This window comes from Sciurus carolinensis, chromosome 9 (assembly GCF_902686445.1).
Source record: "Sciurus carolinensis chromosome 9, mSciCar1.2, whole genome shotgun sequence".
Classification (NCBI taxonomy): domain Eukaryota; kingdom Metazoa; phylum Chordata; class Mammalia; order Rodentia; family Sciuridae; genus Sciurus; species Sciurus carolinensis.
This window is the reverse complement of record NC_062221.1, coordinates 72,413,442-72,557,620: the sequence shown is the minus strand read 5'-3', so window position 1 is coordinate 72,557,620 and position 144,179 is coordinate 72,413,442. Positions and strand designations below refer to the sequence as shown.

Here is a 144,179-nt window from a genome sequence, read left to right as displayed (position 1 = left end):
AGAACTTGTTACCTATCTCTGTATTGTTCAGGATAATCAATGAGGCATCTGAAGATATTAGAAATCTGTAAAAGAAGCTGTTTCCATCAAATTTTCATAATTGTAAAATATAGACAGCACTTTAAAATTACTAAAAATATGGGCTGGAGTTGTGGCTCAGTGGTAGAGCGTGTGCCTAGCATGTGTGGGGCACTGGGTTTGATCCTCAGCACCACATATAAATAAATAAATAAAACAAAAGTCCATCAACAACTAAAAAATTATTTAAAAATTACTAAAAATATAATTCTATAATATATTAAACTATTCTGGGTATGTAGCTCCACGGTAAAGCACTTGCCTAGCATGGGTGAGATCCCAGTTTCAATCCCAGCATGGCAAAAAAAGAAAAGAAAAAATATTCTGAATTTTCAAAATTTCCCTTGCCATTTGCTATCTTTGCTTGAACAAAAACAGTTTTATCATGTTTCTATTTCTCTTCTGGCGGACCTGTTTGTACCTGTATCCATGACTATAATTCTTCCCCGCTGACTGCCTTGGTTATTGCCATTTTTCTGGCTGAGATAGAGACTTCTCAATCTGCTGATACTCACTGGGACCTGGGGAAACACCAAGCCATGCCATCTACCTGGAGACTCTTCATTTTGAGTTACTAAGAAAGTGCAAGGTGAATCAATATCTCATGATCAAACTTCAGATTCAAAGGATTAAAGAAAGCTCAACATCTGACCTCTAAATTTCTCTGGAGATGGATGGCTGGTGGAATGTCTGAGATGCCTGGAGCAAACCTGGCACTAGAGTTCAAGTTAATTTCCCCCCTAATCACAAGGAGCAACACTTCAGTTTTTAGTCAATTCTTTACTGCTATTACCAGTTGCTTTAAAATCATATATCTCTTAAAATTAGGTTCTGGAAGAATTTGGGGGCTGGGTGATGGAGGAAATGGCTAAGGCTACTACAGCAATCAACATAGGAGGCTACAATCTGGTATGGAATTGTTAAGGGGAAGAGGGACATCTATTTTTTAAATGTCTTCACTAGTGTGTTGAGTTATACATTATAGTGGGTTTGATTTTGACATATTTATAAATGTATATAGCATAATTTGCTCCATTTCAATCCTCAATACTTCCCTTTTCCCTCCTTCTCATCTCCTTTCTCTATTCTACTGGTCTTCCTCATATTTATTTATTGTTTTTTAATTGGTGTAATATAATTATACATAAAAGGGAAAACTCATTGTGATATATTCTCAAATACACATAGCATAGTTTGGTCAATTTCATTCTGCAGTTCCTCCTTTCTCCTACCCCTTCTCTCTCCTCCTGGATCCCCTTCCTCTACTCCACTGTTCTCCCTTCTATTTTCATGAGATCCCCCTCTTTTTAAATTACTTCTCTTTAGCTTCTGCATATGAGAAAAAGCATTCAAGCTTTGACTTTTGAAGTCTGGCTTATTTCACTTAACATGATGTTCTGTAGTTCCATTTGCCAGCAAGCCACATAATTTTATTCTTCTTTATGGCCCAGTAGAACTTTACTGTGCATACACACCACATTTTTTATCCATTCATCTGTTGACAGAGACCTAAACTTGTTCCATAACTTGGTGATTGTAAACTGTACCACTATAAACATTGGAATTCATTTATCACTATTGTATGCTCATTTCTGCTCTTTTGGAGAAATACCAATGAGTAGAATAGCTGGGTCATATGGCGGTTCTGCTCCTTATCTGTTGAGGAATTCCATGCTGCTTTCTGAAGTGATTGTACTAATTTGCAGTAGGTGGGTAACTTCTCTGGATGTTCTTTGCACACTTAAGTACTTAAAAAAACTTAACATTGCATGTTTCATACAATTAAAAACAAAGTTTTCTAAAAAGGTTTTATTCATATTTTATATAGGATGTAGATGTAGTCTTATTATTCTATATGAGGTAGCTGGGGTGATGATGGGATTTATCAAGTATGCTGAAGCCATCTCTTACAAGCTAAATAGGCAAATTTTCCTCCAAAATTATACTTTGCAGAAGGGGTAACCCATAAATGATTTGGTTCTTTCAGGTGTTTGAGAGGAGACTCCAATATAGGCCACAAGAAGGATGAGCAGCCATTGGTCTGCAGATCCTGGGGATGGCTGATTTTCTGGAGACACTGGGCAGAGAGGAACCTGCATCTTATTGAATTCTTGTAGGACAAAAAATTGACCTGCAAGCCTTCTCTGCATTGATCGAACACTTACTGAGCCCCTGTTATTTTCTAGCATTGAGAATACCAACATGAATAAGGTATAATCTCTCTTAGAGAAACTCATGGTTGAAAAAGACAATTATAGCAGCCAACACTTAAGAAACTCTGACGTGTATTCTAAGTTAAACTAAGGGCTTTACACATCTCCTAAAATACCTCAAAACAAACTTTGTAGGTAGGTCCTACTATCCTCATTACACAGGTGAGATTTAGAGGGGTTAATAGTGCCCATGTCCACGGAGCTAGTAAGAGTTGAAGTAGGACGTAAATTTGGGCAGCCTCCCTCTGAGGTGTGTCTTTCACCATTCTTTGAACTGGATAAGGACAGACACAGTGGGGAGGGAGGTGGGTACAGAGAAAGGACACCTAATTCAGCATGAGAGACATAAGGGCATAAGAGATGTTGCCATACAGAGCAGGGACTTTAACTTGCACTTTTAGGCTTTCTAGGACATTCTTAGACTTATAGAATATTAAAGCTGAAGAATCTTTAAAGATCTGCTAGCTCACAACCTTTCTACAGGAAAGGTTTGGATAGGAGAAACGACTTGTCCAATTCTTGAAGAAACCCTGCTAATTTGAAGATTAGGACTTTTTTTGGGGGGGGAGGGGTGGAGACACTTAAACACTGACTCAAATCCCTAGCCCCCTTTTTATATTTTATTTAGAGACAGGGTCTCTAAATTGCTTAGGGCCTTGCTAAATGGCTAAGGCTGACTTTGAACTCGTGATCCTTCTGTCTCAGCCTCCTGAGCCGCTGGGATTATAAGTGGGCACCACCGCACCCAAAAAGAGTAGGATTCTTGGTTTTGGTTAGGAACCACTACTCTGATTGCCCTTGTCACCTACTTGTAATTAGAAGTGACACTGTCAGTTACTAGACAATTGCCCATTTTCTGACCTCATATGATCAGAAGACTGACAAGTCGTTTTAATCAGGAAAGATTTGGAAATAAATCAGGCAGATGTTTAAAGCATTTTATGTGTAAAGTAAGTATTGGCAGACTTATCTTTTCTTGAGACCGTGAGAATGAAAGCATTCAATCCCAGTGCCTCCTGTACTAATGGCTAAAGTGCCATTAGAGGTTATTTATGGCAGGAACTAGGTGTTGCCCACAGCCCAGTTGCACAAGGGCTGTGGGATATGTCACTGAGAGACCAGAGAAAATATCCAGAGACAACTTATGAGACATAAGGTTTATCAAAAAATAATTTTATAAGGAAGGTTCATTGGTGATGGGCTGGATAAGTAGTGCCTCCATTTTTCATTGTCTATCTGGTACTTAGCCAGTGAACATTTCTCCATCCCTCATGACACTTTATCCAGTGGTGGTTGGCTGGACAAGTATTTATCCTCTCCACAGTGCTCTGCTCTGCACCAGTTACCACAGTATGGGGGCTTTATAGTGACATCATCAGCTTATCTCACTTTGACCCATTGTATGATCAGCATTCTAAGAAATTTGGCATGCATGCAAAAAAGAAGTTTTTTACCAGTAACACTAACTTGTCCCAAATCCCAGCATGCATGAGAGAAAGCCAGTGTTCTTTAAGAAAATTACCTGGAATAGTGGATACATCTGCTTTTATTAAAAGAAGTGGCATCATAATATATACCTGCCCTTCTGATTTTAATTTTATGCATATAATCCAAAAAGAAGGCAGTATATGCTCATGAATGAGTGAAACAGCTCCATTAGTTAAGTTGTTCTCCCACGAACCATGTAGCATTGTATATGCTTAATTTTTACAAGGTATCACCATTAATAGTGCCATAGTGGTTTGTGTTGAAGCTTCTGATATAAGTTTACAAACCTAGATTTGGCTATTAAGAGTCCCAAGGATCCACATCATTAATCAGGATTGTTCTAGGAAAAGCTCTTTACATAGTCACATGGAAATGCTTTTATCAAAGCCAGTTTAAAGTCTGTCTTAACTTCTACTACAATTGATCTATTAATATACATCATTGAGATTTTAAATTAAACTTCATTAAAACTTTCTTTCTCTTAGACCTAAAATGACCAGAAGGATAAAACATTTCCTTTCCCCCCCTACTTTGGACATCTGTTACTTACTGTATTAGAAGGGTACACACCTTTCACTTCTGCTAAATGCTTATTTATTTAGGAACAAGGACTTCAGCTCACTCACTCTGATATCTCCTACAGTAGGTGGCACCATAGCCTCCCTGAGGCAGGAGCTGAGGATTCACTGAGCCACAATGGTTAATGGTAAACAATAACAGTAATAATAGCCAGCATTTTCCTGTGCTTCCCATGTATTGAAAACAGGTGGGTGCCTTCAACACATCAGATCATTTAATGCTCACAAAATCCCTGTGAAATAAATCATTTCTTTTTTCCAAATGAGGAAGGTAAGGTTTATAAATTTCTCAAGCTCACTTGATTATAAAAGTATAGTCTGAATTTCAGATCTATGTTCATTTTGTTTGTTTGTGTGTTTGTTTTTGTGTGTGCTATTGGAATTGAGCCCAGGGGCATTCAGCCACTGAGCTACATCCACAACTCTTTTAAAATATTTTGAGACAGATTCTCACTAAGTTGCCAAAGCTGGCCTCAAACTTGTGATCCTCCTGCCTCAGCCTCCCAAGATTCTGGGATTACAGTTGTGTGCTATGGTGCCCGGGTCAGAGCATATATTCTTAATTCGTATTCTTTCCAAAAGTTGAAATTCAGGCATAATAGTTATTGTTATTAACTAACTAACAGTAAAATTAAAAACTAGTGTTATTGAAAGGTGAAATAGTGGGAAATGATATTGGCCAAATTATTTTGTTACAGTATGTGCATAATAATGAATCCCACTATTATGTATAATTGCAATGCACCAATAAAAATGTGGGAAAAATAGAATTGCTTTCCATTTTAAAGACTCTTTAAATTCCTCCACTTAATTACAATAACAATAAAAACAATAAAGAAAAAACCCCTAGTGTATCAAGGTTAAGATTTTTAAAACCCACTCTGAATATTAGTTACGTGTTATACAGCGCTTATTATGTGATAGGCATTTTTTTGAGCAATTTACCTATCTTAACTCATTTACCTAACACTGCGAAGTAGGTACTATCATTATTATTTTACAGTTAAGGAAAGAGAAACTCGTAGAGGTTAAGTAAATTGCTCAGGGTCACAGAGCTAACAAGTCGTAGAACCTGGCTTTGAACCTGAGCAGCCTGGATTTAGCATTTGTGCTCTTAATCACACACCATACTGGCTGACAAGAGCATACATTTTAGATATACATCAGATTTTGTGACATAATTATGTAAAACTGATTATATCAAATTGAAGGCCTGCTGATCACTAAGCATAACAAAGAAGTTTAAATGTCAGCACTCAAGCTACTTTTGTTTTAGTGGCAAAGTATGTCCAGAAGGACAAAATTTCCTTCAAACTCAGTAGTGATAACTCATCACTCTGGAAATTCATAAAACAGAAACTGCATGTTAACTTCTCACTTAATGGTTTACATCTAGGCCTCAGCTTCCATTAACAGCCCCTCCCCTAACTCTCACTTTCTGATGGAGATGGTCTCGCAACACTGCCCAGGAGCGTGCAATCCCTGGGCAATCCCTCATCCCACACTGCCATCCCATCCCATTTCATGTTTACTGGAAATTGGAGGAGGTTTAGGGATTTTTTTTTTTTTTTTTTTTTTTTTTTTTTTTTTTTTTTTGTGGTGCTGGGGATCAAACCCAGGGCCTTGTGCTTGCAAGGCAAGCACGCTACCAACTGAGCTATCTCCCCAGCCCTAGGGATTTTTTTTGAACTTCCTTTTTGTAGACCCTAGGAAACCCTGAGTTGAACCAAGATCTAAGGTGGTAAAAAAGATATTTTCACTACTAATTTTAAATTTCTGAAAGAGTGGTCCTTGGCCTTGCCTGTGCATTGAACTCAACTGAAGAGTTTCAAAAAAGTTCTCACAGTTGGGCTCCATCTCTAATGTTTCTGATTCAGTTGGTCTGTGGTATACCCTGGGCACTGGGAGTTCAAGAAGCTGCTGGGAGCTCCAAAGTACAGCTGAAGCTGAGACCCACTTTGCCTACTGACATTTAGCATAGGACAGTTCTTTGTTGCAGGAGACTTTCTTGTGCATTGTAGTATGTTTCTCAGCATCCCTAGCCTTTATTGGCCAGTGCCAGTGTTCTCTCTAGTTGTGACAACCATACATTCCTGTAGATTTTGCTAGATGTCTTGCTAGGTTGAGGCTAGGGGGACAAAACCACCTGCTTTGAGACCCACTGGTGCACAGCCATTGTTAGTAGCCTGGGCTATGAGACAAGTCTCTCAGAAAGGAAAAGAGAGGGTGGCTGCTATTACACCCTCCTCTAATAGCAAAATCTGCCAAGATGCTGTCGGGTGCTGTCAGAAAACCCTCCTGTCAAGGCAGGAAGCCTAATCAGGTACTTTTTGTTCTTTAGGTTTTCTATTTCTATTCAAAGAGATGGTATATTTCTTGAGGAACACAGTAAAGGAAGGCATCATGGAGAACAGGGAATTAAGGAAATGATACAAATCTTCATAGATGATCTGAGGCACAACAGAAGGAAACTAAATCTTTTTTAATTAGAGCGAACAGTCTGGTCTGGGTAAAATACTGTCTCTAGCTGGAGTGTTGCTGCCAGGAGCAAGGAAATAATGCACAAGGGCTTGGGTGCTAAGTGTGTGGAAACCTGGCACGTTGGGCCTGGCCCAGGAAGGCCCTGCCACCAAACCAATAAAAGATTGAAGTGAAAGGTTCAGAGTGGAGGTACCATGTGCATAGGGTTGGGGTAGAATGAGCTCATGCTGGGGCTAGTGGTATTTTAGTTTGGGGTTGAGGGAAGAGCCCCATGAGACAGGGAAAGTGAGAGAAAGAAAGGAAGCAAATAGTGATGTATTAGCAATAATTTGCCATGATGGGTGCCTGGAACTTACTCCCTTGGGGAGTCTCAGGGAACCAAGGGCTGAGCATAAACCTCAGAAACATGGGGTGAGAGAGCTGCCATATTTAATCACCAACTCCTGTTTGTCATTTGTCAGGGCCATTTATCCCTTAGCACTTTGTCTGAGCTCTGGTTTTGTCCTCAGGTGGAGTTGCAGGTCCTGGCCGTTGAGAGCAACCAATTGGCAGTGAATGGTGATTGCTGATGGAATATGGGAAGGAGTGGGGAACACTGGCAGCTTCTGTGACAGTGGTCAAATTTAAAATTTATTCAAAGGCATTCATTGCTAGTTAACAATGTTTAGTTTTTAATGAATACTTCATTATATTAAAGAATATTGGAAAAGCATACCAACTTGTCACTCTCAAAGATACTTCTACCTTATTTTTTTGAGATTATGAAGTACCACTGCCAGAAACCCAGCTGTCATCCCTGCCCTGCTCTCAACTCCTTTCCCTCACTCTTTACACCCTATGCAACAAGCCTTTCAGATCCACTCCAGAACATTCTGAAAGTTATTAGACCCTGTCTCTGTTGCTACCCCATTAATTCAGGATGATGTTACTTCTTTTCCTGGACTATTGCAATAGCCTCCTCCTGTGCTTCTCACATCTCTTCTTTCAGTTCCTTGAACCCACAAGGCACTTTGTTGGTATGTTACTCCTCTTCTTCATTTCATCCCACTCCACCCCCACCCTTCTAATGACTTGCTTCTTCCTATCCTTCAGATCTGACTAAATGTCACTTCTTCATTGAGGACCTTTCTTTTTAAAGAAAGATCTCTCCCATTCATCCTACCTGTTGTTCTATTTCTATCCCTGTTTTCTTCTCAGCATGCTTCAACTGTTTGTAATTATTTTGTTTGTTGATTTTGTTTGAAATGTAAACTCAGTAAGGGCAAGCACCATGTCTATCTCCTTGAACCCTACATCTCTCCTAGATTGCCAAATTTGGCAAATATAAATAGTTGATTCCAAGTTAAATTTGAAGTTCAAATAAACCATGAATAATTTTTTTGTAGAAGAATGTCCAAGAATTACATGACATACTTACACTAAAAATGATTTGTGGTTTGTCTGAAATTCAAATTTATCTGGGCATCTAGCAGAATTGGTAATTCTAGTCTTTAGGTCCTGACCCATAGCTAACTCTCTTACATATTGTTGAATGAGAACTTGGTAGCAGCATTTTGAAACTGCTACTATGGCAACGAAGTGGGGGAAATGTGCTAAAACTACAGAACTGAAACAGTGTTGAAAAACTCTCCCTATCATGTTTCTGATTTGTGTGTCTTCTTACCTCCAGAGCATCCAAAGTCTTGGGCAACCCAATAATCTGGGCGGGATGCTCACTATAGTAAGGAAGCTATTAAGTACAGCCTTCTACACGGTACTGCCTCATTTTTATCACGGCCCTGTGCCTCAATCTTGATTCCCTTTGACCTTAATCTCCCAGACCATCAGCAACCTAAGGGGAGATACTGCTTCTTCCTTTTCAACCCCTCATCCCCAGCATCTTGCTTTGTAGTTGGGAGTAAGGACTCAACACATAGGTACCAAATGGTTTAATAAATGAGTGTGTAGTAGGTTGAACAACTAATCCAGCTTGACTAGGACTGAAAAGTGTCCTGGGATACAGTGCTTTGATTGCAAAAATTGGAGCAGTCCTGAGCAAATCAGAACAGTAGATCATCCAAGTGAATGAAATCTCTCTTCTTTGGAACAGGGGTTCTTGTTCAATATCATCATATTGGCTGCTACATGACTACCAAGATTAGACAGACAACAGTCCTGGTTATTCATCTATTTTAGGCTCACAGATGTATGTTTGGAACTCTGCTGATGACTTGGATTTCCCCATGCATGAAATAAATCCTAAGAATTTGACTTTGCACTTCAGCCTCAGCTCATGCTCTAATGCTTTGCCTATCCTGCCTGGTCTTATGGACTCAGAGATGCTTACACTTGTGCTCTTAAAATAAAGGTTCTCTGGACAACTACATGGGAAGGAGCACTAGCCTTGGTTCAATCTCTTGGATTTACTTGGCCCACCAGTCCTGGTCACTATAGATCTGCTTCTTCAAGACTTGATATAATCATTCACCATTTTGACAGAATACAAGCAAATTTTATTGAGTAAGTAAGCTGACAGCCATAGAACTTTCCAAATAGATTTCCACAAATGTTCAGATTTATTTGTGAAAAATGAGTTCTCATTCTAACCAACCCTTTCCCCTGTTACTACCAGAAGGCATGAGATTCTCAGGAAATGGCACAAATCTATTCTCTTGTATGGTAACAATGCTCCAGGTTCAGTTTAATCCTGCTGGTTTCCTGGAATTGGGGGTGAAGTGGCTCTTGAGAGGCTCCCAGCATTTATAGTAGTTCTCATCCAAACAATTTGAGGTCTTGAGTCCCCATTTGGTGACAGCCAAATTTAGGGAAGATTCAAACATAAATGCCTGTAGAAAATGAGGATGGAGATGAGAAAGAAGGGATGAGGTAGACAATAAAGAACATTTCATTAACTGTCAAGAGAAGATGAAGGTAGGCAAAATCTTCAGTACATCAATTGGTGAGGAGAGGAAGTCCAAGTCCTGGTTCTGGTTCTGGTCCTACTACTCAGAAGCTGGTGAGACCTTGTGCAAGACCTTTAACTACTCAGGACCTCAAGTTTCATTCTGTGAAGTGGAATTGGGTACTTAGGCATCACATTATCCTTCTATGCTTTGCCTATCCTGCCTGGTCTTATGGATAAGCATGATACTATGGAGTTTATTTTACTACATCCAAAGGCAGAGGTGGAAGAATCCTGCGATATTCTTCTTCTCAGGGATCATCACTTACCATGGCCATGTCCTTGTGAGAGAGGGCATGCTCTCTGTTTTGCCAAGGAGGAAGCTAAGGCTCAGAGCTGGGAAGTGAGTTGTCTCAGGTGATAAGTTGTGGCAAAGATGAGATTTGAGCTGCTCTTTCAAGACTCTGACCAAGAAATGGGCTGGGAAAAGGAAATGGAGGAAGAGGAAGAGTGGAGAGGAAAAGGCAGGGATAACTGCAGCACTTTTAAAGCCATATCCTGGTAGGGTCTGAACAGTGTATCTCACACTGTTCTGAATGGAGATTTTTGTCAACAACAGAAAGAATATACTATTACTCTGTGCAACTTAGACATTTCAGTTTCATCGGTAGCTAATTTTCCTACCACAGTGGCCTTAAAAAATTTTTCAGGCAAAACCCGAAAAACAAACCCTATGATTCTTATATACTTACATTAAGAAATTGAAAGAATATCACTTTCATGGGGGGAGTGGGGGAGGGATGCTGGGAATTGAACCCAGGGCTTCACACATACTAGGTAAGTGGTCTATCAACTGGCTACATTCCCAGTCAAGATATTTAAAGAATATAGACTGACAAAAGAGAATGATACACTTTTCTTGTGATACTATCTGGAGCACCCATATTAATGTTTGATGTCTCATATACATTAGCTTCTTTTTGCCTAAATCAATGGAGATGAATGTTCTTGCCTGACTTCCTATGGCAGACTCTATGTGAGTTCTGGATGAGATTGAATGGAGTGCTATTATGTAAGATATAAAGCACTATTCAAGTATAAGCTATTATGGCAATTAATATTACTGTCTTTTGCTGACTGCTTCCTAGAGTACCAAAAGCCCCATCCCAGTTGAGCTACAAAGACTGTATTATATCAAGTTAATCACTCCAAATTAGAATAAGAATAAGGCATATTCATTGACCTTAGGTCTAAATTATATAATGGGAATGAGTGAGGGAGGCCCAAAGTTGGGTACAGTGTTGGGTACTCCCCACCAGGTATTGTGGGCTCCCAGATACCCTGGGATTCTCATCCTGATACCTCTACATGGAGAGCTCTTTCTCATGACTAGTCTAGGCCCAGACATTACCTGAAGTTTTGCTCCTCATAAAGACTGCTTCCTGGTAACAATGACTATCCAAAGCCAGTTTTTGGGATCAACAACAAATGGTTATTGAGTGACAACTCAGGAGTAGCCTGTGCACTTTCAGGAGTCTTCAGAGACAATCATTTAAATAAGATTGTTAAACCATGTGACAGAGATATAGGGGTCTTATTGGAACTCTGCAGATACCCTTGCAAGGGACCTCAGCATAAACCAAGTCCAAGCAGATGGGAGTACTCTATACTCCTTCCTCCTCAAAGAAACACCACCAACTCTGGCTTTGGGGTTGAGATTGAAAGCAAACTGCATTGGGCAGATGGACAGCTAGGGTTCACTGCTTAGGTAATTTATGAGCTGGGCATGGAGTCAAACAGGTCTGTGTTATAGATTTTAAACAAGGTAGCATTGGAGACATTTGTTTAAAAATGTAAAGCAAATTTGCATATGATTTAGCATAAAATTACTTCTTGTGGTCCATTAACTCTACCTCCAAGAATGCAAAAATAAAATAAAATCAAGTACCGCAGCTAACTGCAATTGTGTTCAGCCTCAATGTTTACAGCCTGACATGGGAAGAATACAGAACAGCTTCTAAATCCCATCAGTTTCATTCTATGCCAAAGCAGACCTAAGGAAAATGAGAAAACAGCTGAGAATTCTTGCTCACAAGCCTTGACCAGAGTAAGGCAAGGGCTTCCTGATCCTCCTTGGCTTGAGTAACAGGCTGAAGGTGACATCCTGCCTCTCCTGCTGTTGTGGCCCTGGAGGATTATTGCCCAAAGCAGAGGACTCTGAAACAGTGCAGGCACAGGGATGCATATGGATATTAATAATATTTCCTTGCATTTGAACAGTTCACAATATTAACTCACAACCATCTGTGGGGCTGGATAGCATAGCTTTCCTACAGATGGGGAAAATGGAGCACAGAGAAGTAAAGTGACTTGTTCAAGGTCACACAAGAATTAAGGATAAGATTTGAATGGAGGTCTGAATCCACGTCCAAAGGTCTTCCTACACCCTATACCACGAGTCTAGTATGTATACAAGTGTGTGTATTTATACACAAGTAAACTTGTACAAACACACAACTCTCCTTAGTCCACCTCTGTGACTCTGGAGAAAAAAGGCATGTTCCTCTCAACAAAGTTGGGGAGCCCAGAAGCCACCAGAGCTGGCATTTGATTTGCTTACCATGGTGCCATCAGCAATCCTCTCAGGAGCCAGCTTGACCTTGCTGGCCTTTTCAAAGCAATCTGCATCAGGGCCATGGGGGGTCATGGCACTGTGCAAGCTGCCTCCCCCTGGCAGGAATCCACCTTGTTTTGCCTCATAGTGACCTTTGATGAGTCCCATGAATTCACTCATGCAGTTTCCTGGAAAGGTTGAAGCAGCATTATTCAAGGCAAGAACAATAAAACATCAAGACCTCTCAAATATTATTTCTGTAGAACGCCAAGAAGATAGGTAGAGCTGAAAAAATTTTTAGGATTAATAAGGAGTATGGACTGACAGAAAAACAACAGAACCTTCATCAGTCTAACATTCTTGCTAGGCAAAACTCTACTCTATGGTTTTGTAGATTATCTAAAGTCTTGAGTTCCAGCATCTGAAAGAAACTAACTAGATCTAAAGAAACCAAGGACAGACAAGACAATAATAAAAATGTAAATCATAATAACAAGTGGATAGATTCCCACATTAGAGTCATCTTCTCTTCCAGATCAGAGCTCCTTCCTCAATAGCTGCTGCACAACAGTAAATGGTATCATCACATCCCTGGTTCCCAGTCTAGAAAGATGAAATGGGGTTTGTGTGTGTGCATGTGCGCGTGCATGTGTACATGCATGCGTGCGTGTGTGCGTGTGTGTTGATGGTCAGTGATGTAATGAAAAGAAGCCTGGACTTAGAGTCTATTATTAAATGATAATTTGTGTGACAGAATCTTGATATCTACAAAACACAGATCATAAGTGATATTCATCTTAACAAACATTAGCTTCTCTATCTTAATTGGATATCATCTTATTCTTCTGTTCTTCTATAATAATAAATCTTAAAATTGGAAAGGATTCCTACTGCTTGCTCCTCATCACAGAAGAATTTTCTACATCTTTCCTGACAGATTCCTGGGTTCTGCCTGTTTGCCTTCTATGAATTGAAGTTCTCTATTCTACAAAGAAATCTATCATATAATTTAACAACTTTGGGTAGAAAGTTCTTTTTTTATTAAATGGAAATTTGCTTTCATATAAGCTAAATTTATTAGTCTTAGTTGTGCTTTCTGGAGTAATACACAATTTGACAGACATTACCATGCTTCCACTCTTTCAATCTTATGTTTTTATTGTAATAAAGGTCTTTATTAAATAATAACACATTTAGAGGGAGAATTAAAGAAATACAACACCTGCATGAATTTAAGTGCCTTTCCATCTCCATCTGCCATCTACCCCATCCCTCCACTCATTTGCCCATTTCCCACTTCACCCATCTGCCCATCCTTCCAATGCATATAATTAGACACTGTGCTAAGTTCGGTGATACAGACAGGAATAAGTAACCTGTTTAATGCTATTCATAGTCTGTCCTGCGAGGGTGCTGAGAATGCAAACCGTGGACAGAGACGAGACACGGAAGTTACAACCCTTACAAAGTCAAACATTTGTCATGATCCCTGCCCTGCCCTTCTTCCTTACGTGCACAGTATAAACAAGTGCTAAAATACTTCTGTAATCCACTGAGCACTCGCGCCCACCCCGATCCCAAAGCAAAAGCAAAGTAAGTGAGAGAGTGACAACCTCTACCAAGGGGGTGAGACCCAGGTCGTAGTCCTATTTGCTTCTCCAGAAAGTAGAAATAGAGGAAAAGAAGGGAAGGGAAGCAGGAAGAATCCACATTTTTAAATAGTTCTGCTCATGACTTAAATTTGCTGTCATGCTCCCCATTCTAGTATGTGTCCTCTGGGTCACCTTCACAGCTTAATTTTAAGAAGAGAGCAAGATGGAATTCAGCTTTGATCTGAATATGAATTTAGGTAGCAATGAGTTTGGCTATGACATTTCTACATCACTTTCGATATTTCAAAGGACAGCGGGAGGGTAGACCTTGCCTTTCTGATTAAAGCCGAATCTCATTGACTAAAGTGCATTAAAATGACTAGAGGCAATATTTCTAGAGAAATAATTCCCTGCTTCTCCTTTAAAGTCACATCAAAGTAGCAAAGATTCTGAGTATTGCTAAGGCAATATTTTTAATATCTCTAGCAAAACTAATTTCTAACTTAGGGTTCTGTGTTTTTCTCAACCAACTCAGGGTGACTGTACCTTTATGAGGTTTATCCTTTGACCAAATTACTTAGGGAGTCATTAAAAAAATTATAGAAGGCATTTCACAAGGCCATTTTTCCCCACAAGGTCTGAAGTACAGATCAAGATGAAGGAGTATGAGAATTTGTAGTGTAGTAGTGAACCTGACCATGTCACTACACTCTATTATCTCTCTACATAGGTGGGGTGACAAAGCCACACCACTATTTCTCAACATAAGGTCTGTAGACCTTCTTCTACATCAGAACACCTTGGCTTGCTGGCTTAAAATGCAGATTCAGAGGTTCTACCTTAAAACCAGCAAATCAAATTCTATGTGTGGGCCTTGAGAATAAACTTAAAAAGAAAAAAAGAAAGGCACTCTTGATAGTAACACCTGAAAGGGGAGATGGGGACACCGGGCTGGGCCATGAGGCGGGTTCTTTCATCCCACGGGCCTTACCTCGCCACCCTCACAGGTACCTAAATTGCCCATCCAGGGCAGTTTAGGCACTATTGAACCTGGTGCCTGGGAACTGTTACAGAGAAGATCCTCCTAGAAAAAGAAGGTCCTGTTCTAACTAAAATCTGTCCTAGAGTCTTTCTAGAGTTCTACATCCAAAAATTATAATCTCTGGGAAGCAGAATTGTTCATCAACTTTTAGATTTGAGTTTTCAGCTAGCTATAGAACAATTAAAAATGTTAACTTCACTAAATATAGCCATGATATAATGCATTCATTCTTGATGATGTAGTTACTTGTTGAATAAATATTTATTAGACGTGTATTATGAGCCAGGCACTAGGCCAGCTACATCAGTCAATGGTCATAAGTGTCTGCTTTGGCATCAGACGGTCTGCAATTAAATCCTGACTCTTCCACTAATTAGTTTATGAGGCCTTGAGAGTTACTTAATCCCTCTGTGTCTGTTTTATCTACTGAAAAACAAGAGAATAATGATATTATCTATATCTTGCAGCTAATTTATATGAATTAAATGAGTTAATATTTTTAAAGAATTTATAATAGAGGCTTAGAAACTGACCAACAATCATTAACCATTAGTCACAATAATATTAATAAAACAAACATAGTAGGTTTGTTAGCTCCAGTTCTAAGCAACAAATGCTCTGTAGAGACTCCTTCCAGAATAGGGTCTCTTCCCTAGGGCAGACAGTAATCAGCTCCATCCTGCCAAAGTAACTGGAATAGGTAAACTTCCTCAAATTAACAAACAACTAACAACATCACTGCCATTTCCCCATCCTATAAAAGAAAAATCTGATGGAAACTTCTTGCTTCCTGCTTTACCAACCTTTCTGCCTCTCTTCAGGTCCAGAGAAATGGGGATCTGGGCTCCAAGTCAAGGCACCCCTGCCATCCGCAGGAATTGTGCTTGAGCAGCTTGAAGCCTGGGAGTAGCAGGGGGCCTGGGGAAGCAGGATCCTGGCTCAGGGCAGGGCAGGGAGTCCAGAAACAACCTGGGCACTATTCCCAGTGCATAGTGCTCACTGCTTTGCTGTCTCTAGTTCCCAAACGTGGCTTGGTAAAAGAAAGACTTACTGTGGTAATAAGGAGGCCTGAAAGTCTTATCAGCAACCCCCCATCGAGGTGGGAAGATGACAAAATCGGCAATGGCCACTCCAGGGCGGACAGACTTGGCAGTCAACACTGTGAAAATGGACGGGTCCTGTAACACAGAAGGAGAGGCAGAATGCAAGATGCCAGGGAAGTGACTGGACAATGACAAACATATCAACAGCACATGAAGCTGCTTTCAAGTGACAGTCTAATTTCTGATCAAATGACAGAAGTCTGGACTTCTGCTTGAGGTGCACTAATCACTCATCTGACTGTTCCCTTGCTGTGCTTGAAGCAAAATGAATTCACACCAGCTAAGAGCATTCTGGCTGCTTTCTCACCCTGCTGAGCCCACATTATACACACCCTGCTACCTCAGACTCCAAGAGCCATGTGTCTTCCTTCCAATCTTGGGCCAGGGCAGCAGAGAGCTCCAAGCAAAAGAGATGCTCAGAGAAAAGTGGACACAGAAAGAAAACAGCCTTAAATTTTGGTGTAGATGTGCTTCTCTTTGGAGTAATCACAGAGATTCCTGATGGTATCCATGGGCAGGAAATTCTGAAGACTTGTTCTTTGCTTTCTGATCAATCGATGCTCAGATCTAAAATATACCATTCACATCAACTAGTCTTGGTGGTGGGTGTGTAGAGGGGGTAGGTTGAGAGTCAAGATTATGCTTTATAAAGATCTTTAGGCTTTTTAAGTGGAAAGACTGAGATTCAGTTTAATTGAAATTAACAATCATGTTCAATTTCAGATACCATGCCAACATCTAGGGAGTTCAACATGATTGGGATCTAGTCCTGCTCTGTTAGTTCTGATTAAGGGGAGAGGAAAGAGACTATTTCTACCCAAAAATATCAGAAAAAACTTCAAAAAGGAGGTGTCATTTAAGCTTGGTGTTGGAAATGCACAGAAGAAAAGAAAGAATGGAGGGAGGCAGGGAAGGAAGAAGAAAGTAGGAAAGAAGGAGGGAAGAAAAGAAGGAGGCTTTTTATCACCGAAAACAGAAACAACATCCAAGTGTACAGAGATTTTGTTAAGAGGAGAGAAAGTTAAAACCCAGGGTGTATTGACAGAAGGAAGAGGGGCAAGAGGTGGTATTTAAAAAATGAGTCCAGGACCAGATGGTGAAGAGCAACAAATACCACGCTTCAGAGCTCAGACTTAATCCTAAGCCATGGGGAGCTTGCAAAGGTTTTCTAATGCAGTGGTGGAATGGTCAGATCTGAATTTTGGAAAAATAACTATAGCAGCAGCAGCACAGGGAAGATTGAACCTGTGTGAATTCAAATGGCAAAAAGAAAAAAAAAAAAACAACCCTTATTGCTTGGAGAGTTAACATTGCTTCATCTATCATGGGAAATGGCTAAAACTATTAAATAAAAGAAAAGATAGTGAGGCTAAAGTAAAGCTTTATCAGTGCCTCAGATGCTTTTTCATGTTGGTTTGGGCTTGGTGTCTCAATTTTATTTTTCCCTTTGGCTTTATTAAGAGTTGCTCTTGTTCAGAAAGGTAGTTTTGTCCCTCCAGAGATAAACCAAACTGACTCAGAATAATCTCTCTTTCTGTGATTTTCTGGCTTTGGACCTAATTATCCCTCCTCCTTGTGGGTTGTTAATCTATTATGAACTAGGCTGCAAAATGAACTTTCCCCCAGGATCTCAGAACTTACACTTTATCAAGAATGTGGGGCCTTGGGAGGGTCTACACTATAGACTAGGGACCTGTTATGTTCTCCTAATTGATTGAAAAATATGACCAACTTCATACACTAGCATTTCTTTGGTTGAAGTTCAAGCACTCAATATTATGAGTGACTTTAGAAGAGGGTTATCTGCTCTATCACTGTCAATAACAGCCAGGAGTAGAGGTACCTGGGAGGCAGCCAGAGCAGTAGGGTAGACTCCTAAGATGTGAGGAGTACAGAGACTTCTCAAAATCTACAAATGTTCTTTTCTCCTGACTCCAACACTACTATTAGAAGTTGTATTTTTTTTAAGTTTTTACCCACTTATGAAAATTATTGTGATTACTCTGTAGAGAACTAGGTTGTATTCATGGATGAATGTTGAGTTCTTGGCTTCCTCATTAGTTACATTATTGACTCCTTCACCAAAGGACAAATGACTCTATCTAGGCCTGCCTTCCAAGGGTGACCTTGGAAATATGAAATCTGTGAATGCTACTGATCTGCTGTGGATCCCTTTTGCCCAAAGTTTGCCCCATCCCCAGGACCCGTACATGGTCCAGACTTACTGCATGGTCAAAGGCCACTGAGTTGATGACCATGAAGTTCTCCAGGTTGTACTTGTAGGGTGTATAGTTTCCGTGCCAGGCCACGACATTGAATGGGGAGACATGCTAATCACAAGAAGCAGGAAAAGATGATCTTAGTATCTAATGTTTTTGTAACTGTGATCTTACAATATGTACTGGGCATAACTCTCTTTTCATTTTATATTGTTAAAAATTTAATTGTACTATCCTTTGAGAGAAGTATAGTCTTAATCTCTCCATGGTTGTTTCACACACCCTTGACCAAGCCCTCACTTAGCTACTGACCCTATCTTTCCAGTTCATAAGCTGCAGCTGACTTTTGATTACATGTGCAGCAGAAGCACAACACAGTCACCAAATAGTGGTTTTTCAAACAATTTTTAACATAATCATGGGAATCTGTGGATGCCAGCATTTCTCAATCTAGGTTACCCTGTTTCCTGGTGCAGTGGGTACTTGCTGTGACAAATCTCCAGGCTTTTGCAACCTAGAAGAGCTACCCATGGACATAATGCCTGGGTTGGTGAGAGTATAGGGGTGGGAAGCAGACCTCTAAGAGTTCCAGCCCCAAGGATCTGCAACTTCAGAGTGATCTAAGGTCCTTCTTGATCCTGTTTGAGGTAGGAGGGGATCAGTGTTCTGCTACTGGAAGGAGGTCTCCAGTGCTGCTCTGGGTCTATTCAGGAAAGAGAATCCCAATCAGAATGTTCTGAGGACTTCAGTGAACAGACTACTCACAGAGATGCAGTTAAGTATAAGTAGAATGAGTAGAGGTGTGGAGGTATCTGAGCCTCACAACAGTGGGAAGACATTGTCATTCCTAGGCGCAAGGAATGAGGGAGGGAAACACTGTTGCAGAACACCAGCAAGAGGTAGAATCGTGAAGAAGGGGTTTCCCAGAGGTACGCTAGTATATATTTAACAACTGGCTTTCTGGGGGAAAAATAATCATTGATTTATAGCACTTGCTGATTCCTGCAGGACAGATACTCTCACCATGATCATTTTTGAGCAACCAATGTGACATTATTGAAAACAGAGTTGTGAAGAGGTGTGCATTTCAGCTTTTGTGAGTTGGTATGAATTGGTTCCAGCAAACCCCTGGGACTACCACCAGGAGCCAGGTCATAGAGGGATGAAGCTACTGTCAGGAACACAGTCTAAAACAGGGAGGAACCAGGAAGAATACCTGATGTATCATTCCTCTGGCCTTCCAATTTCCTGAGGGTTGAACCATACAAAAGTCAGGAGAAGAAGGAGCCCAGTCCTTAGTCTTAGGCCAACCTCCCAGACACAGGTTGTGGCAAAGGAGAGAGTGTGTCAGTGGGGCTCACTCAAAGAATAACACAGGTCCATGTGGGAAGTGAAAACCCTTCTAGAGAGCTGCTGGCTGCTTCTAGGATGATGGTTTTCTATCCACCATCCATAAAAATAATCTGAGGAAGATGCTTAAGTTGAATGCAAGTTCCACCTCTCATCCTCAGAGGTTATCATTTTTGCCAGGCTGAAATACTATCTAAAGATCTAAATTTTAAATAAGCTTTTTCTGAAGGTTCAACACAAATAGTTCCTGAATCACTTTTGAGAAACCCCAATCCTAAAATGAGGGTGACAATGTATGTGCCTTCAGGATTAATTTTCAGAGTCAAACTGGTTGGCCTTTGCTAGGTGGCATGACCTCCAGATGCTGTACAAGGAAAATAATATACCTTGTCAAATATAAGCAATAAATCGGACAAGCAAATAATGTTAATAGAGAGATCTTTGGGTTCTTTTTGTTATATGATTAATTTACCTTTATATATATATACATATATATATATTATGATTTACCTTTATATATTTCTTATATGATTAATTTACCTTTATATATACATATAATAGTTTACATAACAACACATAGTAACATTATCAATTATATACTGTTTTCATTTTTAAAGTTATTTTTATTATTTTCTGTGCCTTTGCTTATATCCTGAGTTTTCCAGGCTGGTGGTGGTATAAACCAAGTCAAGTTAATTAACAGAGTTCTACTTATTTTGTATCAACCATTACTTATATTTGAAATAAGGTAATCACTGCAGAACATAAGTCTCAGCTGGTCTTCTTGTTAACTCTTTTTCCTTTTCAGAACACATTCTCTGCCTGCATATTATGTTTTCCACATCATTTATAGAGAGCTACATATTGCCAGGATTTGCATTGCTTGGTGAGCAGAAAAAGCATAACGTTAGGAATCAGAAAGAGGTGGTTTGAAGGCTGGTTCTGCTACTTACAGAGACATTAGCAAATTATTTATCACTATCTGGTCTCTTTTCATGACTATGAATAAGATAAATAGTACCTTATGTGTGGCACTTTTGGTGGTGTGGTAAAGATGAAAGTATGTATGGAAAGTACCTAACACTAGTCTTGGCCATCAGTCAGAGCTTAATAACTTTATTCATTCCCTCCCCTGGGTGCCAACCCTCTTATTTACCTGTTTGGCAGCAAACAGCTTGCCCTGGTACTTATTAATCACAGTGTAACCACCTGGTACTTGACGATCTTCGTACCAGGCAACAGGTATCAAGAAGTCACGAGGATTGGCCAAGCCATTGGCTCCTAAAACACAGTAACCCAAAGTCCTTTTAGACATTTGAAATCACATATGAAAGATGCTCACAAAGACAGCATCCTGTCAACAAATTGCTTTCATTGCTTGAAGACTCGCTTGATTCCCAATCTGGTACCTTTTCTGGAGGACCCAAGGAATTTGATCAGGGAAAATTTTGCAGTTATCATCTTTATCATTACCAACATATCCTAATGGAGTGACTATGGTTTACAAAATCATTTTACATTTATTATCTATCACTACAGGTGAGGAGAAAGGACAGGAAAGAACTAGAAAAGAGGAAAAGGGAAGATCTGACAGAATATCATATCTTTGTCTTTCCAAGGAAACTCTGAAGACTCTAGAACATATCTACAGTCCTTGATCTCAGAAAGAGCCACACACCATTGTCCCAGGCAGGCCTCTGCTCCTTAGTCAGAACTCAGAATCCAAGACTGTAAAGTTGCTCTCTAGTCTAAAAAATCTGTCTGCCACTCAGGGAAAAAGTCTTCAGGATGTGCCTGCTTAGCCCTGCCTCAGAGCGAGTGTTCCCTCAGAGGAGGAAAATAAATCAAAAGACCAAATATGAAAAGCAGAAGTGCAAAAACATAATTTAACTCTGAGAGGAAAGAACTGGGGAGTGTTTTATCATTTCCAGCTCCTGGGGTTAAATAAAATAAGCCCCCAGCTGGTTAGTAAATTATATATATTTTCCAGAGGGTACATGTTCCGGGGAACCTGGAGGCTATGCTGCCTGCAGAACAGCAGGAAGGCAGACCAAAGTGGGAAGAGTGGGTGGTGAGCAGGATGACAGACGGCCCACCAGGGCTCCAGCTGCTTCTCTGCTGCCTCCCACCTTCCTCTGAATATTTGGATCCCCCAGGGGAGTGACCAGAAGGCACATGCTGGCCTGTCCCTGTTTTGCTCTGAAAAGCTGTTGACAAGGAAAGCAACTGGGAGGTGTGTCCACAGATGGAACTGAGGGCCAGTTTCCCAGTTCTCCTTGTGCTCCAAGAGAGGCTTGGAGAATAACCCCTCCTAACACCTTCCCTTCTTTCCTGAATCTCCTGCCTCCAGCTTGCCAGAAGAATCAGGACTGGGGGAACCTGGTTCACTTTGGGAAGTTTTAATCTGCCTCACGGCAGCTGTTGTTTCTAGCTCCTTCATAGTACTGAGCGATGTACCATTTTTACTGTTAAGTGTGTGGATTTTGTGCAGTGTGCTCAGGAGAAAGGTGAGGTTCACAGACTTTGTGTCACTCCGTCCACTTCCCTTTTCCATAGGACTAGAGGTCTGGCCATTTTTAAGGCTTTCCCCACTTTATTCTCTATACCCAACCCATTGATGTAAGAAAGCAGTTATTCCACAAAGCTCATTCCCATTTGTATGCTTTTGCTTAAGTTGTTCCCTTCCTCTTCTCACTTTTTCATCAAGAATCAGTCAAATCTCATCTCTTCTGTGAAGCTGTTCCTGGTGACCCCACCCACAGTAAACCAAACTTCTACATCCTCTGCAGAAACTTATTACACACTGTCTTTATCTCCAATAGTCTATTCTAGAGGGAAATTTGTAATGTGTTCGCTTGGTCATTTTCTGTTGTGTATATTTTATGCATAATAGACACTTGGTCTAGCTGAAGAGGAAAATTGAGATTTGAACAAGATGGTGAGAGGGAAAGATGTTTAGCTTTCATGCATTTCTGAGTCCTGCATCTCAAGCAAGTCTGAGAGGCTACAGTGAAGATTTACCAATGGGTCCCAGGTCAGGTAACTCGAAGTGGACACCATAGACTTCCAGGATGTAGCCCCTGGTCTCCTCGAAGACATCTATGCTGAACCTCATTCCTCTCTGGAATTGAAAGCAGAGACACAGGGGTGACCTCTTAAATCAAACATGTAGTTATAAAGAAGCTGCCACAGAGCCACAGGCAGTCCCACATGCAAAAGCAAAACTATAGTTTGTTGAGATATGGTTGAGAGATGACCAGATCAAAGATGAGTTAGAAAGAAAAACTTCACTCCTAATCACACCTGTGACTCAAGCCAGCTCTAGTCTAATCTCTGCCTAGGTCCAGAAATACCAGTAGCCCTGATATAGCCACATTGAAAAATAAATAAAACAAACAATAACAAAAATAAATTTCACTGCCTCCTACCTTCAACAGAACATTATCCAGAGTGGGCATAAACACTTAGGAAAGTGAATGACGAATGCTCTTTGCTCTGTGGTTGTGTGCTATATTAAAACCAAGCAGCACAAAAGCCTGCTTACCCTTCAGCATACGAAGCCTTCTAAGCAACTCAGACTCCCTCCCCGTTGCCCAGACATGACAGAGAAATTTTAGAGTTGGAAATAGCAGCAGTTGAAACATCTGATTGCTCCCAAATTAGGGAGAGGCAGGGAGGAGAAGGGGGCACATTACCAACCTGAATGACGCAGATCTCATTGGGCTGCACAAGCATCTTGCCAAACTCAGTGTAAATGAGAAGCTTCCCTTTCTGGGGAACTGATAAAAAAAGACAGGGCATTGGTGAGCAACCCTTTCTGTGCAAGAACCATTTCATAAAGCCTTAAGGGCTGCATTTGCTTTTTATTCCACATAAAAAGAACTTTACTGCATGTCTCAGGGGAAAATGTATAGTCCAACAACTTCAGTTAGCTATTTTACTATCTGGAAGAATGTGAATAATAATAATAATAAGCCCCATATTTTTTCCCAGATGCTAGGTGAGGAGCTTGTATATGCACAATTTTGTGAATTGACCAAAAAGGGCATTTGCATTTCTAATGTTTATACCAAAATGTTGGCTCCAAAAAAATCAACACTAAAACCACCAAATGGAATGGGAAGATCAGAATAAAACTCAGATGAGTCCTTACATTTTAGATGGTCTCATGAAAATTTGTATTTCTATTGCAGTTATCAATGACAGATGGGCTTTTCTTGGGTGAGTTTGAAGGCAGAGTTATCTTAATAAGTTAATCACATGCTGGTACCACTTATTTCTTTTCAGTTGCCCAAATCTCCCACATCAGAAAGACCTAGAGAATATGTGCAAAGGCAGAATCCAGGAAATGGAGTAGGAACTTTGAGATATGCGAGGAATCTTTTCCAGACCACCAGTGGCCTCTAGACCTCAGTCTATAAATTACATTAAATGAAATAAAACAGAAAATGAAGGAAAATAATATGTAGAAAATTAGAAAGAAGTTTGTGGCTAGAGAACAGTGAAGGGGTCTGAAATCTTCAGAACTTACCAATCAAGAAGTCTCCATCTGAATTATAAAAGCATCTGAAACATAAAGAGTATTTCCTGTCATCTTCATTTTTAACACGTCTAGACAAATAAATTCATTGTACAAATTATTGCTTTGTGCCTACTCTGTACCAGGTTTAGCACTGGGTGTACAATGGTCAGCAGGATGACCCAGTCTCTGCCCTGGTGGAGCTTAGAGCTTGGTAGGGAGTCAGACAGCAAACAATTACAGAACTAAATCACTGCAAACTATAATGGCCCATGAAAGTCAAGTTCAGGCAAATGAAAGAAAAAGGGAGAGGACAATCCAGACAAAAGGACCAGCATACACAGATGCTCTGGGGCAAATGAACCCATGCAGGTTGAAAGAAGTGAATTAAGGCCAGTGTGGCTTGAGTGGAGGAGGAGGTGGCCCAATATAAGGCTGGACCCAAAGGGAGGTTGTCAAAGACTTGCCATAAGGTTGTGATCTTGGTCTTGATTTGAGGCTCAGAGAAGCTAAATGGCTCATGCAAGTTTGTTCCATCAACAAAACTAGAGTTGGGTTTTGGATGCAACATGTGGGTCTACTTGTAGTGCAAAATAGCTACCCAAGTCTGCCTCCCAAAGAAATACAGGAATGCCATTTACCTTTTTTTTAAATTAAACAAACAAACAAACAAACAAAAAAAGCCACTATATAAACTGCTCTACTCAGCAACATGAGGCTTACAGAAAACTTGAAGCCAATTCTATTAGCTTGGCCTGCCACCAACAGGTGGCCTAATGGCTGCCCATGCAGTGACTTTGGTCTCAAGAACAGACCTTAGAAGTTAAGAATATTCTGACCCAAAACCACCTAAAGACCTTTTGAACCATGCCTACATTCCAAGGTCCCACCTTCCCTTTTCTGCTTACACTGTTACATGACTTTGTTTGTCACAAGAGTCAGTAAAAATAGAAATGTTTATTTATTATTATTTTTAATAAATATATATTAACATTGCTCTGAAGGAAAAAAATAATAAAAACAACAATGTATGTGCATGTGTGACTTTGTAAAAGTGGACACTTGTCCTTCACCTTCTGGCCAACAGCCCTTGGAGAATGGGGATGCCCAGCCCCAGCACTGAGTCCCTTACCTGTTCTCCATGGAAGTGTTGCACAGGAAAATATGGATGGCAAGCCCATTGTTAGACCTGATGTCTCCAGCTCCACACAAGGTGTGCAGGCCCTGAGAGAGACCCACGGGAGACAGAGGTTGAGTACAAGTAGTACCCAAGAGCCCAGCCTTCTCCCTGACCCCTGAGGGTCATGAGGCAATGTTTTAGAAGGCTCTTCCCTTGGGGGCCAGTGGGGACATTTGGGATCTGGACTAACTCTGGGGAACCTGGAGTTTACACTTACATATGGTTGTTTGTAGCTCACCCTACCTGCCAGCTGTGGCCTAAATCTGACTGTCTTAATGACTACATCATATGAATTTATAGGCAAGAATTCATTACTTTTAATTACTTCAAAAGTGACAGTTTGATGCTTAAGTTCAACCTGGAGGAGTGATTCTGTCGGAGGTGATATCAGGTATCTAGGAGGCTTAGGGAAGATGGTTGTAGCTTCAGGTGCCAGTTAATGCCCCTCCAGTCTACCCCCAAGTGGGCAGTCCTCTGCTTGTGAAGAGGGTCAACCTAACCTCCAGAAGAGGGAAAAGAGGAACGTATTCTGACTGACTGTAATTCTCTCTGCTGTGTGACCAGATGATTGATACACAGTTCAAGGAACTTGAATACACAGTCTTCAAAACTGCTCCCAGCCCCAAAGTTGTAGATGGAAAGCCCAAAAGGAGAGAGCTCTGCTCCTCAGAGACCCATAATTTATGCAGGAAGTAGGGAATTTCTTTTTATATTTTAATTTGATTTGCAAGTTTGTGGTCTATTGAAGTGAGTCTACACAGGATTTTGGAGCACTTAATAAGGGTAAAGAATTCAAGACAATTTAAACAATTTGGCCTTATGACTGGACACCTAGATAGTCCCTAGGTAAGCTATGCCCCTAGTTGATCTGCTGAACACTCCACTGGCCTCTGAGCCCCACCTCCATATCATACAGCTCCCTCTGGTCACAGGTATTCCAGTACTCCCCGACCCTCAAATGCCGAGAGAGCTGCCAATCAACTTCGTATAACTAGAGCTGTTGCCCTGGGTTGATGCCATTCTAGCCCACTCATCCAATTCAGGGGTTCATGAACTTGAATGGGAAAAGTTTTCTATTTATTTTCTCTAATCTCTGAGTGAAATTTATCATTCCCTTCAATTAACATGAATTTAGGCAACAAAACACAGGAGTATTAGAAGCGCCTGTGTTCAATGATAGAAATCATGGATATTTTCATTTCATATCTCATATCACAGGTATCTTAAAGCATCATTTATGCTCATATCATAGTTATTATCTCCCATAGAACTCAATATTTAGTATACTAACAAGAAATCATATGTATGACTATAAATCAAACACAATTTTTTTTTTTTTTTTTTTTTTTTTTTGCGGTGCTGGGGATTGAACCCAGGGCCTTGAGCTTGCGAGGCAAGCACTCTACCAACTGAGCTATCTCCCCAGCCCCCCACAATTTATTTTTAGAAATATTTTTAACATTGTGTTTCAATATAATTGTCTTTTTTCACACATAATATCTTTCACACATTAAAATTACAGGTATCTGTGGGCGCAGTGGCGTATTCTTGTTACCCAGGAGGATGAAGAAAGGATTGTGAGTTTGAGGTCAGCCTGGGCAACTTAGAGAGTCCCTGTTTCAAAGTAAAAAATAAAAAGGGCTGAGAATGTAGTTCAGGGGTAGAGGGCTTGCCCAGCACATGCAAAGCCCTGGGTTCAATCTCCAGCGCTGCAAACAAAACAAACAAAAACCCCTGTGGGTGTCAGCACAGTATCAAAGGGGTCCCTGGAGTAAAAAGGATAAGAGCCTTTGTTCAAACCACAAGAAAAGAAGCTCAAGGCAGGAACATATCCACTGCCCTTGGTCTTTCTGAGATGTAAAAACTCACTAGTGCCCTTTGGTGTCAGGAACCACATTGTGCCTATAAGTAAGACATCCCTTGGCCAGTCTCCCACGGCAGATGCAGGTGGTTTTGCTTCTATTGCCTCCAAAAAAGGCTGTTTCTGTTTGGCATTCAGCTTATGGATGGTGAGATCATCCACTGCAGAACAGAGGGCAGGGGGAAGGTGTAGCATGGACTTACGCTCACAAAGTCCACTTTCTTCTGAGAGGATTTTGGAATCTCAAACGGTTTCCATCTAAGCTGGAAAAGAAATACATAGGAAAATGATTTTAAAAAGGAAAAATTTAGGCTTTCTAAATATGTAGCATCAGTTACATGGAAGAAAGAGGACAGCTACTCCCTCTCTGAGGTTTGGACCACTTTTGATTTTGTTATTTTAAAATTAATGATAATCCATCACTTCTTTAGAGGGGTTCTACTGGGATGTGTGTGTGTGTGTGATGTGTACATGTGTGTATGTGTGTGTGTTGAAACCTATCTGAATATAAACTGTCTTTGTTCCTTAGAACTTTCGATTATAAAAATAAAGAGAAATCATTGCTTTCTCCTTCAGAAGCTGTTTGTTTCTTTTAACATTTTACTCAGGCACATCAGAAGTTTTGACTGATGCCGCTTTTCCTGCTATTTATAATCAGCTCCCTTTCCTGGCACACCAGCTTCTCTGTGTGGGCTCCTGACACTGCAGGGGAAGGTTCTACTTCTACTTCCAGCCCTTCGAGTTTTGAATTATTTCCTTAAGAGAAAGAAAAAGCACCCAGCTGAGATTGGATTTGGTAAATGCAATACTGGGTTCAGTTTCTTCACCAAACCGCGCGTTTGTCCCCAGGCTGCCTGATGGTTCTGTTTAAATCATAACAATCTTTAATTTTATAATGAACTGAGCTAAGGAATGGGGGAGAAGACTCAGCAGGTTCAGGCCTCTCTTGAAGTGTCAGCCCAGCACTTATTAATCCATGTGGTGGCAGCCTGACCCAGCTAGGCTGGTGACTGATACACCCAGCTACCCCGGGGCACATCTCAAGAGTGACCTGCACCCCAGGGCTGGCTCCCTTACCTACAGTGCCCAGTGAAGGCAGGCTGAGAAGGGCCTCCATCAGGTCCCAGGGTTCAGCTCATTTTGTATGTCTGAAGGACAGCCAGGTAGGAAAAGGAAGCAGCAAATGCAAGAGGTGGCACTGGGATTATTCTGCCTCTCTGACATACACAGGCAGGTAGTAGCCTTCATTTCTTAAAAGCAAAGCAAATCAATCACATTCTGATACTACTTTAAAAAGACATGAGCAGGGCATGTTGGCAAACGCCTATAATCCCAGCAGCTTGGGAGGCTGAGAAAGGAGGATTGCAAGTTCAAAGCCAGCCTCAGCAACTTAGTGAGGCCCTGAGCAGCTCAGCAAGACCCTATCTCTAAATAAATACAAAAAAGGGCTGGGTATGTGGCTCAGTGGTTAAGTGCCCCTAGGTTCAATCCCCAGTAACAAAAAGTAAAATAAAATAAAATGAAATAAAATGACATGAAAGGTAGATTTGAAAAAGATCATTCAAATCATGCTTCCAAGAAAGAAGAAAATGCTTCTGGACTGATTCCATTAAGGATGATGTCTCTTGGGGGAAGAGAGGGGAACCTGAGAGCAAGGATGTAGGAAAGGCACTATTGACATTTTTGTGCTGCATAATTCTTTATTGCAGTGCTATGCTTCATAGGATGTTTAGTATCAACCCCGACCTCTACCCACTAGATGCCAATAGCATCCCTCCAAGTTGTAGCAATAAAAAAAAAAAAAATCCCCAGACATTGTCAAACGTCCCTTGGGGAACAAATACCCCCTGGTTAAGAACTATAGCAATAGAAGGACATTCCCCTGACCTCAGGAAGAGCCACAGCTGAACACTGTTGGATGCTGTGTTTGTGTGTGCGTGTGCGCTGGGATTGAACCCATAGCCTCATGCATGGGTTCAATCCCTGCCCTGCCACTGACACACCCCCAACCCTGAGCACTGCTGGAGTTCTGAGAGGAGGTTCTGGTCTGCTACTATCTATACCTGCTGTTTCCCTCTAGGTAGCAGTGCAGTGTTTGTATACCAAGGAAAATTGCCAGAAAAAGACTCATCATTTTAGATTTCCCAATGGAAGAGATTTAAGTATCAAATCAATGGTTGCCTGGGTAACCTTTTAGCTCTAACCAGAGATTCTCAACATGACTTTCAATCCTATTCATGGAAATCACCTGAAGAGGTTTTGAAACCAAGACCAAATTAAGTCAGAATCCGTGAAGGTGGGCTCTGGCATCGGTATTTTTTAAAAGCTCTCCTAATGTGCAGCTACACTTTAAGACTCACCACATCCAAGACTATTGCATTGCTGAACCAAACACCATGCTTGGAAAAATCCATCCAGTCAACCAACCAATCAATCAACTAAACAGCGGCATCCTGGGCCAAGTGGCAGTGATGATACCGCTACTAAATTGCAGAGAAATTTAAATAATACAAGTATAAAGATTTATAATCCGAGAAAAGAACAAGAAAAGAGAGAAGAAAGCAAAAAGGGAAAGAAAGAGGAGAGAGAGATCCAGATCTCAATAGCAAGGGAAGTGAGAGGACTTGAAGGGCAGATGAAGAGGCAAGCATGTGATGATGCAGGAAGCACACCTTCCACAGGCCCCCGCCCTGATGAAGCAATGGCCTTGATAAACCTTCTCTAATGCAAAAAACGATTCCTTCAGATGACAGATGGTGTGGGGAAAGGAATCATTTATCTCTTGGGTCTGATGGCAGCAGATTGTACATAGTCTATATTCCAATTGTCCTGGGTCTATATTATGAAGGATGATAAAGACCCCAAGGTGGTTCTGATAAACTCAGTACCCAGAGAAGGAAGCCAGCTTTGGGTCCTCCAGCAAGATTTTGGTCAAGAGCCCTGATGTGATATTTTGGTGGATGCAAGTAAGGAGATTTGGGGAGAGGATGAACAGGAAGAGTCCATAGAGTGCAGAGTATAAACATCTCCTGCCAAAGTCAGATGTTCAGCTTAATTGTACATATGCTGTGGAGCAGTACCTCTCTGATCCAAGGCCAGACCAAGAGGTTGGTGCATTGGACTGAACCAGGAGACTTGGTTTTTGCTACTGCCTCCATTCCCATTTACTTTGTGACCTCAGGCAGGTCATTTTCTCTCTCTGGATTGTGTTTTCTTACATGTAATAATGAGGTACTAGTAAGAACTATATAATTCCATAAGTCTTTTCAGAGAAGAGCTTCTAAAAACAGTAAAGAATGCTAATTAACTGGTTTATTCCTTGCTACAAGTTTACTAAATTGTGTCAACTCCAAATTCATATGTTGAATTTCTAAACTCTAATGTGATTGTTTTCGAGATAGGGCCCTTATGAGGTAGTTAGGGTTCAATGAAATCATAACTTGGGGGCTCTAATCTGTAGGGAACATTCCTCAAGCTTATCTGACAGCAATCACTGACACCATGGTCTAAGTAAGCCAAACAGTCTGGATAGAGAAACTGAGGTAATGGTAAAGACTCGCCATGGAGTGAAGGTCTTTGCAGCTGTTGAGGCTGAGTTAGGAGCTGAGGGGAGGCCTCTCTCTGTCAAGCATCCCAGCAAGCTGTGATGTGAGCTCGCCCCGTGCTGCCTTGCCTCATGCTGTGTGCAGGAGCTTACCATCCCCCCAGTCCTTTGTCTCAGACCTGTTGCTGGGCAGAATTGCTTAGGCATGCTTGGTTTGTTTACACTACCAGACCCTTGACGTATAGTTCACCTATAGGCTGACTCTGTTACACTTTAACAAGCATGTTAACCTGATTGGATAATGTGCCTTTATATGTCCTGTACAACCCTAAATAAAATCAGACCAGTGCCTTCAGAGCTCTATCTCTGAAACCTGAGTAAGCAGGCTGGGTAAAGCTAGGTAAGGTAGGTGTTGTTCGTCCTCACCCTCAGCGAACCCTGTCTCTGAACATCTACACTAATCCAATAAGATCAGTGGCCTTTTGAAAAGATGAGATCTCACTCTCCTTATGTACTTAGAGGACAATCTATGTGACGACGTAGTGAGAAGGTAGCCATATACAAGCCAAAGAGAGGCCTTACCAGAGGCCTTACCAACCCTTCTGGCACCTTGATCTGGGACTTCCAGTCTCCAGACTGTGAGAAAATAAATTACCATCAGTCTAAGGCATTTTGTTATGGCAGTTCAATTAGGTTAATATAATCCAACAACTTTTTACTTGTAGGTTTTAATGGTATATTTTATTCATACTATATGTTATTGCTAAAATATTCTCCCATGCAGAATTTCATTATTAAACATTTAAAAAACAGTGACATCGATTGTAATGCATGATGCAGTGTCTTGACTATGATAGGCATCAATAAGTATTTATTGAAATATTAGATGGATGAATAAGTAAAAGGCACTGAGAACAATGCTTGTATTTCAAAGAACCAGAATAAAGGAAATTTGTAAGAGCTTTTGGACTCAAAATGACAGGCAATAACCAGCAAATTGACAAAAGTTTTTAGAAGTTCAAAGATTATTTCCAAAATGTAAGTCAGTTCTTCATGCATATGAAAAATCACCACTTCTATATCCATCCTGATTTTCTGTCCAGTTATATCAACTATTGAGAGAAGAGTGTTAAAGTCTCCAGCTATGATTGTAGAAATGTCTAATTCTCCTTTAAGTTCTATCATTGCTTCACATATTTTGCAATTGTATCCTACAAATCTGTTTTAGTCAGCATTTTTGTTGCTGTGACTGAATGACCTGACCAGCACAACTATAAAGGAGGAAATGTTTATTTGAGGGCTCACGGTTTCAGAGGTCTTAGTCCATAGAAAGCCAGCTCCATTCCTTGCAGCTCCAGGTGAGGCAGAATATCATGGCAGGAGAGGTGGTGGAGGGAAGCAGCTTACACCACAGTCATCAGGAAGCAGAGAGAGAGAGAGACAGAGACAGAGACAGAGACAGAGACAGAGAGAGAGAGAGAGAGAGACTCCACTCTCCAGATACAAAATATATACCCCATAGCCACGCCCCATTTCCCACCTCCTCCAGTCACATCCTGCCACTTCAATTAATCCCTCCTGGGATTAATCCACTGCTTGGGTTAAGACTCTTAGAACCCAATCATTTCTCCTCTAAACCTTCCTGCATTGTTTCACATGTGAACTTTTGGGGAACACCTCACATCCAAACCATAACCAAATCCTACTGGAAAATAAACTTTTACTTTCTAAGAGTGAGGTGATAAAAATAGTTTTAAAAACAATTTCAAGGGTATCCAAAGTTATAACTAAAAATTATCTAATATTATCCAAGGAGGAAGACAGATAATTGATGGCAATATTTAATGATTAAGATTCAAAATTCATGCTCAGAGATGAAAAGGAAATATGAAAGAATTAGTCTCAGTATTTCCAAAATTAGAAGACTGGGAATTGGGTTAGATGATCTGAATATCCTTTTCAACACTGAGATTCTTTGATTTATTGAGATTCCATCCAAAATTGCCATGAACTCAACTAAATTGGATGAATTGAAGGCTCTTAATGACATTAACTTGCTAGAAGTAGACATATCATTAGAAGTCAGTACCAACTATCCAAGAATTTTGAAGTAATTTGTGGGCGAAATTGTTATCTTAATGTTCAAGCAATTATTAGTGGCAGCTATGACTGGGAGAAGCCCAGGGTAATTGGTAGTGGTGAGTTTCAGTCCAGATAGGGAATATAGGGGTGAATAAAATAAAACAGTGGCTCACTGAATTCCTCAATAAATCCAGCAATTTGAGGGGAAAAGGAGAGAGAATCAGGCTTTGATTCTCTTTCTCTTCAATTCATGGACTTCTTTGAGGTAATGGACAAGAATATATATAGGGAAGATCCAGGTCACACTAAATTATTTAGACTTTCTAAAGTCTTTCATGAGTCTACAAAAAAAGATAAGCTATACTTTTCGACCTTACTTTTGAATTAAAACTAAGGGTTTTACATTCATTATTCAGTGCTATGGTTTAAATGTTATATCAGTCAACTTCCCACTACTATTATGAAATGCCTGAGATGAATAACCTATAAAGAGAAAAGGTTTATTTTGGCTCATGGTTCAAGATTTAGTAGCCGCATTTATTTGGGTCCTTGGGGAAGGAGGCATATAATGATAGGAACATGTGCCAGAGCAAACTTCTCACTTTATGAATAAAGAAGCAAAGAAAAGAAAGAAGAAGAGTCTGGGGTCTCACAATCCCTTTCTATGGCAAACCCTCACTGACCTAAGGACCCACCAAGGCCCTACCTCCTAAAGGCTCCATCAACTCCCAATAGTGCCACCCTGGGAAACAAACCTTTGATACATTGGGGGACAATCATCCAAACCATAGCAAATGTGCTGAAAAGTTTATATGTTGAAAACTTAATCCCCAAATTCATATGCCAGTGGTATTTGGAGGTAGAGTCTTGGAAAAATAATTAGGATTAGATGAGGTCATGGAGGTGGGAACCCCATGATGGTATTAATGACTTTATTTATTTATTTATTTTTTTATTATAAAAAATGGGATACAAGTTGTTTCTCTGTTTGTACATGGAGTCAAGGCATAACATTTGTGTAATCATAAATTTACATAGGGTAATGTTGTTTGATTCATTCTGTTATTTTTTTCTCCTTTCCCCCCACCCCTCCCACCCCTCTTTTCCCTCTACACAGTCCTTCCTTCCTCCATTCTTGCCCCCCTCCTTAACCCTAACCCTAACCCTAACCCTAATCCTAACTCTAACCCCTCCCACCCCCATTATATGTCATCATCTGCTTATCAGCAAGATCATTCGTCCTTTGGTTTTTTGAGATTGGCTTATCTCACTCAGCATGCTATTCTCCAATTTCATCCATTTGCCTGCAAATGCCATAATTTTATCATTCTTTATGGTGGAGTAATATTCCATTGTATATATATGCCACAGTTTCTTTATCCATTCATCAATTGAAGGACATCTAGGTTGGTTCCACAAACGGCTATGGTGAATTGAGCAGCAATGAACATTGATGTGGCTGTATCTCTGTAGTATGCTGATTTTAAGTCCTTTGGGTATATGCCAAGGAGTGGGATAGCTGGGTCAAATGGTGGTTCCATTCCAAGCTTTCTGAGGAATCTCCACACTGCTTTCCAGAGTGGCTGCACTAATTTGCAACCCCACCAGCAATGTATGAGTGTACCTTTTTCCCCACATCCTCGCCAACACCTATTGTTGCTTGTGTTCTTGATAATTACCATTCTAATTGGGGTGAGATGGAATCTTAGGGTAGTTTTGATTTGCATTTCTCTTATTACTAGAGATGTTGAACATTTTTTCATATATCTGTTGATTGCATGACTTTAAAAGAGGAAGAGAAACCTAGGCTAGCATGTTTGCTCTTTCTTGCCATGTGATGCCTTCCATCATGTTATGATGCAACAAGAAGGCCCTCATCAGATGTAGCACCACACTCTTGGACTTTCCAGCCTCTAGAACCCTGAACTAAATAAACCTCTGTTCTTTATAACTTATCGCCTCCCCATGTATTTTGTTATAGTAACAGAAAATGGACTAAGAGGGCTGGGGATGTGGCTCTGTGGTAGAGCACTTATTTAGCATGCATTAACCCTGTGTTTCACCACCATCTCCATGAAAGGGGGCAAATAAAGAAAAGAAAATAGGTTAAGACACCTGGCATCTTGCATAGATCATGGAACACAGTAGGCATTCAATATATGTTCGATGCTTAACCTTCACAACTCTCTGAGGCACCTATGATTATTAACCTCTCTTTTTTTAGTAGTAAGAAAACTGATAACTTAGAGAAGACAAATTTTCTCTCCTAAGAACTGATGCCAATACTCTTTGGTCACTTTTATCAATGTGTACTCTGAGCACTTTGAGCTCAACCTGTCTTGATTTGCTCACAAACTACTCCTGATTTCCTTGCCTCCTGAGCCCAGCTTTACCTCCATTTAATGTTCTTGTACATGATCTTTCATCCTGACCTTATTTGCTCCAGTGCTGAGTTGCCTTGATCTAGTTTGACTCTCCTCCTGGTAAGGACCTTTGGGATTGGCATTCTTGTTCAAACCCCTTATGCTAATTCATTCAAACAATATTCATTGAATCTCTCCCTGTGTCAGATCATGTGCTAGGTGCTGGAGGTGAACACTACATAGTTTCTCCCTCAGGGAAACAATTCTAGAAAATCCTGGAAGTATGGAGACTTTCTGATAAGAAAACAAGGGATACAAATAATGTAAATGACTTTGGAAGAAAAATGTAAACAGGAATATTCCCTCAGGAATAAGTTCTGGAGCAGGGTCTATTTAACATTCTTACATATGAAAAATAGGAGACATAAACAATGAAATCACCAGTTTGCAGACAGTTTCAATATCTTTCCAAGGAGTAAAATGTAAGTTGATAAAGATGTACCGTAAAAAAGATCTAGCAAGCTGTCCAAAAAGGACTGAACAGGGCAATGTACACTGCAATGTTGGCAAACTCCAGTGAATGCATTTAGAGAAAGGCAATCTAGTCTATTAAAAGGATGATGAGATCTGAGCTATCAGGGACTATCAACAAATGCTTGCAATTTTACTGTTTGGAAGAAGGTACGTGCTGGGTACTGCACATAAGACAAAGATGATGGAGATATAGATTCTTTTTCTAAAATACCCTGAGAAATAATGAAAGTTTAATGAAAAAAGTGGTATTTAAAATTAAAGTCTTAAATTATGGGTGGGATTTTGACAGGTGAATATTTATGAAGAAGAGGAATTCCAGGTAGATGAAATAGCATAAAGCACCAAGGAAAGAGAATTTAGGATATTTTCCTGGAAAAAATATGGTTCTAGTGTGACTGTAAGTAGGGCACATGACAGGAAGTAGAGAGTTTGAAAGTCCATGACAGGAAACTGGGGTTCTTTTTTTTAAATTATTTTTTGATTTTTTTTTTAGTTGTCAATGGACCTTTATTTGCATCCATTTATTTGTGTGCAGTTCTGAGAATTGAACACAGTGCCTCACATATGCTAGGCAAGCACTCCACCACTGAGCCACAACCCCAGCCCCAGAACTGGGGTTCTTGATCTCCCATCTTGGGAGCCTGTACTTGACTGTCTGGTCAGTGGAGGGGAGGGGTGATGGTGGGGGTTTAAAGACTTCAGAGATGGTAATTCAGCAAACTGAATCTGGCAACAGGATGTAAGATATGGTAAGGAAGACACATGGATCAATTAGGAGGCCATTATAATAGGCAAGGGAAAATGAGGTCTGTACTAAGAAGAGTCAGGAGAAGGAAGGAGAGAACCAGAGCAAGTTCTATAGCAATATTTCTTAAAGTGTGGTCCAGGGTCAATCTGAGTGGGAATCATCTGGAGGCACTCCTGAACACCACCTTATATCTACTAGATTGAAGAGCAAGGCTTTGGAATCTACATTTTTAACAAGACTCTGTGATTCACTCTTATGAATACTTTGGGAATCACCATTTTGTGGACTTGCCACTTAATTCCATGTGAAAGGAGAAAGAAAAAAGTTCTTAAAAATGACTCTAAGAATTCAAACCTGGGTATGTGAAAGAATGGTTGTCAGTAACAGGCTTAGAAAAGACAGAGAGAGAGAATAATTTGGATGGGACTATGATGTTTTCAGTACAGGATCTCTTGAGTTGGAACATACACATGGCAACATCCAATGTGGGTTCTGAAATTGGAGGGAAGATTTGTAAAACATACTGCAGAGAGATGACAGTTAATGTCATGGCTATGAATGACATTTATTCAATTTTAATAAAAGGAAAACCTGGGAGATTCAAAAGATGAAAAGAGGGAGAAAAAGTGGATTGTAGGATATAAATGAGATTTCCACATTGACACCAATCCCAGAATGGCTTCTGAACCCCAAAGTTGTGTGACTGACTTCCTGCAATGTGGCCTACAAGGTTATAGCAAGCTCTGAGCTGGAGTCATGTTGGGTAAAGTCATGCTTTTATAGAATCCTACGTACTGAGGTATGTACCTATACATGTGCTGAGGGGGCCCCAGGGATTGGTGGGAAGCAAGTGAACTAAAAAATCTTCTGTTGTCAAGGAGTTCCTCCCCTGGGTTCACTCCAGTGGGGAATTTCTCATCAACAACTCTCCCTTCATCTCTAAGGCAAAGAGAATCCAATAAAGTAGGAACCAATGGCCAATATTTGGAAGGAAAGGGGAAGAAAGCAGAGGAAGAGTATTATGGGCTTTATTGCATTTTTCTCAAATTCATATGCTGAAACTCTAACCCAGTACCTCATATGTGGCTATATTCAGATAGACTCCTTTTTTATTTTTAGATACATATATATAATAGTAGAGTATATTTTGACATATTATACATACATGAAACATAACTTATAAGAATCTTTATAGAAATAATAAGTTTAAATGAAATGAGGTCCTTCAAGTTGACCTAACTAAATATGACTTATGTCCTTAGATGAAGAGGAAATATGGACACACACAAGGAGAAGACAACTGTCTACAAGCCAAGGAGAGAGGCCTCAGAAGAAACAACCCTACTGACACTTCAATCTTGGGGTGCCGAACGGAGAATGTAAATCTTTATTGGTTAAACCACACAGGCTGTTTTTGTTATGGCAGCCCTAACAAACTAGCACAGAAGGGATGTGGGAAATGTGTGTAATAAGAAAGAAATAAGAAAGGTAAAAAGTCAATTAGGAAGAGGAGATGGGAGGAGAGAGTAAGTACTCCCCCATCTTCCAGGCGGGAGATGGAGAATAGGGGAAGATAAGAATTTAGTTCAGGACCCTGGAGAGCACTCATTTTGCAGGTTTGGAAGTCAGAGCAATGACAGAGAACCCATAAAGGACAGAGATTCAGGAAAGAGGGAGCTCCTTTGTTCATGCTTTGGGTGCTGCAGAGACAAGGGCTGGAATTAGCATGGATGATTTGTAATAGTAAAAATGGAAACAACCTAAATATATGGCAATAGAGGAATTGCTTTATAAACATATATTGTATTATAATATAGCATTAAAAATTATCTGGCCTCAAGGAGTTTACAAAGACATGGGGAAAGGCATGAAATATGATGTTTAAGTTCAAAAAATAGAATGTAAATCTGTATTACAGCATGACCATAATTAGAGTAAATACATACATGTTTGTGTGTGTGTATGTGTGTGTATCTGATTTTCAAAAAAACATTAAGAGCATTCACAGTCTCCTCTTCTTCCCATCTAGATTTTCTATGAAAAGTTCTGATTTTCCCATCCTCACTGGAATCCCTTGAACTCCAGTGTCACTGCAGATATCAGGGCTTCGTGTGTGTGTGTCCTAGGAAGAAGATGGGGAATCTACACAGCAAGTGCCATTCTGTAGAGGAAGAAGGTAGGAGGAAGAGAAAAGCCAAGAAGCAGTGGTAACACGGCACCAGGAGCTTGAGAAAGGGAAGAGGTGAGGGGAAAGAGGACTTTGGGCAAGAGAAGGAAGGAGTCTGGGGAAAATGGAGAAAAAAAAGATTTTTAAAAAAGTTTTGCTGAAGTCAAGGGTGTTGCCCAGTGGTATGACACTTGTCTAAACACATGAGGCCCTGGGTTTGATACCCAGCACCACAAAAAAGGGGGAAAGGCTGGCTGCTAATGGAGACTTGGGCAAAAGCTTGAAAGATGTAGGAAAATCCAAGACATGTGGGCAGGGCAGGGTTTTCAGAATGGCAAGACTTGAATAGTTTGACAAATTAGAGAACAAATACTCTGTAAGGCTGTATCATTTTGAAACATTTTTTGATAATTTGAATGAACTGGGGACAGAAGAAATTCTATGATATGCACTTTACTTAGCTTAGAGATCATTCCAATTTGGTAATTGGAACCAAAAGGTAATTTCCTCAGTTGATGTTTTAACTGGGTCAAGAGTCTGACTTCCCAACCATCAAAAGTTCAGGATGTAGTAATAAGAAGTTTTTAAGGACTCTATCTTCTCCACTGGAATGCTAATTCAAGAATGCTAATTGAAATCTGTAAAATTGTGGTTGAATCGGATGCAGGCTTATTCATTAAATTCTGAGATTTCACAAACTAGAGGAAAGCATATGATAAAATTAGACATACTTCTTATGTGAGGTATTAATGTACTGAATTTATGTCCACAGGCTGAATTTAAATGTACTCAAGAGTTTGCATTAATTCTTGCATGACTGATTAAATATGTACTACTGGAAATGAAAACTTTGGGGGGATGGTCTCCATCTTCCCGGGAGGGTATCAAGGATGACAGTGATGATTACCTATCCCATGATGTTCTCTGTGGGAGTGAATGTTAGAGTAGAGGAAACATTAGGCAGTTTTCAGGTCTTCAGATTTCCAGAGATGTCCAATGTGGGTAGTTGGTGAAGCTGTTGAAGTAAACGTTTTGGGCTTTGACTGATAGGTGAAGACATACCTATCATAGAGGCTTCAGTTGGGAAGGACTGTCAGGCACCTAAATATAATTTTCTCAGACTTCCTGGGTGAGAGTCTGGAGTACATATTTGGAAGAGGTTATAAAAGGAAAAAGTGATGAATGCAGAATGTTGTGGTTAATTAATGAGGCATAAAATTGGAAAGAGATATTAACTTGTCAAGGAGAAAATGAAAAGACAAAAGGTTACATTTTGCCAAGAACAGTCAGGGTGTAACAGAGAAGGGGAAGCAGATGGCAGGAGACAGGTCACAGATCAGGAAGATGGTAAAGAGCTACCTCGTTGGAGCTGATGTTCACGGAGGCACTGTGGAATTCTGAGCCATGTCTCTCCCGGTATGTGAATACAGGACTGTGAATGAGCAGGGGAGATATTGGAGAATGGTCATTATTAACAAAATGTTCAAAGAATTCAAAATAGGAGAAAAGTAAAAAGTTCAGGGGCAAATGCAAAGCAATGTTTGAATGGAAAACACAGGAAGCTTCTAGATTGAGCACAGAGGAATTTCTGATACAGCTCTTTTGTTGACTGTGAATTTCAAACTTTGAATACAATGCCATGAATTTCTCTGTGAAAATGTATGTTAACTGTGAAAGAAAGAATTGACATCTGCAACTAACACACACATCACTCTCACTTCTGATGTGAGACTTCTGGTTTTTACTTTATTAATTCCTACATCATTTGAGGTTTTTATAAATATATGTTACTTCTTTAATAAGATAAAACTAGAAAAATTCTATTGGAACAGGGTTAGTTTTGATAGAAGAAAAAATTTTGAGATGTCCTAAATTTAATGACAAAAGCCAGAAGGTGAAGGGCAAAAGAAGTAAGGGAAGTTAACCAGCCAACGACTTGTGGCAAAACCAGCAAAAAAAAAAAAAAAAAAAAAGACTGATGATGTTGAAATCTTGAGTGAAATCCAAACAGTGAGCACCTGCGTCACCATACCTTGTTTGCATATAAACTTTTGGGACCGTTAACTCTAACCCAACATCTAAAAGCAGCAGTTACTCTTCTTATGACTGCCCTCCTATCCACAAGCTTTCCAGCTCAACATTATCCCACTCTTCTCATCAACAATGGCCAATGTAGGTCACAGCACTTGCCTACCCAGATTTTATTTTAAAATATTCTTGACTCTGATCTGCTATGTAACCCTGCTACTGGTAATTGTGGCAACCTGTCCTGAATTCCAGTCCTTTCCTTTTCTGGCTAGCATTTGTGAATGGCTCAATAAATCCTTTTATTATTTCAGAGATCCCTTAGTTGCTAGAGTTTTGGTTTCATGGCTTCCATTGATATGTCATCTGTATCTCAAAACAACTATAAAAAAGATATAAAATGGACTTACAAATTGAATTATATCAAAGAAGTATATTAACAGGGACTTTACAAATAAATTATATTTTAAAAAGTCTGGCTCCATTGTTGCCCACATAACTACAAGCAAATACATCTATGAGGATGTAGGAAGGTTTGAAGGTCTAGACAACTGCTGTGAACAAGGTGAGCAGGTGGGGCACTGGAACTCCAAGGCCCATCCCATTTACCACTAGTGATTTGTTATCTTAAAGACCACACGATTTAAATTCCTGAAATCTGCTTATGGAATTTTCCAGAAATCCTTCATTTAGTCTAGCTCAGTGGTTCTCAAACTTAGTATAGGTACAAATTACCTTACTAGACAGTGCATATAGAACTATGTATCCTATACTTTAGGGGTGATTAAAGGGATTTTCAGGTATAATTTTGCGCCTAACTTTTGTCTTACTTGCTGATTTTATAACCACTTTGTTTCTTTGTGTAATATGAAATTTTACTGTAATAGAGTGGTCAGAAACATAAAAGGATCACCTGTGCCACCCAAAGAAAGAACTAGAAAACTTACTATGATCCAAATACTTTTCTGATCTTCCAAAAGTAGTCTACAATAAGTGTTTGGTGGGCATTAAGCCTGATCAGGAATCCCACAAAAGCACAGAGAAGAGATTGAAAGTTGTTACCATACCCTGACAGGCTTTCTTCTTCTTCTGAAGACAGCTTTAAGAGGTTACCTAAGAGGCTTTATCTGCACAGTAAGACTACCTTTGTTCACAGTGAAGTTTTGTCCCTCACCTTTATTTAGAGTGTGAGACCTGGGGAAGAGGGGAAGTCAGGCTTTCTTGGGTTTAGTTGTGCAAGCTGTGGCCCTGTCCTGCACAAGGGATGAGTCCAGCTGAAGGAGAAGGGGCAGGAATTTCCTGAGCCCTTGTGTGGGCAGAGTCTGTGGCATAGGGGTTGGAGCAGGGGTTGCCCTTCCCCCAACAGGCTCAAAGGCAATATACAGGCCGGGGGTGCTGGGAGAATGTCTTTGGCACACATTAAACTTCAAAATAGTTAAGGGTCAGGTATTTAGACAAAATACGTCAGTTTCAAAATGGCTAATATTTTAATATTGGTATATTTTAAGATGAATAATCTTTTAAGATGCAAACTCATATTTTCTTGACCCTGATTGCTGGTTTCCCTTTCATCTCTCCTGGAGAGGGTTAGACAGCATGTAAGCTGTACTTAACTCTTCAGGATTTCTATAATTAAGGGAAGAGATGGAGCAGGGCAGGAAACCAAAGGTGACTGTGAATTATTCCAGTTTTTGTTCTACAGAAAGTCTAAGTGTTTAGGGGAAGTAGATTTGCAGAGATTTGCAGGTATAGATGAAATGTCTTATTGAACAAAAGAAAAGCAAGTGATTTCCTTGGCTGAGGAAAGGGGAGGGAAACAGGGCAGATGGGGACCTCAGAATAAAAAATAGCATCAAATTTAAAAAACAAGTTTACCTGAATTTTATAAATTCTGAGATTTATACTTTACTGTTGCCTTTAAGCAAATGTATCAAAAGGGCTGTCTCAGAGTCATGGTTCTTAGTGACTACATGCCAGGTAGCTTGTGAAGCACGTTCACACCTATTCTCTCATGTAATCCTCACAACAACACTCAAAGCAGATGCTGCTGTCACATTTTATAGGTGAAACAACATGACTCAAGGACACAGCTGGTAAGTAGAAGGACCAGGGATGCAAACCCGCTTTTGCTTTTTTCCTGCACTGTAGACGGATTATCAGTGGCATGTACCTAAACTCAGAGACAAAGGAATACATTGAGGTTCTCAGAAGGTTAAAGTCAAAAGAGCTCAGTCCTGTATAGTATTTGAGTCTGTCTCGTTCCGTGAGCAGATATCTCATTGACATGTTTGAGCAGAGTATATAAATAATACTGACACCCACAGGAAAAGCCCCACTCATCACTGGACTAAAAGGGGGAAACTCCTGGGCAAAGACTACAAGTTCCTAAGTCTGAAGAGAATGTGAAAGCAATGTGTCAGGAGACTTAAAGAATCCTGCTCAGACAATAAGACCCTCATGCCTGTGCCACATTTCAGAGGCCCTTCTTCAAGAATGTCAGTATTGAAGATATTTTCTATATTCAATGGTAAGTTTAGGCTAAAACAAAACAAAACAAAACAAAAAGCCTATGGGCACGAAGGCATTGTGACCAGCCTATGTAACTTCTATTCATTTAATTCACCTGGGCACTCCCACCAGGTCTGAACCACTCCTGTGCCTATCAACATGCCGTTAGGCTAGAAAGACACAAACTTACACACACACACACACACACACACACACACCAATCAAGTCCCAAATCCCCACCCAAGTTTGAGCCCTAAACAAAAAACTAGCATTTATTTTTAAAAGCTGCCTTTCTTTTCAAAGGCCCTGGCTCTGGTTTAAAAATTTCTATTCAAGGCATTGGACACATGAGTATGCTCCAATTCACAGGACCAGGTTACCTGGTTAGGATCAGGGCCAACTTCATCCCAGTTGTGAGTGACATGACCTTGGTCAATGGATTCAAAGGGCTTGTGAGAAACTGAAGGTAGAATCCTGTACAGCCAGCTAGGGAGAAACAAGAACACACAAACCTTTAGGTAATGTTCTAAGTGACACAGAGACTGGCTCAGGAGGTGCCATCAGGAAGACACTCAAGTCAACAACTATCTGTGGGCTTTAATGTGAGAAGCAATGACAGTGTTACTTCTCAATAGCCATTTGCTGCCTGGAGCTCTGGCCCCTACTCTCCTTTCCACTATATCTATCAATTTTCAGATTGAGCTCCTGCTCCTGTTTATTCCCATACTGCCAAAAAATGAAGGACTCTTTCACACCAACTGTAAGGGAAGAGGAAGTACCTTGAGGGATATCAGTGCAGTGAAATCCATACAAAAACATTAGTTTATTTACACCATAGGATGCTAATCCTTACTCTCAAGAGTTAGGACAGTGAATTCTATGTTGATTGAGATATATGAGTGTTATCTTTGTTATTTTTGAAATATAAAACCGTCCTTTTCTTTGAAAATTTTAGAAGTGTTACATGGCAATGGTAAAAATAATTCAAGTAATTAAAAAAGTTGTGAAAGGTAAATGGTTCCTTCTCTTCTACTCTCTTCATAGCGACTTCTTAGCAGCATCACAGCTTAATGGGTTTCTTACATATTCTCTTAGATACTTTCAATGCATATATATGCAAAATTGTCAAATCATTTTACCACTTTATTCTCATAACAAGAATATGTGAGATTGTCTGATTACCCGTATTTTCCCCAAGATTAGGGAAGATAGTATTTGAGTCTGATAGTTTTGATCATATATTTTTTTATCCTGAATGAGTAAATATTAGGGTTGGAATTAGGCTGAATATAAAAACATATGAAATTGAGGTTTTTACATACTAGGTATAGGAATTATTTTTATAAAAATCAGTAGAAGTTATAATAGGAAATAAAATAATAAGCAATGATATTATAATAAAAGAGGAGAATAGATTAATTATTTTATTTGGAGTTGCACCAATTTTGTGGTTCCTAAGATCAAGAGATTACTTCCATCCTTTAAAGGGTGAGAAAGCCACAGTATTAGATGTGGAGGCATGAATTGGCAGTTCTTGTATGCTTTCTCAGTAAATGAGTTTTAATCTTCTATTAAATCTTTCTATTATGAAGTATCATTAATAATTTTAGGCTTGTGGTGAAAAAATATTCTCTCATTTTATTTTATATTCCCTTTGTTATGAGTAAGGTTGAGAATCTGTTCATTTATTAGCACTCTATAATTTTTCTATGAATTATCTATACAAGTTCTATACTATTTTCAATTGGGTTGTCTTTTTGATATTAATCTGTAGAGGTTTTAAAATTAATACTTCTGTACTCCAAAAATTGTTAGAGTACATGTCCATGTTTCAATACAGTATACTTATGGTTTGTTGGTTTTTTTTTTTTTTTTTTTTCCCTTTAACTTCTACTCTCTGTATGTGTCAAGGCCTGAGCCAATGTTCTCTCTACCAGGACCAGATCTTCAGAAAAGGAAGAAGAGTCCGATGAAATAAATCTGAATGACACCAGGAGGAGAACCTTCCAGAAATTGAGAGGGACACTGAAACTCACTACAAGGGACCCAAGCATTTCCAGAGGCCATAACCCTGATGGGGTATAGAAGGAGGCAGGACCCTACTTCTGACAATGAAACACTAGATCTATTTAATATCTTTTGATCCTGTAAGCCCAAGGACAGTCTACCCCAGGGAGTGGAGGTGATTAATCTGGCCTGGCCCAACACTGAACCACGTGGGAGATAAATTGGCTAGCTTTGTTCTTCCCATCTGATTCCTATAACTCTTGAGGATGTGATCTCAGACCTTGGACTTACTAAACCTCTCCAACACCCAGTGGTATATGGGATTGAAAGAATGTGTGTGTATCTTAGAACCAGCTGTGTGATTCAGGGCAAGTTACTAAACTACCCAGCTCCTATGTTCTTTGTCCTTATCTCCTCCTAGTATTGTTGTGAGGACCGGAAGAGTTCATGTGCATGAAATGCCTGGTACATAGTAGGTGATCTTTTATTAGATGCTTGTTAAATTGTCTGTCCTCCCCTTACTCTTTGGGGTTCTCATCACGGTCCAACTTTTCCATATCCTCTGTCCTATTTGTCACCTTCTCAGGACTCAAGTGTTCTAAGTAACCTAATAAAAATTAATCCTGATAGATAGAATCCCTAATGATTTTGTGGTTCCCTCCATTCTGGTTTCAGTGAGTAATGACTGAGAATTTCAGGCTGATGCACCTACAGATGGGGCTGCATCCATCTTCCTACTGGGAAATTCTTGAGGATACCCTTAGAGAGTTCTACACAGATGGGTGAGCCATGCCCAATATCCCTTATTTATTTATTTATTTTTTAGCTGAGTTTATAAAACTCCCCAGGCAGCGCTACATTGCCCTGGACAGAGATTTAATTCTGACTCAGGGAACTTTGCCAGCTTCTTAATGAAATGCCAACAGCTCCTTTTCAGCCTCCTGGAACACAGCTCAGCTCCTGCTGGCTGAAGATATTGCTGAATAATGGGGGCAGGCAGAAGAATCCGGAAACCAGGTGGCCTGTTAGTGGATGGGCCATAAAGTCTAGAACATAGTCATGGAGCCAGGTTGTCATAAATTAGAATGGATAGGAATTGTCTGGGTACTTACCTTACCCTGTTCACTTGGGTTTGCAGAAGGAGAGCTGATTAAATTCAATAGAAGTTACCTCTGATTTTGACATGTATGAGAAACTATCTTCCCCTGTCCTTCCATGCACACATCTATCAAGAGAAACCAATACTGATACACACTTACTGCCTCCTGAAACTCACCTTGTACCATAGCACCTGCTGTATCTTGTGCTTCAGCTCTCTAAATACTCTGAAAATACTACTAGAAATACTCTGGAATGGAAACGGAAGTTCTTCTATGGTGCCAATAATGACGATGATTTTAACAATAACTCATGTTAATTGATCACTAACCAGGTGCCAGGAAATGAGCTAAGCACTTTACACAATGTCCTCCCCAAAACTCCGAAATAGGTTCTGTAATTATCTCTATTTTACAAATGAAGAGGTTCTGAGAGGAAAGATGATTTCCCCATGTTCACCCAACTGAAGAAGGAGCCTGGTTTTAAAATCAGGGGCCCTAACTCCAAAGTGGGTATGTTTCTGTGTTCACTATCTCATTGATTTCTCAAGAGACCCTGTGGAGATAAACACACCCACTCTTTCTAAGCAAAATGATACCACCTGTCCTCTTCCCCAGCTCTCCAATGTCAGCAGCAGCCCTCTTCACAGATGCCTTAACCTGAAAGTCCTCTGATTACACACTGCTTATTTCAATCATGACACTTATAGCCTCCTGAATCTACCCCATCTACTCCAACCAGCCTGCCCCAGAGGAGTTAATCAAGGGAGTAAGTTCATTGACCTGCTTTCCAAGAAGGTCAAATTCCAAAGAGCAAAAACCTTACTAATTCAAACCAGGAGGGGCCACAATACAAGAACTTTTCAACTACTTAGGCTTTGCTTATCCAACATTTTCATGTATAGAATGTAATGTTTCTAGTTAACTGAGGAAGACCTTGCTCTAAATCTTCTATAATTGTGACTTAATTATATGCAAAAAAAACAAAAACAAAATAAGTAAATCAAAAAACAAAGCTCAACTGGACAATCCTTAGAAGATCAGAGCATTAGAAATGTTTTCTTTTTAAAAAAAGAAGGAAAAAAACATATTTCCTTCTGAGTACTGGTGAGAATTTGTAGGTGGAACTGGACTGGTGTGTTTCCTGTGTAGTTTGTTCCCTCACCATCTCCCTCTAGTCACTTGATTCCAGCTGGGAACAAGTCCAGTCCCCTCTGCCTGTGATCCAGGATACAGCCTGAAGGATCTATGACCAGGGTATGGGAGGCAGGGCCAGTCCTGGTCATAGTTCCACTGCCTGCAGGTCAAAATTAATCTAATCCTCTTACCTTCTCTTATTGGTGCTCCGTGGACAAGTGAAAGCTGATCCTGAGAGCTGTTCAGCATATAGATTATAGGGGCAGACTTGAGGATTATTCTAAAACCAAAAGAGGCAATAAACAATGATTCTCAAATCCAAAAAGCATCCTCCCAAACCTTTCCACCAATCAATTCAGTGGAGACTCCTTCCTGAGTAGGGAGAGTCTGGGCCACTCTCCATGATCACCCCAAACTCATTTATACTTCTTATAATAACTTTTTATGTAAATGTTCCCCTGATTATAAAAACAACATATGCTTATTATTGAGAATTTATAACATATGAAATATGATATCACCCATTATCTCACCAATTAGAAATAAACCAATGTTCACCTGTTAAGTGTATTTATTTCCCTTCTTATCCTCCGCATATAGGGATCTCATGATACCTGTAACTATAATAATCAGGATTTGCTTTTTTATAAGGAAATAATATAGCAAAAGCATTTTTTGTGCTGTGAAATAGTCTCCAAAAAGTTTTGAAAGAATTTTTGTTTGCTATAGTTTTGCTATTATAACCAACACTGGTGCAAACGTCTTTATACAAACATTTCTAAAGTAACTTATTTTCTCATTATTGTTATATCTTCTGCTTTTCAAGAGAAGTAGAAGGAAGGATCCCTAGCCCTGGACTTTGGGGTTTCTCCAGGAAATCCTACAGCTAATCCTACTAATTTGAGTTGGGTACTTTGCATAGGTAATAACCACCAGACCTCAAGTTGAATTTTTGTATTGTCATTGTTCTATGTCCCAGTTTTCCTAATAACTTGTGAAGCTTCCAAACAGTTCACCTGCTAGATTAGAAGAAACTTGTTGAGTGGAGACATTTTGGCCTGAGGGTCAGTCATCCAGGCTCACGAGTTAGCATTTTCCAAGCATTTTATTCACTCATACCTGGCCCTTGGGCAGGGAACCTGGACAGCGTGGGTCCTCTGAAGCACATTCATTCCCAAATCCAGAAATGTACTGCATGTGACAAAGACATAAATGCCACCATTAGTGGGATTTAAAGAGCATTTCATAACATTGACTGACCACAAAGGTAAGAATTTCTGTGTGGTCATGTGTCTGTGTATGACGTTCCATACATAATATCTTTGCTATGTCTTGACACGTAAGTAATTTAGGAAAGAGGATGTATTTTGTGTAAAATTTTAAAGACTTCTACTTAATCAATACCCTTCATGGTACTTGGTTGATAATAGGCTTGTTTTTCCTTATCTCCTCTCAAGAATAAGCTCTTTAATTCCAGTTCCATCTGGAAGTTCCTGAGAGGGAAGATGGTTCAACTCCAGAATAGGAGGATCTTTCTGAACCTAGATTGCAACCTCCCTAAGCTTGGGACTCCATTCCCCCTCCTCCCAATATCCTAGAAAAAAAAAAAAAAAAAAGCAACCAGGAAGAGGAATTTGGATCTAAAATCTCAGCAAAATCCTTGCCAGAAAGCTCTCTCCAAACTAGCCTTGCTGCAGGCAGAAACCTGCAGTATCTGGCTCATCTATGGAGTACATGTATATTTATACTTATATCTGTGAAGATATGTGAAAATGAAGTTGAAAGATAGGGGTGGCTTTCAGGAGATGTGCCAGCCCAGAATCTTTTCACAATGGCACAAAGGAGCCTACTGTGATTGCCATCTCTTAACTTTATACCCAGAAGGGAAAAGTTAAAGAGATTTCTCAACAAGGCAAATTATGGGGATCCCTTGAAATTTACTTTTTTTTTTTTCATGGTAAATACTGCCTTATTGGTGGTAGTTAGCAAATGTCAATAAATATTGATTCCCAGAGAAGAGCTCTGGTATTTATGAGATTACTGGTCCATAGAGAGTGAAACTGAACCCAGGGTACTGGGACGACTGAAGTCAATCCTACTTCTTGTGAAATGAGTCCTCAGTGAGCTAACATGGCACATGCTATTCTACCAGCTGTAAGAACCAGGGTGGCTCGAAATAGGAAGGTATCAGCTACCCCACCCTTTAGATGGACTACAATTCCGTTATCCTCCTGAATACCTTTGTTTCTATGGAACTTTTTTTTCAAAATGCCTGCAATTTATTTTCAAAATGCCTGCAGCATTTATGGTCCTCTGGGCAATCTGATGACGAAACAGCAGATTTGTAGAATTTTGGATCAGTTACTGCCACCAACCAAGACCTGAGATTTACTCTTGCAATACTTAATACACCTATGAGTTTTGTCAGGGGTCTGTCACTGGCTTCTTTGCTCTCCTACAAGTTTCATGAAGGCTGGGACCGCGGCAGTCTTGTCTACTCTATGTACTCGTGCCCTGGCCCACAGAAGGTATTCAGTAGCTGTCAGAGGACTGATTTGGTTTTTCACTTAGAGCTAGCTTCTACTACAAGTGCATGTAGGGTCTGCGAAGTGGGGTTAGAGACTCCTTTGCTCTAACTTAAACACCAATTGATTTTAGTCCAGGAGAAGAAGAGTGCAGCCTTGTTGGGTGAATGAAATGCCACCATCTGAGCACATTTCTTTAGAAGATATAAGAAGGATGGGTGTGGGTGGAGGGTAGGCCCTCCAGAGTTCTTGGCAGCATGGGGAAGGATGAGCTAGATGTAACATGCCTGGATGTGTGAGCGATGATCAGGCCAACAGTGTCTATATTTGGAAGGAATATTGAATGTGAAATGTTATGACCTAGAAAGCAATGGAAGTGAAATTATTCTTTTGCTTTCAAACACATTTTTTTGGGGTGGGGGGAGCTGGAGATTAAACCAGGCATCACATATGTTAAGCATGTGCTGTACCACTGAGTTATGCCTCCAGCCCCCACAATTTTTTGTATATTTGAAAATTCATCATCACACAAAAGCCCCACCAAGTTATAATCAGATTTGTTCCCAGCAGCACCATTCCGTTTGGAATGATATTTTGGAGGAAAATGGCAGAGATTATCCAGCATCTTCATTCTCCACAGAATACTGTTTTCTTCTTTCAAAATGAAGCGCATGCTCACCATCAACAAGGATTGAATTTGAGTTGCTGAGAATCGGTAATGACCCCAAATTATCTTTAATTCTGTGAAATGGAATTTTTGCCCAGTCTGTGACTGAAGCCACTGAGTATGACAGTGCCTTGTCTTTGTTCAGCTGCTGCATTGTTTCTCTCTGCAAGGAGGAAGGAAGGTTCCAGAGCTGCCCAGTACAGCTGAGCTTTCTGGCAGGCATGAGTGGGTTTACTTATTAACCTTCCCATTCTTTGCAACTGCTGGACTCAGAACAGAGGTCATATGTGTGTTTGGAACAAGGAAAAAGAGAGTGTATGTGCCTCTGAAGCATTTGATTCAGGCTGTGCTTTAGAAAATAGAAAAGAAAGCAGAAAGAACAGCTGGTGATCTGGAAGGGAGCCACCCCAGAGCTGAGAGAGGTGTGAGTTCTGAATCCCCTTTTCCACCTTAGCTGCAGTGCATTGGCTAAAGAAGAGGTGGAAATTGCTGAGTCACTACTGACTCCTTTGGTTTTCCTAACCTTCTGAGAGCAAAGTTACAGATGAGTATATTAGAGCTTTAAAATGCCATTTCCCTCACTGCTGAAGGCTTCTGAACTAAGGAAGCCGTACTTTGCAGCTCCTTTCTCAAGGCTTTGAGCTCAAGGACAGAGTCTGAACTCTGCTTTTATCAGGGATGAAAATCCAAACATTCAACTCTAGCTGGTTCAGTGATTATGTAGAAATGTACCTTATAGGAAAATGTAGCAAAATAAAAATCTGACATTCAGCCAGCATGTTTGTATGCTTTCTTCATTTCAGATTTCTGAATAATTTGATTCAACATAAAAATATGATTTTCTTTCCAAGAGAATTTTATGCACATTTTCTAAACCAAAGAATAAATTATTGAACTCCATGTGACTTCAGTACCTTCAGTTCTTTGGCAGCTCACTAGTATGCAGCTTTTTAATTCTCACCTGGTCCCTACGATGTGATTTACTTGTCAGAATAGTTTTCTGAGGTGCTTTCTCCTGAGTCAGATTCTAAGCACTACCTAACAGGACAAGCAGATGGTATATCTCACTTCCTTTTACTGGTCATGAAGAAAGAGAAGTCAGGGTAAAGATGGCACTACTGCTCCCTTTTTTTCCTATGCAAAGAAAGAGTCTGGTATTTCTGGCTAACATTAATTGCTAGGGAAACTTGTAGATTATTGCTGTAGGTTGAATAATGGCCCTGAAATGTCTTACTCCTAGGAATTTAGGAGTGTTACATTATATGGTGAAAGAGAGATTTGCAGGTATGATTAAGTAAAGGGTCTTGGCATGGGGCAATTCCTTATTATTTGGGTGCACCCTGAATGTAATCACAAACACAGAGACAGAGAAAGAGGGAGATTTGACTGCAAAAGAGGAAAAGGTGATGTAATGATAGAAGTAGAGATCTGAGCAATGCACTTTGAAGAGAGAGGAAGTGAGCACAAGCCAAGGAATGAAAGCATTCTCTCGAAGCTGGTGAAGCCTGGGAAACAGATACTTGTGTATCTGTTGTCCAGAAGAAAACTGCCAAGCTGACACCTTGATTTTAGTCCATGAAACTGATTTCAGACTTCTTAAGGCAGGAAGATAGAGTTAAAGTTTAAACTGGTTGCATGACTGTAATCTCAGTGGCTCTGGAGGTTGAAGCAGAAGGATTACAGATTCTAAGTCAGCCTCAAAAACTTGGTGAGGCCCTAAGCAACTTAGTGAGACCCTGTCTCAAAATAAAAATAAATAAATAAATAAAAGGGGCTTGGGATGTGGCTCAGTAGTTAAGTGCCTCCAAAGGTAGGCAATCAAACTCTGGTACAAAAAAAAAAAAATTAAGCTGGTGATGGAAAGGGACTGTATGCTTTATGTTTAAGAATAATGGTAAAAAACCTCCCCAACTACCTTGGTTGTTTAAAATAAATGACAAGAAAATTTTAAATTCATGCAAGCAGATCTGACCACAAGCCCTTGACTGAAAGTAACCAGAACCCTCACTTAAATGCATTTCCACGTTAAAAGACATGCTCAGGAGGGAGACCTAACACAATTTTAGACACAATTTTGCCCACGTGCGAAATGGTGCAGGCACAGTAAGAGATTGCAATATAATCATGAATATTGTTATGTAATCTGTAAATATGGAAATTCCTGATCCACAACTATATAAATGTTGTTTACCCTATGACTTTGACTTTCTTGCCTATCTATGGAGAGATCACTGCTGCCTGGCTACTCTGCTTAAGGTGCTGCCACCTTACTATATTAATCAATGCATTTAATGATTTTTTCCTAACCCTCTCTTTGTTAGCCATGTCTGATTTCTATCTTGAAGGAACTGAAGTACCTGCTAAGCTGGTGACATTTTGGCCTCCAGAACTGTAAGAGAATAAACTTGGGTTGGGTTTTTTTTGGATGTTGATAGACCTTTATTTTATTCATTTATTTATATGTAATGCTCGAACCCAGTGTCTCACACATGATAGGCAAACACTCTACCATTGAGCCACAACTCCAGCCCAGATTTGGGCTGTTTTAAACCAGTAAAATTGTGGTAATTTGTGACTGCAGCAACAAGAAACTAATTATGTAAGCCAGTGGGTCCCATCTCTAGCTAATAATTAAAATCTCAGAAATATGATAAGATTCAAAGCTAATGAATCAAAGATCTGGTGGTGGGCTCCGAAGTCTGCATGTAAAACCAGTTCTTCATTTTAGAAATGAAGAATTCAAGGCCTGGAGAAGTGAAGCAACTTAAGAATGTGAACAGTCCACTTTTAAATTTAATTTTATTATTTTATCTTTTGACTTTTCTTCCCCCAGTTGTGCTTTAATGGAGATGTGATTTCATTTGAGGTTTTGTGCTGATATATCCATTAAAATGAAGGGGAAAAAAAGAGAAATGTTTTCTGAAGTTACGTAATGTTTATTGATTAGAATGTGCATGATGCAATCTGGCTTTCTGCATTTAGATTTCTGACCTCTGCAGCTAACCTTTTCTTCTGGAGATTAGACAGCAGGTTGGGAACACTTTTGAACTTGGGAACCAGCATGCAATTTACATTGGTGTGGTGATGCTACGCATAATAAATTGCTTAAAAATTACAGCAGAATAGGATTTAGGTATAATTTATTTATAAATGGTAAGGATGTTTCCAGCCCTGCCGAACTTCCTTGTGGAATTTTTATCAGAAAACAGTTTCTATGTTTTCTCCCTTCTCCATGACTCCAGCCAGCACCATTGACATGATGACCCCATATTTATTCCCCTAGCCCTGCCCACTGACCTGAGTTCCAGATCCAGACATCCAACTACCTCCCAGGTACTTCCATTTGGCTGGATCTCCAGCAACTCCAATTAGGCTGGGATACTGGGACCCCAGAACTTGCAGAACTTTCTGCATATTTTGTGCTTTTGCATATGCTGTTTCTTATGGTCCCATCCTTCACTTCACTGATGCCTACTTTTCCCAAGACTCAGCCTAAGAATAGCCTCCTTGCAGAAGTTCCTCTTGACTCTACTTAGGTTGGACTCACTTCCTACCCTATATTAATCTGCAGCATCACACACTAACACATACTATTTGCTGAATGAAAGAATGAGAGTTAACTCTCAGTCGGGCATAAAATAAACTCCTTTACTCTGGTGTTGAGTGTGTTTAGGATCCCTATCAATTAGGGAGATGCCAGATTCTTCAAACTCAGTATCAGGTAAAGGGCATCAGGGCATTTTGGGAAGTGGTGGGGAGGGGGTCTGTCCCAATCAGTTTGAGCCAAGGTTCAGGGCAGTTCTATTCAGCTCTACTTGCATTAGGCCCTGATGTCAGTCTGCGCTGGGCATTAGGCATGGTTTTAGATACTGGGTATTCTCCTTTCCCTGGCCTTAAGGCCTCAGTCTAGGAGGAGCCAACAAGTCTCCTTTTTTGAGTCTGGGATTTGAATTCAGACAAAGCTAAGGATGCCTACAGATGCCCAAGACAATATTTGAAATGAACAAAGACAAGAGATGGTCAGTATCCTTTTCCTTTATCATTTCTCCTTTGTTTCCCCAACTGTTCTCACAGACACTACTGTGAAGCCTCTGAACACAGGGGTTTTGATTGAGTCATTTTCAAATCTGACACCCTGGAGTTTTCAGAAGCTTCTATAAATTCTGGCTGAAGAAGCCACTGCAAACTTGCCAGGTGGTTCCTTTTGGTGCTGGGGATAGAACCCAGAGCCTTGAACATATTAAATTCACTCTCTACCTCTGTGCTATTCCTTGACCCCAGCCAGCCCCAGCCAGATGGTTTCTTACCATCAACTCAGCCATTTCCCTTCTGCTTTAAGTGTGATGACTTCGGGAAATCCAGATCCACGGAAAGTATGCAGCCAAATGTTTCTGTTTCTCCTTACTACCTTCTGGGTGTTCTTGTTCCCACTATGTCACTGTGCCTCACTGGTCAGCAGGTCTCTCGAGGGAGTCAAAAGACTTGCCTAACTGTTGAATATATTAGGCAGAAAGTCCAGTCATCTTTTATCTAAACATCTTATGCAACTGTTTTGTTTTTCTTTGCAGTGCTGGGGATCAAACCCAGGGTGTCACACGTGCTAGGCAAGCATTTTGCCACTGAACTACATCCCCAGCCTTTTGGCTTTTTATTAAACACAGGCTGTTTCTGGAAGAGTTGGCAGAAGCCTGGCTCCTCTTCACCTGAGATAAATATTGGCCAATTATTTGTTCCACTTAAAAGAAGAAGGCTTATTACAAAAGGCAGAGAATTTAATGCTATCTGGGAAAGGAAATATGAGAGTTAGCGCCTACTGACAGTGGTAGTGGATTCTCCACTGAGTCCTGCCTCAGGCCAGGAAGGGGTAGGGAAGAATGCTCATTTCTCCAGAGAAGAGTGAGAAAATGAACTGTGCTTCCATCCAGGTATTTCCTCAGAGCTTCCTAAAGTCAGGGCCTGGGCCCAAGTGTCTAACCCTCTGTAGCTGCCTCCCAGGAATGAGCTGTTTCCTGGGTGAATTGTTCAGAGCCTGAAGCACTTCACTCAAAGCAAACTGAAGTGTTTTATACTTTTTTAAATTATTATTTCTTAAAATATATTTAGTTAATATATTTCTTATAAATTCTTTCAGAATTGTGTTCCCTAATGCCTTTCTCCCTCTAAAACCAGGTCAAGGGATTACTCTCTAGCCACTTTCTCCAAGGACTCTCCTGCCCTTCATCTTGGCAATTCTCCTCAGTCACCAGAAGGTAGTGACTTCGTGGCTGGTGATATTCAGGAAGGAAGCAAATGAACATTGAGTGCTTGCTTGTGCCAGGTATTTCTACAGATACTATTTCATTTAATTTCACAAAAATAATTTTGTAAAGTAGGCTTTATTATCACAAACTCAATGCAACAGACTAGGTAGGAAATGTAAATGAGTAAAGCAGCATATGTGATTTTTTGAGATAAGGTATAGGTACAATTTTTAAACATTGGCAAAGGGAGGAAATATTAAGTTAAACTTTTGAGACTAAGAGGTCTTTGAAAATTTAGGGTTTATTAGATGTACAGATGCTCCTCCCATTAAGAAATAAAGTCTTTTTCTTAACAAACATGATGCTTAGGTCTTGTAAATTTTTTGCAGTCTGAGACCAACACGCAAATAAGCAGGGTCACTAACTTCCGGAGCTCCAGGTGACGGCCACCCTAACTGCCAAATGTGTGAAGGAGACAATTTGGTTGCCAGGTGACTGCAGATGCATGAGTGATCCTAGGTGAGACCAACCGGATCAACCGTTAGCTAAACCCAGCCCAAGCTGCTGACCTGCAGAACCGTGAGCAAATGGAATGATGACATTGTATGCTATTAAGTGTTGGGGTCATTTGCTAAACAGTGATAGATAAAGGATTCATTTATGCAGTCAAAAACATAGAAAGATAGCCAGGCGGTGGCACATGCCTGTAATCCCAGTGGCTTGGGAGGCTAAGGCAGGAGGACTGAGAGTTCAAAGTCAGTCTCAGCAACTTAGCAAGGCCCTGAGCCAATCATTGAGACCCTGTCTCAAAATAAAATATAAAAAAGGGCTGGGGATGTGGCTCAGTGGTTTAGTGTCCCTGAGTTTAATCCTCAGTACCGAAAAAAAAAAAAAAAAAAAAAAAAAAAAAGCATATAAAGGTGTGAAATGGCTAGAGGTTGCCAGTTTGATACCCTCTCCATTAGACAACTAGGTCTAAGCACTCTCCAGAGGTCCCTGGGCTACAGCACATTCAGTAACAACAGAATAATTTGTCTGTGTGAGGTGGTCACACAGAAAGGGCCAGACAAAAGGGAAACAAGTGATGGAAACAAGTGATATGTTGGTGACAAACTGTGAATTGATACCTGCAGACTAGGCAGCTTACTGGGCATCTCAGCATGTCAGCATAGACAGATGACATTGTGGTATTATTTATGTAAGCTTCTCCAGAATGTATGTGCAAACCAGGAAGAAGGGTGGAGACCCTTGCTTTATTGAGGATAAGTTTCCACTATTTGTGAAAGATGTAGGCTCAAAATAGAAAATAAATTCGAGGAAGATATCTCTTGCACATCTGAGTTTATGAGTATCTTGGAACTTGAATCTCTATTGATCTTGGGAATTAGTCTTTGGGGGTTAAAAAAAAAAAAAAAAAAGGAAAACCTTTAGTGCTTTACTTTTCCATAAACTTTCTGTGCTCTTTCTATGGAACCAGCTTTGATGGCAGATTTAAGAGGTGTTTCAGTTCTTCCTTAGGAGTGAGAGATTTCCAAAGAAGTTGGAGAACAGATCATTGTATGAAAATAACTTTGAGGGACCTGAACATATTTAAAATTGAATTAACGTTTCCCCAGACTTTAGGGATTCCTCCTAGGCAGATTAACTTTAATTCCTGTCCTTTTCTATTTTTGTTACAAAAAAATCAATGAAAGAAGTACTTGCTTTATAACTATTATAAGCCAGGCACTGTGCTATATACATAACCCAGTAGATATAAGATTAAATAAAACAGGTAGATAGTTCCGATTCTCTAATGGTTTCCCATTTGAATTAATATAATCACACATTCACTCATTTAATAAGTTTTGAGAACCACTACAGTATGTGGTAAGTGCTGTGATAGTGAAGAGCCCAGGGTGTTAAGGGAGGTATCAGGGAGCACAGCCCAGGCCAGAGGGTCAGGAAAGGCTTCCTGGAGGAGGTGATGTCTGAGCCACATCACATAGGATGGGAGGTGGATAGAAAGGGCCTTGAACAGGGGGAAGAAGAATTTGTACAGATAGAAAAGCAGAAGTGCAGTGTATTCAGTGAACTGTGTTCAGGACCCTCCGACCAAAATTAGCGGAGTGGAGACGTCTAGTCAGCGAAGGCTTCTGGGAAGGGAAAAGTTTTGGCAGACATTCAAGGCAGGAAAAATAGAGATGACCTTCTGGATAGGGCGATCAGCATTCAAAAAGATACCAGGGGTAGGAGTAGGTTGTATGGGGTTAAGTAAAAACCATATTGAACCAAAGCAGAGTCACAATGTCAAAGTAATGAACAACAAAAACAAAGTTGCTAAAATCCAGGCAACAGGAGGAAGGATTTGGTGAATCAATGTGGGGATCATGTGAGGCAGAGAACCTGAAAGGCAGCAGGAACTGGGGACAGCAGACAGCTCTCCCAGATTTAACACAAGATAGGACTTTAACTCTGCAAAAACTCTGGAAAAATGTCCAAACTCACAAACACCAGGAAGTGAGGGGGTTGGACCAAAACCAAATGTAATAAGCAGTGATGAGACCTTCAGTCCGCTGAGTGCCATGGTGTGCACTCGTAGCCCCAGCTGCTCAGGAGGCTGGGCCAGCAGGATGACTTGACCCAGGAGTTCAGGCCCAACGTGGACAACACAGAGACCTCGACTCAAAAACAAAACAAACACTGCCAGGCTCCTTTGCCCACTGTACTTCCAAAATGCTATCAGCAAGTGTTTTATTCTCCAGATATGAGTCTGGGAGATTCTTCTTTAGGACAGTGACTTGGAAATATGATAATTTGAATAAATTGTTTTTAAATATAAAATGAAAATTTTCTGGAAATACTTCTTTTAATGAAGTATATGTTTCTCTCCTTTAACTTATATACCCATAAGTGAACAATTTCTATACCCATAAATTAACCCATAAACGAACAATTCTTATTTCTAAAGGGAAATGAGAATTTGGTATTATTCAGAATTCAGTATTATTTCATCCTATTTTTTCTGGTTTTACATATGTGAATGTTGAGAAAATTTGTTCATATAAATGATGTTTTGATAAACATCAAAAATCTCAGTGATTTATCATTAAATATTATTTTAAATATCATTAAATGATGATTTTAAATGATCAATAACTCATTGAGGTTATTCTTTAATTGCATTGGAAGCAATTGGAAATCTGATTGGAAAAGACTTTATTACCCAGCCATTTGAACCATTTACTTTAAATATTACACTTTCATTTAGAGATACTTTGTCTAACTCATTTATTAAGAAGGAGCTGAGGAAATAGAGATGTTAACTTTTATATTCCTTTTTTATATAATTTTTTTGGAGGATACCAGGGATTGAACTCAAGGGCACTTGGCCACTGAGCCACATCCCCAGCCCTATTTTGTATTTTATTTAGAGACAGGGTCTCACTAAATTGCTTGCTTTTGCTGATGCTGGCTTTGAACTCGAGATCCTCCTGCCTCAGCCTCCCCAGCTGCTGGGATTATAGGTGTGTGCCACCATGCTCAACTAATATTTTTGATAATTTTTTGATACTTTTATAAACGAAGTCTTGCCATGAAGAATATGCCACAACCTTGGCTATTTCTTACCAAAACTCTCCTCTTTACTTTGAGGAGTTAAAAAAAAAAATTGTGGTGAGTAGGGTAGGTAAATTCTTAAATCAAACAAATATTTAGGACTGTCCTTTTGTTGGTATCATGAAGACATTTGCACCCTGGGCAATATACTGTTGTACTATTTGACAAAGATACATACATATGGAAATCGATGCTCTGGAAAATGATTTCCTTAAAACTATCTGTGCTTATATACCTCTCAAAAGGGATACTTCTATCTATCCCAATTTGAAGACCACTGACCCACACCAAGAAAAAGGAAAAACATCAAAGAAGTTAGGGATTGTTAGAGGGCAATGAGAAGCAGGATCACAGAGCGATCACCCCAGGATATAGTTAGACCTTAGAGAACTCCAGCACAACTGCAAATAGATGGGTCTGAGCGAAGTTTTGCATCTTAACTGGGGTTTAGAAGTTCCATTCTTCACCAATCCTTACTGAAGGCTTTGGTAAAGTCAGGTGGTTGAATAGCTGAGAAAAAAGAGGGGGGATATTTAAGATGGCAAGGTACTGACTAGAAACAGATATACCTGGATTAGAAAGAACAAGTGGCAGCAACAAAAATGATAGTAGTACATCAAAGACCAGTTCTTCCTGTTTGGCCAATAGGTGATATGATCTCATGTTCACCTTGGTATGTGTGACCTTAAGAGGGGGGAAATAGATTTGTTCCTTAAGGTGAGATCATGTAGCAGCAAAGAACTTTGATGAACTCTTCTATAATGGTGCTCATAAAAGTAGAGTCTACAGTCTATGCATGTTCTCCTTTTTTTATTAATCTTTCTGAAAGGCTAGATCCTGACTGTACACCTGCATTAGAATCACCTGGTTTGTCAATTAAAAATATAAAATCCTGGCCTTATCTCATACATATAGAATTGGCAGGGGAATGAGGCAGAGATGAAATCTTGGAATCTGTGTTTTATTTTATTTTTTTATTTTTTTTTTTGGGGTTTTTTTTTTTTTATTGTGAACAAATGGGATACATGTTCTTTCTCTGTTTGTACATAGAGTAAAGGCATACCATTTGTGTAATCATACGTTTACATAGGGTGATGTTGCTTGATTCATTCTGTTATTTTTTCCCCTTCCCCCCACCCCTCCCATCCCTCTTTTCCCTCTATACAGTCCTTCCTTCCCCCATTCTTGCCCCCCTCCCTAGCCCTCACTCTAACCCTAAAACTAACCCCTCCCACGCCCCATTATGTATCATCATCCACTTATCAGCGAGATCATTCTTCCTTTGGTTTTTTGAGATTGGCTTATCTCACTTAGCATGATATTCTCCAATTTCGTCCATTTGCTTGCAAATGCCATAATTTTATCATTCTTTATGGCTGAGTAATATTCCATTGTATATATATATGCCACAGTTTCTTTATCCATTCATCAACTGAAGGGCATCTAGGTTGGTTCCACAATCTGGCTATGGTGAATTGAGCAGCAATGAACATTGATGTGGCTGTATCTCTGTAGTATGCTGATTTTAAGTCCTTTGGGTATAGGCCAAGGAGTGGGATAGCTGGGTCAAATGGTAGTTCCATTCCAAGTTTTTTAAGGAATCTCCATACTGCCTTCCAGAGTGGTTGCACTAATTTGCAACCCCACCAGCAATGTATGAGTGTACCTTTTTCCCCACATCCTCGCCAACACCTGTTGTTGCTTGTGTTCTTGATAATCGCCATTCTAACTGGGGTGAGATGGAATCTTAGGGTGGTTTTGATTTGCATTTCTCTTATTACTAGAGATGTTGAACATTTTTCCATATGTTTGTTGATTGTTTGTAGGTCTTCTTCTGTGAAGTGTCTGTTCATTTCCTTAGACCATTTGTCGATTGGATTATTTGTAGTCTTGGTGTTGAGTTTTTTGAGTTCTTTATAGATTCTGGAGATTAGCGCTCTATCTGAAGTATGATTGGCAAAGATTTTCTCCCACTCTGTAGGCTCTTTCTTCACATTGCTGATAGTTTCCTTTGCTGAGAGAAAGCTTTTTAGTTTGAATCTATCCCAGTTGTTGATTCTTGCTTTTATTTCTTGTGCTATGGGAGTCCTGTTGAGAAAGTCTGGTCCTAAGCCGACATGTTGAAGATCTGGACCTACTTTTTCTTCTATAAGATGCAGGGTCTCTGGTCTGATTCCGAGGTCCTTAATCCATTTTGAGTTTAGTTTTGTGCACGGTGAGAGATATGGGTTTATTTTCATTTTGTTGCATATGGATTTCCAATTTTCCCAGCACCATTTATTGAAGAGGCTATCTTTTCTCCATTGCATATTTTTGGCCCCTTTGTCTAGTATGAGGAAATTATATTTGTTTGGGTTTGTGTCCGTGTCCTCTATTCTGTACCATTGATCTACCTGTCTATTTTGGTACCAATACCATGCCGTTTTTGTTACTATTGCTTTGTAGTAAAGTTGAAGTTCAGGTATTGCAATACCCCCTGCTTCATTTTTCCTGCGAAGGATTGCTTTAGCAATTCTGGGTTTCTTATTCTTCCAGATGAATTTCATGATTGCTTGTTCTACTTCTGTAAGGTACATCGTTGGGATTTTAATTGGAATTGCATTGAATCTGTATAGCACTTTTGGTAGTATGGCCATTTTGACAATATTAATTCTGCCTATCCAGGAACATGGGAGATCTTTCCATCTTCTAAGGTGTTCTTTAATTTCTTTCTTTAGTGTTCTGTAGTTCTCATTGTAGAGGTCTTTCACCTCTTTTGTGAGATTGATTCCCAAGTATTTTATTTTTTTGAGGCTATTGTGAATGGAGTAGTTTTCCTAACTTCTCTTTCTGAAGATTCATCACTTATGTATAAAAATGCATTGGATTTATGAGCATTGATCTTGTATCCTGCTACTTTACTGAATTCACTTATGAGTTCTAAGAGTTTTCTGGTGGAATTTCCTGGTTCCTCTAAGTATATAATCATATCATCAGCAAATAGGGATAGTTTGAGTTCTTCTTTTCCAATTCGTATCCCTTTAATTTCTTTGGTCTGTCTAATTGCTCTGGCTAGAGTTTCAAGGACGATATTGAATAGGAGTGGTGAGAGAGGGCATCCCTGCCTTGTTCCAGATTTTAGGGGGAATGCTTTCAGTTTTTCACCATTAAGAATAATATTAGCCATGGGCTTAGCATAGATGGCCTTTACAATGTTAAGGAACGTTCCCACTATCCCTATTTTTTCTAGTGTTTTGAGCATGAAGGGGTGCTGTATTTTATCAAATGCTTTTTCTGCATCTATTGAAATAATCATGTGATTCTTGACTTTAAGTCTGTTGATATGGTGAATTACATTTATTGATTTCCTGATGTTGAACCAACCTTGCATCCCTGGGATGAAACCCACTTGATCATGATGCACTATCTTTTTAATACATTTTTGTATGCGATTTGCTAAAATTTTGTTGAGAATTTTTGCGTCGATGTTCATTAAGGAAATTGGTCTGAAATTTTCTTTCCTCGATGTGTCTCTGTCTGGTTTAGGTATCAGGGTGATATTGGCTTCGTAGAATGAGTTTGGGAGGGTTCCCTCCTCTTCTATTTCATGGAATACTTTGAAAAGTATTGGAATGAGCTCTTCTTTAAAGGTTTTGTAGAATTCGGCTGAGAAACCATCAGGTCCTGGACTTTTCTTTGTTGGTAGGCTTTTGATGACTTCTTCTATTTCTTTACTTGAAATTGGTCTATTTAAATTGTGTATGTCCTTCTCGTTTAGTTTAGGCAATTCATAGGTCTCTAGAAACTTGTTGATATCTTCGAAATTTTCTATTTTGTTGGAATATAGATTTTCAAAATAGCTTCTAATTATGTTTTGTATTTCAGTCGTGTCTGTTGTGATATTTCCTTGTTCATTCCGAATTTTGGTGATTTGGGTTTTCTCTCGTCTTCTCTTTGTTAGTGTGGCTAAAGGTTTATCAATTTTGTTTATTTTTTCGAAGAACCAACTATTTATTTTGTCAATTTTTTGTATTGTTTCTTTCGTTTCAATTTCGTTGATTTCAGCTCTGAGTTTAACTATTTCCTGTCTTCTACTACTTTTGGTGTTGGTCTGTTCTTCTTTTTCTAGGGCTTTGAGCTGTAGTGTTAGTTCATTTATTTTTTGAGTTTTACTTCTTTTATTAAATGCGCTCCATGAAATAAATCTTCCTCTAAGTACGGCTTTCATAGTGTCCCAGAGATTTTGATACGATGTTTCTTTGTTCTCGTTTACCTCTAAGAATTTTTTAATTTCCTTTTAATATCTTCTGTTATCCATTCCTCATATAATAGCATATTGTTTAATCTCCAGGTGTGGGAGTAATTTCTGTTTTTTGCTCTTTCATTTATTTCTAGTTTCAATCCATTATGGTCTGATAAAATACAAGGAAGTGTCTCTATCTTCTTGTATTTGCTAACATTAGCTTTGTGGCATAATATATGATCTATTTTAGAGAAGGATCCATGTGCTGCTGAGAAGAAAGTGTATTCACTCTTCGTTGGATGGTATATTCTATAAATGTCTGTTAAGTCTAAATTATTGATTGTGTTATTGAGATCTAAGGTTTCTTTGTTCAATTTTTGTTTGGAAGATCTGTCCAGTGGTGAGAGAGGCGTGTTAAAATCACCTAGTATTATTGTATTGTGGTCTATTTGGTTTCTGAGATTGAGAAGGATTTGTTTGACATATATGGGTGAGCCACTGTTTGGGGCATAGATATTTATGATTGTTATATCTTGCTGATTTATGGTTCCCTTAAGCATTATGAAATGTCCTTCTTTATCCCTTCTGATTAACTTTGGCTTGAAGTCCACTCTATCTGAAATGAGGATGGATACCCCAGCTTTTTTGCTGGGTCCATGTGCATGGTAAGTTTTTTCCCATCCTTTCACCTTTAGTCTTTGGGTATCTCTTTCTAAGAGATGAGTCTCTTGCAGGCAACATATTGTTGGATCTTTCTTTTTTATCCAATCTGCCAGTCTATGTCTTTTGATTGATGAATTCAGGCCGTTAATATTCAGGGTTATTATTGAGATATGATTTGTATTCCCGGTCATTTGACTCATTTTATTCATTTATTTGCTTATTTTTGACACGACTTGGTTCCTCTTTATTTGAGAGTTCCTTTAGGATAACTCCTCCCTTTGCTGATTTGCTTCTTTGTTTTTCATATCTTCTTCATGGAATATTTTGCTGAGAATGTTCTGTAATGCTGGCTTTCTTTTTGTATATTCTTTTAGCTTTTGTTTATCATGGAAGGATTTTATTTCATTGTCAAAACTGAAGGTAAGTTTTGCTGGGTATAAGATTCTTGGTTGGCATCCATTTTCTTTTAGGGCTTGAAAAATGTTATTCCAGGCCCTTCTAGCTTTTAGGGTCTGGATTGAAAAATCTGCTGATATCCATATTGGCTTCCCCCTGAATGTAATTTGGTTCTTTTCTCTCACGGCCTTTAAGATTCTGTCTTTATTTTGTATGTTAGGTATTTTCATTATAATGTGCCTTGGTGTGGGTCTGTTGTAATTTTGTGTATTTGGAGTCCTATAAGCCTCTTGAACTTGGTTTTCCATTTCGTTCTTCAGATTTGGGAAATTTTCTGAAATTATCTCATTGAATAGGTTGTTCATTCCTTTGGTTTGTTTCTCTAAGCCTTCCTCAATCCCAATAATTCTCAAATTTGGCCTTTTCATGATATCCCATAGTTCTTGGAGATTCTGTTCATGATTTCTTACCATCTTCTCTGTTTGTTCGACTTTGTTTTCGAGGTTAAATATTTTGTCTTCAATATCTGAGGTTCTGTCTTCCAGGTGTTCTATCCTATTGGTTGTGCTTTCTATGGAGTTCTTAATTTGGTTTATTGTTTCCTTCATTTCAAGGATTTCTGTTTGGTTTTTTTTCAATATCTCTAACTCTTTATTGAAATGGTCTTTTGCTTCCTGTATTTGCTCTTTTAACTGTCTATTGGTGCGTTCATTCAATGCCTGCATTTGCTCTTTCATTTCATCGTTTGCTTCCCTTATCATGTTGATTATGTACATTCTGAACTCCCTTTCTGACATTTCTTCTGCCATGCTGTCATTGGATTTTATTGATATAACATCCAGATTTGTTTGAGGCATTTTCTTCCCTTGTTTTCTCATATTGTTCAGGTATCAGTGGACTGCAGAGATGTTGCAGATTTCCTCTATTGACTTATAATGTCCCTGAAGATTGCTAGTGTATCCCCTCTTATCCTTCAGTAGCCTGAAGTCTTAGAGGAAGTTGATACTTCGGTGTTCCCCTAGGTAGCTGCCTCTCTAGGGGTGGTGGTCTTCAGGTGGGGTATATTCCCTGCTAGAGGGCAGAGGTGCCTCTACTTGTTGACCAATGGTCATCCAAAGGGGAACTAGACTGCGGGCTGAGGCAATGCCTGTTTGGGCCTGTGTCTCTGGTTTTACTGTCTTTGTGGGAAAACCTCACTCGGCAGGGAAGACCCACCCGGTGGGGAGGTCTCACTAGTCTGTTCCCCTCCTAGAGGTTCCCCTCAGTCCACAACTACCACCTGGGCAGGGCAGCCTTCCCAAGCAGCGTTTCCAGGGGCCTGGACCTACCTCCTGGGCTTGGGAGCCCTGCCCTTCGCAGACGAGTCTCCTTAGGTGGCCCCTCCTCAGAGAAGCTGCCCACAGTCCTGGAACCTTCGCTCCACCCCTCAGCTGGTCTCTGTGTAGCTCTTTCAAGAAAAGGTGCTTAGATCCCCGGCTCGGACCGTGCTTTGCACCTAATCGCCTAGCTATGCGACCCCTCCTCTGAAGAGTCACTTGGAGCCTCGTACATATGCTCCAAGCCCCAGTGACCCGTCACTCGTCTCTTCCTCCAGGCAGCCACCCGGTGTTCTGTGTGGGCGCTTGGAGACCAAGCCACTCACTGCGCACCTCCACCTCCTCAGGACAGCCCCCTCCCCGTTGTTCAGGCAGTTGCTGAATCCAAATAGTTCGCCACCCAACTCTTTCTCTGGCAGCCCCCGGAGCCCTGGCAGATTGGTCCAAAAAACCAAAAAACCAAGCGGTGTGCTGCTCGGCCTCCTCTGCAAGGTTCCCCACTTTCCGAGCTCACTGTTCCAACGAGGGTAGGTTTGTCTTGCTGCCTGGGCAGGGCAGCCTTCCCAGGGGCCCAGACCTACCTCCTGGGCCTGGGAGCCTCACCCTTCGTAGACGAGTCTCCTTAGGTTGTCCCTTCTTAGAGACGCTGCCCGAAGTCCTGGAACCTTCACTTCGCCCCTCAGCTTGTCTCTGTGTAGTTCATTCAAGAAAAGGTGCCTAGGTCCCTGGACCGGACCTTGCTATGCACCTATTCGCCTGGCTATGCGACCCGCCCTCTGAGCAGTCACTTGGAGCCTCGTACATATGCTCCAAGCCCCAGTGACCCGTCGCTGGTCTCTTCCTCCAGGTGTGGGCGCTTGGAGACCAAGGCACTCACTGCGTACCTCCACCTCCTCTGGGCAGCCCCCTCCCCGTTGCTCAAGCGGTTGCTGGATCCAAACAACTCGCCGCCCCACTCTTTCTCTGGCAGCTGCTGGAGCCCTGGCAGATCGCTTCAAAACCAAGTGGTGTGTCGCACAACCTCCTTTGCAAAGTTCCCCGCTTTCCGAGTTCACTGCTCCAGCGGGGGAGGTGTGTCTTGCCACCTGGGCAGGGCAGCCTTCGCAGGCAACGTTCCCAGGGGCCCGGACCTCCCTCCTGGGCTTGAGAGCCTCACCCTTCGCAGACGAGTCTCCTTAGGTTAGAGAATCTGCCCGGGGTCCTGGAAACTTCAATCCGCCATTTTTCGCTCCGCTTCGCTGTCCGTTTTTACCGCTCCGGTTGGGGAGGGGCGACCCGCCGAGTCACTCTACTTCACAAAGTTCTCTGCGTTCCGGGGCTACTGCCCCATCCGGGACGCCTCCCCTATGGGAGAAACTCACCCGGCGGCTTTGAGTTGGTCCCAAGTCACTATCTCCTCTTTTGAATCTTGAGTCCTGGAGCAACATGAAATGCAGCCGCCCTCTAGTCCGCCATCTTGAACCTCTTCTGGAATCTGTGTTTTAAATGAGCACTTTGGGGAATTTTTATATACTTTTGAACTTGAAAACCTTTAAGTTCTTTTATGAAATTACAGATTAATCCTAACTGGAAGTCAAATCCTTTTCTTATTCAATGGAGTGGCCCTGGCAAACTCTGGTTCCACTTTTTGCACAGGCAAACGTACTGTGGAGTATTTGAGACCCAGAGTTAGATTTCCTGAACATTTCCTCTCCCACCACAATGATTTAACTCAGTCTTGTGACTGGAGAAATGAATTTTTAATTTCCTTCTCCTCTTTTCCCCCAAACAGTATCCTCCTTTGAATTTTAACAGGTATTAAATCAATACAGACATCCTGTTAGACCTTCAAACTCCTAAAATAGGATGCTACCTGTGCTTTAAAAAATTCAATTAAAGCACCATCTATTAAATATCCTTATAAAGCCCTACCCTTGTTGGGTGCTATAACACACACTACTGAAATGAAGACTCAAAAACATAATGGCAGCAATTAAGAGCTCTTCATCTCAGTTTAATGGCCCATTTTCAGAATGGATAGGAAAACAGTAGTGTGATGCACAGTCGTGTGCTTCAAGGAAGGCAAATTATGAGAACCTGAGCTAACCCTAACGGAACTCAATCCCTTGGGAAGTAGCTCTTAAGAGCAGTGAAAGGGGAAGAGAGATTTCTTTTCTCATTCATGGCTAGGTTCATGGCTGAGGCACCTCTGACAAAAGGCAGATTAACAGGAGAAAAGCATTTATTTAATGTTTATTGCATAATATACTTATTTAATATAAATTCGAAGTCTCAGAGAAACGGAAAAAAAAATCTATTTTTACAGACAGTTGTTGTGCATTAGTATGATTGGAGGTTCATGCTAATGAACCTAGCAATGTCTGTTTGTTCAGATTCTGCTTTCTATCTCTGTCTTCAAGGACAACAATGTTTCTTTCCTCCAGGTATAGGGAGGGTATTTCTGGAATAAAGGTTTTATGACCTATATCACAGGGAAGGCCAACTAGATTTTTTGACCTGCTTCAGGAGAGAAACAGTGAAGGGGAGGTGTGAGTGACCTTCCTGCAAATGCCCACGGGCTATATTTTGGAGTAGTGTGTCCTGAACCCCATCAGCATTAAGGTGAAGAGATCAATCTAAATCCTTAATTGGATTCCAATTAAGGATCTCGCCCACCTGAGGAACAGATGAATGGCTATATGCCTTCACAACTGGTCACCTCTACAATGGGTGAGGACATTGGTTTAGAGCTGGACTGGGGTGGGGGTGGGAATGGACAAAACTCTGTCTACTGTTAACAACTTGCTCTATAAAAAAGGTAAGAAAATTAAAATTAATACTTTCTAAAAACTATTTTTGTATTTGTACTTATTATCTATAAGCAATTTTTATGACTAATTCTTAGCAAAAATTACGCTTCAAAATATTCCTTGGAAGAAATATGGTTATTAACATTGTGATGACAGTCTTATTTTACTGCTATTAAAGTAACAAATTTATCTTAGATTATTAAAAATTATTTTTTCTTAGAAAACTAATTCGAGGAATAAAGCTGGTAGCAAGAAGAAATGTAGTTGAAAAAAAAAACTGTTAACTTTTCAAGCCTGAACCTATAGTCATCAATGATGGGTTACTTTTATTTTTATTCATTTATTTATTTATTTTTTTGAGACAGGGTCGCATGATGTTGCTCATACTATGTATGGCAACTACTGAGCCTCAAACTTGGCAATCCTCCTACTTCAGACTTTTATTTCTTAATAAGAGAGAAAATAAATTGGGATGGATTTATTATTATTATTATTAAAGAAAAGGAAGAAGAGGGAAAGGAATTTTGACATTTAAAAAAAATTTTTGCAATGATAGGGACCAAACCAAGGGTCTTACATGTGCTAGGCATTTCTATCCTTTATAAAAAGGAAAATACGAAATATTTTAGCTGGTTTTTGTGTAGCATTTGGTTTCTACTTCTCAACTGCACAGTATCTGGCATAACACACTTACCAAATTCCACATTCAGATCATGATTTGGATTACTCTCCTTTATGTTGAAAAAGAAACCAGAGTTAGGTCTTATCAGTGAGGAAGTGGACTGGAGAATAATTTAGCTGATGAAAAGTGCTTTGAAAATGCTTTTTTCAAATTCCCTAGACTGCCTCCTAAAAGCACTCACTAACATTATTTTTTAATATCCTGTTTCAGCATACCTTGATTTCTAAACTACTTTTGAAATTTAATTAAATGAATAAAAAATGAGAGCTGAAGTTGTATATTTATTATTATTTTTAAAATATAGAACAAAATCAGAGATTTTAGCAGTGATGGAAAGAATATAGATGATAAGGTAATAAAAGAAGACAACAAATTAGTTTTTTGAAACCAATTTTAAGTACTAAGGAAGAACTGGGGGAGAGACAAGCAAAAAATAATGATGGACAATTATGCACACATGCACATGAACACACACACACACACACACACACATACCATTCTTCAAAAGCTTTGGAGTGATTATGAAATCCAAGAATCCTAGTTCATAATTCATGGAAATGTGTGGCTTCTGTGAAACTTATTTTTACTTTTCTCCATACATACACTGTTGACACAGAATAATACAGTCAGTAAACTATATTTAAGGAACATTTCAGGAGTTGAATTTCTTTAAAACCAAACAAACAAACAAAAAAACACTGAAGAAGTAGCAAATCTCTGACTCTCCTTATATAGGTCTTAGATTTCACTCTACCTATTTCCAAATAGAAAACAGTAGAAGATTGCAGACAGTTGTAAACTAACAAGTGAAGGAGCTATCAATTTCTCACAGAATTCCTCTTTTCTGGTACTGCTGTTCTCTATGTATTATTAATCCGTATTTATATTTAACTCCAGCTATTAGTTGGCCTCTCCAGCCACCAAGCCATTTGCAAAGAAGAGGAGAGGGAAACAAGGATTGCTATTCTTAGACATCCCTGTGTGTGATGAGGGGGAGACAATTAAATAACACCATTTAGCATCTTTGAAAATGACATAGATTGTTTTGGGTGGACAACTCAGGGCTGGTTAACAAACTTTCCCCTCAAGAAAGTAAATTTAAGAACAGAGATACATTTTTGAAGTAGTTAATTAAGGCTTCAGCAATGAGTGTGGGAAAATTACAGACCCATAAAAACCTTCCAGTTCCAGTCAAGAGTAAATTTTCTCTGCAGTACTGTCACTGCTCATTTACTGCATCATGTTGACAATGTCTCATATTTCCACAAGGCTTTTATATAACCTATAAACAGGGACAGAAAGGTGAGGAACAGAGAGAACTGGACAAAGTCTGGACCTCCCACATTGTCACTTCCTTTCATTTTTCCATTAAAGGGTCAGGGTGAAGGATCATTTTAAGACAGTTTTGTCTAAAGGCTGAGATGCTAATAATTGACACAGCAAGAGGAAAGCTGTGAAAACTGCCACTGCTTGCTCGCTCTTCCAAAGGATGAGTGTAATTCAGTCATAATGAAGACTCTTTAATGTTCCTCCCCCAAACCTTTTTCGATCAGGAAAGCCTGGAATCTGCAGGCAAGAAAGACAATCATATTAAGATTTAAGTGGAAAAATTCAAATGCTAATACTAAATTTTTCCCTGTTTTTTTGTTTCTGTATGTCAGCCTGTTGTTCATTATAGAACTAGCTTTCTGAAGTTTTGCTCAGAAAACCACAGATCAAATAATAAAGAAAATTCTACTAAAATGGAAAACATTTGCCAACAAATTGGTGATAATGTCAACTAAATCAGAAAGAATGAAGGTGAATCTCCTAACACTCACCTACTGGACTTTTATGTGCATTATCTATATTATGACAGACACAGGTATATCAGACATATACCTTCAGAGTCACAGCAAATGGTTTTCCTCTATTATTTGTAATATAGCTTTATCCCTGAATTCTTCCTATATCTTAGATCCTTATTTTCCCTTTGCTCTGATTTTCTCCTTTTGCACTTAAATAGACAGGATAAAATAAGTTGCCTATGCCTACAAAGGGCTCTTCCCCCACTTTTTAAAAAACTTCTGAAAATAAATTTAGAAACCATTTCTCTCCAAATCTGAGAACCCATTTTATCAAGAAAAGATAGATACCAACCTGATTACCTTCTCTTAAAAAGTATCTCTTTTCTATGACCTGTGAGAAACAAATAAAGATTTTAAGACTGCACACTTATCTGGAAAAAGCAGCTAATTGTAATGGTCAGTGATGGGACTAAAAGGAATACAACCAAATTAAGATTTTTTTTTTCAATAGCTGTAGACATTTTCTACAGTAAGTTAAAATCAGTTGCGAAGATCAGGATTGTGGGAATATTTCCAGAAAGGCCTGCTTCATTCCAAAAAGCATGAGAGATCAAAAAAATAAATGAACAACCAACCAACCAAATGACAGAATGAAATAAAATCCCATGCAATTTCCAGAGTATGGTAGCAAATCTGACTCTAAGGTTCCTAGCAGTCAGTCTTAAAATGCACAAAACAGAATCCTTAGTAAAAGCAAAGCACTTGCCCATTATAATAGTATAGCTATTCTTTAAAAAGGGCCATGTGATGTGGTGAACTGCCACATCCTACAGGAAACAGTGATAAAATCTGTACATCCTTAATGATGACAGATGATTATGTCAAAGACAGTAAATTAGCTTCCTTTATGGACTTCATCTGCACCTTAGTTCAGGGATTTTGAACTGTCTGTATATGATTAGGATAAACAAGTTAAATCAGTGGATGTATTTGCACAGATCTATCACCACTATTGAAAAGAAACCCTTAAAATATATGTTCTAATGTAATGAACTTAAGAGCACCGTATTTTCAGATGTTGAAAAACATTTTTAAAATTAATGAAATAATGCTGGGTGCGGTGGTGCACACCTGTAATCCCAGTGGCTTGGGAGGCTGAGGCAGGAGGATCACGAATTCAAAGCCAGCCTCAGCAAAAGCAAGGCACTAAGCAACTCAGTGAGACCCTGTTTCTAAGTAAAATACAAAATAGGGCTGGGGATATGGCTCAGTGGTTGAGTGCTTCTGAGTTCAATCCCTGGTACCCCATCCTCCCGCCCCCACCCCCCAAATAAAGAATTACTTAGAATAAGAGTAGTGCATGTTCTTCCTGCCTGTACCAGTTACTTTCACTGGCCTGAGAGCCAAATTATCCAGATTTTTTTCTATCTTGGAGTCTATGGCTAGGTTATCTTAAGCCACAAGAAACCCAGAATAAAGTTGCATTCATTGGCCTCAAGGGTAAAAAAGCTGGTTCCAAACTGGTGCACATCTCAAAACACTTGACCCCACAAAAACCAACAAGGAACTGTTTCCTTTTCCTCTGTCGACTGGATGAGAGGAAAATCTTACCATTCTAGAGTGGGATTACTACTACCCAATGGAGTCGAGAGAAGAAATCTCCCTTTTGGAGAAGAAATCTTTACATTAACTTCTGGAAGATTTGATATATAGAAAACTGGATACAATTTAACTGCAGTTGCCTAGGTTTTAGGCAATCATTTCAGACCTGTAGAGGTCTGGCCAACCTCATAATCCACATACATTTTGTTGAGATTTAGGCAGCAAAGAGAAAAATGACACTGTTTGCTTTTCTTGATAATTCTTTATCCCCAACTTGCAATGTCCTTTTCTTACTAAACCTTAATGCCTTAAGACAATCAAATTGTTTCTTCTTTTTTAAAAATAAACCTTGCCTGACAACCTGGCTTACTCTAGTCTATAACTCATTGTTTATCTATATCTTATTTTTTTAATTTCAAAATTAATAATTTAAAAATTTAAATAATATGCTGTGGGACTTTTCTGGGTCAGACACAGATATTTATGATGTTGTTCTTTGGGGACAGAATTTTGTATGAGATTGGGAACAGTGGGACCAAATGGAAATTCTTAACTTTAGATTTGAAAACAATGTGGAGGGAAACTCTGGTTCTTTGCAGTGTTCCCCAATGTTTTTCATGTCATGACACAATTAGAAAATGCTAATATTTGTACAGCGCACTGGGGTAAACAGAAGAGGCTGCCCCTTATCACCCAGACCCTCTGTCTGGAGGCTGTGGCTGCTCTGAGAGTTGTGGGAATCAATATCAGGACATATCTGTATCCTGTTTACCACATGCCACTCAAGAAGTTCTGAGTGAGACAAAAATTTTCCAAATGGGCTAATAGTAAACACAGAGGGAAGTGGGGTTTTTCTTATTGTGACATGGAAAAGGATAGATATTCATGATCCTTAAATAGTTAAAAATTATTCATAATGAAGATCTACGAGGATGGAAGTGTTTTTCTTAGGAAATTATACTTAAAAAGAAGTATAATACATAAATTAATCTTTTTCAATGATACATGCAGGAAAGCATCCTATTTTATTTTACCACACAATGTCAACATTGGGCAAATAACTTAAACTTGATTAATGTTACGTGCAATGCAGCTGTTTGGCCTTGTGAAGGAAAGACTAGTACACTGAGTCATTCTACAGTTTCATTCTAGCTCAGTGACAGTAAGATAACACTAGCAAAGAGTCAATAACTTGAAAGCAAAGGTTTCTGTTAGGGAAATATTATGGAATTAAAAAGACAACATAACCTTACAAAGTTACGGTAACACTTAACTTAATGGAGAATATTAATAGCTGAAAGAACAGAAAGAACTCAAGGTCTGAACTGAGCAGAATCTTCTCAGTTCAGTGACTTTTGGGGTGGGGAGTATGAAGAAGTACACAAAGAGCTAGAAAATGGGTAAGCATAAATTGTTTCAAGGAGAGGAATTAGGTATCTTTGAAAAACTCCACTTGAATTCAGTAGTTTTCACCCTTTGCTTAGAGAACACTGGTGATGGAATAAGTACGTCAGCAGGCCTTGAGCAATTATTTCAACAGATAAGAGAGATCAAAACAGGTATTATTCAGGCTGTAAAGTTTTGGATGAAGGAATAAAGGGACACAGCATTCCACAAAGTCTTTAAACTCTCAAAAAATATAAATTAAGTTTAAAAATAACTTAATTGAAGTCATTACCTTATCAAAAAACCTACTGATCTTGACAGCATTGGAAGAACCTGCAGCTAAGTACCGAGGATTTGTACAATCCTAGAAAACATAAGATCCACAAATAAAAGTTAGAAGCAAAAGCTCTTCATTAATTTTAACATCCTGTTGCACATTTCTATACTAAATAATTAAGATACTCATAAAATATTCAAATAATTTTCAAATTATTATGCACAAAGCAAACAGGAAAGTACCAAAGAAAGATAAGGCTACTTACTCTTTGTCCTTTAAACAATTTTAGAGTGTAGGGAATCAATTCATCATCAATTCTTAAAGGAAGACAGAATTGCTTATAGTTTATTAACAAACGAACAAACAAAAATAAGATACTAGGCAGGTACCTGTCTGCATTTATCCTGAAAACCAGAAATAGAGCTATTATAAATAGTCCTCATTTTTTAGAACTAGGTACTCACTAGTGCTCAACCAAATACTATATGGCTTATAAAACAGAAGGAAGCATTAAAATAAGGATTTACAGAAGTACAGAATAAACAGAAGAGCTGTCAAGGATTTCTCCATCTTGTAGGCCACAAAGATATACTCTTTTTGACAAGAATAGATACATTACTATTATTCAATAGGATTCTTTAAAATAGGAAAACAACATGGCACATTATATCATTATAGTAACTTGTAAAGACCTTAAAAAGCTTACTATCCTTCTCTTGGAATCTCAGTGGCAAAATGTCTGTGCTTGTTACCACGGACTTGCCACCTCAAGAGATAAGAGTATACTTTGATGTTGATCTCAAATGCCACCTAAAACCAAACTATGAGGATATCCTATTGGCTCCTTTACAAGGATATCTGTCCATGCCCCTTGAGAACTACTAAAATAACTGTTTTTGTATTTATTCTGTTTTGTAATCTTTAGGTTTACACAGTTCCTTTCTAATGAATTTAGTAACAATCACATATTTCATCCACATAGAACACTGCAAAGATCATATTTTAAATTTTAGCCAGAAACTGCAATACATTTTCCAAAACCACAAAAAAGAGACAACAAAAAATTTCAAAATCAGCAGGGAAATCAGGAGTCTTTGAAGCCTGTGAGTTCTGTATTTGAATATCTGTGCCAATATTTCTACACTGTATAATGCTATTTAGATGACTAAGCCTTTAAAATTGGGCTTACTCATTTGTGAAGTGGGAATAATACTACTTATTCCATAGGATTTTTGTGAAAATTAATGAGATAATTCATGTCTTGCACGTAGAAAGTACTGGAATATTAGCTTCCTTTTCCATTCTACAAAAATACAGGTTGAATTTGCAGGCATAAAAGCGTCTAACACAATAAAGATAATGTATATGGATTAAATGCACCAAAACATCATCATTCACATTGTCATATCTGAAATAATGTTTGAACACATTTCTACGGCTACTGGGGCATAAAAATGAAAAACTTAAGACCTGCATTAGATATGTTCTGCAAAATAAATATTGATTACCTATTCATCAGAATGTCAAAAATTTCAAAGATGATTCTAAAATATAGTTAAATTACTAAATACAAAAACCAAATCAAACAGCAAACAAACCGTCCTTCCCCAAAAACCTTAATTGTAGAGGGCTACAATTTCAAGTTGCCTAGGGAATCTAAAACTCTATGATTTTTAGGATGAAAATCTTAGAGCTGAAAGAGTTATCTGCCATTGATCATGGATGAAGGCAAGGTTTGAAAATTAATAGCTCTAAATAGCTTGTCTGAGCTTGAGAAAGGACTATTAACTAGGGAAGATGCTTCAGTATGATCACTTTGAAATAAACATGTAACCAAAAAGTTTGTACTAGACACAGAAAATCTAATGAGATTTTTAAAAAGTAAGTAATCTTCCACCATATAATGGGTTTGAATTATAAACAATTTGCATTTACTCAGGCAGAACTTTCATTCTGCTTTTTGATGTATACATTTGTTATAGTCTCACTTTTCTTTAGTCTTAAGTAAATTCATATAATAACTGATGAATCAGCACTAATACTAATATTGTTACATTAGTCTTCAATTTGAGGTTTTATATTTACTTGCTGAGTCTTTTTGACTCCTTTGTTTTGAAACACTTCCATTCAACTTTTATCATTTTTTTGTTTTTTCCAGTATCCTCATCACTCTCTCCTTTCTTTTCTGCTCTGTTCTTAAAGCTACACTCTGATAAAAGCCAAAAGCATGATGTAATTTCAATTCTTTAGATACTATGTGAGCTGAAGTCCCACTATTTGCATACCTTTACATCTTGCTAACAAATAAAGGTAGCCCTGCTTCTGTAAGGCAAATAGGAATAATATACATCTAGAAATTCACAGGCACTGGAAACAGATATATTCAGAAATATATTAAAAGTTATCACTGGAACAAATTAAGTATATTCAAAGGTAAAATTCTCTTTGGAAATAATGTTCAATGAAGTAATCCCAGCACTTCTTCAACGTGGATATTATATATTTCTAGAGTAGGAATTCTTTGGCAGCACTGACTACCTGGAGTATTTACATTGAATATTCCATGGTGGCAGCTGAGAAAAATAAGGCAATTTCTAGTGCAAAGCAGAATGTAAAAAAAACAATGGAATGGCAGGCAGGAACTGACTCAGTTATGGGGGTAGAGATGGGGTTAAATCAAGCAAGGTTCACAAATATTTATTCAAAGAGCAAGAGAATCAGAATCACCTGAAGTATCTGTTAAGATTACAGACATGGGGGTTGGGGTGTAGCTCAGTGGTAAAGTGTATGCTTAGCATGTGTAAGGCTGTGGCTTGGATCCCCAGCATCATAGTTTGAAAAAAACAAAAGGGCGAACAAAATTAAAGCACCCTGGACTTCCCACCAGAGGTTATGAATGAAAATCTCCAGTTGTTGGGGGCAGGTACTCAAAAATTTCTCATAGGTACTATTAGCAATATAAATATCAAGTCAGGTTTGGGTAACTGTTGGTCTACATGATTTCCAAGAGTTCTTTCAGCTCAGAAACTGTTAATATTAGTTGAAGGATAAATAAGAGAGAAATGGGTTTAACTGCAGACAACAGGCTTTGGAGCTGAGAGAGCCTTATATGACCTGTGTAATTTTGGCATAGTTACTTCTCTCTCCTTCTTGTCTTTCTGTTTAAAATGGGGATAGTAATAGTGTGTACGTAACAGTGTTGACGTGAAGATGATGCCTGTGAGAAAGACATTTGTAAAGCACTAGAACAGAGTTTGGCATATAATAAGTGCTCAACACATCTTGGTCATTAGTATTATTAAACCACTTTCATTGCATATCTGAAATGCAACACACTCACTGATTATGTTACAGAAATCCTACTTGTGAACAATGACAAATAACCATGACTGAAAGTGCTGGCCAGGATCCTTATTAGGGGAATGCTAACTGGCTTATAGAAGAACAGTTTCTTAGCCCTTTGAGCCCTCAGTTGTAATTAAACTAGCTATCTCGATGTGGGGGGACGACTCTCTATATGTGTAAATTTATATAAATTAGTCTTTATGATGCACTCCTAGTTTATAGTTTGCAATTTTCTCATAGGTCTATTTGGTTGCCCTTTAGGATAAATTTTGTTGTTTAAGCAGATAGGAGGTTTTTCTAAAGTAAGAACAATCGAGGTATAGTGTAACTTTCATCAATTTAATTATTTTGATTTTGGTGTGATTTTAAAAATTACTCTCAAGAAAAAGCTCATGATTTATATTATTCATAGAATAAAGTTTGAACATTTCAACATATCAGTATACAAGGCTGAAGTGACTAAGACCAGCTAGTCTAGATATGTGTACTCCAATCTTGTTTACATTTTGCCTTTACCTTGTAATAATATAAACATACATTAGTGAAAATACATACCAAATTAATCTCTTCTGCATTGAAATCCTCAGCCAGGAAAGCAGTTCTAGTTAAAACTTCATGACGCTTGGTTTCATGAATCTGGTCTAGTTTAGTGCCTATTACTAAAAGTGGGATCTGGTTATCAGCAAACTGTTCCTGATCATAATCCCTGTGATAAATAATAATGAAGATGTGAATGGAATTTACCTTCCCATTGCAGATGTGCAACATTTAAATGCAAGTAGCTTTATACTATTTTCACTGATAATTCATTGATTCTTGCTCACTCATCACATATAACTCTACTTTTCTTCCAGTTTCTTCTATTTACTTGTATATTTATAAACCCTTCATTATCATCTATCAAAGTTCAACTGTTCATCTAACTACTCAAGATTTGTTTTTGTATGTCTTTACAATAGACTACTTGAACAACTACTTGAGTGAGCGCTCACCAAGTATACCACGGTCATCTGACTTGACTTCCCCAAGGTCTGTCTTCTACAGCTAATGACTCAAATTTTTAATTGGAGAAGCAAAGAGTAGATTCAAACTTCAGTGTAGGAAAAACATAGAGGAGTCTAACATGGTACTCAGGCCTTATGCCAGACAGGAAGATAGTAAGCTCCTTTTGTGTATGCACAAAATATGTATATCTATCATACATATTTCTGTCTATGAGTAAAGAAGAGATCATTCCAGGAAAAGGAAGAAATAGGGAAGCTAAAGGCTAGAATAAACTGAATATGGTGACACCACAGTCCAGAGAAAGATAAATTAAACAAATGGAAACAAATGAAGTGAAAATGAATAGTAAGAGCAAAATATTTAGTACCAAATAGTTATTTGTCCTGACATGTGAGCATGGGAGATTGGGCAATCAGAATCATTTAGAGTTAGTGGCCTTGGGTCACTGACTATTATAACAAAATTTTCTATATTTATCTAAAAGATAGAGTGATAATGTAAATGATATTTCTAATTTCTGAAAGGAACATAAAGTCCAATGTTGAACTAATTGAAATTTTGGTCACAGAATTAAAAGACTTGCAATTCTGAATGTTGAAGCTCAATATATAAAAGTAAAATCTGCTTTTGAAAAATTTATGTGGCTCAGTGGTAGAGCGCTTGCCTACCAAGTGTGAGGCACTGGGTTTGATCCTCAGTACCATGTAAAAAACAAATAAAATAAAGGTATTATGTCCAACTATACTTAAAAATATTTTGAAAAGAATTTATGAGTAAATAAATATTGTGTAATCCAATCAACAAAACCCAGTTAAACATAGTTTTTCTTCTTTCTTTAATACCAATTTTCTTTCTTTTTGAGCAACTAAAATGAGGTAGAGGGTAAAATTATTAAATCTTTATGCCCTTCACAAACAGCTTGGAACACAATTGTTTTGAACTACATAATCTTCCATCTCATTCAAAAATTATTATTCTATTTACTGTATCAAAGTCAATAATAGATCAAGTTCAAGGCCTTTGAGTTTTCCTACCAGTATAATAGCAATTTGGAAGACATGAGTCAAAACTGAAATTTGATTCATTAGAGAAAAAAGTTTTCAAAGTGTTCTCCTTAAGAGTGTTTCCCTCTCTTACATTCACTAATTCTTTCTCATAAAAAATCTGTATATATTCTAACAAGTTTTTTTTCTTTTCTCAGGAGTAGGGATTGAACCCAGAGTCTGTGCATGCCAGGCAATAACTTCACCATTGAGCTACATGTCCAGTCAGATAACATTTTTGATACACATAGAATTCTACCACTTACAATCTATGCAAAGCATATATAATTTGTTCTCTTATTTCTTTCTGGCTTTCTTTTTTTTCTTTTATAACATCTTAGTTCCAATTTGATCTTCAACTGAGGGGAAATTTTATCATTAGGAGACAAGGCAGATAACTGCTTAAAATCAATTTTCTCCCATTGTGTAGGTACTTTTTAATTTGATGTCACAGGATAATCTTTTCAACAAATGGTGCTGGAATAACCCAACATTGCAAAAGTTAACCTCAGACAAAACCTCACATCTTATATAAAACTAACTTAAAGCAAACCATAGATCTAAATATAAACCCCAAACTATAAAACCTGCATGATCAGGGACTATGCGAGTTTTTAGACATGATATGAAAACATAATCCAAAAAAAAACTAAGAGATTCGTCAAAATAAAGACCAGTGCTTTGTGAAAGACCCTGTTAAGAAAATGAAAAGAACTGGGTATAGCATATGCCTATAATCCTAGAGAGACTCAGGAGGCTGAGGCAAGAGGATTATAGGTTCAAGGCCAGCTTCAGGAACTTAGTGAGACTCTCAGCAACTTAGCAAGAGCCTGTCTCAAAATAAAATATAAAAAGGACTGGGATAAAGTGCCCCTAGGTTCAATTCCCAGGAGAGAGAGAGAGAGAGAGAGAGAGAGAGAGAGAGAGAGAGAAAGGATAATCCATAGAGTAGTAGAAAATATTTGCAAATCAAGTATCTTACAAAATGTTATTTTGCAAAGACCATTCCTTATGATTGTTAAAACATTTCAAACCAATTGTAAAGTAATTCCAAGCTTACCCATTTGTCACTAAAACTCCAGTTGGCACCAAATCCCTATTGAGAGCTTCCAATGACCAACGATACAAGTTTTGGGATGACTTTTTATTTGTTAAGTCATGTACCAAAATAATACCTAAAATAATCAGAGACAATAATCTTAGTATTGTAAACAACTCTTCTTCATATCACAATTGGCAAAGTTAAGCCTAATAAGTACAAACATTAGGTGGTTTAATCAATCTGACATTACTAATAATCTCAGACAATTTTTAAAAAATTTCCTCTACAAACACTTAGAAATAGCTATAAAACTCTGTCAGTTTTATATAATGAAAAAAATCTTAGAAGGGCTGGCAAATGTCTTTAAATATTTCTAATGTCTCTTCCTATTCTACATTCAACACTTCCTGAGTTCCTACTTTATGTCTGGTCCTACTTGCAGAACTACTTTATCAATCAAGAACATCAAAACTAAAGTATAATTAGAAATCATATTGGTTCAAAGTTATATTGTTTCTGCACTGTATATAGTCATGCAACACATATCAGTACAAACATACTCACTAAAAAATCATACTAATAAAAATGTAGTAAAGTGCAATTGTTTTACTTCGCACAACTGCTTTTCCTTAGCAGACAAAATGCAGTCCTAAAGGTACGTGGGCTCGATCAAAGTGAAAGTTTCGTTTTCTAGTTTTTGGCATTGTGGTTAGCTATGTAAGCTTGCTACCTATAAGAGATTTAGTTAATAGAGCAAAAGAAATATGCTTCCAGGAGAGCAGGAAGAGATAATCAAGCATACAAATAATATAAAATATGTAACTTTTGAGATATGGAGAAAAATAACAAAATGTAATGAAGTTCAGACATATAATTAAGCTGAATCAATAAGATACTAGACAGAAAGGCAAAAGCAGGTTATTATTTTAATAAGATAGAGATAAAAGAAGAAAGGCTTTAATGCCTAGTCTCTTGTGGTCAAGACTACAGTTTTTCAAATTCCCAATCCTTTCCTATATTAGCCTGATTCTACTGTGAAAAGAGGACACAAAATTGATGATTTCTCCATCTTCAAATATGGGATACATCAAATTGAAAAAGGACAGAAGAAGCAGAATTAATTGGCTTCTCAAGATTTTCAGCTGTCTGTATAACTAAGGTGCTTGTATACTGGATTTGTTCCAACCAGCTCTGATAAATCTGTACCTCTCCTGCTGTCTTGAGCAAATACAGATCTGACACTTGCCCCCATATCCAACAGTACTCACAGAGGTTCTCATAGGCATCAAGAGCATAGATTGAAAAAAAAAAACAACTGCCATTAAAGATATAATATTTTTAGCACTTATGTGCCAGATTTTTAAATTGTGTTATCTAGTTTAATTTTCAGAACAGTCCTATGAAGTATTATTATATATTTCTACACTTGAGGAAATGAGGCTCAGAGAGGCTGAGTAATTTGCCCTAGGTTAACAAGTAAGTAGGGTAGTCAGAATTTAACAAGGACTCCCTGAACTGCAATTATGTCCTTTATTACACACCTCCATCTGGAGGTCTGCTTCTAATACTTGAATATTTATAACTGGATGAAACTTCTGCATTCCTAAAAACACCCTTAGGCAGCTCTTTAAAATTACAAAGGACTCTCTCTAAGGGGCAGATGAAAGAAATCTGCATCTCTGGATATCTGATTTAAGACTATAGGATTGCTCTCAATTGCCTGGAGAAACAGCACTCCCAGGGACAGTGTTTTAAAAGTTCCATTTTATGCCAACTACCCAAAATACAATTTTAATTTTCAATATTTTGTTTATGACAATACTATAAATAGAAGGACTTAGACAAAGCAAATGTTTACTGTTCTGAGTCACATAGAACCTAGAAACATAAATTGAAGTGTAATATCTATATTTAAGTCAAAAGTGGTATTTTAAATCTTTCTCAAATTAAGTTGAGTTTGGCAAGTCATTAGCATTTCATATAAGATGGTATATATTCATAGACCATTAAAATGTGGTAGAAATAAAAGATGCTTTACCATTCACGGAGTTGTAGAATACTGCTCTTGTGCTTTTCACACTGCTGGCACTGCCCACAGAGCCTCCAACATCCCATAATTCTATATAGTAGGTCCTCTCTTCTGGGGTTCCTTCTTTGTAGTCATGAACCTAACAAATCAATCAACTAAAATAATTATTATAGCCACTAAACAAACTAATGAGCACCTCATTCAGTTTAAATCACTGGACATTTCATTTCAGCATATCATTCTCAGATCACCACCTTCGATCTTTCAAGCTTACTCTCTCAAATACTCCAACTCTAATCATCTTTGATCCTAGAACACCTTATAGTTAATTGATTGTAACATCTGTTACAGATCCCTCTTTTACTTCCAAAGCTTTAATTCCTTCCTAATTAAGCATAAATCTCATGATCCATCCTTATAGGTACTTCTTTGCCTTCCTCTCACGTTGTTTAACTAACAAAATCCCAACCCTGGTTATTCCCCCCATTCCATGCCTATAACCTAGCTACCTGAACATGGAGCTTGGAAAAATATACATTCAAGTTGATGGAATTCATTTTAATAAACATGTGCCTTTGGAGCTGCCCCTCCATCAATTCTGTAGTTCATTTACCCTTTTCTTCTCCCAGGTAACTATTTCATATTTTCTCTTCTTTTTAGAACTTTAATATCTCTTCCCTATACTTGGTAAGAGCTACTATCTTTGCTTTCTATGACAGAATCAATTTTTTAAAAAGTACTTCTATAATTTGCTCTTTCCATCTCTAACTACCTCTCTCCATGTATACCTATATCACCTGCTTTCCCTTCTGCTATTCCCCTAGGGGGCCTATGGTCCTATGGCTAAATCCTAAATGCTCCTCTGTGCATGAAATTCTATCCCCACTTTCTTACTCAAAGATGTAGTTACACCAATACTCCCCTTTCTCTCCAATTTTTCCTTCTCTGTTGGATAATTCTCACCAGCATAACAACATATTTTTCTTTTCTCTTTTTCTTTCCCTCCCTCCTTCCTTTCCTTTCTTTCCTTTTTTTTTTTTTTTTTTTTTCCTAGTACCAGGGATTGAACCTATGGTTTCTCTACCACTGAGCTATATAGCCCCAGCGCCCCTACCCCAATATTTTTTTTTTTTTGAGATAGGGTGTCACTTAATTTCTCAACTGGTCTTGAACTTGTGATCCTCCTGCCTCAGTCTTTCAAGTAGCTGGGATTATAAGTATGTGCCACCACACCCAGCAATTTTTCCAATCTTTCAAAATAACCTATTGACTTCAAGTCCTCCTCCGGTTACTATGCTACTTTTGTGTTTCTTTTCACAGAACAACTCTTCAAAGAGTGTCTATTCTCAACTCTTTTTCTCACTCTCTTTTGAACTGATTCCTATGAAACTTTTGCCCTATCACCCAATGAACTATTCCTGGTCAAGGTTAACCATGGCTAACTCCAATGGTTAAGTGACAGTTTTTATTTCATTCTGCCATTTGACACAACTAATCATTCCTGTGTTTTGCAATACTTCTTAAATTTCCAGGCTATTACACCCTCCTGGTTTTCTTCCCACCTCGCTAGCTAATCTTTTCCAGTCTCCATTTGAGTTCTCCTTATATGACCTCCAATTGCTGAAATGTTCTATAGCCTCTTATCTTCTCTATCAACATTCATTCTCTTGGCAATTTCATCTACTCTTATGATTTCAAATGTCATCTTTATGTTGATGAATTTCAAGTTTATATTCATCCTGGAAACTTCAGAGTACCATTTTCACCAGACCATAATCTGGATGTCTAAAAGACAACTCAAATTTAACATATCCAAAAATAATTTTCCAATCTCACTCCCAAACTTATTTCTCTTGCCATTTTCTCTCTTTCAGAAAAAGGCAATTCTATACTTCCATTTGGGCCAAAAACTTAGGAATGATCTTTGACTCCTTTCATATTGTGAATTTGTTTTGTCAGTAAATCCTGTTGCTTTAACTTTAAAAATATGTCCCAGATCTATTCATTTCTAACCACCTCCTCTATTATCACTCAGGTCAAAGTCTCTATACACCTCTTTGCTTGAGCTAATGAACTGTATCCTGACCTATATATTTACTAGAGACATTCTACCCATCCCCCACTTGTTTTGTATACAGTAGTTGGATCCTTTAAAAGTCAAAGTTAGAACATATCACTTTTCTGTTCAAAACTCTCTGACTTTCTCACAGTAAACTCCAAAGTTTCTTTCTTATGATTTAGACTTTTATTGCCTATTTAACTATTCAGAAACAAATTCTCACATATGGTACCAGATTAAAGTATGGTAGTTCAGGAGTACACATCAGAATCTTCCAAGAATTTTTTTAATTTAGAAATATACATGCTAGACTTACTGAATTAGAATTGTTGGGGTGAGTCCTAGGAAGGCGTATTTTGAATAATTCTCCAAATAATTCTGCTGTAACTAGTTAAGAACTGCTTATTTTATAGAATGGAACTATTCTGTTATCAGGAGGTCTAGATTCTACGTTTTGATTGCCATGGATTATCTGTGGTATCTTTATGCCTCAATTTCTTTGTATTTATAATGAAGGAGTTGTATTATGTGATTTCTAAAATATCCACTAGCTTTGAAATAATAATATATTATTTCTTTGAAATAATAAAGACAATTTGGGAGTTAAAATAGACTAAAATTCACATATTTGATAAAATGCTTTACATTTTATTCACAATTTTTTGGCCTGAATTCTTTTGGCCAAGGAAAAGTTTAAGCAAATGTGGTAAGATAGCCATGTTAACATTAGGAAGACCAGGATCAGACTGATGCCAGAGACAATATTGGACAGAAAAATCAAAACAGCAAAATTGAAGCTGGGACCATTTTGGATAATGCAAATTAATCCTATATAATGCAATAAAAGTTACACTATTTTGCTATATGGCATAAGTAACTGATAATATGTGATCATGTCAAATAATCAATAGAAAGGTTACATTATGTGAGTTCTGTTTAAGGAAACAAATGTATAAGACATTTTAGCAAGATTTCTAAGCAAAACACTTGAAAGTAATACATGATGCTATGAGGAATAAGTTATCTGTTATAGAAAAACTCAGCCACTTCCATAAAGTTTTCCAGATCCTGCTTCCTCCCTCCACAAACCAACCAGGACTGGTTAGGTCCTCCTTTTATTTGCTTCTATAACATCCTGTATATTTCTATCTTTTTACTGACCACACTGTCTTGTCTCCTGATATCTCTTCTATTAGACTCTGAGCTTGAGAGCAGGAACCATATAGCCCCATCTTTGTAGCCCTAGAAAACAGCATAATTCCTAGCACATAACAGATACTTGGACATGTTTGTTCAGTAAATGAATAAATTTCGGACATCTCAGCCTCCAAGGTTTTGTTACGTTTAATTTATTAGGTTACTGTATTCTGATTCTTCTTAAGCACAGTTCTGAAAATGAACAAAATCAGAACCAGCAGAAACTTTGTTTACAAAATATGGATTTCTGAAGCTTCAAGGATGGGGCTCAGAAGTCTACATATTTTTTTAAAAGTTCCCTATACAACTTTTGTACATAAGTTTAGAAACAATGGTAGTACACCACTTTTTTCCTCTAAAAATATTTCAAGTGTCTAACATTGCCTCCCCTAAAAGGCTGCAACTCCCCTGAAAATCCTCATCATATAATACAATTCCTGAGGAGCATGCCCTCAGTCTTACAATGTATCAAGTTTGTTAGCTAGGACCTTCTGTGGCCAGATGACCCACTTATCTATACTCTCCATCACAAAAAATCTTCCTGAATCAACACTTTTCATGTTTCCTTCTAGAATTAGAAGAGAAGGTGTCTTTCTTCCTTTCCAACTTGCTCTAATACTGGCTAAATTTAACTTAATTCACATGGAATGAGTCCAGTAGGTTATAGCTTGTAGCTATGATACTATATTTTTCACATGGGTGAAAAATCTTCAAGGAAAAGACTGACATTATAACAAGTATTGCTCTTGACACAGTAAGTGGCACCCTCATGTTAGACTAGGAGCTCAACATGGTGGGTTAATACCAAACTGTAAGAAGTGTTTTATATTTAAATCAGGTCATCAAGGATCTAGTACTTAAAAGTCATAAAAGACCTTACAGCTCTATAGGAAGTAATAGTATATGCTGATCATCAGATGGGAAAAGGCAACATACGCCTCAATGCTGCTGCCATTTTGGACCTTTCTATTTACTCACTGCTAGAGATTTATTGGAAACCAAATCAAGACAATGTACAAACAGTTTTGTCTCATTTGAAGATTTCACTATATTTTTATTTTTATTTTTTGGTACTGAGGATTTAACCCAGGGGCACTCTACCACTGAGCTGTATCTCCAGTCCTTTAATTTTTTATTTTGAGACAGGGTCTTGCTAAGTTTCTTAGGGCCTTGCTAAGTCTCAAACTTGTGATCGTCCTGCCTCAGTCTCCCAAGTTGCTGGGATTACAAGCATGCAGCACTGTGCCTGGTTTACTGTAACTTTTAAAAAGCAGAAACAAATCTAGTAAGGAAAATGACCTACACCAAGAAGCAACGCTGGGTGTTGCACCTCTTAATAATTAGTTTTAAGACATTATTACCCTACATACACGTATGATTACATGAATGGTGTGAATCTACATTGTGTACAACCATAGAAATGAAAAGTTGTACTCCATTTGTGTACAACGAATCAAAATGCAGTCTGTAAAAATAAAAAAAATTTAAAAATAATGTTTTAGTATCTATATCTACAGAATTATTATTAGAGAGAAAGGAAGAGAGAAAGTCTTAGGAGAGGACTGGGACAAAAGACAGGGATAGAAAAAAGCAACTAGGAAAAAGATACCAGGGAAATAGGAATTATTTGTCTAATTTACTGCTATGCGTAAAGTACCTTGCCCAGGTCTGGGACCTAGTAGATATAGAACACATATAGTGAATGAACAAATGAATGAATAAATAGTAGAGGTTACTGTTAACTGCTCTTCCTTTATAGTAAATTCTCTACTTACTTCAAGTAACTTCTCTAGTAACCTGAAGTTCGTGTCCTCTATGTTTAAAACAAAACAAAAACCCTTCCCTTCTATTCTGTACACGTTAATTCCTTTAACTTTTAAACTTTGTGAAAGACTGATTTAAATGTCTGTATTTCTTTTTTTCTCAGATATGTTATAACAGGGACTCAGCGAGGCTGCTTTTGCTCAAAGCATTGATTCTGATACAGGTAGCCTAGCTAGGGAGCCTTCCTGGATCTCAGCTGTCTGGATTTGGTACTATCCCATATAAAAAAGAGCCAAATGATGGAAAAAAGGAAAAAGAATTTTAAGTGGTTTGAGCAACCTGCTGGTTCCACAGAAGCAGTTACAATTTATAGAAGCAAAAGTCAGATCATATAGGTAGTTTTAGCTAGGCCGTACTTAGCCAGGGAATATGTCAGTCTTAATTTCCTTGGTGTCTGTCCTCAGCATGAGGAAGTGTTTATTATCAAAGTGAGGTAATTCGGGAGCTCTCTGCTTCACCTCCCCACTTGAGGACACAGATGCCCAATGGGTAACTAAAAGCAGAACAAAGCTTGGCATCTCTGCCTTAATTTTGTTCCTCTTTTGTTGCCTTAAATTTAGGGTCAGATTCCTGCTTAACTCTGCACACAGTCATGTCATGTTAATCATTTAAGGAATGTTCATCCCAAACTGGTAATCTGCCTCTTTTGAGGATAAAGACAACAGTAACTAAGGCATAAAAGTTACTAAGTTAAGACTGTCAATGCCAGTTTTTATAAGGTCCTGTTCCAGACTTCTGGAATGGTGCCTGGAAGTCTTCAGTCATTTACCAACACCATCGAGAACAGTGAAACCTTGCAGGCAGATCACCCCACAATTAAACTGTCCTCTACCCCAATCCAAGCAGAATCAATTATCTCATGAGAACTGAACTGCCCCCTTCTAGGATCACAGATCTGATAAATGCTCTGTGAAGCAAATGGAGATCATCCCCTGTTCTTGACACCTATAAGTCTTGTGTGACCAGAACTGAGATAATGATCAACCAGATCACAGTTTGACCAGGATTACTTAACTATGCATACCTTTTGCTCCCTGTCCCAATTCTCCCTCTAGTTAAATCTAAAGCTCATGTCAGTATCCAGGAAGCCAGGGCTGAGATGCTTAATCTTACTTGTCTTCCCAATATAACCATACTGACTAGTGTTCCTTTCCCGCTTTTTATTGTTACTTTTTTCACTGTTTTCATTTGTTTTTTGGGATAAGTGGTTGGACCTGATTATCAAGAGCCCCAGAGTCAGGCCTTTGGCCTAGGTTTCCAGTAAACAACATAATCTGCTTTCTTTCACTAATATGCAATTGTTCTTTCAAATAACAGCACTAACTTCATTGTCACCAAATACAATGTTTGTTTTTCTCTCTTGATCCTTACATCTTTATAGCATTTCATACTAAAAATCAATCTATCCTTCATGAAATTCTTGTTTCTTTTTGCTCTTGTGGTAGTTCATTACCTCCTGCTCCTGATTAATCAATCATTCTCTGACCCCTCTTTCACCTCATCTCTATGGATATTCTCCAAGATTCGTTCTTTTTCTAAATTTTCTTTTTTAAAACCTCATTTGTAGCAACATGTGATGTCATATGCCTATGGTTCCAGCTACAGAGAATTCTGAGGCAGAGGCTTGCTTGAGCCCAGGAGCTTGTGGACTCAAGTGTGGGCAGCACAGTGCAACCCCATCTCATAAAAATATCCCGTCTCACAAAAAATACAAAACAAAGACCTCATTAGTTTTTCAGTTCAGGATTATTTCTATGAAGATGATTCCAACTCCAGAACTCTTTCTTGTGCTTTAGGACCTCATTTCCAAATGCTTTTTAGACAATTTCTGTTAAAGGGCTCACAAATATCTTCCTTCACCAAGGCCAGAACTGAACTTATTATCATTTTCTTCTCTTTTACCTATGATATAACTCCCTTCTTAGGGGAATAATTCATCCACCCAGCTACCAACTCCACCCATATAATCATTAACACCTAGAAGAATTTTATATTATTCACATGCACACCACCCTTTTGGAACTACTGTAATAATATATTCTATACCAGTGCTGTCCCATAGAACTTTCAGCAATAATGTAAATGTCCAATATAGTAACCACTAGCAACATGTGATTACTGAGCAGTTGAAATGTGCCTTATTCAACTGAGGAACTAACATTTAATTTTAGTTAATATAAACTTGCATTATCACATGGGGCAGTGGTTACCGAATACCAGCAGAATACCTATTTCTTAATACAAAGTACAAAGTAATAATAAAAAATATAAGATCTTGAGGCAGATTGCCTGGGTTTGAATCCCAACCCCATCATTTACTAGCAATGTGACCTTGGACAAGTCAGGTTAGCATCTCTGCCTCAACCACTTCGAGTGTTAAACAGGACACTAATAGTACCTACCTTACAAAGTTATAAGAATTAACAATTTGTATGTAAGTGGGTGCTTAGCCAAAGTAAGCACTAAAACAGGTTAGCTATCATTATTAATATTAAAGATCATATATATGTATGTATGTATGTGTGTGTGTGTGTGTATATATATATATATATATATATGAACATGTGAACCTTGTCCCCCCTGCTAGGTCTACCTCATAGTCTTAGTGAGGATAGACTATGCCTTTTCTTATTTTCCCCCAGTGTCATTATTTGGACATTGTTGTCTAAAGAGGACATCAATAAATATTGATTGTATGCAATGTGCAAATTAGAGAGTTAAAATCCCATTAAAGTGAACCAAAAATGGGAAATTAATTTCTTTATTTATAATTATAATATTTGAAAAGATTAAAACTTTGAAAGTATTTTTATAATTAGGAAGAGTCATGCATTTATATTACTCCATTAGACTTGAGGTAACAAAATGAGAAATGAATGAAAAATACCACAAAATAAAACTTTTCCTTCATCTTAAAAACTTTTTTTTGTAATTGTAGATGGACACAATACCATTTGTTTAATTTTATGTGGCACTGAGAATCAAACTCAGTGCCTCACACGTACGTTAGGCAAGCGCTCTACCACTAAGCCACAACCCCAGCCCCAAACTTTTCCTTCTTTTTTCTCCAATTCACCTCTATGTTGAATACTGAATCCAAAATATTAATAATTACTGAGTACATACTTTAAACTCATTAGCTTCAACCAGTACCTAAATTCAAACAATTATATTACCACCTTTATCATCTCTATTTTTAGTTGGCTTTTACCAGATCTAAAATGAGCTAAAACGGAGCAATTGTTTGTAACATTTTTGAATGGGGGTATTGTGTATCTACATTAGTTTTGAAGATTCCTTTTCACAGGTCTCAATAAAATAGAAACTATAATTGCAATATAAAAGTTGCTTTAAGAGACAACTTCCTAGCTATTCAGGCAAAGTCTTTATAAGCTTTAAACATTTTTTTAAGGGAGAAGAACTGTCTATTTTACTATAATAACAGTAAAAATGATAGATGTGTCTGTGACAATTTATTATTTTTTAAAAAAAAATTTAGATGTTGATGGACCTTTATTTTATTCATTTATTTTTTTATGTGGTGCTTAGAATTGAACCCGGTGCCTCACACATGCTAGGCAAGCACTCTACCACTGAGTCACAATTCCAGCCCCTGACAATTTATTTTAAGATTAGTTTAAAAAATGCCTTTTATTTATGTTGTCAAAAAGTGTATGCTTTTCAAAGGTGAAAGATAGAGATCAACCAGTTCAAGACAACAATGAACAGTAATAAAAGCAAGGTCATTTTCAGTCTCTCATGCCCCATTCATCTACACAAATTCAAATCAGACCAGACTGGCTTTAAAGGAATCAATTAGTACCATACTCATGTCAATAAAATCAGTCACACTATTACATAACTTTTTTTTTTTTTTTTTAAATCTATTTGTACTCTTGTCTCTGCTTGGGCAGTTTTCTATCCTTCCAAGAATTCCTAGAACTACATGAGGAGTTCAAAAATCTGTAGTCTAGCATAAGCTAGTTGCAAGGGAACCCTATCTGCTTTCTTCAAAAGCAGGGGGTTTCCAAAGGGAACTGCTGTTGTTGCTTTTAAAATTTGGTCAGTCTTGAGAACTAATTTCATATTGGCCTGCTCTCTGGGATTTGCATACAAGTATAAATTGCAAACACAATCAAGTCCCTACTCTAATATACAGAGGACTGCTGAGATAGTTACTTTTGAAAGTTTTGCAACCAGTTATACTTAGGAAATTTTACATATCTGTTACCCTCAGTTACTTTGCAGGTTCAGTCCTTAATTGATCTCTCATATTCTTGTCCCCAAACTGCTCTCTGCTTTCTTTATACCTCATTCAATCCTCAATTGTTTCATATCTCCAAATATTTCTATTTTTCTCCTGGAACATTACTCCATGATTACAAAATTCATCTTATCTTCAACCTCACTTAATTTCTAGTGCCTACCTCTATCCTTAATGCACTTCTCTTTTAAGCCTCTCAGATATATGCCATTCACTCTATAACACTCTACCTTCAAGTTGAGAAATAGGAAATGTCTTGCTTACACTCCAAAGGTACTTTTCTACAGCATTATTCTATCCTTATGTAAGAAACCTATTCTTGTGAAGAGACAGCCTACAGAATGGGAGAAAATCTTTGCCACCTGCACCTCAGATATAGCATTAATCTCCAGAATACATAAAGAACTAAAAAACTTAACACCAAAATAACAAATAACCCAGTCAATAACTGGGCAAAGGAACTGAACAGAAAAATCACAGAAGAAATATGATGGGTCAACAAATATATGAAGAAGTGTTCAATATTTCTAGCAATTAGAGAAATGCAAATTAAAACTACACTGAGATTTCATCTCACTCCAGTCAGAATGGCAATTATCAAGAATACAAGTAATAAGTGTTGGTGAGGATGTGGAGGAAAAGGTACACTTATACATTGCTGATAGGACTGCAAATTAGTACAACCAATTGGGAAAGCAATATGGAAATTTCTCAGAAAACTTGGAATGGAACCACCATTTGACCTAGTTATTCCACTACTCAGTATATACCCAAAGGACTTAAAGTCAGTATACTATAATGATACAGCTACATCAATGTTTATAGCACCTTGATTCACAATAGCTAAGCTAAGGAACCAACATAGGTGCTCTTCAACAGATGAATGGATAAAGAAAATGTGGTACATATACACAATGGAATATTACTCAGCCATAAAGAAAAAATGAAATTATGGCATTTGCTGGTAAATGGATGGAACTGAAGACTATCATGGTAAGTGACATAAGCCAATCCCCAAAACCAAAGAGCAAATGTTCTCTCTGACATGCCAATGCTAACACACAATAAATTAGTATATACTTAGTAATATAAGCTCAAAATATATAAGTGAAAAACAGAATTAAAAAATGGACAAATCTATACTTAGAGTAGGAGACTATAATACTCATTCCTTAGTAACTGATGAAAAAACAGACAGGAAAAAAATCAGTAGCCATACAGAACAACTGAACAAAAGGATTAACAACCTTGATCTAACTAACTGACATATTTAGAACACTGTACTCAACAATTATAGAACATACATTATTCTTAAATGCAAAAGTTACCAAAATTGGCCATAAAAAGAAACATAAAGCAAATTTCAATAAATTTTAAAGGATGAAATCATATGGTATCTATTTTCTGAACACAATATAAGTAGGCTAGAAATCAATAATCAAAAGATAATCAACACTGTCAAATATTTGAAATTAAGAAGCACATTTTAAAATTACATGAGTCAAAGAAGAAATCACATTGGAAATTAGACAATATTTTGAACTGAATGATAATGAACAAAATTTCAGAGATGTAGCTAAAGCTGTGACTAGGCAAAAATTTTAGAACCTCAGAGCTCTTAAAAAGAAGCCTGGGAGGGGTAGAATACATGAAGCAACTTCTCATTTTAAGAAGTTAGAAAAAAGACTGCAAATTAAACCCAAAGAAAGTATGTACATTGTAAAGAGCAGAAATTAATGAAATATAAAACAAATATATAGAAAATCAACAAAGCCAGAAACCAGTCTTTGCTAGATCTCTGGCAAGACTGATCAAAAAATAAAAGCCACAAATTATGCACACCAGAAATGAAAAATGAATTTCTGTAGAATATGCAGTACATCTTATTGTTTAATTGTCTGACTGAAAGTAAGAGAAAAACAAGCTTCTTGACAATTTACCTGAAATAGACAAATTCTTTCAAAAACATAATTCACCACAATTGACATAAGGAAAAGTACATTTTCCTATTTTCTTTAATGTTATTTAAAAACCTCCCATATAGAAAAACTTAGGTCCAGATGGTTATACCTGTGAATTCAAATATTTAAGGAAAAAAATAACATCAATCTTTCACAAATTCTTTCAGAGAATAATACAAAAACAGTATTCACCAACTTTTTTATGAGGCTAACATAAGCCTAAAATCAAAATTCTACAAGGAGGGCTGGGGATGTGGCTCAGTGCTTGCCTAACATGTATGAGGCAGTGGGATTGATCCTCAGCACCACATAAAAATAAAGTAAATAGAATAAAGGTACAGTGTCTATCTACAAACAACAACAACAAAATTCTACAAGGTGATTATAAGAAAGAACAATAATAGGCCAATCTTTCTCATGAATTTAGATGCAAATAACTGAAAAAAATTAGCAAACTGAATCTAGTGTTAAAACAAAAGACAGGCTCTTCAAGACAAGTTGGATTTATTTATTCCAGAATTGCAAGGTTGATTTAACATTTAAAAGCAATTAACATAATTTACCACAACAAAATTAAGCAGGAAAATCATGATAATCATGAAAACTTAAGTGATAAAATTCAATACCCACTCATGATACAAACTTTTATCAAAATAGGAATAGAAAGGAATTTCTTTAATAAAATGTACCTACAAAAAAATCCTACAGCAAACACTTTACTTAATGGTACAACTGAAAATTTCCCAAGATTGGAAATGAAATAAAGATGCTTGTTATTGACACTTTGATTTCACACAGTATTGAGTTTTAGCTGATTCAATAAGACTGGGAAAAAGAATGAGATGAAAGTGGTATATGAGCAGGCTGGAGGTAGAATATGGGCTCCAAGAGGGGACCAGAAAAAAGGGTGGGGTAAGGGTAAAGAAGGGACAAAATCTGATAGAAGTTCAATTTCAACTACAAATTGTAAAGCACTAGAGTATACTTTTGTATCTATTAAGCTTCTCTGATTCTCTTTATAAACTGACAGACTAGATAAAGCAGATATTGTTATTTACTTCTATTTTGTAGATGATATAACTAAGTATCAGGAGGTTAACTGGTTAGTCCAAAGTCACCCTTAAAGAAGCAAAAGCAATTAACTCAGGGAGTAGGGGTTTACATCTAAGTTTCTTTTCAATGTGCCACAACCTTTTGTAGAAAGGGAGCTAGAAAAGTCTAAAGAAAAATTTTGTTCAGTGTATGCTATATCATCTCCCAAACCTAAATAAAATTACCATTGAATTCACAATCTAAAACTCATATTTCTTCTGTAAGAATTTAGAAACATGGTAGGTTGAAATAACACAGACAGGTCACTTCCCATTTCAAAACTCATACAAATGCTATAAAAATATTTTCAGAAAGAGAAAGAAAGAGAGAATAAACTACCCCAAAAGAAAGTCAAGAGAAAGAAAGGGATATCTCCAAAGGCTAGAAATGAAGACAGCACTTAACTCAGAGTAAGAAGTCAGAACTGACACAAATTCAGATATAGCTTCAGGGGCTGGTGACTGGATTTTAGTGTCTGTCCAGGAATAGCAGACCCATTTTCCAGCTTTTAAGGTAAGACGCTGTGTGGGTGAGTGATAAAAACTAAAATGTGATTTTTTTTCTTGAAATCTGGACACTTGATGAGCTGCCTAGTCAGTGAAAGAGATAGTTGGAAAATTTCAGGGAAAACTCAGGGAAACAAAAAAAAGCTTTGTCAAGGATAAGCTGGGGGTGGCAGAGAACAGGCAAAAGGTCTACAGAAATGAAAACCATAGGCCTGTGCTAATTCGGATGCTGGGGAGAATTTACATTATTTATATGACATGGAAATTGAGCTGAGAAATTACAAGAACCATGAACATTCCAAGGGGCTTAGGAAACAAAAGATATGAAAAGTCACTGTACAAGGATACTTTTACAACATCTGAGAATTTAGAAACATGTGTAGAACTTCAACAGGATGAAGAAAAAAAATTCTGCTGAAAATGTGAATATTTTCCAAGAATTACAAACAATACAAGGAGATATATTTCTACAAAATAGAGCAGCATATACAGTAGGTAGGACTCTTCTCCTATAGCCACCAAAATAGTATAATCCAAAAGAAACTATGCCGAAATGATTACAATAAAAACTGAAACCATACTGAGAAAATTAGTACATTTTAAATATTTTGGGCATTTGAAAAAGAACCAAAAGGAACACCAAGAAATTAAAACTTATAGTTACTTAAAATGAAAAACTCGATGAATACATTAACAAGTAGATTAGATATAGTAGGAAGAGACTCTTAGTTAACTAGAAGAAAAATGAGTACACCATCCAGAATACAGTGAGAAGAAATACAGAATAGAAAGTATGGAAGTACAATTAAAAGATACCGAGGGAAAACATAAAAATTCAAAAGGAAGAGAGAGTGAATAAGAGACAAACAGATAATGGTTTAAAATTCTGAAAAATGAAGATATGAGAAGTATAACAATTTCTGAATAGGATGATGAAGGAAAACTCATTTGTACCTAGACACAGGTTAGAATAACTGCAGAACATCAAATATTTTAAAAACCCATATTTTTTATAAGCAACTAGAAAAGAAATTAACTTTAAAAAGAATAGTAATTAGGTGGAGAGAAGATTTCTAATCAATAGCAATATAAGTCAGACTTCAAAGAAGAGAATAATAATAACCATCAATTTAGCTACCTACCTACTATTCCTCCCCTATTTGCTTCTTAACTCAAAGGTGAACATTGTGCCAGCTTATCAGACTTGTCCAGAACTAGTCGGAATTAGCAAAGACCAACAGTATCTGGGAAGATACTTAATTCATTGGAAACTGCACCTGATTCCTAAATGTGAGGTGAAACAGATAACCTAGACATGAGGATCCAGAAGTTTCTGCCTTTCCACTGTTTCTAAGCCAAAAGTTGCAATCTTAGTGGCACAGGCTTAGGCAGAATTACTTATAGATCATGTTAATCAAACTCTGGATATATATCATAGTGATTAAAAATGAAGTCTGTGGAATCAGACTAAATGTTTCAAATCTCACCCTGCTTTTTGTAAGTTGAGTGAATTCACTGTTACATGTCTATGCCTTAGATTTTGCACCTTTATAGCACAGTTTTAAAAAAAATTAAATAAGCTAAGACATGTAAAGCATATGGCATAGTACATGGCACATACCAGCTATTTAACAAAACCCAGCTTTTATTATTACTTAATCTTTACTGTAGTATAATTTGATCATTTAGTTTGAAGGTGTTATCTTTAGTATGACTACTAAAAATATGAAATGTAAGATACACATACTCTGACGTCCACTGAGCAGCCCACAGTCCATGATGGATTTCCCAGCACTTGATTTTGGCATAGAAGATGAACTAGTGAAGATTTCCCAACACCTGGAAAAGATACAAGAACTCTAGTCATTTAAAAGACATACTGAAATCTATTATGGTCAAAGTAATGAGAATATGCAGTAATAACTGTATTTAAAGCACAGTTGTTTAAAGGGTGTTCAGATCATACCAGCAATATAAGCTTTACTGAATGAAAGTGAAGATGGTTAAGGGCAGTGATCCTCTACAATTTAGCATAACAATCAGAAAGCTTGTTAAAACACAGAATGCTGGGTCTTGGCTCCGGGCTTTCGGATTTAGCAGGTCTGTAATGGGGTTCAGGATTTTAAAATTTCTATCATGTTCCCAGGTGATATTGATGCTACGAGTCTGAGAGCTTCACTTTGAGAACCATTGGAGTAGGGCAATTTCATAACTAATTCCTTTCCTGGTGAATATTTGATTATTTATTCAACCTATTTTAGAACTATAGAATGTTACCAGATCTTGGAGGTAATCTATCTACCCTGCATACCCATGATGAATAGGTCCCTTTTCATGGCACTTTGTTAGCCTGTGCTTGAATGCTGTCAGTAGCAGGACTTACCATCTAACAAATCTATATTCAGGCACTCCAGTTCTCCCATTTTTTAAAAGCAGCCAACCACTTGGCACAAATTTACCCTTTAGATCAAAAGAGAGACTTTATTTTCTTCTACATCATGGCCTTTTTCTTGGAAGCAGCACTTAATCCCATTTTAGATCTCTTTCTGGTCTTCAGGCAATCTAATTATTAATGCTAAGGGTGGCACTTGGAGATCTGTATGAAGAAAGGGAATGAACACTCCCCTTACATCCATCTGTGGAGTCTCTCATTCATTTAAAAGCATTTTGGGATTCCATCATGGCAAATATAGTTTGGGAATCTTTATGACTCACTAGGTACAGCAATGATTTAGATCATCTCTTTTTGTGAATTATTATGTAAGAATCCATCACTTATGCTTATTCCTTGTTAGGAAAAAAAAAACATATTTAAAGACATCTAGAAAGTACCCAAAAAAGAAGAAGAAGAAGAAGAAAAAAAAGAAGAAGAAGAAGAAGGAGGAAAGAAAAATCACTGAGAGACCATTGTTGTCAACATGTAGATTTAAATTCCACTAGATGGGTTTTTCTATAAGCAGGTGGTTATTGTGATTATATACATGGTATACTTTAAAACAATAAAAACATAAATCTTTCCTCACAGAGCTTGCTCTACCAGGAACAGCCTACCCATCCTTTCGTCTCCCACAATGACCTGGTCAATTGCTCTTTCGAGGCTCAGGAACATTAAAAAAGTATTTTATGACTCCATTCAGGTAGAACTAAGCACATCATCCACTGGGCTTCCAGTATACTCCGTACATTTTCCTACAGGGCACTTTAAACAGTCTCACTCATTTCTAGGTTTTATATACTGTTTTAAGTTCCTTGAGGGTTGGGGTTGGGTTTACTCATCTTTATCTATCGTACTCACAACAGGACCTTAATTAGTATTTATTTAGTGACTAAAAGTTTGCATGTGAATGGGTGTGGTTGTGTTGTCTGTGACCTGGGAGGCTGAGGCAGGAGGATTCCAAGTTCAGGGACAGTTTAGCAAGTTAGCAAGACCCTGTCGTAATACATAGCAAATAAAAGGGCTGGGGGTATAACTCAGTGGGTAGAGCACATCTGGGTTTAATCCTCAGTATCATGGTGAGGGAGAGTTCACATGTTGGTATATAATCTTCATACACATTTTTAAGATTCCCACAGTACTTTAGACAGTAGATATAATGATTTATTTAACTATATTCCCATTATTACATATTTAGGGTGTTTAAAAATATCTCCTTGGTAGTCTTCCCAGAAAAATCAACATGTACAAAGGAAAAAATTTAAAAGTTCTTAATACATGTTGACAAATTACTTTCATCTCATTACACTGTCACCAGTCACACACATGAATGTGTATATTTTTATGTACAATAGTATCTTATAGCTATCTTTCTTCAACTTTGCTATTTTGATAAGAGAAAAAAATGACATTTGCTTTAGTCTGCTTTTCTTTACTTTCTGAGAATGATATATATTATGATCATCTCTGCAGATCTTTCCCCTCTTATGAATTCTTTGTTGATGAACTCTGTCCATTTATCTACTGGGTTTTAGTGTTAATTTATATGACTTCTTTATACACTGAAATTATATCATCTAATATAATTGAACAATTTTCTCAAGTTTTTCTTTTATTCTTTTTTCTTAACATTGGTATTTAGGATTTCTGAGTACTCAAATTTCATTTCATTGCATAAGTTCATTACTGCATTACATATGTTATGGTTAATCTTTAGGGCATATTGTTAACACTGTGTCTACATATGGGTTTATGTTGGAGGCACGTATCAAGGCATTTAGTTATCAGCTTGATGCAAGGCTTCAGTCTTAGTTTAGCTTAACTGTGTCAGGGTAAATATGTCTATGCAGTTAATATTATATATCCCTCCATGAACAAACAACTTTGGATGGTAAGTATTAGTGACACTGGATCAAACTCTTAATAATTACAAACAGCTGAAATACTAGGGCATAGTGGCCAATTATTCATTTCTTTCACAATTTTAGGAGGTTCTTATTCTATGTTTTTGCCTTTACAAGTAAATTAGATCAAAAGAATGAACTTGATTTACTTTGGGAAAAAAAGGCCCAATATAATCAAATAAATATCAGTTCCAAATACAGCTGTTGGTAATGTATTAAGCTCATCTCTAATCTCTGAAAGAACAAAAACAGTATGTGTATGTTATAAAGTCCTTTCACAATTCCTTATTAGATCATCAGATATTTCTGTAGGATACAAAAGAAGCCTCTAAATCTCAAGTCATCCCTTTATGTATTTGTAAAACTCTCAAAATTTCACATGGGAAATAAGCCTTTATTCAAAAATTAACTTTAAAGTTTGAATAGTCAGATAAAGTGTAAAGTGTGTATTCTGACCTGTTAGATAGAAAATCACTGTTAAAAGAAAACTGATAAAAAGACAATAACTGACTTTGCATGTAAAACCTAATAGTGAATGTGTGACAAGATTAGTCACTTTCCAGGTGGGCACTGTGTGGGCCCTGATGTTTTTAAAAATAATGAATAATGGAGTAGGGGGAAAAGCTCACTAATTGCCTGCTTTTCCACACTTAATACAGTAGCCAATTCCACCTGGTACTGCAATGCACTGATTCTATAGTTAAAACCCCTGCACCTAACCCAGTGCCTACTGAAAAACACAGTAAAAAAACTAATTCCAACAGCAAGTAACATAAAGAGATTGCTAGATACAACAGAAAAGGGAATTATACATCTACTTTACACAACGTTAAGAACTGTTAGCTCTGGAGTCTAGTCTTACATTGTATTTGGTGATCTCTTGCCAAGTCTCTTCAGGCCACCATTACTTTCTTCATCTATAAAACTGAGTGATTTTATTGACAATGCCACTTTAAGCTACATAATAGAAGAAATTAAATTGACATACATTGGAATTATATTCATAGATTTTCATAACGCAACTTTCTTTGAGGACTATTAAATAATACTTTTTGTAATATATTTTGTAATGTAAATGCTCCCAGGCAATGTGAAGCTGTTCCTCTCCCCACCACAATTTGATATACTTTCTGTAAGGCTAGCTTTCACCAAGTTCTTTGGGGTATGTCTTCTTTGTCTCCAAACATGGTACACAATGTTATTGCTCATAGCACACAAAGGTCAACTCCCAGAAAAGCACATCTATAAATACACAGCATTTATTCAAGTTAAGGCGAGTAGGAGGTTATGGCAGGAAAGATTGTAAGGCTGCGGGGTCCAGTAATGGCGATGGTGCAGATTTCAACGGTAGTTTTCAAAACTACCAGTGTCAAAAGAAATATTTTAACACTAGAATTAAGTTGGGCTTAGCAGTAAGTCCTACCCACTTCCGAGTGTGGCCTTCATTTTAATTTCTCTATTTCCTACCATTTAGAACATAGTAGATTTTTCAGTTAAGACTATATGAGAAAATGGAAATCCAGTTTGGGATTAAGAGTGAAATAGGGCTACCACTCACTATTTCACTGCATAATTTATGTGTTTAAACGCGTGGGTTCAAACCAGTTGTCATTCATAACTCTGCGTCTCGCTTTTCCCTCCTCCAAAATGGGATCAAAGGACTAATCTCGGAATTAAGTGAGTTACTATAGCAAAGCGCTTGCCAGTGTCATTCTTGGTGCACGTCTGACTTAACAAAATATCTTGAAGGCACTGTCCTACTAACTTCTGTACCCTTACAGTGCTCCCAATAAAAAAACAGTGTCAGCATTTTTTAAAAATAAAGCAATTGATAGAGTATCATTATTATTTTTAAATAAATTAATTATCTTAAGCAGGGTTCACTCGGGAGCCAGACTTGGAAAATCGCGACGGCAGAGAAGGGCCATAGGTCCACGACTGCCACTCGCGCGTCGACGACGCTTCGTCAAATGGAGCAAAGTCCTCTGGGAAGTGTAGTCTTTAGGCTTTGAAAGGGATTTCTGCTACGGACCGAAAAGCCAGGAAGCTGGGGGACAGCAGTGAAGGGTGAGGGGTATTGGATAACTGGAAAGTGTCGGGAGCCCCAGAGGTGGGTTTAGTCGCTCACCTGAGTCTCCCAACACCAGTACCTTCACCCGATCCAGGGACGCCATCTTGCTACAGCTCCCCGGGGTCAACGCCTGTTCCGGGATTCTAGGCCAATCACAGCGGGACATGGAGGGCAGAGCTTCAATTTCATTGGCCGATCGCAGCGTGACTGTCTTGATTGAAGGCTACATTGTGCCGATAGGCTGGTCTGGTTAAAGGCAGCGAGTGGTTTCCAACGCTGGTCGCAGAAATAAGACGTTTTCTTTGTCGCACAAGTGGCGTGGGCTTGTTTAAGCCGGTAGTTGAGGTGCTGTGGGAAGCTGTAGTGGGAGTGTTCGAGGATTCGCTTCGGTAAACCTAATTCCCTTGTTCCCTGTGGCCTGGCGTCGTATTTCATGGCTTCTCTTTTCGCTCCTCTTTCTTTAACTGTCCCCCTCTCCCTAGCCACCTTTTATCTTTAGTCCTCCAAAGAACCATTGACCCCGGAGCGGCCCGTCTGCGACCTCGGGTAGGACGGACGTGGCTGCGCCAAGTGTGGCCCTCGACCCACAGGAAGAGCCTGAGGGAATGAGGGGTCTCGGGGTCTCGCAGTGGGGAGGACTGAACACTACTGAACGCGGCTCCTGGAGGGCTGCGGGGTCCGGAGGTTTCGCGGTATTGTGCCGCTTTATGTGAAGGCGTGGAGCGTGCCATGAAATACAGTGACTGAGAAAAATGCAGGTAGACTTGTGAAATCTTAAGTTCTTCTAGAACTGAGTAGAAGTATACTGGAATAATTCAGTTGGAAGCCCTGCATCCACTCCTTTCTCCTTTTATTCTCTACCCAGTCGGCATAATCTTTCACAATCGTGAATTCGATTTAGTCATAGCCTGCTTAAAACCATTCTAAGAAGGTAGCAAAGAGTCTGTCTTCTGTCGTGGAAGAAGTGAATCATGGGGAAGCTGGCAGGGTGGGCATGTGGGAAGAACACGTGCGTAGCATTGAAAGTACTTGACTAGATGCTAGAAATTAATTAGTGAGCAAGATGAAGTCCCTGAACCTAGACATGGAGAAAGTACTATGGGGAAAGAGCTATGGAAACATGTGAAAGGAGGTTATTCTGTACTACAGTGGAGAATCTGGGAAGCCTCTGAGGATATGTGAATTGACTTGGACGGTTAGGGACAAGTGGTTTGGACTTAGTTTTGGGCACAGAGGGAAACAGCATGTGCAAGTAGAGAAAGCACGTGTGGCTCATGCAGTCCTGAGTGTGTCAGTGTGCTGGATATGAGGCTTAGAAGGGTAGACATTGGGCAGAGTGTTTTCTTTTCAACTTTGTTTCTCCAGTTCCATGCCTGGGGCATAATAGTCCTTCAAGTGTGTGCATGATTAGGATATATTGTGAATCTGGACTGGGTAGAGAGGTAGTTGAAGCTGGGAGGTAACTGATGAAGTATGAAATAAGAAAAGGAAAGGAGGTCATTGAGAGAGCACACACTCAAATGTCTCCAGAGACCAGCAAAACTTCTTCCTTGTCTAGAAGTGTCAACTGCTATTCAGCTTTAACTTATTGTTCCTATGTGGGGACATGGTCTCATTTCCCCCCGCCTGATATTTCGTTTTCCAGAGGGGCTATGTGAACTCAAAATTTTTAAAATGTTGACAACTAATTTTTTTTTTTTTGACAACTAATTTAGAAAATGTTCAAACATTCTTTGGGTGAGACTGCGTATGGCCAATCTTTGCATTTCATAAGTAGCTTAAGAATGCAGAAATTGAGTAAGGAGATTCAGCATTGAGTAGGGAAGGGGAAGTGGTGGAGGAGAGAAGACTGTGATCAGGAAGGAGGATTTCAAAATGCAGAGATTTTGAATAACGTAGTTCAGCTTGGAGCTCAGAACATTAGCATATGGAATTTCCTCAAAGATATGCTACTAAAAGTGAATGCCTCATTTCTTCCACATACTCCTTCAGGTGTTACCTGCTTGTCATAGTACTACTTTTCCTAGTTACAGGGACTCAAAGCAAAGAGCTGTTTATAAGATTTTTTCCTATTCTAGTTTCCAAAATATTGTTGGGTCCTTTTGCTTTTGGTTTTGTAATAAATTACATTCATCTTGTCCTCTTTGAATTTTTTGCTTTCTACCTTAGTTTTAAGTTTTATTTCTACTGTTCCTTATACTTCCACAGTGCCTCCACCTTCATTTCAGTTCATTCCTCATATTGCTCCAAGACTCACTTTTATAAATAGGGGATTTTTTTTATTAATGCCAGTATTTAATGAACTCCTGCCAACCCTGAAAACCAAACACCTCATTTATTTATTTATTTATTTATTTTTGATACTGGGGATTTAACTCAGTGGCACTTGACCACTGAGCCACACCCCCAGCCCTATTTTGTATTTTATTTAGGGACAGGATCTCAGTGAGTTGCTTAGCACCTCACTTTTGCTGAAGCTGGCTTCGAACTCGAGATCCTCCTGCCTCAGCCTCCTGATCTGCTGAGATTACAGGCATGTGCCACTGTGCCTGGCAAGCCAAATGCTATATTAATGATTTTATTTAATCCATACTTCAATTGTATGAAAAAGACATTGTTAATCACTTTTTATATATGCCGAACTTAAAGCTGAGTATTTTCTGAGGTCTTTTGGATGACAGGGTCCTCATGTCACTCAATTGCTCTCATCTCTAGGGCTCACTAGGGTGTTTCAGGCAAAGGAAACAGGCTAAATAAGTGGCACAAGTACCTTTCCATTGTGGAATGTGCATTGGTAGGGCAAATAATAGCCAGGGACCTAGATTATCTAGAGCAGAGGTCAGGGACTTTTGCTGTGTATTTCTTTTAAAATTAGTGCCTAACCTCCCAGATTAGTTGAAACAAAACTACTGGGAATGGGATTCAGAGTTAGTAGTCTTAAGATGCTCCCCAGATAATTCTGCTTTATAACCTGGGTTGAGAATCACTGATCTATTGTATTGGGTGGAGGAAAGGAGAAAACAATATTAGAAAGCAATACAGGGAAAATAGGTTATGTTGACATTTGTCTGCCGTTCTGTGATCTTTGGATGTTTCTGAAGTCATAATGTATTCTGTCAACTGTTGAACATGTAAAACAACAAAAAACCCAAACTGAGTTTAAGTACAGTGTATAGACCAAATTAGAAAGGAGAGCAAAATGTCTAGTAGTATGCCATTATTCTATGGCATTCTTAAGCCCTGGGGTGACCTGAAGGCCCTCAGAGCACAGGTTTGAATTGAGATGCTACTTTCTTATCTCTCCTTGTATATACTTAGGCTTGAGAATTTACTATCTAAAGTATATTTTTTATTGTAAGAATCTTTTTCTTTGTTACTGGTAGGACCTTATGTTTTTCTCCCAAAATGTGTATATAGGTTGGTTATTTAGGAATTTTTTAAATAGTATTGTAGCTATAAAATAAAAAGGAATATTAGGGGCTGGGGCTATAGCTCAGTGGCAGAGCACTTACCTAGCACATGTGAGTCACTGGGTTCAATCTTCAGCACCACATAAAAATAAACAAAGGCATTCTGTCCATCTACAACTCAAAAAAGTAAAAAAAGGGAATATTAAATCTGGTAGTGTTGATAACCAATAATTTCAAGTAAAAGGGTTCAGTTGAAACTAGTTTTAATAGCAGAGTATTAGTCCTTGTTGACATAGTTCAGTGGCATATCTTTGTCAAAAATTTCCCTGCTCCATAAATTTCACCACATCTAAAATGTTGTGGATAGCCTGGCTATTTTTAATTGGATGTATCAAATCAATATGGAAACTGTCCTTCCTAATAAGCCCTCCTACATGCTGTACTTACATTCTCATTTATTAATAAAAACACCCCTTTTATCCTTACTTCTTAGAGAAAATAATGTGACCTCAAGTTGTTTAAGGGATTTGGTCATTCCTCACACAGCTACCAAAACACAGGATGTCTAACTGAATTCCAGAGCTCATGTTTTTTGACAGTTCAAGTCTAAGAATGACATGCCAGCTTGAACTTTGAGAGGACAGCTTTCTGGGCCATGCCATGGAATTATATCCATTTAGCTTCTCCTTTGACCTATAATAGATCCAGCATGTAAGGCATCTTGGTCTGTTTTCCCTCTCCATTTTATTCCTTTTAAAAGACTGGTTGTTATTTACTTAATTGTCAGATTTAACTTTTCAGGGTTGGTAAAGCTGTCTGGATCTTAGTGTTAATTTCTTTCAAATTTATAATAGTTAATGATTTTTGTCAAACATTCTAACAGGCAATTACTTGTACTTTATTGATTTGTTGTGATTTCATTGTGAAAGCATGACTGTGTCAAACATCCTATAGTCTTAGTAGAAAAATTAAAATTAAAATAAAGACACTTTAAGTATGTGTTAACTACTGGGTTTCTCAGGGGGTTTCCAAAGATCTATATCATTAAGAATTGTTAGTACCTCATTGAACATTTTTGTATTTCTTTCTGAAATTACGTGGGTTTGATGTAATATATCATTGTTATGAATAGCAAGTCACTCTTTTTGAATCAGGCGCACTGTTGGCCATGAAAGTAACCATTTAGGAAATATGTCAAGCTTTTTAGCTATGATCTTTTGTGCTCTATTGAGAAAAATTCTGTTCTTCCCTGTTATATGCTTGGGTATTAAAAGTCTTTGGTTTTGTAATAAATTACATTCATCTTGTTCTCTTTGAATTTTTTGCTTTCTACCTTAGTTTTAAGTTTTATTTCTACTGTTTGAGTACTCTTAGGCTCTCCAAGCATAGTAGTAGATATTAGCTAGCAGGTTGGTTTTTCTAGATTTAAAATGATTACCATGTCTTCTTGCCTGCTAATCCTGTTTTTTTTTTTTTTTTTTTTTTCCTTAATTCAGAATATTTAAAGTCGAAGGTTGCTGCTAAAGATGGCAGACCCAGATGTCCTCACTGAGGTTCCAGCAGCATTGAAGAGGTTAGCCAAGTATGTGATTCGGGGGTTTTATGGCATTGAGCATGCTTTGGCCTTGGACATTTTGATCCGGAACCCCTGTGTGAAAGAGGAAGACATGCTGGAGTTGCTCAAGTTTGATCGGAAGCAACTTCGATCAGTTTTGAACAATTTAAAGGGAGACAAATTCATCAAATGCAGAATGAGGGTAGAGACTGCTGCAGATGGGAAAACCACTCGCCATAACTACTACTTTATCAATTATCGTACTCTTGTTAATGTGGTAAAATATAAATTGGACCACATGAGAAGGAGGATTGAAACGGATGAGAGAGATTCCACCAACCGGGCTTCCTTCAAATGTCCTGTCTGTAGTAATACTTTCACAGACTTAGAAGCTAATCAACTCTTTGATCCCATGACAGGTGAGACTTATTCCAGTTTATAAATCCAGTAAAATATGTGCTCATTTTCTTTTAATTCATCTAAATTTTAAACCAATCATACCTTATCATAAAAGTGAATGAATTGGTGTGACTCAGCATGGAAGTAGTTTGCTGTCCTGGTTGGCTGTCATCGTACTTTGAGAAGCTTTTACAAAACCTTTCTCCTTCATAAGGGAGTATACTCATCTATACGATTTCCTGCCAATGACCCTTTGCTTCTGCCTCTCGCCCTATCCCTACCCTTTATTAGCGGTTGTGGCCTAAAGGATTGTTTTCTTATACCACTTTGAGACTGTTCTGACAACTTTACTTTTGGCCTCTTAACAGATATTTGAGCACCATGTGTAGTCATTGCACATAGTTACAACACAAGGTCTTTAAAAGTTTTGTTAGTGGAAGTGTAAAGTGCCATCAAGAGTACATAACAAGGGTGTATAATCTGGATTCAAGGAAAGCCTCCGTAAAAAGTTAACAGCTGAGATTTAAAAGGAAGAGCCAGATGAAATAAGAGGAGAGTCCTTTCTAAATTAATTAAAGGATAGATATTTATTGTCTCATAGTCATTCATTAATAGAAGAGGATTGGCAACAACATTAACTTACCTCATTTAATCCAACATTTTGGTTTTAAGAATTTTTCTTAACACAGTTTACAAAGCATGTATTTTCCAAAAATATAATGTATCTAGCATTATGAGAAATTTTAACTTTATCGTACTGGATTATGGAGTTATTTTTAAACTTGAAAAGAGAGTAGTTTTGCTAATTACTCTGTGGATTAATTTTGTCTTATTTTCTGGAGGTAAAAACATAGAAGGAGTCAGTGCTGTTAAATTAGATTATCCTTATGTTAAATTGGAATTCAAGAGTATAGATTATTTTTTAGTTTAAATTTTTTATATTTTATAATTTATAATTTTGCATAAAAATTTCTAATTTGAACTTTATACATGAAACCTTTTGTTTTAAATAATTACATATTTGTGTATGTGCTTAATTTTCTGTTTTGTGTTTGTAATATATGATTCATTTTAAAGAATTTTAAAAATTTAAATGGGAAATAATCCCACTGTCAATTAGGTTATTAACAAATAGAACTAAAGTGACTTTTTAAATTTTATTTATTTATTCTTATTGTGAGGTGTTTATTTTGAGTGAAAAATCATTTAAAGAATTCTCCTTTAATTATTATTTATCTGAACCTATTTGTTTACCCTGGAAGGACTTAACTAGGAAAGATCTTGATCATAAGAAAATATTAACTATCCTGGTATAATTGCTTGAGTACTCTACAGAGAAAGGTTTTAGAATATATCTGGAGCTCTTTCAAAATAGACTAAATGGGTCTTGTAATTTTTGCCACTTACTTGAACATATTTCTTAAAAGAGCTCTGGATTTTGGTTTTGTGATTCTCTGCAGATGTTGGTGTTACAGTGGTCCTGTCTTCATCACTCTTGACTGCAGTGGAAGGTGTTATCCAGTTCCTCAGAGAGGATAATCTGAAGTAATACGCTTCTACTATATTTATTCATCATTTGGGTCTTTCTTAATTTCATGAAGCTTTCTAGAAAGAGGTGATTCCCCTATTTATATATCAGTATTTAGGATATTGATCCATGATGCTCTTTAAATTTTACCCAGAATTAGTATCTGAATGAAATTAACCTACATAAGAGCTAGCCTAATACCCAAATATAGCCAGAGTTACGTGAATCAGTGAATTGAGATAGGGTAAAACAGACTAGTGACTATGTTTAATATGAGGGTTATGGTTAGCATGAAGTTAGAAGAGGGTGCAGAAAAGCAAGAAAAAGTCACTTAGCCTTGATGTTACTCAGAGGAGGGGTACCCTGATCATCTTGGATACTGTTATTCAGTTAGCAGTTCTTTCGGTACATGAATGGAAGCTTGAGTTATCTTGATTGAAAATTTTATAATCATAAGCGATCCTCGTTCTGAGAATATACTTGCCTCTTGATTATAATTTGGCTTTTGTTGAGTTCCCTTTGAGAACAAAATATGCTAGTTAGTTGATATTAGCCCCAGTCTGCTTATCAATTCTTTTTTTTTTCCTTTTACGAATACCTTCCCTTGATTTGTACATTCTCCTCAGAAATCTTTTGTCTTTTTGTTTGCTTCCTGTTTTATTCAGTTTTCATTCTTCCTCTCTTCATTATGAAAAGATAAGGAAACATTTGATGTATGTAGCAGGGGAGGAAGTAACATCTCCTGTAGTGTTTATGTATGTATGGTCTGTATTCATAGGTTGCAATTTTTATCTAACCTTAATTCTGATCAAATGTACCTTATTTCCTGGTTTCTCTTAGAAACTGATTTTTTTTTTACCCATATTTCTGTCCAGATCATGGGAACAACTGATGGGCTCTATCCCCGTTTCTTTCTCCACGATTCTTATTCTTGAATTATCTTTTTATCTTAGCAATTGGAGAACATTCAGGAATTAGATTGAAGGCTTCTAGACTTTTCTGAACTTTTTTTTCTTCTAGACTTTTTTTCTCTGATGAAAAGTTCTGTCACTGGACAAAGGATACTGATTCCTAGATGAGCTCCTGAGGAGCTCGTTCTGGATCTGAGATCTGAGTCTAGCAAGGATCATTTTGCCACCATTAATTCACAATGGGCCAGCGATCTTCCTATTTTAGTTTACAGTGTTTTCCCCGCTCTGTCTTTCCTTTCCTAAAGATTGTAGATTTCCTCCATCTTTGCCATTCAGATTTTGCCTTTGGTGTTCTGGGTTCAACTCTGTAAGTGTTTGACACTCACTATGTATAAATTCTCTCTTTATTTCATTAATATAGAATAGCTTAGTCTTGCCCACTAGCCCATGGTTTCAGAAGCTTCATTGGACAAAACTGACTATTTTAGTTACTGAAATATGGGTATTTATATAATTAGAACAAAGACAACATGACATGAAATCCTTCAAATCAGCAATACAGTATCTTCTGCTTCAAAAATGCATGTTTTAGATTTAGCAAGTTTTCTGACAATGTAAATAGACTTAGTATTTCTATTTTAGCTGTCTCAGCCATGGGTGACACATAGTTAATGCACTTCTAAGTTAAGCTCAGCAACATGTCTTACATTCTTTTTAGTTGTTAAGGTTAGATAATATGGAAGTAGCTTTATGTTTTCTATTTTTATTTAAATATGCAAACATAATATCAGAGAAAATTTCAAAGAGAAAAAAAAATCACCCATAAAGCTACTAGCCTTTTGAGATCATAGCCTGAAACAGTTTGTGTTCCTTGGTTCCTTAATGTTTCAAACTGTTTCTGTTTGGTGTTCAAAGTATATTTTAATAGTTGTGATTTCCCCTTTTTTCCTTGTACCCCTTTTGGGTACTTTGATTTTACCTATTTTTTTGCTAGTATGAATAAGATACTTGAATACCTTCGTACATATTTTATTTTATTTATTTTTTTCGTACGTATTTTATTTCTGTTTAAGTTTTTCTTTAAGAATTCGCCAATACTAGACATATTGGCTAAAAGAATGTAGTCTTATGACTTCTGTAAAAACATATGGCATTGTAGTTTTATTGGGGGGTTGAGTAAAATTGTTAGGTGGAATAAAAAGTGGTTTCGAAGACCTACAAATAACTGAATTTATCTAGAGTCCAAAAAAATCCCATTTTAGGTAAACTTTGAGATAAGAGATACTTTTAATTTTTGAAAAAGAAATCATAAATATATTTAATACAGTCTTAAAATAGGAATTTCGAGATTATCTAGTCCAACTCATCAAATGATGTGTGTGGCTACTACATGTACCATGCCTATGTTCTTGGATTTGAAAGATTTTATGTAAGTCTAGGGATATAAAAATTGATAGGATGTTTAAACTGATTTAGGAAGAGTATGATAGCATTCATGGAGATTCAGCTTACTATGTGGCTTCCAAGAAAAGATTTAGAGATAATAGGTTTTAGGGTTAGCATAAAGAAGTCTTTTATAAATAAACTGTCTGTAATAAGTAACTCAAATATTACCAACAATAATCTAGTGATAAGTTCCAAATTATTTGGAATATTCAAGTAAACTTGGTATCTACTTGTAATATTTGTATATAAATGCTTGATGTTAAATCATGGGTCCCTTACTTCGTGACTGCAAGTGAAGCTTTTTGGTTTTGATAGATCAACTATCTGATCCCTGTATCATTGAAATTCCTTTTGTATTACCTTTTTGTAATATTTGCAAACTACAAAATACAAAACAAAATACATTTGTGAGACTCTCAAAGACTTGTTAATAATGTTTGCTACCGGTCAGTCTACTTTTCCTGTCTTCATCTCCTAATATTTAGGCCAGGAGATGCCTTATAAGCAATATTTTCAATTCCTTAAATGCTAAAAGCAGAGACAAACACAAAGAAATCTAGGATAATTTGCCTAATTGCTTCTTAGTCATCTTTGGAATCTTGCCCAGGATGAGTTAATTAGAAAATTATACAAGAAAACTCAAAGGTGTAGATTTGGGTGGTGATGGTAAATGTGGAAGAGGTGATTATTAGTATAAGTTAAATGAATATGTAAAAACAAGTTATGAAAAGATTGTAAGGAATATGTGCCTTCCCTCATTACCCTTCTCTATCTCCTAAACCTTTAGGTCTTGTACTTTTAAATTTTGACAGTTGATCTTAAAAATTTGAGTGCTTTTTTTTTTTTTTAACTTTTGTGTTTTATGTCTTTTTTAAAAATGTATTATGATGCTGACATAAAAGTAATCTTATTTGTGAAGAATTACTTTTGCCTTTTACTTTTGATGCTAGCATACATGTTAAGTTGATTGTTGTCTTTCAAATATTCACATCAAAACCACCAACTTTTTGCCTGCCTACTGCATGTTGAGATGAATTTGATTTAAGCCTAATTTATAAAATTTATTGCAAGCTGAGTATTCATCCAAGGACCCTCCTTGAATTCATCATTTGTTGCCCTGCCCCCAGATGTAGTACATTTTTTTCCCTTTATAATAAGTTTCAAAATCTAGGAATTGTATATGACCAGACCAGTTTAACAGAACAGTAGCCAGTTTCATTGATAAATTGAATTGCAGTGGTGGCGCTTGGGGGTTGTATTGAGCACATGATGAATACATTTGAAATCTTATGAATTTCAAAAATTAAACCTTCTCTGTTCTTATCCTTTTATACGCACATGAATATTTTTGCAGTGTAATGTGTTCTGCAGTGAATTATTAAGGGTAATTTTTCAAAATTTTATTATAAGGTAAAATAATTATATAAATGTACAACTTCAAGTCATGTGTACTGTTAGATAATAGCAACTTTTTTCTTATATTTTTCTTTTGTCCAATTTAACTGAAGAAATTTGCTTTTATGAAAATTAAGTTTGGGAATTAGAATAAAAGGTAATTGACTATTTTAGACTTTAGCATTTGACTAAACATTTTAATATATATCCTCTTGAATGTACTGAGTTATAAAACTTTTAACAAAGGGCTTGATAATTCTGTCAGAGTGGCCCAGAAATGACTATATAACTTTCAGATATTGATTAAAAGGAATTGAGTGCTTTGGAACTGTTCAAAATAATATTTGTTGGGATTGGAGATGTAGTTCAGTGTAGAGTACTTGCCTAGTATGTATGAGGAAAGCACTTTGATCCCCCGGACCACAAAACAAAATAAAAATTTGTTTTCTTTTTAAAATATGTAAGTAACATATGAATGTAAACTTGTTTACATATGTGTAATGATAGGAATTAATGTATATTAAAATTACAAACTTGTTTTTCTTTCTGTGGCTCTTCTACTCAACCAGTCCCCACCTTTCTGAGTCTTAACAACTGTTAAAATTGTGGTCAATCTTCTAGTCCTTTTACCTTGCATGCCTTCCCCCACCCTCTGTTAAGCCCTTTTGAAATTTAACAAAATTTATATTTTGTTATAGCAGTTTATGGTTATTATGCTTGGTCAACTTCTCACAGAATTGTAGTATTTTTAGAACATTTATTATATGGGGTCCTTTTGCATAATCATTGTGTTCTGTGGACAGGTCATTTCTAGAAGGTGCTTGTTTGTTTGGTTTGTTTTTAAAGCTGTGGCTTTAAGACAGTAAAATAACAGTACATTGGAATTCCAGAGACGTGTAAAATTAAATTCAGTATGTTTTATACCATAAATAGTTTGACTTTTTGAAGCATAGTTAACATTTTAAAAGAATGGAGAAACTTAGGTTTTTTTATCCCTGCTTTTAGAGAATGATGTTAGTCACTTTTGGTTAATTTGGAAGCCTTGGTTAGGACCCTACAACCTCCATACATAGTAGTTTTCATATAGAAAATATGCTCTGTTTAATTATGATGTCTTCGGAAATATTCTTGTGACAGTGGAGAATGATATTTTCAGTTTTAGGTACTCTTATTTTACCAAGCTTCCCACTTCACTACCTTTCTCAATATATACATAATTCACAAAATATTCTAGTGTTAGGGGGAAACAGTGTCCAAATGTGCTTCCTAAGGTATTTGATAGTATTTTTACAGTGCAGGAAAATTAACCATATGTTAATGTTATGCCTTAAAGTTTATAGTTTACTATTTTTTGTAGTTCGGATCTTCCTGTGTTTCCCAGGCTGGTCTTGAGCTCCTAGACTCAAGTGATTCTCCCATCCCCACCTCCCAAGTGCTGGGACTACGAGGATTTGTCTGACTCTTAAGAGTTTCCTTTTTATCCCACTAAAGTCTTAGGAATTTTAGTTACGTGGAACTGATTCTTTTGTTGTTGTATCATTTTTTTTGAAGTGAAAAACTTATAGTTAGAGCATTTTAGGGTAGTCTTGTCTGGAAAAGTTTGCAAGATTTTATCTCTTGCTTGATTTTAAGCTACTCTAAGGGAGTCTCCTTGTTTTCATTAACCAATTCTCTTTTCACTTTTGCTGCCCAGAGACTGTTGCATTAGCCCTCTAAAGAGCACATCAGGTAATGTCACTCTTTTCTTCAAAACTCTCCAAAGGCTTCTTCCTTCACTCAGAAGAGTCAAAAGTCATTAACAGACATTTTACGGTCTTTTATCTAGTCCCCTCAACTTTGCCACCTCGAAACTTAAGAGACTTTATTTTTAGCACTCTCTCCCATGTTCACAGGAGCCATCTTATTTATGCCTTGCAAATATCAGGCATGCCTTTGTTTCTTCTTGCCTTTTTGCTCTTTTCTCAGATGTCTGCATGGCTTTCTGCCTTTTTTTACCTTGAAATTTCCACTTATGCATCTTTTTTCCCCATTATACTTTTCAGCACCTAATGTTATTTTTTTGACTTGACTAATTCCCACTAGCAGGAAAGAAGGTCAGAAGTTTGGCTAGACTTAGGAAAGCAGAATGTCAGAAATCTTGAGACATCAAACTCACTGTTCTAGGGTGAGGTCTCTTCAACAGCAGACATTTGATCCTCCCAATTTCCTTGGCTAGCCTTGAGAACTTGGGCTACAACATGACTCTCCCCCTTGGGCACTGCAGCACTGGTCCATAACAAAGCAGTTGTCCTTTTTTAAAAATTAATTAATTATTTTATTTTATTTTTGGTACTGGGGATTGAACCCAGGAGTGCTTTACCCTGAGCTACATACCCAGCCCTTTTTATTTTCTCTCAAGACAGAGTCTGACTAAGTTGCTTAGAGCCTCACTAAGTTGCTGAGGCTGGCCTCAAACTTGCAAACCTTCTGCCTCAGCCTCCTGAGTTGCTGAGACTACCACAGCATGCCACTGTACACAGCGTATTATTTTTATACTTGTAAGAATAAAATGACTGAATAGTACTGTACTTACCTAACATCTTTGATAAATCCTTGATAATGAATTGTGGACATTACCTCATAGCCTACTCATTGTATGTACTAAAGTGAAGAGGCCTGTATCAGAGAGATATCTCATGAATTTCCTATATATGAATTCCTTCATGCCCTTTTTTTAATCCTCCTTTCCTGCTTTTTCCCCCCATAATACTTACCAGCACCCAATGTTATTTTTTTTGTCTTGACTAATTCCCATTGAAATGTGAACCTCCAGAAAAGCTCCTCACAAGAAGATTGTTTTAGGACTTGATGCTTAATGTCTTCTACCCACAGTCTCATTTTATATATGTTTTATCAGTTACAGATTTTCAAAGCACTTTCTTGCCAAACTAAGGGGATAAACAGTTTTTTCACTTTGTTATGTATTGTTTTATAATTAAAGTGACATATTTGTTAAAATGAGTGATGTACTAGAAGCAGTGAAGTTGAAGGCCTTGGCTAACACTATAGACACCACTTCTGTGTTTTCTCAGTTTTGTTGACCTTTGTCATTTGTTGTTTCTGTCTTTTGTTTCTTGTTTCCCTTACTTTTCATATTTGAGGAGAAAGTTAAGATGAAATAGTATTCTCCCCTTGTCCTCTCCTCCTCCCTCTCCCACCTCACAATTAGTTCTCCATTTCTTTTCTCCTCCTTTAGAGTGATAACTTACCTTTATTAGAAGAGTGCTGAACCATAGAGCATTTCTATAATATTGAATAGATAACCATAACAGTTTTGAAATGTATATTTGTAAAATGTCTTTTTTTCTCTCTACTTTGAATGCCTATAATTTGCAATTCGATATATTTTGATCCTTCTGGTAAGCCTGATAGGTTAAGACTCAGCTAAGTAAATGCAGACTTGTGAATTCTTTTTATTCCATCTTAAAAAAAAAAAGATGAGACCTTTTATATATACACGAGAAATTTACTAAACAGTTGGTGGCAAGGATGAGAGGAGGTTGGGAAAGGAATGTGTAATTCAGGATGGTACAATGAATTTAGTGTTTTGAGTCAGACAAATTTGTATATGAATCCAGGTTTAATGGATTTTGTTTTCAAGTTATGATCTGGCAAACTTAACATCTCTAAGTCTTCATTCCCTTATATGTCAGATTTGGATAGTATTATTGCCTAGACTTTGATGAATACGTGAAAATATTTGTAAAGTAGCTTGCTTTCTTCTTTTGTAGTTTGAGTATAGATGTCAAACAAATGTGTTATCCTTGAACTCATTTTTCCCCCAGTCCCATCATTTGTCAAGCTTTGCCTTCAGAATCTTGGTAGCTTTCATTTTCTCTCTGCTATCACATCATCAGATCTAGCTTACATATATTCCCTTATGTCACTGTTTCTGGTTTTTGCCTTGGTCTTATAGGTGGGAAAGATGGTACAGAGCACTATGTTTCAATTCCAGTTTCTTCTCTTGTTCTTGAGTAGTCAATTCTGTGCGTACAACTTAGTGTAGAGTGGTTTAATTACACGAAGAGTTGGAATATTTATAATTTCGATTACCTAACAGCAATTCTCCACAAAGGGTATGCATCAGAATTCTTTGTGATACTTTAAAATTTACATTCTTGGGCCCCGCTCAGACCAGTTGAATTGGTGTCTCTGGGGCAGGGCCTAAGAATTAATGTTTGTAAATATTATAATAAGTTTTGATCACCTCATGTTCTTCAGTGGCTTTCCTATTACTGAGGATTAAAGTCAAAATGATGCATAGCATTCAAGACCTATTTATGATCACCTAGTTTCTTATAAATTCTGGTTTTTGCCATCCTCTCTGATAACTGTATTTCTACCATTGAAACGGCAGTTTAGCATCATTTTTCAACCACCTACTTCTGTTATCTAAAATATCCCCTTTCTTTGACCTCTGTAGCAATGTTTTGTCTTCAAAAATCTGCCTCAAAAAGGTACATCTTCTTCATAATCCTTCCTTTATGCCCTCAATTGGAAGTTATATTCCTCCAAAACATTTATGTTCTTTATTTTTGCACTGTTCCCTGATCATGTTTAAATCCCAGTACCTTTCTTCTTCACTAAACTCTATGCTTTTTGATGACAAGTTCTATGTCCATGTCTGTCTCATCACTACTCTGCCTAATACAGTGTATGTACTGAGTATTCACAGCCTTCCTCTCTCCTTGCCTGCCACGCCTTCTGGTTTGGGAAAACTGATTTGCATTTTCATAATGCTTAATGAAATTCATAAAAATGCTTTTGGTGTGTTAAACTAATCCTAAATAATTTTCCATTAAATGTCAAACTTCTACTTTTGGCTTTTGATAGGCTGCTTCTCATTTACAACGTGTATTTTTGTGATAAACATAGGACTCAGAGATGTCAAGCTAGCTTTTCTTCTGGTAATGTTTGCCAGATATGGTAATTATTGGGGACAATTCTCCATGGGACTCTCATATGTTATGCATGTCTTGTAAGCAGAGGTACTAACTGCCTTTTCTTTGTACTTTTTCAAGGATGTTAATATAGCAGGCAGTCTTAGAAAATAGAATGTTGCTCTCTAGAGCGAAGAGCAGGTTTACTTACTATCTATTATAATAAAAAGCATCTCCCTCAAGAACATGTTTACTTAATGTCCAGTAAAGATCATATAGGCCTTCCAAAGTAAAGCATTTGCATGCTTATGCCTATCATAAAAAATTTGTATATGTACAGTTGTCCCTTGGCTTTCTTGTGTCACTGTATGAGAACTGGGGCCCGAGGGCTGGCTTAAATACTGACACTTGTTACTTCTATTGTGAATAATAAAGTTCTTTGTCTCTGATATGTCTTCTGCCAGCATCCATGAAACTGTGGCAGATTAACTCGTAAGCTTGCAAGGAGAATAAAATCTCAGACCCTTCACAATTCTTGGCAGTAATATAAAAGTCACTCTTACTAGAACTGCAAGATGGGCCCTTTTGTAAGTAACTGGGTAAATCTGGATGAAGCTAGAATTCAGGTTCCTTATGACCAAATGTTGTTATTTTTTCTCATATTTTTTATGAAAATAAATTTGTTCAACTTAAAGGAGTGTCATTCTGTGATTGTCCTTCCATGAAAATGATGGTACTCTCCTAACAGGAAAAAAAATTACTATTTTATAAGGACAAGCTGCGACAAGCATGTTGATTCGTTTACTTAAAGCTGAGGTTTGGAATATATATTATCTTCAAAATAGAAATGGGTGTTCGGGAGGACATTTAAACATTTAAAAAAATACTTAAGCTCATAAACTAGATAAAAAGGCTTATGTTGGATGATAATAATGTCAAGGAAAAAAAATGATAGGATGGTTGTGTGTAGACAGAACAGTGTTGGAATTTTATATAATGTTGGTGAAGGAAGGCCTTACTGAGGTGATTTTTGAGTAAAGAACTAAAGTGTGCTAGGAGATTAGCTATTTGACTCTCTGGAGGAATAGCATTCTGGGCAGAGATGAGCAGTGTGAAAGCCTCTACCGAAAAGTGTGCCTGTTGGGAGACTTTGAGGAGGCTGGTTAGTCATGCTTCGAAAATTTGTGATGAGGGGATTAGGGTATTGCTCTTTGTCTTGGCTTTCTGTGCTTTTACCAGAACAGTAGCTGGTATATATTAGGCACTTTTCATGTAAGGAATGAGATTCCTTTTAAACTAGATAACTTGGCTTCTAAAGTATTCTTAGTTCTCCTTGATAGTCCTTATAAATGCCTATCTTTAAATAGTCAACTTAAATCCTGTATTGATTTTTTTTTTAAATCAGGTATTTGAGAGCTGTATTCAACCTTATTTTTATATCTTATTTTTTGACTCCCACATGGATTATATTCTTTGTTTCTGTTGAAGAGGCTTGTAACAGAGTATAATCTAAGATAATGTGCTATCTAAACCTTCTCTAATCAAAGTCAGTACTTACCTTTGCTACTAAATACAAAAACTGGTTTTTTGATTCTTGTTAACTTTGAAAAGTTAGGACCATACTCTTTCCTTCAAACACATTCTGCCCCTCTGGTGATAACTGTTTCTGTTTCACAAGGATTCATTTTTCTTGGGTTTATACATTGACAACCTGTAATTTTCACTCTCCTGAATTTCTTCGGATACTCCAGTCTACCTTAGCTTCAGAATCCCTCTACGTTCTCATATCTAAATTCCTAATCTGAACTTCCCTCTCAAAGAAACTCTAAGCAGTTGTAAAGTGAGCTTCTAACACACCTATTTCAATGGCCATTGTACAACATGGATTCAGATATCTAAAGCAACTTGATATCTTTTACCTACAAAAAGAAAAGAACTTCCTTCTTCTCTTTATCCTGTAAGTGGTGTCCTTGTCCAGTTGATTAAGCCAGGATCTTTATGTTGATGCCCTTTAGTCAAAGTCATGCTATATATGCTTGTAGCAACCAAAGTTATGTTTATGAATGCTTTCTGTAGCAAGAGGAGTCACGTACAATGGGAAACTAGAGTGTCTCAGTAAGATGGTACTGGACGGACTTAAAGAATTTGGGCTTTTGTTGGGTAATTTTGGGGAGGATTCAGGAAAGTGGTGGGGTTTGCTCTAGACTAGGTGCTATCAAGAAGTGGGGTAATTCTATAATTTGGTACCTTAATAAATCTTCCCTACTGTAATTGGCAAAGAGGGTTCACTGGGCATCCTCCCCACAAGTGGTTTGTACAGAGTCCTCGCCTTTGACTCCATAGTAGTTTGTTTGACCTCACTTCATTACGGTTATACAGGATCTTATTGGATATTAGTGAGCTGTGAATGCTGGGCCACCTCCTAGCTGTGAGGTTCTGCTTTTCTCTGGTTTGTTTTGTTTTGTTTGTTTGTTTTTACTTATTTGGGATAGACATGGAAAATTATGTAGCATTTAGATAGCAGGAAGACAGAAAAATGTTTTCGACAGGGTTTATGAATAATGAATTTATGTGCTATTGGCTGTGTGGGAGGGACAATAAAGAAACTTATTCTACTGGGAATATATATCAGTAAAATCTAGTGTTCCATTGAAGCATAAATGCCTAGTTTGTTTATTTTATATCTGGGGTACAGAGGGTAGGAGTGAGGTTATATGTCATTCACTTATGGAGCTTTTAAAGCTGAATGTTTGAATACTTACTATGTGCTAGGTACTTGTTCATCAGCTTTACATCACTGTGCTCAAAGTAACTGACAAGAACAACTTAGAGGAAAAGTTTATTTTGGCTCATGGTTTCAGAGATAGAGTTCATGGTCAGTCTACTCCATTGCTGTGGGCCTGACGGGAGGCAGAACATCATGATGGAAGGCATGGCAGAGGAAAGCTGCTCAGCCCACCGGGGCCAGGAAACAGCAGAGTACAAAGGAGCCAGGGACAAAATCCCAAGTCATGCCTCCAGTGGCCTACTTCCTCTAGCCATACCCTACCTGTCTGTAGTTATGACTCAGTGCAGTTGTCCTTTCAGATTATCACCCCATCAAATGGATTAGTCCACTGACTAGATCACAACTTACAATGTAATCATTTCACTTCTGAGCCTTCCTGCATTGTCTATCACATAAGCTTTTAGGGGGTCACCTCATATCCAAACCATAACAGGCACTAAATTACTTATATGATATCTTTTAATCCCTTAGGAAAGTTGAATTAGAAAGGATAGATGGTTCTTATGCAGAATGAGAACCAAACTGGAAACCCAAGTGCAGTGCTAGTGGTGTAGACTATTAGATGACATGTGCTTGAGTTTTAACATGATAGTTTGGATTGATTTGATTCCTACCCTTCCTCCCAGCTCATATTTTATTTGTATGATCTTGAGCAAATTACTGAACCCCTTAGAACTTGTATTTTACAGATTTCTTTTTTCTTTCTTTCTTTTTTTTTTTTTTTTTGTTAGTTCTCAGGGATTAAACCCAGGAACTCTTATCCACTGAACCATATCCCCTGCCCTTTTTTTATAGTTTATTTAGATACAGGGTCTCACTGAGTTGTTCATGGCTTCTCTAAATTACTGAGGCTGGTTTTGAACTCTCAATCCTTCTGCCTCAGCCTCCCAAGCTACTGGGATTACAGGTGTCTGCCACTGTACCTGGCTTATTTTACAGATTTAAATGGACAACAACACCAAATTCAGAGGGTTAGTGGTACCTGACACTTCATAAAATCTTAATATAAAATAATTGCTGTTTTTTTCTTATATTAACTATGTGACTTTTGGCAAATCCCAAATTCCTAAGAGACTCAGTTCTAATATCACTTTCCAGGATTGGTATAAGGATTAAAAGTAACAGGTGGAAGCATTTTAGAAATAAAGCACTGTACAAATAAAATAATTTTCTTGACAGATAGAGGATGGTGGTTGGTTATGAGGTTTAGGCCAATTTCTGCAAGGTCTTGAATGTTAGGATGAGAAATTTTAGATTTTATGCTGTGCACATTAGAAATCCAGCTATCAAATACTTCAGAGCAAGAGGCTGAGGTGATAGAAGTGTGTGGCATAGAAAACTTGGAATTGGAAAGGGAGAACCTAGAGATTTAAGGCCATATTTAGGAAATCCTTTGAAGCTAAGTAATGGTGGCCTAGACTTGAATAATGACAGTAGGTGTGAAAAATCTAGGACATTTCAGAGGAATTACTGAAGTTTAATACTAAGTTGGATATGAGAAATTATAGAAATAAGAAAAAGGTTTCTTGAATTTTAATTTTGGAAATGGGCTGATTAAATTTATTTAGGTATAAATGGTTAATAAGTTTGAAGGAATAGCCCCGTGATGATGTACAAGATGATCAGAAGCTTTTAGTTTTAGGTATTTAATTGACTTTCCTTATGATGTAGACAGACCCAAATGTATAAACATGTGGAAAGGAAGTTGTTGGGAAAGGGTACAAGTAGACTGGTAAGTTGTAAAGAATTTGGCTTTAAGTTAAAATACAGGTAAATACCTTAGAAATGTGATTAAGAACTATTATGGGTGAAATTACTTTGAAATGAATGAAAAATGGTAGACGCATAGAGAGATGAGTAGATAAGTGATAAATATAGCAAAATGTTAATTGTAGAATCTAGAATGTGGGCACGTGGATGTTCACTGCAAAATTCTTTAAGCTGTTCTGCGTATTTGAAACTTTTACTAAACTGTTGGGGGAGGAGTGGAGACAAACTGTTTGCTAAAGGCTTGTCTGAAAGATTTTTACCTCTCTGACCTCAAAGTTTTGTTTTTTCTATAGGAACTTTCCGCTGTACTTTTTGCCATACAGAGGTAGAAGAGGATGAATCAGCAATGCCCAAAAAGGATGCACGCACACTTTTGGCAAGGTTTAATGAACAAATTGAGCCCATTTATGAATTGCTTCGGGAGACAGAGGATGTGAACTTGGCCTATGAAATACTTGAGCCAGAACCCACAGAAATCCCAGCCCTGAAACAAAGGTGAGTGGAGGCCCTGTGCCCTTACCAAGGACCCTTAAACTTACACTTGCTTTAACTTTGGAGAGCAAGAGTGGTAATTTACCAGGAAACAAAGGCTATAATGTTACTTAGGCTTTCCTTGTGATGTAGACCCAAATGGGTAATGCATGAAAAGGCAGTTGTTGGGAAAGGGTACAAGTTAGCTCTGCCACACTTGTTCTTGTAATGAAATTTGTTTATATTGAATGCAGAGCAGTGTGGACCTTAGGCAAAAATCTTTAAATAGTCGGGTTTGACTTCAGCTACTCACTCTGCTCAGCCCTGCAGTAACTCAGCCAGTTTTTTGCTAGTTCTGAATTAGTTGTGCCTCTTGGGGATATTTGAATTTTCCTAGACTGATTTTGAAGACTGAAATTCTTCCATACAACATTTTATTTTTGTTTTTAAAACATTTTAACCACACATTTCTTGCCTGCCTTAGTTTTAAGTGTAACTTCTTTGAAAGTATAGTTCAGAGTTACCTATGGGCTAATACGTTAACAATGGTTCCCTGTTTTTATCATTTGTACACTAATGTCTGAATTGCAGAGGCAGCCTTAGTTCTACCATAAAAATGGTTATATTATTTTTTGAAAAACAAACAAGAACTGAGGTCAGTGAGTATTCTATCCTTTGTACTTTTCATCTCTTCCTGGTATGAAGATAAATTTTTATCCACCTATTCTGTTCTATAGAGCTCAATAAGTCCTCGTTGTACAGCTTTTAGGAATACTCTTAGCATTTTATTCCTTCTGGTCATGATGTTACAGAATAGAGAGTCTTCAGTTTCTTTTGGGTGGTTAAAAAAAGTTGAATTGTCCAGAGAAAGTTTGCAGTTATTGTGAATTTTCTAATCTGAGACCATATGTCAGGATGGCCTTTGCCTATGATGACAGAAAATCTCAACTAGAAGTAGATTAAACAATACAAAAATTTGTCTTGTGACCAGAAGCCCTGAGGCAGTACAGTTCAGAATTGGTTAATTTCACAGCTTAGTTACATTCTAAAGGATCCAGATTTGTTCCATCTTTATACTCTGCTTATCTTCTCCTGCCAGTTGTCCTCTTGGAAGCTAGCCTATGGTGACCTGTCTTTCTAGAGTATCACATCGTTTAAATTTCTGTAACAGAATACTCAAAACAAGAATCTTTGAAGACAGTCTTTTGTTAACATTTATTTTAATTATTCTGTTTGTTCTTTCTAGTTTTCTTGTTTTTCTCTATTTAAAGTATTATTTATACCTTTATGAGATAGTTTTCAGAGTTAACACTAAAGATGGAGCATATATGAAAATTATGTGTTCGGAAATATGTATAAAGAGAAATAGATGCCAGGCCCAGTGACTCATACCTGAATTCCCAACTCAGGAGGCTGAAGCAGGAAGATCTCAAGTTCTAAATCAGCCTGGGAAAAATTAAAAATTAAAAGAGCTGAGAATGTAACTCAGTGGTAGGGCACCCCTGGGTTCAATCCCCAGTTCTGCAAGGAAAAAAACAAGAACAAAAACCGAGTAGCCTGAGAAAGAGTGATCAAACCATTTAAGAAGGAAAAACAGATAACCTTGTCTCTCCCAGGCGGGGTTAGCTAGCTAGCTCAAGAGACATAGTAAGCACAAAAACAAAAACAGATCAGGCCAAGAGAGAAGAGAAAGAAAAGTGAATGCTAATGGAAACCAAAATTCAAAAGCCAACACACCAAAGTAAGCAGAGCCAGATTACAGTGAAGGCATCTACATAGCCTTTTAGAAGACAATATGGAATGGGTAGAAAACAACAAAAATGACCTGGGACTTAGGCTGGGGCTGTAGCTCAGTGGCAGAGTGCTTGCCTAGCATGTGCGAGGCACTGGGTTTGATCCTTAACATCATATAAAAACAAAACATAAAATAAAGGCATTCTGACCATCTATAATTTATAAAAAATTTTTTTAAATGATTAGGGGCAGATTGGATTCAATTAAGATTAACAGTAAATGATACAAAAAGTACTCTCACATGAATTCAGAAAGAAGAAGATAGAAACCAGTTACTTGCAACTGTTGCTTGAAACTTCAGAATATAGCAAACAAATAGATGGATCAGATATATTTAGAAAAATTCAAGAGAGGGAGAGTAAGCAACTGGTAGAGAGTGGGAACCAGGAAGCAGATAGGGAGGAGGCAAAAGAAGTCCCTGAGATATGGAACAGATACAATAGGTGCCAGAAAGAAAAGGCTGTGTTAAAGAGGGGTATACAAAGTAGTCCTGGGTACAACTTGAATAATGAAAAGAATGCAGAAGCAGTAGCTGGAAAGCATGGATTACCTGATGGGGTCAGGATGACTCAACAACTGGAAAGTGCTTGTTTGATTGCAGAAGTATCCCTGAATCTGAAGATGTCCAGAGTCAGGACAGGAGGAATGGGACAAGTCCAAGTTTACCTCCTGAAGAAGTTCAGAAACAGTGTTCCAAAAGAGAGATGTAACAGGCTAGTCAGATAAAACAGAGATGTATGTCAGAGAAACCTCAACTAAGCACAAGACAGAAAACTTGAGTAGTTATGAAGTGGGCCCAGAAAGAAATATAGAACAATGTAGTTAGCAGAACAGACAGGGACTAAAATGAAGGAAAAATAAGAAATGACTTATGAGGAGAGAAGACAAATGAAGGATAGGTTATCATCAGAATGAGTCTTCACACACAAGGTGGTCCAGGTTCCAAGGAAAAGATTCAGAGATATCAAGGAGAAACATGAGGCCCAGAAATTCAGTCAGTGAACACTGAAAAGAAGATAGCAAAAGGTATAGAGTGAGCAGTTATTTCAAGAAACTTGGAAGTTTGCCATACCTATATAATATCAGCAACTTGGGAGGCTGAAATAGGAGGACCACAAGGTCAAGGCCAGCCTAAGCAACTTAATGAGACCCTGTATCAAAATAAAAATTTTAGAAGGCTGGGGATGTGGTGTAGTGTTAAAGTGCCCCTGGATTCAATTCACAGTACCCCTACCCCCGCATCACCACCACCAAAAAGAAAAAATAAAAACTTGAAGTTTATGGAATGAGACACAGCTATAGCTGTCTATACAGCAAGGGGGTGCCTAGGATGTCCTTTGGTGGTACAGTGCTTGCCTAGCATTGTAGGAGGCCTGCATTCAATCCCTACTACTGCAGTAAATATGTAAACAGAGGAATGGGGAGTTTTACATAGAAATTGTTGCCAAAAAAAAAAAAAAAAAAAAAAGCAGACAGAAAGACGAGGCTTGAGCTCAATCAGGTATATTTAAAATAATATGGAATAGATTGCAAGAAGTAGGGAAATCAGGAAACAGCCAAAAGACTGGAAATTTGTCTTAACTCAGAAATGGGGGAACACAAGTGACTAGAGAAAGATGAGGAATGATCACACTTAAATTAACAGGGAAAGGTCAGGGGGAAGTAGAGGTAAAGAGTAAAGTAAACAAAAAAGACAGAAAAATAGATCATAGTCCCTATGGGATAGAAACAGTGGTGGAGGACTTATACAGAGAGATAGCATTAGGTATGGACCAACCTGATAGAAAATAGGCTGGTCTTTGCCAAGCGATATGTGATACTTCGTGAGTTGTAAAAGGAGAATTTAATTCTGAGTTGAGGTTTTACTCTGTAGAATAATTTTCTAATAACCTTCTGTGGTCAGCACCCAAAATCACTTTGGATTATTCTGGGTTGAGTTAAGAAAATATTTTTTTTAATTATAACATATTTTATTTTAAACATGAAAGATGTTACTAGGAAAGTTCCTAATTTTAGTTTTTTTTTTTTTTTTTATCTTTAAGTGAATTATGTAACCATTATCATTCCTGCCCTCTAGTAGATTTATTGAAACATCACAATCTATAAAACCACAGGATTCAGTGTTTGAGGAACTTAAAAATAAATATGATGGCTTTTTAAAAATTTTCGATATCTTTATTTTCTTTATTTTTATGTTGTGTTGAGTCAAATCCAGTGCCTCACACGTTCGAGGCAAGTGCTCTACCACTGAGCTATAAACCCAGCCCCATAATGGCTTGCTATAATCCTTGCAACTTTCCCCCTGAGTTACAGAACAGATTCCTGAGAATTATTAAAGCTGAAGAGCATTTATTCATGACACTTTAGTGACCATCTTCTTTTCCAACACTGAGACTTAATTTTTCTTCTTCCTACTTTCCTCTAATCTTTTTATATAGCAAAGACCGTTCAGCAACTCCTGCTGGAGCTGCTGGATTGTCAGGTGGGCACCACCGAGAAGCATGGACTACCAAAGGCCCCTCCTATGAGGACTTATACACTCAGAATGTTGTCATTAACATGGAAGATCAAGATGATGTTCATCGCACATCACTGGAGGGTAAATCTGCCAAGGAGAGACCTATTTGGTTGAGAGAGAGCACTGTCCAAGGAGCATATAGTTCTGAAGAGATGAAGGAAGGTAAGAGTAGAAGTTTTTGTTCTTGGGTTCAGTAGAAAATGAACTTGACTTAGTGGAAAATACCTGGGCAATTCACTGTACCTGTTGTACAAATTCATTTGTCCTTTAATCTTCTACTACCCTAATTTATATGTATTTTTATTTTTCTGAATTGAAAGCCATAACTATACATTAATTCAAATATTTTAATATTATTTCCTCTAAAATATGAAGGTGTTTGTGCTACTTTAAATATATACAAAATGCTACATATGTAAAGAATTGAATATCTCATATTCCTAGGTTGACAAAAATTTATTCTAAAGGATTTTGGGACTCTAGGAGACAGAAAGGGTTGAGAATTGCACAATAATCTTCACAAGTTTGAGAACTACAAAATTTTGTTTTTTAAGTTCAGATCTTGGATACTGGTTTCAAGACTTTGTGTGATAATATAGAAAATGGGAGGCTAAGACTGGACAAGGACTACTCAGAAACTGGAAAAACAGGTAGCAGGGAGGCTCTGTTCCTCTGGTTAGATTTCATCAGCCCCTATTCCCAGGTTATATATTGTTGTTAGCATATCACCTGAGTATGGTTCTTTATTGATGAGGAATCATCAGTAACTGAAATTCATTAGGTTTTGGCCTTTCCCCTAACCTCTTTTCCTTTTAAAAATGAACATTTAGTATACTGTGTGTTCTAGGGATTGTAAAGGTAATGTTGAGTTTTAGGTAGTATCTCTAGTGTAAACTCCAGTCAGAAAAAAGTTTTCTTTGATCACCATACTGTACTCTCCCCTCCTCACTAAATTAGTTTGCTGTATTTAGTTATTTTGATTCAAGTTGTTCTAGATTATATAACAGTTAGACTGTCACTTTCATGATGTGGAACAGACTAACAGTGCATGTATGAAGTGGGTCATATTTGTCCTACACTTAAATTTTCCTTAAACCTCAAGTCACGTTGGTATCTTTCCAGATGTTACAGACTTCAATCATGTCCTCGTTACTGTACTTAAAGTTCTAACTCCTTTCTATTCTGCTGTCCTTACAAAAAGTCTTCTTGCCCAGAGCCATCCCCACCCATAGTTATTTTACTTTGTCTTTTTTCATACCATTTTTCATCCTAATATACTTGAGATGTAGTGACCAGAATGGTGTGTGCTGTTTATACATGATTAATCATTAATGATTTCAGTTTTATTTCCAGTATATTTCTGATTTTTACCTGACATTTTGGTTGTTGCTTTGATTCTGGAAACATGATAATAGAAACATGTTCAGGGACCTTTTAGGATGCTCTTTTGCCCTGTATTTGATAGCTTGGATCATGTCTTTAATATATTTTAGATTATTTTTCTGTAGACACATTTCTTTTGCATTTCTCTATATAAAAATAGATCTGCTACCTTTCTGTCCACTTACACAATCGTTAGCTCTTCCTATATTTTTTGTTGCAGCTTGACCTTTAAGCCCCAGAATTGCTTATTGTCATCAGTGAACTTAATTGTTTCATAGTATACATCTTAATAATTTATAACTGTTAAATAAGACTGTTCCTAGAATTGCTGTTTCTACTTTACTCTCATTTATCCTTGCTTTTTCCTGTCTGTATCTATAATAAAACAATTCCTTTCTTTCTCCAAACCTCTTTGTTAGAAATCTCTTAGTTATTACTTCATTTACCTTACAACAAACTAATTTGTTTTTTTGACTAATTTCACATTTACTTTAAACATAAGTTAAAATCCTGTGTTGGTAACTGTTTGGAACATTCTTTTCTTAGCAGTTTTCCCTCAGAGTCTCATGTGCATTCCTTGCTGTTTTCCATTGAAATAGATCCCTTGGGAAGAGATTCTGCCTTTGACAATATTTTAAAATGGTTAAATTTGATTTTCTCTTTTCTTTTTTTGGTACTGGGGATTGAACCCAGGGGCACTTTACCACTGAGCTACATCCTCAGCTCTTTTTATTTTTTATTTTGAGACAAGGTCTCGCTAAGTTGTTTAGGCTGGCCTTGAACTTGCCATCCTCCTGCCTCGGCCTCCCAAGTTGCTGGGAGTGTGCCATCAAGCCCAGCTGTTAAGTTTGATTTTTAACTCCTGCTTAGCTATCCATATTATCATAAATCTTTTTTTGGACCTTCTTTTTTCTCTCTTATCTACCCCAAACCTAATCTTAGGAGTTTTCTTCTTTCCAAAATGTTCAGTGTTCCCATTCATCCATACTGATGTGTTAATGAGAAGATGTTTTTCCTTCATTCATGCCTAGAATTGACCGTTTTTTAGCCTTCTCTTGGTGATGATGATGATGATGGTAAAACTTTCCTAAGTGCTAGGCCCATTCTAAGTACTTCACATTCATTTAATTGCCACAGTAATTCAGTGAGGTAAATATTATTACTTTTTTCCCTTTATGTACTTGAGAAAAGTGAAGCAGAGAGAGATGATGTAAGAATCACACAGCTAATAAATTGTTAGTATTTGAATCAAGGAATCAGATTCCATCCAATACTTTTAATTCTTTTATATATATATATATAAATAGTAGTATGTTTGGTATTATCAGAATGCAGAATACAAATGTTTTTCTTAAATTTTTCATCTACAACATATCAGTCAAGATGAATATACAAAATGATAGATCTGTGATGAGAGAATATTCTTGAAATCAGATACCTTTTTATAAAAAGTTTGAAGTATGCTTACTTTGCTTCAGGAAAATGAAACTGCCATTTATTCACCCATTTATCAAATACTGATTCAAAGTCTAACAAATGGCAGGTATTATTCCGTGTGTGGACTATTAGTGAATTAAGAAAGATAAATATTTATTGTAGTAAAACCTCCATCCTTGAATCTAGATATATCTACTGTGACAAACACCATAGATAAATGTTATTTATGATGTTAGAAAATAAGTGTATTGGGGGAAAAATAGAGCATTGATAAAATGACATTTAAGTAAAAACATGGAAGAACATAAGGGAGTTAGTTCTTTGAAGACCTAGAGGAAAACTATTCCAGGCAAGAGGGAACAGGCATTACAAATGCCCCAAGGTAGAGGTGTGCCTGTATATGCTAGGAACACCATGGAGGCTACTATGACTGACACAGAATGAGTAAGCAGAAGAACAGATAAGAGGTAAGTGGTCAGGTGGTGTTCCAGATGGAGTAGAACCTTATGGGCCATTGCAAGGCCTTTGACTTTTACTCTGAGCAAGATGGGGAGCCATGTTTTGATATCCTATTTTGCCAGCTACTGTACTTGGTCCTTCATAGACATCATTTCATATGTTCATATTCAGTGTCTTAGAAGGTAGATTCTTTTATCATCCCATTTTACAGAAAAGGTACTGAACTTTAGAGGTTAAATAACTTGCTCAAGGTGATGTAGCTTGCATTGTGGAATAACCAGTATTCATATCCACTCTATTTTATTCATAAAAATCTGTGTATTTGGCCATTATACTCTTTAAGCTGCAGTTTGTGAGAAACATTTTGAATATTTTATGGATAGCAACTCAATAAAATGGAACCAGTGAGGTCTGTGGTATTATATTATTACCTATTTAAACACAGCACATTAAAATATATATATTTCATTAGTTATGAAGGATTTCTTTTTATATTTAAGGATCTTAACTTACTGACTTTTAACCCCCAGGTGGCATAGATATGGATGCATTTCAGGAGCGTGAGGAAGGCCATGCAGGGCCTGATGATAATGAGGAGGTCATGCGAGCACTCCTCATTCATGAGAAGAAGACTCCCTCTGCCACAGCTGGCTCAGTGGGAGCAGCTGCTCCTGTGACTGCTGGCAATGGCAGTGACTCAGAGAGTGAAACCAGTGAGTCTGATGATGACTCTCCACCCCGTCAGTCAGCTGCTATGGCTGCACATCGTCGGGAAGAGGATGAGGAAGACGATGATGAGTTTGAGGAAGTAGCAGATGACCCCATTGTCATGGTGGCTGGCCGTCCATTCTCATACAGTGAAGTGAGCCAGCGACCAGAGCTGGTGACCCAGATGACACCAGAAGAGAAGGAAGCATACATAGCAATGGGACAGCGCATGTTTGAAGATCTCTTTGAGTGATCTTTCCCTATTTTTTCCTCCTTTCTGTAATGCTCACTTCAAAAAGAAATTCCCCACCCTTGAAGAAAAGTATTTAAGAGTCTTTCCGGCTCTGTTGATGTTAAGCACCCGTTAATCTTGTACAAAGAATAATGGGAGAGAAAGTTCGATTTTTATGCCAGAAACTTCCCAGAAAGGTAGGTTGGCTATAAGCATTCCCTTCCCTGCTATTACTACAGTATTAATATTTTACTGTATTTCCTTCTCTTAATTTTTTTCCTTTCCTTTGAAAGACGTTTTTCTCCCTTTTGAAATGAGTGAGGAAAACCCATAAGGTAAATTCTTCTTACCTGCCTACAGAAGCCTACTACAATAAATTCCAGTAATTCACTGATGACATCTTTTTATCTAGTCTGACCAAATATTCCAAACAATTCCTTTTATTGCCACCAACCAGAGCAGCTTGCTATTAGGCAAACCACTAATGAGGGGAAACATACCAAAACTTCATATTTTCCCCCAAATAAAGTTGGGGTCAAGATGTAAGGAGAGGTGAGAACAGAAGAGGGAAGGATATGCGTGAATCTTGTTAATTAATGTCTAATCTGGAATTCATGTCTTTAGAATTGACCAGACTGGTAGATTCTGTTTTGCTTAATGCCTTTTGGTTTGGATTTTAGGTGATAGAATACAGTATGCTTGTTAAACCCTTGTGAAGAAATTAGAAAAACATGAACAAAAGACAGAAATTTCATGTAAAGGGTCAAAAGTGAAGGGTATTGGGAACAGTGCCTTAGAATTGCCTGAGTTTGTTCTGATTTGAAAATCCTTTATACAAAGTTGAGACTGGTCCCATTTTTTTCCTTCTACAGGCCTCTTGCCAGTGCTACAAGTTAAGGAGATCATTCCCTCAGAAATAAGCATGGAAAAATTGATTATACTCATACACACTCTCTCCCTCTTTCTAAACATCGTTGAAAGCTTACTTTGTCTCGATTTTGATTCTTGTCAGACATGGTATTTTAGAGTGCATTCTATATATTGTTGAGCATTATAACCTTAAGGAACATAGTTTATTTGGATTCTGATATGTAGCATGGTATTATTCCTGAAGGCAGAACTTTAAAAATAAAGGACTTTCATATAAGGATCTATAGCAATTGTATTTTTTGTAATATTTTGTCCTTGCATTGTAATTTTTAAGTATTTATCGTTTTATAATCCATGCGTGAAATTAAAACATTTTAGAGTATCTGAGCCTTGTATGAAGTGATGTTTCATTTACCTGAGTTGTATTAATGACTGAATATTGACAATAAACCTATTTTATACTAACTGAAATTGGTTATTTTCTAGCTCTGTAACATCTTGGAGCATAACTAAAGTGTGTATTCTTACTATTTAAAAAAGTAACCTTTTTTTCTTATAAATCATTATTTCATATAATAGGTATAATTTTATAGAATTTAAAATTTTCTGGCAGTAATTGCCTTAAGAATGACTTTATGCCAGGTGGCAGTGTCACATGACTATAATTCCAGCAGCTCAGGAGTCTGAGGCAGTATGATCACAAGTTAAAGGCCAACCTCAGCAACTTATTGAGACCTTTTTTCAAAATTTAAAAATTGATGGCCGGGTGTTGGTTGTACATGCCTGTAATTCCAGCAGCTCGGGCAGCTGAGGCAGGAGGATCGTTGAGTTCAAAGCCAGCCTCAGCCATTTAGTGAGGCCCTAAGCAACTTAGCAAGACCCTGTTTCTAAACAAAATATAGAAAGGGCTGGGGATGTATCTCAGTGGTTAAGTGTCCCTGGGTTCAATCCCTGGTACTGCCTCCCTCCAAAAAGATCTAAAAATTGCACTGGGTTGGGGGTGTAACTCAGTGGTTAAGTGCCTCTGGGTCCAATCCCCACCCAGTATTAAAAAAAGAAACAGAACTTTATGTATGTATCTTGTATACATGGGATTATTAAAAAAATTGTTTTTTTAAATTCTCATAGCTCTAGAATGAAGTCAATTTAAATAAAATGATAACCAGATGTTGATTTTTAAAACATAGTTGCTTTTTAAACTATATGGTCTTTTTTATTTTTTGTATGAGTGGAATTGTGTTGTAGAAAAATGCTACAAGGGTACTCATTGTATCAGTTTATTCACTAAATGTGCATTAATCAGGAATTGAGTATTTGCCCATGAAACCACATAGCCATTAAAAGAATACTGACAAGAAAAGATATTCATATTGTGTTAAATATAGAAGGGTTCAATTTTTTGTGGAGTCAAAACAGGTATGTGTAAAGGAAAAAGTAGCTAATATATAGTGCTACTTATAGACACTTTTAACTCCTTTATATGTGTTAATTAAGCTTGTCTAGCAAACCTTTGAGATTGGTGTGTGTAAGTTTATATATATAAAATTAATAAATATTGGGGATAAGAGTTGAGTGATCTGAATGTTATAGAAAAGATTCCTATTTTGGGAAAATAATCAAAAGGGCATTTAATGAATTTCATGTAGAAATTACCTGCAGAAATTGTGGAGTGGTAAAAAGCAAGTTCTTTTTATGTTAATGTTAGGATTTTTAGGTGTGCTCTATTTTTTTTTTTCTTTTTAATCGTGGGCTCATCATTTCCTTGGATAAACATCTCTGAATTTATACTGAAAATTAATAGGAAAATACAATTTAATATGTGAAGGTTTGACTGTTACCTCCATATTTCAATAATATATAGTAAAACTCAGTAGAGTTTGATATTTATCAGTCAAGGTTGTCTCAAGTTGTACAGTAATTTGATATGGAAATCTAATCAGGGACAGAAGAACCAAAAATGGGAGCACTGCCAATTATTCAACTCTGAAGCTCTAGTAAGGGCAGACTTACATACTGAGGTGATAGATACATTACACAATGTCTTTTTACCCCAGGACAATTGAAATTATCACCACCACCCCCCCATGAATGACCAGGATCATGGTTTCTCTGAATGTGGTTGACTTTATTAATATAATTCAAGTGTCAACTGCTCAGATATTGTCCACTTCCCTTTATGATTTAAATGAAACTTTTTTTTTTTTTTACATGGAGTTTCTCAGGTTGTCCAGACTGGCCTCTAACTTGCAATCCTCCTGCCTCAGCCACTCAAATTAAATGGAACTCTTATCCTAACCTGGTAAAATACTTTAGCAAACTAGAGCACAAACAATAGTTAATTAGGTTTCTTTTCCCCATCTTGCTAAAGTACTTCACTTCTAGTTATCTGAACAAGGGAGAAATAATTGAATATTTTATAACTCTGTTGTTATTGGTTGAGAGAATTAGACACTGAATGAGAACAAGATTGGGGAGAGCAAGTTCCTTTTTGTCTGTTCTACTGGTTGGCTCTGTGGCTAGATTCCCAGCCAGGACCACAATAGAAAGACTTAAATTTGTACATTTTTTGTTCTCTTTATTCCCTAGTTTTAAAAAAGGAAATAGGAAATGACAATTTCTTGTTCTCTTTATTCCCGAGCTTTAAAAAAATTTAGGAAATGACGATAAAAGACTAATATGAAATTCTTTAGAATTTAGAAACTGGTATAATTCTGGATTATCCTATTTGCTTAGCATTTTATTTTCATCAAAGCTATTTCACATGTATTATCTTTACTTATTTATTTTTGGTACTGAGGATTGAACCCAGGGGTGCTTAATCACTGAGCCATTTCCCCAGTTTCCTTTTTTATATTGTTATTTTTAAATTGTTACAGGCGTATGCCACTGTGCTTGGCTCATGTGCATTATCTTTAACAGAGGTGGACTACTGTCATTTTTTTTTTAAACATAAAATCTTGGCAATGAGGAAGATTTTTTAGAAAGAAACCCACCCGATGATAAATTTATTATCTATACTGTTTGCTCTTTCTGCTATTAACAAAAAAAAATCAAACTCTGGATTAGATAAATGCAAAGACTCTTGAAACCTGTGAAATCAAAATGGGTTGTGAAGGGAAAAGAATCATGAAATCTTCCTTTGGGAAGAGAATGTGCTCTTGAGGAAGAGCAAGTTCATTTTCTTCTGAGAGATTAAGGGATGAACTAATTCTGGCATACCCTGGAGAGCAAGATCAAGTACCCTAGCTTCTCGTCAGAAAGAGCTTCATGTCCATCTGAACACCAGAGAGCCTTTCCTAGTGCTTGACCTGCTTTCAACAATCAACTCACAATTCCAGTTACACAAAAGTGAATAATTGCCGACCTAATGTAAATAAATGTGCAAAATTAGTCTGGGAAGAAGGCTAGTGCCAGATTATAAAATGTCTTGAATCATGACATACAAGATGGCTGTACAATTTTGTTGTTGCTCTTATATGAATGTATTAATTATTTTGAAATTTGTCCAATAAGAAATGTATATAGTAAAAACTGAAATTCCTCAGTTCACACCATGCCATGATGTTCTGCCCCAACGTACATGTTGTTGGTAGTTTAATGTATACTACCCCAAACCTCTTCTAGGCCTTTAGACCCCCCACATGCACAGTTACCACATTTTTTTTTAACATAAATGGAATCATCTATCATAGTTTGAATCTGGGATGTCCCCCAAAGGCTCATGTGTTGGCGGCTTTATCCCCAGTGCATCAATGTTCAGAGGCGGGGCTTTTGGGAAATGATTGGAATGAGAGAGCTCTGATCTCATTAATGGGTTAATCCATAGCTGGGTTCATAATTATTGGGAGGTAGTGGCAACGAGGAGGTGGGGCCCCAATGAAGAAAGTAGATCACCAAGGATGTAACCTGGAAGAGGGTACATCTTCCCACAACCCTTCCTTCCTTACTCTCTGCTTCCTGGCCATCGTGATATGAGGAGCTCTTCACTATCACATGTTCCCTGCCAAGATGTTCTACCTTACCTAAAGCCACAAGCCATGAGGCCATGTGACCATGGACTAGAACCTCCGAAACTGAGCCAAAATAAATCTTTAAATTCATTTTCTCAAGTATTTTCTCACAGCAGCAGAAGGCTGTTTAACACAGTATTATAACAGGGCTGTTTGCTATTTTAAAAACAACTACATAGAATTTTATGATTTAGTTATATGATGGTTTAATAATTCCCTTAATTGATGAACTGTTGCTATTTGCTATAGGAATTGTGCTTACATTTTTAATGTTTGTTTCTGTAAGAGAATCATAAAAAATAGTCAAACAAAGGGTGTAATAGTCTATTTTGTGTTGCTATAACAAAATACCTAAGTCTGGATACTTTAGTAAAAAAAATAGGTGAAAGTCCAAGATCTGGCATCTTTACACCACAACATGGTAAAAAGAAGTGAAAAGGGATTTGGCCATGTGCACAGGAAGCCAGGTACATTGGGTGGACTTGCTTTGTAATAACCCGTCCTTGGCAAGAACTGATTCATTCCAGAATTAATTCCTTCCAAGGACTGTGCCCACAGTGACCTAACCACCTTTCACTAGGCCCCACCTCTTAAAAGTTGCACTACCTCAACTCCACCACACTTGGGAACCAACCTTTTAGCACATGAACCTATGGGACTATGATATGTCCTTTTAAATTTCAGTAGATACTGCCAAATTGCTCTCCAAAAAGATTGCTGGTTAATTTTAAGTGGAAGAACAACTCGTAGTATTGATACTACAAGTAGTACTGATACTACAAGGGTTTATACTTAAACTGTTTTAAGCTTGAAGATTATTAAGGCCATTTAAATAGTCTCAGTGAATAATTTGGTCTAATGACCTGTGAGTCATTGAGATGGAGAGGTAGGAACAGATTTGAGAAATTTGAAGTAGAATTAATGGGATTTGGTAACTTTGGATAGGGTAGTCCCTTGGCTGAATCTCGGGTCCCTAGGAGGATAGTGGTCCCATCCACTATGTCTGGAAAGATAGTAGGAGAAGCAGATTTTGCTCCTGTTTCAGATTCAGTAGATGGCACTACCATTTCACCTACGAGCTCAAGCCAAAATGTTTTAACAACTGGCCATCCTTTCTTATTTTCATCCCACATCAAATTTATAAGCAAGTCCTGTCAGACTCAAAATATAATCTAATTTATATAACCTAATTTTCAAGATAGAGCTGACAGAACTTGCTGATAAATTGAAAACATATTCTAAATCTGACCTCATTACTTCTACCACTACCACCCTTTCTCAACCTCATCAACTGACCTTGGCTCCTGCAGCAGCTCCCTCACTGTTCTCCCTACTTCCACTCTTATTCTGCCCCACCCTACATACAGAATTTTAACCATTTCCCCCACACAGAGGAATCTTTTTTAAAAACATAAATCAGATGATCTCACTCTCTTGCTTAAAATCTTTCACTGATTTTTTTTTTTTTTTAATAACATCTGAACCTTTTATCCTTTTCAACAGTTCTACAAGGTCTGGACCCTGGCTTTCTGCATCTCCCACTATTCTTGTTAGTGCCTCACCATATTGACATTCTCTCTGTTTCTCAAATAGGCCATCCTTTTTCCTGCTTAGGTCTTTGCCTGTATGTATTCTCTGCATAAAAGTCTCTTCTCCACTCTTGTCCCTGTTATTTCATTCTTGGCTTCAAAGCCACTTCAGAAAAGCCAGCTCTGTTTCCCATCTAAAGTGATCTCTTCCATTCACTATCATATTTTACTGTTTTATTTATTTATTGCAAAATTACTATATGAAAATAATCTATTATTTAATTATCTATGTCTATCAGTTCCTCCCCTAAAAAAACTGTAAGCCTCTTGAAGGCAGGATACCAGCATATAGAGTTAATTTGATATTCTCAAATATCAAATGGTTGGATAGACAGATGAATTAGCACTAGGGGAACATAACCTTTTCTCCACCAAGGCTGATGATTTTGTTCCTGCCTGAATTGCAAATTAGTTAATTATGTTCTTAACCTGTTAATCATGTTCATTTGTGGTTCATGGTACATAGGGCTGTGTCTCCAGGACTATCAGTAGGGGGTGCTGGAATATAGCTTCTAGAACACAGACATCTAGAAGCTTCAGTTCTGGGAGCCATTGTGAGTACTTTGAGGCTACACTGTCCAATAAGGTAGTCATTAGCCTCATGGGTCTATTGAGTACATGAAATGTATCTAGTCCAAATTGAGATGTGCTGTAACTATATAATATATGCTGAATTGTGAAGACAGCATGAGAATAAAGAATGGAAGAGGTCTTAATTTTTTATATTGATTATGTTTTGTAAAGATAATACTGTCGATATGTTGGGGTAAAGAAAATATACTTTTACCTTCTTTTACCTTCTTTTAATGTGACTATTATAACATTTAAAACTGTATAAATGGCTCATATTTGTAGTTTGCATTATGTAATTCTAATGGATAGCTCTACTTGAGGGCTAGTTACACACGTAACCTTATGTATTGGACCTAATAATTATTTGCATTTTTTCCTCACATGCATTACTAACCTGAATGCTGTGCCCACCTTCTTCATGTCCCCAACCCTCTACCAGAGGGTAGGCTTTTATTTTGTGGGTAAATTCCTTGTTCTGGGGAACTATTATGGATTTTGCTTCTGGTTTATTTTTTCTCCTTTTGGCCAGGGTGGGGGTGGTTGGGGTGGGACGTTTTGTTCATTTGCTTTTTTCCTGAAGTAGAATAGAATGGAGGGAAACTGGCAATAATTATGTTAAGGAACCAGAAAGAAATTTCTGAGACCCATGGTGTGATATTGAAAAAGCATCTGAATTCTGGCTAATAGAAGAACCTATGCAACCTATGAAGCCATGCCAGAGATGGGGGAGCTTAGGGCCAGTCCTAAAGCAGAGAACAGTTGTAAGCCCAATGTGTTGATCTGTATGCATTATATTAATATACATTATGTGTTGAATTGCTCATATGTTTACTCTCTTTGGTTCACTCCCCTACCCCTGCTAGAGTGTAAGCTCCCTGACAGCAGAGGATTTATCTTTTTTGCTTACTGTACTATTCTGGTTCATGTCCCTGACTCAAGTCCGGGCATACAATAAGTAATCACCATTACATATCTGTTGAATAAATAAACAACTATGTGACTGTTTCTTCAGGCCATGAAGAAACTGTGACCCTATTTTTACTGTCTGTCATTATTTGTATATCTAATGTTTGTGATGCTATTTTGTGCTAATTATCTATCCAGCACTTCCTGTTTGAAATGCTTACAGATGATGAGTGCTGATCTGTGTAGCAAAGGGCATTTTTTCCAGCAATTGGTGAAGCTACCTAACCAAAAGTACATCTAACAAATACATGTAACCCAAGGCTTGCACATGAATTTGTTCACTTCATCTATGCTAAGATCATTTTTTTTTTTACAAAGGAAAAGTATAAAGAACAAAGATTGCACTGTTACTTTCTTTCATTTTTTTAAATAACCAGGGATTTTATTTTTCTCATAATAAAATTGGTGATTCTGGGTTGCCTTCATGATATCAAAGACCCAGGTTCCTTTTATCTTTATGCTAAGCGTGGCTTAGCAAGCGTTTGTTGCATCATTATGGCTGATCCACCTTCACCATCAGAAAGAAGGGAGGAGAAAAGGAGGATTCTGGAGCTTAACCAGAATCCTTTCCCTTTAAAAAAAAAATTGTGGTGAGTTCATGTGGCATAAAATTAACCATTTAAAGGTGAAGAATTCACAGGCATCCAGTATATTCACAAAATTGTGAAACCACTACCTCTATCCATTTCCAAAATGCTGTTACTCCCCCCAAAAAGGAAGTCCTGTACCTATTTAGCAATTGTTCCCCATTCTTCCCCCACTACCCCCAACCACCACTCTTCTTTCTGTCTCTGTGGATTTTTTAATGTTTCATATAAATGGAATCATACACTTTGTGCTTTTCCATGTCTAATTTCTTTCACTTAGTGTAATATTTTTAAGGCTTATATACCCTGTTGCATAGATCAATATTGCATTCTTTTTATAGCTGAATAATATTCTATTATATGCATACAACACAATTTGTTTATCCATTTAGCTGTTGATGGATAATTAAGTTGTTTCAATATTTTGGCTATTGTGAATAATGCTACTGTGTACACTTGTGTACAGGTATTTGAGTTTTCAGTAGGGGAGTATATACCTAGGAATTGTTGGGTCATATAATTATTCTAGGTTTGTATTATTTCTTTTTAAAGCAATACCTCTTACTGCACTGCAATAGTTACTATCATTCAGTGGGGAGTGGCCAGGGACAGGTAACCAAGATGTCTGTTTTGGATATGGCAGTCTCCAGAGAATAACAGAACCTGTAGCTTGAGATTAGAGAAATTTTCTTGGCAATAACTACAGAGGATAGAGTAATAGGAGGTATCTATATGAGGTAAGGATTCAGGAGTCCTGGAATTTTTTTCCCTTGCTTCTCTAAGTCATCCTTTACATTTATTCCTGGGATTCAGTCACAATATGGATTCATCCTGGCCTTCCAGTGACTAATCTGGAACTGTGAAGTCTGTGCTCCAGTTCTCTGGCACACAGTCAAGCCTTAAAGGCCAGGGTCAGAGTGGGGCTAGTACCCTTGTTTGGTTAAGCATGGAGGTGAGGCCATTCTATTTGAACATGCTTGGAACTGTACCAAGATCAGGGGTGGGGATGATGGCACTTGTCAACATCCAGAGGATGGATCTAGAACTAAATTTCCTCTCACAGTATTTGCTCAGTATGAAATCAGCTTTAATCAGCTCTATTCCACTGGCTTCACAAATGGGAGGCTGGTAGCTTTTCATTTCAGGGCAGTGACCTACCTGGGAGGCCTAAGAATGATTCTGACAATGTTCCAAGAGAATCCTTCCCTGCTGTTAGGTGCCTGTGTGCAGGCATAATGTGCATGTGGGAGGGTGAAAAGAAGGCAAGACATGGTGGGCCTTTATGTTTAATGTGTGGGCGGAAGGCCCTCCATGTGGTGTGTGTCAGTCACATTTCACATATCTATGACAGGCTGTAACTTCTAGTAAATTTAGGATAATTTCTTTGCTGCTTTTTCCCACTGAGACTCATTAAGCTATAAGATTTTTGCAGTGTTATGGGCACCTATGTCCATGTCTCTAGCATCTGTCTAGCTGTCTAGCTCCTTCCTACTGGTACTGCCTTCTCACCACCCCCACCTCACCTCACACCCTCCCCCAACAACAGGAACAAAAACACCCACCAAGCAAATAACTAAAGGAAAGTATGTGACAGTGACTGCTCTTCCCTCTAAAACCACTATTTCTCAAAGTGCATGTTGAGCCATTTTGGGAATTTTTAAATATGTCCTTACTCTCCTCCCCTTTGACTCCCAGATTTCTTTCACCATTTGTCTCATGACACTATCTCCCCAGCCTGCAAAGCACAGTTGTAAGTCCCTTTTTGAACTTGCCTTTCTCCATAAGTGATACTTTGCAGCCTTGAATCCTTCCTTGGCATTTCCCCCTTCTCTGTCCTGCGTCCTCTTCTCCACAATCATCACTCCTGGAACAAGACTCTTAAACCTGCTTTCTATGGTTCACTTGCTCCCCATAGTTGCATTCCTTTCCCACTCTGTCCATGTGATTCACCTGGGACTGATGCCTGTCATAGTGATTGATTCAGAGATGGGTGTATGATCCAGGCCGGACAGTGAATTACCTAAGGATTTTTGTTGAAATAGGGTTACTAACCTGGTGGAACATAACTGGTAGCTTCTGGGGACAGTCTTTGTCACTATTTGAGGACAACCTGCCTGAAAATAAAAGCAACAGAAAGAAAGGTAGAGACCCAGGTGAATTTCCTGACATACCACTGGAGCCGGGAACCCTACAGAGCAATTATTTCTTGCACATGAGTCAATACATTTTATTTTATTCTTGGCCAATTTGAGTTGGGTTACCATCCTTGCAATTAAAAGTTTTGTCCAAAACAATGCCTATCAGCCTACAGATATCTCCACCTCATCTTCACTTGTGTCTTTCCCCCTGGGCTCTATTCAAGCTCCTGCTTGTAGCCTAAACCTTCTCAACTCCTCCCACAGACCCATGTCAGTATTATAATGCCTTACATACACTAGAGCTTTTTAGTCTTCCAAGTGGTTTGCCTATCTTATTCAATCTTCACATAAAGCTCTGAGGAAGGTAGTGGGGATATTGTTATCTCCATTCTTCAGCTGAGGAAGCAAGAAAAAAAAATGATTTGCCAAAATCATGCTATTTATAGGCATTGCTGGGACTCAAACCCAAGTTTCCTGACTACAGAGCTAGAGTTATTTATTTGATACTGTGTTGCCTCCCTTGGGTAGAAACATGGATTTAAAGTAAACTTATACTGTCTTTTCCCATGGAGACCTCTTTTCTCTAACACCTGTTGGCCCTCTGGGACAGAAGCCTCATCTTTGTCTCAATATCTCTTTTGGGTTGACTATACTCCATTTTCCATCATTTGGAATCCATTTCATCTGTACCAGCTACCACAAATCTTTATTACTGTTACATGTTGCTTCTCAAGGACTTATCCTAGTGTAAGACTATGACTTGTGTTCCAAGTTACATTGTGACTTTGGCCCTGGTGCTCATTTAAGACCTGCTTGACTTCTTCAACTCTCTGACTTCCAACAACCCAAGTCCTACAAAGCCCCTGAAATCATCTCTCATCCCTTCGTATTTTCCTGCTCTGCTGTTAGCTCCCGCTCCTGGAGCTAGGGATTGCTGCAGCAAAGATACTACCTCATACTCTGCTGTCCTTGCTGCCTCTTTTTACCTGGACCCTTTCTGCCCTGCAGATCTCCAGGTGGTTCCTAACAGTGACTGCCTCTTTTCTTCTTGACCTTTGCCAATCTGTTCATGATCTTGCTTTCTCCATTGTTTTTTTTATATCTAAAATCAGTTTGCCTTCATATAACTTCTTAAACATTTATGGTTGTCTACCCAGAATTACCCTTGCTAATAATACCTGATTTTTGCTAAAGGATCCCCTTCCCAAGGAAGTACACTGTGCTTCAGGAGATGCTAGCTCTATGGTCATCTGTGCACTTGGTCCTGATTGAGCCAAGGGTAATTATGGTAACATTTTGAACTATTCACACATATTCCAGTTCTCCTCCTGGATACATTGTAGGGTTGCATTTCCCAATTTGTAGAAGTTAGGGATGGTCATGTGACTGGTTTCCACCAATAAACTATGGATAGAAATGATACATGTCCCTTCCAGGCAGAAGACTTTAAAAACCAGTGTATAATTTACCAGCTACCCTCCCCTCTGCTGCAGTGATTGCTAAACCATGGGTCAAGAAGAAGCCTCCACCGGCCTGGGTCCCAGAGTGACTTTAATGGATGAGCTCCCCCTGCTGACCCTAACTGGCATGTAGTGAAAGAAAGAAGCAAATTTTTGCTGAATGAAGCCACTGAGATTTGGGGGTTGGCTGTTACTGCAGTTTAAGGTCATTCTAACTGATACAGTGATTGTGAACTCTTACCAGTGCCTGGAACCTAGCTTAAGCGGAGCAGTCTATAGTATTCAGTGTCCAGGAATTGGCTGACAAAAAGACTGTGACTCATTTGGTACACTGAGGTGATAAGGCAGGTTTCTTGAAGTAGGGACCTCAAGAAAGTTTTTTCTCTTTTAAAAGAGTCATAAGGAAAGACGAATACTCTCTTTCATTGGATCTTATATGTAAATGCAAAGCCTGGAAATACTACAGTAGTCTTGCTACTAGCCTGAGGATAAAGTCAACATAGAGCGGGAGTGGTACCAAAATAATC

At 37.8% G+C, this 144,179-nt stretch overlaps 3 protein-coding genes across 6 annotated transcripts; 1 reads left to right on the top strand and 2 right to left on the bottom strand.

The window, feature by feature from the left end:
- Positions 1-9,307: 9,307 nt before the first annotated feature.
- Hgd (homogentisate 1,2-dioxygenase) lies at positions 9,308-55,083 on the bottom strand. 2 transcript variants are annotated; one of them, XM_047564354.1, is made up of 15 exons: positions 54,911-55,082; positions 48,531-48,602; positions 47,603-47,691; positions 43,551-43,656; positions 39,997-40,069; positions 27,403-27,462; positions 25,291-25,382; positions 24,171-24,205; positions 23,339-23,418; positions 22,661-22,760; positions 20,796-20,920; positions 18,296-18,400; positions 16,019-16,145; positions 12,340-12,521; positions 9,308-9,663 (listed from the first exon to the last, which is right to left on the bottom strand). In XM_047564354.1, exons 2-15 carry the CDS (start codon positions 48,581-48,583, stop codon positions 9,514-9,516), a joined length of 1,377 nt encoding a protein of 458 aa, XP_047420310.1. In that variant the 5' UTR covers positions 48,584-48,602; positions 54,911-55,082; the 3' UTR covers positions 9,308-9,513. The 2 variants fall into 2 exon arrangements, with proteins under 2 accessions (XP_047420310.1, XP_047420311.1); XM_047564355.1 differs by lacking the exon at positions 39,997-40,069 and having other exon boundaries at positions 54,911-55,083.
- A 14,693-nt stretch (positions 55,084-69,776) lies between these two features.
- Rabl3 (RAB, member of RAS oncogene family like 3) lies at positions 69,777-102,459 on the bottom strand. Its single transcript, XM_047565558.1, has 8 exons — positions 102,394-102,459; positions 97,675-97,766; positions 83,034-83,163; positions 81,014-81,128; positions 78,461-78,611; positions 74,576-74,647; positions 71,648-71,686; positions 69,777-71,074 (listed from the first exon to the last, which is right to left on the bottom strand). Exons 1-8 carry the CDS (start codon positions 102,437-102,439, stop codon positions 71,009-71,011), a joined length of 711 nt encoding a protein of 236 aa, XP_047421514.1. The 5' UTR covers positions 102,440-102,459; the 3' UTR covers positions 69,777-71,008.
- A 134-nt stretch (positions 102,460-102,593) lies between these two features.
- Gtf2e1 (general transcription factor IIE subunit 1) lies at positions 102,594-132,711 on the top strand. 3 transcript variants are annotated; one of them, XR_007110204.1, is made up of 6 exons: positions 102,594-102,725; positions 107,243-107,720; positions 122,751-122,952; positions 127,161-127,402; positions 131,050-131,656; positions 132,332-132,711. XR_007110204.1 is itself a non-coding variant. In XM_047564187.1 (5 exons), the coding sequence occupies exons 2-5, from the start codon at positions 107,273-107,275 to the stop codon at positions 131,478-131,480; spliced, it is 1,323 nt and encodes a 440-aa protein (XP_047420143.1). In that variant the 5' UTR covers positions 102,594-102,725; positions 107,243-107,272; the 3' UTR covers positions 131,481-132,711. The 3 variants fall into 3 exon arrangements, 2 of the variants coding, with proteins under 2 accessions (XP_047420143.1, XP_047420144.1); XM_047564187.1 differs by having other exon boundaries at positions 131,050-132,711; XM_047564188.1 differs by lacking the exon at positions 102,594-102,725 and adding an exon at positions 102,853-103,094 and having other exon boundaries at positions 131,050-132,711.
- Positions 132,712-144,179: the final 11,468 nt, after the last annotated feature.

Excerpts from the sequence above, each read along its gene's own strand:
- Rabl3 (XM_047565558.1), bottom strand. The coding sequence starts at position 102,439 with ATGGCGTCCCTGGATCGGGTGAAGGTACTGGTGTTGGGAGACTCAG. Across the intron at positions 78,612-81,013 it reads GGAGTTTTAGTGACAAATGG|GGATTATGATCAGGAACAGT; the intron begins GTAAGCTTGGAA and ends TATTTATCACAG. Across the intron at positions 71,687-74,575 it reads TCAGTAGGTTTTTTGATAAG|GTCATAGAAAAGAGATACTT; the intron begins GTAATGACTTCA and ends TGTTTCTCACAG.
- Gtf2e1 (XM_047564187.1), top strand. The coding sequence starts at position 107,273 with ATGGCAGACCCAGATGTCCTCACTGAGGTTCCAGCAGCATTGAAGAGG. Across the intron at positions 122,953-127,160 it reads ATCCCAGCCCTGAAACAAAG|CAAAGACCGTTCAGCAACTC; the intron begins GTGAGTGGAGGC and ends CTTTTTATATAG. Across the intron at positions 127,403-131,049 it reads TTCTGAAGAGATGAAGGAAG|GTGGCATAGATATGGATGCA; the intron begins GTAAGAGTAGAA and ends TTTAACCCCCAG.
- Hgd (XM_047564354.1), bottom strand. The coding sequence starts at position 48,583 with ATGAATGTGCTTCAGAGGACCCACGCTGTCCAGGTTCCCTGCCCAAGG. Across the intron at positions 47,692-48,530 it reads GTTCCCTGCCCAAGGGCCAG|AATAATCCTCAAGTCTGCCC; the intron begins GTATGAGTGAAT and ends TTTTGGTTTTAG. Across the intron at positions 24,206-25,290 it reads AACACTTCCATGGAGAACAG|ATGCTTTTATAATTCAGATG; the intron begins GTAAGGGACTCA and ends TTTATGTTTCAG.